General features: G+C 36.2%; 2 protein-coding genes and 1 pseudogene across 3 annotated transcripts; 1 reads left to right on the top strand and 2 right to left on the bottom strand.

The window, feature by feature from the left end:
- Window positions 1-45,681: 45,681 nt before the first annotated feature.
- On the bottom strand, window positions 45,682-133,984 carry LOC149567082 (cysteine--tRNA ligase, chloroplastic/mitochondrial-like). Of its 2 annotated transcripts, XM_089820303.1 has the most exons (10): window positions 133,875-133,984; window positions 133,418-133,794; window positions 96,037-96,100; window positions 64,283-64,444; window positions 47,945-48,118; window positions 47,521-47,802; window positions 47,291-47,416; window positions 46,975-47,178; window positions 46,396-46,497; window positions 45,682-46,303 (listed from the first exon to the last, which is right to left on the bottom strand). In XM_089820303.1, the coding sequence occupies exons 2-10, from the start codon at window positions 133,684-133,686 to the stop codon at window positions 46,070-46,072; spliced, it is 1,617 nt and encodes a 538-aa protein (XP_089676429.1). In that variant the 5' UTR covers window positions 133,687-133,794; window positions 133,875-133,984; the 3' UTR covers window positions 45,682-46,069. The 2 variants fall into 2 exon arrangements, with proteins under 2 accessions (XP_089676429.1, XP_089676428.1); XM_089820302.1 differs by lacking the exon at window positions 133,875-133,984 and having other exon boundaries at window positions 133,418-133,815.
- Window positions 119,984-124,073, top strand: LOC149567083 (uncharacterized). The gene is made up of 2 exons (XM_089820301.1): window positions 119,984-123,032; window positions 123,893-124,073. The coding sequence occupies exon 1, from the start codon at window positions 121,929-121,931 to the stop codon at window positions 122,640-122,642; it is 714 nt and encodes a 237-aa protein (XP_089676427.1). The 5' UTR covers window positions 119,984-121,928; the 3' UTR covers window positions 122,643-123,032; window positions 123,893-124,073.
- Window positions 133,985-142,904: 8,920 nt separating the features above from the next.
- Window positions 142,905-143,494, bottom strand: LOC149567081 (uncharacterized; annotated as a pseudogene).
- Window positions 143,495-144,179: the final 685 nt, after the last annotated feature.

The following is a 144,179-nucleotide window of genomic DNA, read 5'->3' as shown; positions in this document are numbered from 1 at the left end:
TTGCTCAACATATTGAAAGGATAAAAGATGTTGTTAATGCAATAAGAGGAGCTACTGGTAAATAAGATGATGATATTGTACTAAGCAAAGTTTTAAGGACACGGTTGCATGTCTATGCTATTAGATTTTTTGCAATTCAAGAACTAAGATGTATTCTAGGAAATGATCTATCACTTGAAGGTCTGGTAGGTAGGATCACTTTTTTTGAGCTATCTAACTTTGATAATTACAAACCTAAAAAGATTGAATATGTTTTCAAAGCTAAGGTGTCATTGAAGGAGCCTGATGAGAAGAAGAAGAAGAAGAAGAAGGAAAAAAAGAAGTATGTATCTAGTGACAGTGATACAGATGAGGAGGATGTCGAACAACTTGAAGCACTACTGGCAAGAAGATTCCACAAAGGTAAAGGCAAGTTCAAAGGTAAATTACCTATTATTTGTTTCAATTGCAATGAGGTTGGTCATATTGCTACTAAATGTCCAGAAAAGAAGAACTATAGAGGTGGTGAAAAATACAAGAGTAGAAGAGATGAAGACAACGAGGACTACAAAGACAAAGGCAAGAAGTCATGCTACATTACTAAAGAGGAAATAAAGGATGATTTTGATGAACATGATGATGAAGTGGTGTATGTTGCAATAAAGGACGAATCTGATGAAGATGAGGAAACTACACTTATGACTTGTGTGAACAAAAATGATAGATGGATCATTGACAGTGGATGTTCACATCACATGACTAGAGATGAAAGTAAGTTCATTACCCTAAATTGTTATGATGGAAATAGTGTAAGATTTGGTAAAGATGCACCATGTTTGATAAAAAGAAAAGGTTCTATCAAGCACACAGATAATATTTTATGTGACAATATTTATTATGTTGAAGGACTTAACTATAATTTGTTGAGTGTGTCACAACTGAATAATTTGGGATGCAAGGTTGAGTTTGAAAACAAGACTGCTAAGATATATGACACTGATGGGAAACTGATTGGAAAGGGTGATCAAACTAAGAGTAATCTATTCTATCTTGATATAGAGGATGTTACTTGTCTTGTTGTAAAATTTGATGATGTATGGCTGTGGCACAAGAGACTACGTCATGTTAATTTTGATGACTTGGTTAGTATTAGTAACATGAAAAAGGTTAGACATTTTCCTAAGTTGAAGAAGCCTGATAATGTAATATGCAAACAATGTCAATTAAGAAAAATGACAAAGTCAAGTTTTAAGAGTAAAACTTATACCTCTAAAAGAATACTAGAGATTGTTCATATTGACTTATGTGAACCAATTGATGTGCAAAGCTACAAAGGAGATAAGTACATTATGCTACTTGTTGATGGTTATTCTAGAATGATGATAGTTATGTTTCTAAAATAGAAATTTCATGCTTTTCAAATGTTTAAGTGGTACTTAGCAAAAGTTGAGAAGGAAATAGGTAAAAGTCTGAAGTGTTTGAGATTTGATAGAGGAGGAGAATTCACATCAAATAGGGATCAAAAGATAGACATCCACCCCTAGAACCCCTTCACAAAATGGAATTGTTGAAAGAAGGAATAGGTCTATAATGGATTGTGCTAGAGCACTCATGATGGAGAAGAATGTTGTGTATGTTGCTTTGAAATATTGGAGAGAATTTGTAAGTGTAGCTATCTATACCTTGAACTGTGTGCAAATCAAGAAAGGTACTCATTCAACACCTTTTGAATTGTATGGATACTCACCCAATGTGAAATATTTTAAGATATTTGGAAGTAAGTATTACATTATTGAAGATAACATGAATGGTAAACTTGATGCAAAAAGTGAGGAAGGTATATTTTTAGGATATTCCACAAGAAGTAAAGCTTATAAGTGTTTAAATACTAACACTAACAAAGTTGTGGAAAGTGCAAATGTAAATTTTGATGAAAATGCAGAAGTGTATGAGGCTGAAACTATGAAAGAACTAGAAGAATATAAATCATTTGTATACTTTTATGAAGGTATGTCTACTGAATAAAATGTTGCAAATCAAGCTAATAACCAATAGCAAGTAACAGTCACTCCCGAGTCACATCCCATGAATGTCGAGTTGCATTTAGGAACCGAGCTACATACAAATGTTGAGTTAAAGAATGAAGTGGAAGCACACTCTAATTATGATATTAGTGTACATGAAAGAGATGTTAAATTACTTGACGGAGATGCACACAATGATTCAAAAGCTGAAAGATAGAGTGAAGAAACTAGAGTTGAGCCAAGATTGTCAAAATATGTCAAAAGACATCATCTTGCTACTCAAATCATTGGAGATAAAGATGCTAGACCAATGAAAAGAAATAGATTGAGAGATAATACATGTTTTGTGTGCATGAAGGAACCCAAATCAATAAGAGATGCATTAGAAGATGTTGACTTGAGTAAAGCCATGGAAGAAGAGATTGAACAAATAGAGAAGAACAAAACATGGAGTCTAGTTCCTAGACCAGAAGATAAAAATGTGATTGGCACCAAATGGGTGTTCAAAAACAAGTTAGATGAAAATGGTGAAGTCACAAGGAACAAAGCAAGCCTAGTTTGTAAAAGGTATGCACAAGAAGAAGAAATTGACTATGGAGAGACATTTGCCCCTATTGCTAGATTGGAAGGAGTAAGAACACTACTTGCTTATTCTACATACAAAAGTTTCAAAGTTTATCAAATGGATGTTAAATCTGCATTTTTGAATGGAATATTGGAGGAAGAAGTTTACATAGAACAGACAGAAGCTTTTGTTGATGTTAACAATAAGAACATGGTATGTAGACTACACAAGGCTCTATATGGTATGAAACAAGCACCAAGAGCATGGTATGAGAGACTGCATAATTATCTTGTGAAGATTGGATTTGAAAGGACTAATGATAATAGCAATCTATACATGAAGATAGATAATGGAAAAGGTTTTTTTTTTAATCTAAAATATTTTTGATGATATCATATTTGGAGGTCAAGATGCTTTATGTAAGGATTTTCCAAATCAGATGAAGCAAGAATTTGAAATGTCTATGTTTGGAGAAATCAAATTCTTTGGGGGTTTGCAAGTATATCAGATGAAATATAGTATATACATCACTCGGTCAAAGTATGTCAAGGAAATATTAAAAACTTTTGGATTGGAGGATTTTGAACTAGTAAGTACACCAATGGTGACAGGACACAAGTTGTCAAAGAATGATGATTCAGCTGAGGTGAATCAAATATTGTACAGGTCTATGATTGGAAAATTACAATATGTAGTACATAGAAGCCTTGACATTGCATTATTTGTAGGGATACTTACAAGGTTCTCTGCTAATCCCAAGGAAAATCATTTAATGGTTGTAAAGAGAATAATGAGATATCTAAAAGGAACATAAGAGTTTGGTCTATACTACAAGAAAAATGGGAATTTTGAATTAAGAGCCTACACTAACATTGATTGGGCTAGAAACATTGATGACAGAAAGAGCACCAATGGAGAAGCATTTTTCTTAGGCAAGAGGCTGGTTACACGGACTAGAAAGAAACAAAACTAAACTTTACAATCTACTGTTGAAGCTGAATATGTTGTTGTTGTTGTAAATTGTACAAACATTGTATGGATCAAACAACTACTCAAAGGAAAGAAGGATGAGATCACAAAACCAGTGACACTTTATTGTGATAATACAAGTGTTATCAATATATCAAAGAATCCAGTGATGCACACAAAGACTAAGCACATTGCATCAAGTATCATTACTTGAGAGAGTTAGTTCAAGATAAAGAGGTGAAGATGAAATATGTTAACACAAAATAGAAATTTGTTGATATCTTCACAAAAGAATTACCTAAGGATGCTCATGAGCATCTAAGAGGTAAACTAGGGCTGTACCCCTATCAAAGGCTGTCTAAGTAACAAGAGGAGTGTCCTGTATCAAACAAGTTGATGTTCATATGTTACACATTGGTGCAGAGGATCTTACTTTAGGAGCTACCTAAAGTAATCAAAGAGTTGAAACCTTAAATTAGTCACAAGCAAGGTGATAGAAGGAGAAATTGAAGAAACTAAAAATCTTATATCTATATAATAAGATGATAAGTCTTTGGCATTGTTGTCAAAGACGGAGAGATTCACTGATCAAGAGGGGGATATCAAAGCAAGAGATAATTTACTGATCAGAGTGAGGGAGAGATTGTTGATCAAGATTAAGCTAGTATAGAGATAATTGTTGATATTGTTGATTAGCGGAGAACACAAGTATGATGAGAGAGATAGAAAAAAATATATGAGGGAGAAATCCTACTCTGCCTAGTAAGAGGGAGATATCAAAGGGAGTTATAAGAAAGAGTTTTGTAACCTATAAGGAATTATTTTATTTTTGGTATTGTCTTACTGTTTTAACCTAGTCATTTTGGTTGATCAGTTTGGTTTGCAATCAATGCCAAAGAGGGAGATTATTGAGAATAGATTGAAGAAGCTAATCAAAGAGGGAGATTGTAACAAGAGATTATTGAGAACATACAAGTATGACCAATATGCTTCAATCATTATTTTTTCACTAATGTCAAACTTGATTTTTTTGGTAAGACAATTGCTTATAAGATTCAAGTGTTATCACTTATTTGATTGATGAAGATGATTTGATCAAAAGATGTAACAATAGCACCTAGAGAAACGGTTGAGTAATGATTATGTAATGAAGTACAAGAATCAACCAAGATAGTGATGACATGATGTATTGATAATCTACTTAAGGTTAAAAAGGTTGGTTACACTAGGAAATTTTAGAAGAACAAGTTACACAAAGTTTGTCTGCCAAGCTTGACCAAGTGGATAGTAGGTGCTGAGAAAAGTTAGTGCAAGCCAAGAAAAAAATTAGTTGGAGCTGAGTAAAATCTCATTCTAGTTTATGTTGAGCAGAACAGTGGATGTTGAGTAAATTTTAGTTGATGTTGAGCACCAATAAAATTTAGTCTGTGCCAAGTAATTTCACAATGGATGTTGAGCAACACAATGTGTGTCGAGCATCAGAAGTTTGATAATGCTAAGCTATTGTATTATTTGAAAGATCATGAATTCAATGAATCTGAGCCGACAAGTTTTTTCTTAGATTGTGTGATCCAGGTGGAAGATAAGGTTGATGAGATGGTGGCATAGAATTCAAGGTGAACTATTTTTAGGTGAATTCAAAGTGGATTCTAGGAGAAGTTTCTAGAAGAGATATAGAATGTGGGGTAGATACATTGTATCCTACCTAATCCATCTTAACCCTAAATTGGATGATGGAGAATGAGCAAAAAACTATCTTAATTTCCTATTTATAGGAATGGTTGGTCATGAAGCAAGGTTGTCATGTGTGAGAACCTAAGGAAGAGAAGGAGTCAAGGGTTTTGCTTCATCAAGTGACCTAAGAGAAGAGTTTGTAATGGCATGTTAAGCAAGAAAGCTTAAGGATATGAATGCTTGAAGGGTGAACAAGCTATCAGAGCTACAATGAATGAAGGCCAAGCAGAATGGAGGACTAAATAGTGATTTGTAATCTGCAAATGGCGTTGTAAGTTGTATCAGATCAAAGTTTTGTTGTTACTCTCTAATAATTGTATCAATATAGGGTAAATCCTTTGGATTAAGGTTGACCTAACGATCATTTGTAACTCCTTTAATCGGGTGACATTCTAGTGAATGGTCTAAAGTCCTTTAACAAGGCTCACTCCTAACAAGGTGATTGAAATCCTTTAACAATGTGTATTGTAACTTTTAACAGTGTTGGCCTTTCATAGGGCATCACTTTAGAAGAGTGAAAAGAGTAGCATGTTACTGGTGGTTTTTCCCAAATTGAGTTTCCATGTAAATCATTGTGTCAAGTGTGTTGATGAATCTATTATGTTTCATGTTACATTTCTACAAGTTGATTTGAGAGTAACCTACAAGTTTTAAGTGATTGCATAATCTTATGGATGTGTGCATGAGTATAAATGTTTTATGGGTTCACTAAGCTATGAAAAGTTTTATTTATACATCTAGACCTTGGATAACTAATTCACCCCCCTAGTTATTCTAAAGTATTCCAACATATATATATATATATATATATATATATATATATATATATATATATATATATATGATAATTATGTGTGTGTGTGTGTGTGTGTATCTTCAATGGTTTTATGTAATTGAAACTACGACATTAAAAACTAGCAATTGATACTTCTCTCTTGTTTCATGAAGGAACTACCACTTTGTAGAAGGATGATAATGATGAACATATGAATATCATGGCTTCTAATTCTTCCTCTTGTGATTCATTGTATGTTTATTATGAATCTCCTAGTGCAAATATGGATGTGGTCATATAGTAAACCTTCCCTCTATAGTCCTTTTGGATCCTACTCATCATGTTGTTGATTGTGTGGCCCCTATAACAGTGTGTATCATTTTCCTTCATTTATCACAACTCTAATCCAATATTCAATTGATGATGTAAATTTTTTTGATAATTCTACCCCTTGTTTTGTTTGTTTTCAAATACTCCCCCTTGTGTTGAGGATCCTAGTGTCACTGTCACTTGGATACTTGTCCAATGATGATATAAAAATAAATCTTTGGCCTCTCATTTCCCTCATCATGTTGTGATTGACTTATCTACCCACCCTTGAGGTGGACTGCTATCATTTAAATGTTAGTTTTTTTAAATTCTTTACCATCTTAATTTTTAGTGTATTTTTATTCTTTATCATCTTAATTTTCAAAACCTTTATTGTGAGTGTTATATTGATCTATATTTATGTCTTTCAGGTGTGGTTATGTATGGACAACACCCTTGTCTTATTGATTATTTTGATCTGAAATACACACTATGAAATCTCTTATTTTTAATTCTCAAAAATATCCCAAGATGAAATTTATGCATTTTTATCTACATGAGTACCATATTTTCCTACTCCAAGTACAATTGAAGAAAAAATGTAAACAATTACTATGAAATGAGATCGTACCATTCCATAGTATTTAAAATATTCATTTCTATAGAATAATGTATAATATAAGACATGGTATAATGTCCTAATTATATATTTTTTATATAACTTTTTAAGTCACAATTAAAAATTATTAGATTAGTATCTTCCAATAACAAAGTACAAAATAAAAAAGGCTCCATGGTGATTTTTCTTATTACAATTGAACTCCCCAATAGCTTCATCTCCCTTGTGTGTCTTTAGTTCAGAGCTTCAACTAGCTCCAAGGATGGTTGCAACAATGGATGGAGGATCTCAGACATACTCCAAGCTTGATACTCTTCCCAATATGTAGTGTGAGACTTATTCTCTATCTATTATTATTATTAAAATCTCATCTACCTCATGGCCTAGATCAAGATTGTAAGGTGGTCCACTTTTGGCTAGAAACAACCTTTTGGTAATGGTAGGGTTTGTTTTGGGATAGTTTCATATGGGAAACCTTATTACATACATTAGGTTCTAAAAAGCAATGAATGAGGAGCTCCATCACCAAAATTCTCTCTCTATTATTGGTGGATATATTTCTCTCGGATTACCAAAGTTGATCCTTCAAAAAATAAATCTTGACATCTCTCATGTGCCAACACATCATATGTGGTGGTGTGTGGTCAATATGTGATGGAAAGAATTGATTTCTACTAACATTGCAAGTTATTTTTCAAATAAGGTAGTTTTTAGCATTCCCTTCTAGACCTAAACCATTGGCTAATTGGTTCCCTAGAGATTCATTTTCTTTGGTAAGATATATTCACTTGCAAAAATAGTTTTTTAATTGCATTATTTTCTTTTTGTAAAGAGCGAGATTTGGTGCTAAGAAATTTATGGTTTCGAGGGACCTCTCTTGACCAAGTCATAGATGATATCTTTTAATCATCTTATTAATCCACTTACTATTCATCTATTGTAGATTCATCTTCCAAACCTTCCCCTTCACTTTTTGGAGAGCTCACATTTTGCTGATATTGAAAATTTTGTTGATTGTTTCATAAAGGTCAATGAGACTATTACTTCTTTACATATTTATATATTTGCACACATTTTGGTTGTTTTGATATCTCCACACCCCTCCTTGTATATGTGGTTCTCATGATGGGAAACAAGCCATGGACTCAAGTGATGAATTATGAGGCATCTCATTTCAATGGCACAAGTGCTTCTCTATCGGTCTTGATTACTAATTACTCTCTTTAGTAGTGTATAAAGGTTTTCTACTTGATCACACTATAATGAACATCCAATTACCATGGATTTTTTTGCTTCATTCAATGAAGAATCATAGGCCAAAGACAAGAATGAAGCTTTTGTTTCAAATATGGATGAAGTTCCTATCATAGATTTGGGTGATACTTCTTCTACAAATCATACCTCATCGGTCACTATGGATACTACTCATCTAATCTTTCTTGTGGATCCCCTTCTATCCATTTTTCCCATAGTCAAAATGTTGCTCTTGATCTTATCCAATATTTTATTAACAATATACGCCTCTCTCATCACTCTTCCCTTTGTGTTAACTATTTTACAAATAGAGTGTCACAAGATGCTACTCATTGTAGAATCCTAATAATTGCATTGCATGGATGTATGTCAATAGCACAAAAATAAATAACTTATTTGCCACACTTCCTTATCCCCTTTGTATGGCCTATTTGTCTAACCACTCTTGAGGTGAATTGCTATCCTTCATTCTAGCATGTTATTTATATTTTGTAACTACCAACACCATTATTGTTAGTGTGTTATTGATCCATTTTTATGCATTTGGGTGGTGGTTGTGTTAGGTCAACACCCTAATTATGTATTTATTTTCAATCAAAAATAAATTATAAATATAATTTAATAATATTACAATTTATTGTAAAATGAATAAAAAATGATGACTATTAAAACACATAGAGTAATTTATGGAGAAACATTAATTGAACATTTCATTTATTAATTTATTACAGAGATGTTGATGTGTTTAAGTATAAAAATAGCATGACTATAGAAAAGACTTTCCCTTTACATTTAGGACCATGTCGGAAAGCTCAAAAGAAGAAGTTAATAGTATTGATCTTATATTATGTATAAGAACTATGTGCTATTGTACAAATTAAAGAATGCATTACATGAATGGGTGATGATGGAATTATTACTTTGGTATCTTTCATTTTGTGATATTTCTATCATGATTCAACCATTACTTGTTTAGTCAAACTCATTGACCCATGTTTCATAAGTAGTAGTTTACAAGAACTCGTCTCTCATGAAAATAAATGGAACACTTAGCGCTCATTATGTCTAGGTGATTCTCACAAAGATGAAACACTGAGACTTCACCTATTTGATTTAATGAGTGTGATGTGTTTCAATCATTTTTAAAAGATATGATTTATTGTGAATCGCTACTCATGAACCGTGGGTTAGTAAGTTTGACTCAAAGACTACACAATTAAATCCTAGCAGCAATATCACTATTTGACTAGTTTTTTGGTTACTCTTATGCTTATCAATATATTTTTTAATTATTTTTAGAATTAAGTCTCTCTCTCTCTGACACACACACACACACACACACACACACAAACAAACACATGCCCATTTTGATTTTAACCCAAAAAAATATCTCTCTTATAATTATAATTGAATTCCCACCATAATTGGTCCCTAAGACTAAACCTCTTTATTATACTATTATCTTATTTATTTATTTATTTATTTATATATTTCATTTATATAGAATGATTTATTTATTTATACATTTCCTCCAATACCTGATTCAATCTCTTGGTCTAACTGTCAGTCTGAGGATGGTACATTGTATTAAAATTGAGCCTAGTGCCCTATGTTGTTTGTAACTCTCTCCAAAAGGATGATGTGAATTGTGAGTCTCTATCAAGGATGATCTTATGGGAAATTCCATGAAGTCTAACAATATCCCACAAAAACACCTAAGTTATGTCTTATGTTGTGAAAGTAGTATGTATGGGTGAGAAGTGGGAAACCTTGGTCAGTATGTCAACCATCACCAAAATGACATCATGGTGACAAGATGACATGGGAAGACCAATAATAAAATCCATAGAAATAGTATCCCACTTCCACTCTGGAATCTCATGAGACTGAAGAAGCCCATAGAGATGACGGTTCTCTACCTTCACCCTCTGACACTCAAGGCATCTCACAAAAATGCTATCAATCTACACTCTTATGCCTATCCAACGATATAACTACCTCAGATCTGCATGTAGCTTCTTAACATTAGGGTGTGCTACATAAGGTGTTCTATGAGCCTCAAGTACAATGAGCTCATGCAAACCCCCAATGGAAGGTACATAGATATGTCCTCTATGACACAAAAGTCCATCAAACTCAAATGAATACTAGTACTTCCCTTCTAAGGGTCTTTGAGAACACACCAACTAACTAACTTCTACATAAAGCTCATCTTCTAGCTAATGATCTAGGATACTCTCTCTCTCAAATTAGTGCAAGTAGTCATAGATGAAAACTCATGGTGCCTTATACTTAAGGCATCTACAACCACATTCTCCTTTCCCTTGATGTAATGAACATCAAAATCATACTCACAAAGGAACTCCATCCACCTTCTTTGTCTAGCATTAAGGTTTTGCTCTGTAAAAATGTATTGCAAGCTCTGATAGTCAGAATGAAGCTTGAATCTATGACCGAGAAGGAAGTGTCACCATGTCACTAAAGCATAAACAACTGCTATAAGATCTTGTTCATAATTAAGGTAATTGAGTTCATGAGTCTTCAAATTCCTAGATTCATAGGAAATAGGTCATCCATCCTACATAAGGATTGCCCCTATACCATCCAAATGTGCATCTGTGCACACCACAAAATATGTAGAAGGATTAGTGCACTTGTGAGGCTCTCTTGAGCTCTTGGAAGGCTCTCTAACACTTCTCTATCCACTTATACTTCTTCCCCATTATTTGAAGAGATGTGATCGAATGTGCCAATCTAGAGAATCCTACAATAAAGTGTTAGTAATATCCTGCTAGTCACATAAAACTCCTCACCTCAATGACATTGGGGGGTGCTGGCCAATCCATGATGGTCCTAATGTTTGATGGATCTAGTAAGACTCCATCACCTAATATAACATGACCCAAATAATGTATCTAAGGTCTATAGAATGCACACTTTGACAAGTTGCCATACAACTAGTTTTCTCTCAACTTCTGCAACGCCTGTCTCAAGTGCTCCTCATGCTCCTTCTCATCATGAGAATATATCAAAATATCATCCAAGTATACAACTAAAAATTTATCCAAAAAGGTACAAAATACTCCATTCATGAGGCTTGTGAATATAGCTATAGCATTTTTGATGCCAAATGGTACCACAGTGAACTCATAGTGACCATACATCATATAGAATGCAGTATTGTGGATTTCACTATCCACAATCATTAGCTGATGATAACCCAACTTCAAATCTATCTTCAAGAAACTTAGACACCTTGTAACTAATCGAAGAGATCATCAATCCTAGGAAGTGGCTATCTATTCTTCATGGTTACTTTTTTCAATTGTCGATAATGAATGCACAACCTAAGTTATCCATCCTTCTTCTTCACAAAGATCACTAGTACACCCCAAGGTGACACACTAGGTCAAATTTTTCCTTTCTCTAAGAGTTCCTCCAACTGGGTCTTTAGCTCACCAAGCTCATGATTAATCATCCTATATGGTGCTCTCAATACTACCTCAGATCCTGGTACAAGATCTATGTGAAAATTCATTGCTCTAGGTGGAGGAATACCAAGGATCTCTAAAGGAAATACATCTATAAAATCCTATAGAATAGGGAAATCATTGAGGGAATACTCTCCCACTGAATCCTCCTCTCTCTCACTAATGGTGATAGTGAATAATTGACATCCCTTTCGTATGCACTGTCTTAGCTGCATAGTGGAAATCATATGAAGAGATATTTGTCTCTTCATTTTGAAGATCACCCTAGAAATCTCATGCTCATCCACACATTCTATCCTCTTATGTTGATAATCCATCCTAGCATTGTGGGCATAAAATCAATCCATGCCAAGGACAACATCATATGAACCTAGAGGGGTAATGTGTAGATCAAACATCATGGTCATGTGTCCAATCTAAATCTAACAATTTTGTACCATGGAACTAACTGATACCTTGGCTTCTGAGGCTAACGTTACTTCCCAATTGACTTCCTATCTAACTGTCACTAGCTCATAATGCTCCACTATGAATGGAGATATAAAGGATTTAGTAGCTCCAAAATCAAATCAAATAGCAACCATAGTACCTCATATTATACCTATGGCCTGATGCTAAGCCTGACAGTTATCAACCACTGTAAACACTCTATGGGATCTACCCATATCACCAATTATAGGCTTCGAGGTAGCCCCTCTATGACCACCGACTGATTGTCCCTACAGACATTCTCTAGCTAGGTGACCCATGCCACCACAAGTGTAGCATGGTCCTCAAGTATAAACTATACAACTTGTGATCTGGAATGATGTGGACCTTTAGTCCTATTAGATCCACTATAACCACCCCTAGAGGATTGTTTAGTCCTCGTTGGCTATGACTGTGGGGCATATGCCTTCTAATCCTATTTACCTTGTGAGTGTCATTTCTTGGGCTTAGAGCCTTGACACCCATGTAATGGTTTTTTCCTAGATTCCTAATGTGGTTTATGTTGTTGGGACTATTGGCCCTTAGAGGACCCTACTGAGTAGTTATGATTTCCTTTCCAAGGGGGTCTTTGTTGTCCTAACTATCGGGTAGAGTTTTAGTTTTGAGACTAATCATGAGACTCCTATCTACCTTGAGAATCTTTAGCAACTAGTGCTAGCTCAACTAATTGTCTAAAAGTAGTAGGGAATACAAAGCAGACATTACCCTAAATTGAGAAATTAAGGCCCATGATGAAATGGTGGATCCACAGTTTCTTGTCCTTCATGTATTCAACATAAGGAAGGAGTTCAAGAAATTAGATCTCATACTGGGCTACTGTGAGGCCCCTCTACTATAGCAAATAGAACTCCTCTATCTTCTTTTGTTTAAAGTGCTTGGAAAGATACTTCTCTCAAAATCTAGCCAAAAAATGTCTCCCACGTGAGGGTTTCAATCCTCACTCCTCTTATAGATTCTTCATGTTGCCACTAGTTGGAGGCATTCTCCGATAGTAAATGGACTAGTAGTTGTACCTTTAGATTAGTCCCATAAGGACGTAATCTAAAGCACTACTGCAAACTCTATAACCAAGCTTCTATTACTGCCCCGTCTATGAAACCCAAAAAATAATGGTGTTTGGAGTCATATCAACTCACTAATATCATCTCCTACATATTTAGGAGGTCTATAGGGTATGCACTGACTCACCCTCGTGATTGCCTTGTCCCTCAACCTGCCTTAGTGGGGGACTCCTACTCCTCTCTCTATCATGTGCCCTGCCACCTTTGGGTACCTATGCTTCCTCTTTGGGAATGTGTTGCTCAAGTTATGTATGGGTGGTAGCCTCTTTTGAAGTACTCCAATCAGGGTTTGGAGGGCACCCAAAATATCTTGATCAAGTTTTCGTGTTGGTGGTGGTGGTGGAGGTGGTGGTCCATCCCCCTGTTCTTCCCCAACACTTGCAGCTCTATGACCTTTACCTCACCAGGTGTTTCATGTGACGAGAGGAATCCTACACAAAAGTTAAAGTTTAAACAAGTTGAAATGTAATGGGTTTAGGTTCCTAGTGTTGAAACTAACGCTCTAATACCATAATGTCATGCCCAAAATATTGGGGCAAGAACAGAGGAACAATTTTTTTAAAGCTAAAAAACACCATGTTTAACACATACTAAATTGTATATGTTACAAAAAAATTAAAATGAATTGAAGTGAGTTTTGGTTGTAATTCATAATTATGTAGAGTCAAAATCTCAACGCTACTGCATCATGACAAAACCTTAGGTTTTAGTGCTATTGGAACACTTAGTTCGAGTTACACAATTCGATTGAAAAAACTCCAATTGAAGTGTGACATCATAATCAAGAAAACATTAGGGTCTCATTATCCTTGGATTAAAATTGAATTAATATGTTTGACTAATTTCATAAGACACAATAGGTTCGATATGACTCCATAAATTCATTTAATTATGATAGGCATTTCCCTAGGTGAACTAATTTTGCACCTCTTAGGAAGTGATCTGAAATGTTGATACTTAATCTCGTTTAGATTCATATTTTAGTTTAATTATTTATATCTTCATTATTCATTATTAAATTACTTTCGACATTCATTTCATCTTCCTATTTCACTATTGGGTCAACTACCTAAGACCTCTACATTTGCCTTTGATTCCTATGATCTTAACAATTCGAGTTAAGGAAACCATAATAAAACAACATAAAATATTAAACACAATAATATACTAAAATTATTCCCTAATTAACATAATAGACCTTCCTTGATACAAAGTCTTACCTAATATTCTAAAATAAGAAAATAAATCTAACATCTAAAATAATCCTATAAAACTTTATCTTTAATAACCTTTTTAAACTAACTTTATAATTTAATAATTAAATTTAATAATTAAATCCTAACATCACATCCAATCCTAACTTTATTAATAATACCAACCTTACTTAACTATTGATCCATAATAATATCAGTTAACTTAATCCTATTTATCACCTAACCCCTAACACTTAATTACTAACCTTATATAATCCTAAACCATCTCTATCACCTAACTCAAGTGTCCCACTTGCCATCACTTCTCCCAACTCACATTAGTCCTTCCCAAGTGAGTATCACACTACCCTATGCAACTGTCATGCTGCCCAACCTATTAGAATTGGTCTCCCTAAGATGGGTATGCATGGAAAGGGGAGAGCTTAAAAAGTTGGGTTTCAAACTATCATTTAAAACATTTCCACCCCCCCTTACACCCAACTCCAAGTCAACATACCAACCAAAAGGATTTGTATGGGGATTAGTGCACATCTCCCAAGGTAGGGAAGATGGAAGGATTGCGTTGGGATTGGGAGTCAAGTTTGTGACGTCAACACCCTAAACACATGGAAAAGGGAGGAAGTTATGAGTTAAAGTTTTATTGGTGATATTGAGGATAAGGTAAGGGTAGGATAGAAATAGATTTTTCCTTTAATTTTATTTATTTTATAAATCTATATTTATTATTTAAAAAAGGTGTCAAAAATGGTTTTAAGGGGAATCTTTTAGAGAATATTCTATGTTACTAAAAGAGGATTTAAAATCTCCTCATATATTTTCCAAAGAGCATTTGGCCCTCAAATAAATATGATTGCTTGTTTCTTTATTTTCTCTGTCTTTCTAACAAGATATTTCTTTCCTAGGAATTTATTTCTTTAGCTATTTCATTGAGTATATTGCATTAACAATATTGACATAAATTTTATATCCAAATTTGAAGTGGTTTTTAGATGTTCTACATATATAAGGTTAAATTTGTTGATTTAATAAACTTTATACAGGCTCAGGTATTTGGATGCAAGTAAGATGATCGTATCTAGATCGAACCTTGATTTTTTCACAATATTTTTAAGGATGAATTATAGCATCTATCAATTAAATAACTCATTTATCCATATTTTATAATAAGAGCTTTTGAATACAATGAATCAAAAACAAAGATTACCTAGAGAAAGGTAGAGAGTTTCAACTCGATCTTTTTGCAAAGCAATATGATTTGAAGTAAGGTTTGATATGAAATTTAATAACACTTGATCACATAGCTTTCTTATTTCATAAAATAACTACAAAAAAATTTTATCAATATTGAAATAACAACATTTAGACCATCTCTTTCATGATCATTCTTAACATGGAGATACAATACAACATGTGGTATAACAATGTAGAAACCTCCAATAACATGACATAAAGAACACCATGAGTGCTCTAAGAAACTAGGATTGCTCCATCATGAGAACCTATCCAAACAATCTACAAAACACAAAGAACAACCATGGAGAGCTCACCTCCCAACCTAGGCCTTAAGGAGGCCACACCCTAAACTAGGAGAACTAGTAACAGACTGAGTGATATTCAGAAAATAATCAAAATGACACAACTCAACATATAATTTCCATCTAAGGTGTGTACAACATGTTTCATAATGAATCTATGACTAGGCAGAAGGTGGATTTTTCTAGGTAGGATATGCCAATCACAAACACAAATCATATGTCTCTTCCAAGGCTACCAAATCACATAAACTTCCATTTCTTTCTCTCCTTATTTCCCCAAAAAAAATTAGTTTTGTATTGATAAGAAAGGGCCCATAACACCTTACTTTCTCCCTCTTCTCAACATGAGAAGAGACTAGAAACTAACCCAGAGTCTAGATAAAGCCCTTCTCCTGTATATGGCTACTTCTGCCCTATCCGAGGGTGAGTAATATCAAAACTCCCTTCATAGTTTTCCCAATAAAATAAGTAAAAGAAACATGAAAATAAAGCAATAAAATCCACAATAATACTAAAATATGCAAGAATTTAACACATGCAAACAATGAAAAAGAACATAACCATGGCAATGGAGAACCTACCTTCAAAAAGGTTATAACAATGAAATTTGAGATAAGCTAAATCCTCTCCTTCTTACAACTCCAAACTTGACTTCTCTAAATATAGAGAATGGGTGATCAACCTTCAACTCCTCAAAGGGACTCTAAATAGCCTCCAAACTTATCTACCCAAAATAGCAATAATTCCAAACCTTGACTCTAAGCCTCCTATGGTCTTCCCACTTGCCCCTATCATAAAGAAAACCTTTTTGAAGAGTGGAAACTTGGGTAACCTCATGGAGATGATCCATTTTGGTACAAAAGGTAAAATGAGATATTTTAAGGGTCATAAATTTTGCTAGGAAGTTCTAGACGGGTGGAAAAGGTTCCTAACCCATACACATACCACTTGGGTACTTGAATTACATTAAATTTGGCCTCTAGGATCATTTTAGGATCTACAAAAGTGGCTTGAAATATTTGATCTTAAAAAACCCTAAGGATGTAAGCTTTCCACTAAGCCCTAAACTAACATGTTGGCACACTTATGCATATAACAAGTGTCAAGTGACACCATATGATTTACTTTTACATAAAATTTGACATGCCCCAAAATATAGAATGATACACACACATTTAGATTATGATAAAAATTAAACACTTAACAACGAGGTTCAAATCACTTTATTGGATTCAACCTTAGTCTTACAATTTGCACATAGGGTCAATTACCAATTCTCTAATTAATTCCATGGTTAATTATCTTGCACACTCAATTCAAATATTAGTAGTTTGATAACATCACATTCATATATTTATACCAAATTTGCATAATCACATTGATCAAAACATTAACACTTTCATTTAAATAAACTTTCTCATTTTTGCACACATATTTAATCATCACTAATTGTGTAATTAAAGTATTTAACATATTCATAATTCTTGATCATTTATTGAAATACACCATCATAATGCATGCCTACATATTAAACATCAAATAACATGATTAAGAATTTTTAAAGTAAAACATCACAAGACATAAATAATATGGATAATGTCCAGTCCATCAAATAATGTCTCAACGTATTGATTCATAAAGTGTCAAAATATAATGCATCGTATGTGATATGATGGATCACAAAAAGACCTCACGTCCTCCCCCACTAGGCATGAACTTCCTCTTGGAGTTCATAAAAAAGGTATGGGTACTATGATCTCATATGTGTTGCATCCTCCCATGAAGTTGTAACCTCATCATAAAAATTCCACTAGACCCTAACCTGGTCTAGCTCTCAGCCTCGAAGAGCTAGGGTCCATCGAGCAATAATATAGATAGGCTCTAGTGCTAGTTGCTCATTCGACTCCACCTGCAAAGCATCCCAATCTATTATGTGAGGCTCATCATATATATCCTCTAAGTACATAAATATGGAACATATTGTGGATGCATGACAAGCTAGGTTGCAAGGATAGATGGTAGGCAACTAGCCCTATCCCCTCTAAGATCTCAAAAGGTCCAATAAGTTGATGTGCCAACTTAGAGCCCTTTCGAAGTTGAATTGTACTCTTGTGCGATCACACTCTCAAGAAGACTCTATCTCTAACTCTATACTCTCGATCAACCATCTTAGCATCATCATACTTCTACCTATCATGTGCCTCTCTAAGGCATTGTCGAATCAAAGTCACCTACTACTCCATCTCTTTGACTATCTGGGACCAATAGATACTTTATCCTCGATCATGTCCCAACTCAAGGATGTTCTACAAGGTCTTCCATACAAGGCCTGATAAGGTGGCATATCTATAGAAGAATGGTTCACATTTTTATAGGAAAACTTGATAAGATGCAAGTATTCCTCCCATTTCACCTAATGTTCTATCACATACATGCACAATATATCCTCCAATACTTGATTCACTCGGTCTAATTGTCAATCTGAGGATGGTACACTATACTAAAATTAACCCAAGTGCTCAATGTTGCTTGTAACTCTCCCCAAAAGGATGATGTGAATAGTGAGTCTCTATCCAAAGATGATCTTATGGGGAATTCCATGAAGTCTAACAATATCCCACAAGACCACTTGAGCTATCTCTCATGTTGTGAAAGTAGTACGCATGGGTGAGAAGTGGGCAACCTCAGTCAATGTGTCAACCATCACCAAAATTCCATCATGGTAGCAAGACAACATAGGAAGACCAACAATAAAATCCATATAAATAGTATCCCACTTTCACTCTAAAATCTCATGAGATTGAAGAATCCCACAAGGATGATAGTGCTCTACCTTCGCCCTTTAACACTCGAGGCATCTCACAATAATACTAGCAATCCACACTCTCACGTCTAATTAATGATATAACTACCTCAGATATGTACGTAGCTTATTAACACCAGGATGTGTCACATAAGGTGCTCTATGAGCCTTAAGTACAATGAGCTCTTGCAAACCCCCAATGGAAGGTACATAGATACATCCTCTATGATGTAAAATTCCATTGGACTCTAATAAATACTTTGATTACTTCCCTTTTAAGGGTCTCTTAGAATGTGCCAACTGACTAACTTCTACATAAAGCTCATCTTCTAGAAAATGATGCAGCATACACTCTCTCAAATTGGTGCAAGTAATTAAATCTCATGGAACCTTCTACTTAAGGTATCTGCAATCACATTCTCCTTTCCCTTGATGTAATGAACATCAAAATTGTACTCACAAAGGAACTCCATCCACCTTGTTTTCCTAGCATTAAGGTTTGGCTATGTAAAAATGTACTACAAGGTCCGATGGTCAAAATCAAGCTCAAATCTATGACCTAGAAGTAAGTGTCACCACCTCACTAAAGCATGAACTAGTAGTGATGGAATACTCCATTCATGAGGCTCATGAATACAACTAGAGAATTCCTAGGGCCAAATGGTACCATAGTGAACTAGTAGTGACCATACCTCATATAGAATGCAATATTGTAGATATCACTCTCCACAATTCTTAGTTAATGATAACCTAACTTTAGATATATCTTTGAGAATACTCAAGCACCTTATAACTGATTGAAGAGATCATCAGTCTTGGAAAGTGAGAATTGGTTCTTAATGGTTACTTTATTCAACTGTCAATAATCAATGCACAACCTAAGTGGTCCATCATTCTTCTTCACAGAGATCACTGGTGCACCCCAAGGTGAAAAACTAGGATGAATATTCCCTTTCTCCAAGAATTCCTCCAACTAGTTATTTATCTCATCAAGCTCATGAGTAGTCATCCTATATGGTGCTCTCAATATTGGCTCAACTCCATGCACAAGATCTATTTGAAAATTCACTGCTCTTAGTGGAGGCATACCTAGGAGCTCTTAAGGAAATACATTTTCAAACTCCTATAGAATAGGGAAATCATCAAGGGATGACTCTCCCTTTGAATCCTCCTCTCTGTCACTAATGGTGATAGCGAACAAGTGACATCCCTTTCGCATGCATCATCTAATTTGTATAGCAAAAATTATACAAAGAGGTACTTGTCTATTCCCTTTGAAGATCACCCTAGAAATCTCATGCTCATCCACACATTCTACCCTCTTTTTATCAAAAATCCATCTTGGCATTGTGGGAATATAGACAATGCATGCCAAGGACAACATCATATGAACTTAGAGGGGTAATGTGTAGATCAGATATTGTGGTCATGTCTCCAATCTGAATCTAACAATTATGTACTATGGAATTAACTAACACCCTAGCTCCTAATTGTAACTCGACTTCCTAATTGACTTCCTTTCTAACTGTCACTAACCCACAATGTTCCACTATGAATGAAGATATATAGGAATCAATAGCTCTAGAATCAAATAAAATAGCAACCATACTACCGTGTATCATACCTATGGCCTTGATAACCATGGCCTAATTCTTAGCCTGGTAGTTATCAACCACTACAAACAATCTATGAGATCTACCCATATCACCAACTTTAGGCTTTTAAGTAGCCCTCTCTGACCATCGGTTGACTGTCCCTATGGACAATCTCTAGCTAGGTGACCCATGCCACCACAAGTGTAGCATGGTCCCTGCGTATAAACTTGTACACCCTATGATCTAGACTGCTATGGACCTCCATTCCTACTAGATCCACTATAACCACCCCTAGAGGACTGCTAAGTCATCATTGGTTGTGACTGTGGGGTCTATGCCTTCTAATCCTATTTAGGACCTCATAACTACCACTACTTGGGCTTAGAGCCCTAATACCCCTATGATGGTTTCTTCCTAGAGTCCTATTGTGTTTTCTACTGCTAGGACTATTGACTCTTAGAGGACCTTGCTGAGTAGTTATGATTCCCTTTCCAAGGAGGTCTTTGTTGTCTTGACTACGGGGTAGAGTTTCAATTCTGAGACTGAGCCCCTATCTACCCTGAGTATCCTCAATAACTAGTGTTATCTCAACTGCCCATCTGAAAGTAGTAGGGAATGCCAAGCAAATGTTACCTTGAAGTGATAAATTAAGGCCCATGATGAAATAGTGGATTTTTAGTTTCTCATCCTTCATGAATTCAACATAAAAAAGGAGCTAGAGAAATCGACTCTCATACTTGGCTACTGTGAGGCCCCTTTGTTGCAAAGAATAAAACTCCTCTATCTACTTCAATTTAAAGTGCTTGGAGATATACCTCTCTAAGAATCTGGCCAAAAATGTCTCCCATGTGAGGATGTCAATCCTTAGTCCTCCTATAGATTCTTCATGTTGCCACCAATTAGAGGCATTCTCCCATAGAATGCCTCCAACTGGTGGCATTACTCCCACAAGGATGTAATCCAAAGCACCATTGTAGACTCTATAGCAAAGCCTCTGCTATTTCCCTGTATGTGGAACCCAAAAATAATGTTGGTTGGAGTCATATCAACTCCCAAATCTCATTTCCTACATATCTAGAAGGTCTATCAGGTGGTCACTCTAGTTGATGCATTGAATCACCCTCATGATTGCCCTATCCCTCAACCTACCTCGGTGGGGGACTCCTACTCCTCTCTCTATCATCTACCCTACCTCTTCTAGGTACTTGTGCTTTTCCTTTGAGAATTTTTTGCTCAGGTTGTACATTGGTGGTAGCCTCTGTTGAATTACTCCAATCTGAGTTTGGAGAGCATCCAAAATATCATGATTAGTGTTCTATGGTGGTGGTGATGGAGGTGGTGGTTCATCCCCCTATTCTACCCCAACACCTACAGCTCTATGACCTTTGCCTTGTCCAGTGTTTCATCTGACAAGAGGCATCCTACACAAAAGTCAAAGTTTAAATAATCTGAAACATAATGGGTTTAGGTTCCTATTGTTGTCTAGTGTGGAGCCCGATAAGTCCCCAAGTGGGAGATTGTTAGTTTGTGGTGACTGATCAGGGAAGTACTGTACATACTTCATAAATTCCTTGGGGTTTGGGGCATCATCTCAGAAAAAAATTTGGTACTATTCGCCGATTTGCCACTAAAGTTTGGGCTAATATTTGCCAATTGATGGTCGATATGTTGTAACCATAAAGCAAAAAAAAACTTGTATAAAAAGGATCAAGGTTAGGGATTGTTTTATAGCGGTGATGTGAAAATTGGTTCTTTTAGTATTATTGAGTTGTAAGGGATTACGGATTGTAATCAGGTTGTAATCGTTGGATTGTAATAATATCAAACTTGTTGTTTGGTGGACGTAGCCTAGGAATTCAGTGAACTATGTTAAATCTTGGTGTCTTGTGTTCTTTTCTATGTGATCTATTGTTTTTTGATATTGTTTATATTTGCATGTAATTGTTATTTTTGTCTGTGGTTTAATCCTAACAAGTGGTATTAGAGCGAGGTTATTTTTCCAGTTATCCTCTGCAAGAAAGTCTCACAATTGAGTGGGAGTGATGGCAAACGAGGGTAAGCTAAGCGTTGACAGGTTTAATGGGTAGAACCCTCAGTTATGGAAGATGCAAATGGAAGACTATCTTTATTAGAAAGATTTATGGAAATTGCTGGAAGGAAAAACCAAGAATCAAGGATCTATTTCAAATGACGATTGGGATCTTTTGGACAAAAAGGCACTTGGAAGCATTTGATTATGCCTGGCACTATCAGTGGCATTTAATATTACAAATGTGAACACAACAAGAGAGTTGATGCAAATCCTAGCGAAACTGTAATTAAAGCCCTTCACTTCAAACAAGGTATTTCTCATGAAGCATTTATTTAATATAAAAATGGTAGAAGGAGGATCTATTATGGATCTTTTAAATGAGTTTAATACTATTACTAGTCAGATATCTTTTGTGGGTATCAATTTTGATGAAGAAATTAGGGCTCTCTTGATTTTGTGTTCCTTGCCTGAAAGTTGGAATGGCTGAGTAATTATGCTCCTGGATCTAGTACCCTAAAATATGATGATGTGATTGGTATTATCTTGAGTGAGGAAACTCGTAGGAAATCCTCAGGTGGATCTACATCAGGAAGTTCTTTGAATGCTCAAAGTCAAGGTAGATCAACTGAGAGAGGAAGTAATTCTGAAAATCATGTGAAATCAAGAGGAAAGTCAAAGGGGAGGAGATCTCAATCAAGAGGACCGAACAACTATTGGTACTATGGGAAACTAGGGCATAAAAAGAAAGATTGTTTGAATTGAAAGAAAAATGAAGGAGATAAACCAAATGGAGACAAAGAGGCAAATGTGGTAAGTTACAAATCCGAAGAGGATGCTTTGCTTATATTTTTAGAAAGCGTTGATGATTCATGGGTTTTAGATTCTGGTGCTTCATTTCATGCTACACCTCATAGAGGTTATTTCATTAATTATGTCCAAGGGTATTTTGGACTTGTTTATTTTGCGGAAAATGAACCCTGTCAAATTTTTGGAAAGGGAAAAGTTAAGATTAAATTGCAGAATGGGAATCATTAGCTACTACATGAGGTAAGACATGTTCCAAGGCTGAGTAGGAATTTAATTTTGGTAAAGCAACTCAGTGATGAGGGTTGTGTAGTTACTTTTAATGATAAAAATTGAAAGGTTTCAAAAGGTTCCCTTGCAATAGCAAAAGGTGTGAAAGTTGGCACCTTATATCTTTGTACAAGTCATATTGTTCCTTCTACTTGAATTGTTTCAAAAAAAAAATATTGTTCGGGAATAGTTGTTGCAGTTGAGCAGGGAGAACAAATAGCTACTGTAAATTTTGATACAACACTATGGCACAATATACTTGGACACATGAGTGAGAAAGGTATGTAACTACTTCATTCAAAGAAAGTTTTACTAGGTCTAAAATGTGTTAATATGGATTTCTATGAAAGTTGTGTGTATGAAAAATAAAAGAGAGTGAGTTTTGTGAAGACTGGGAAGGAAAACAAAAAGGAGAAATTAGAGCTTGTACATACCGATGTATGGGGACTGGCTCAGGTATCTTCCCTTGGTGGCTCTCCTTATTATGTTACATTTATTAATGATGCAACTAGAAAAGTTTGGATTTATTTCCTTAAACAAAAATTTGATGTATTTCAAACTTTTAAGAAATGGAAATGCTTGGTTGAAAATGAGACTCGTAAGAAATTAAAATGTCTCAAATATGATAATGGTGGTGAGTATTGTAGTCATGAATTTGAAGATTATTGCTCCACTGATGGTATTTGTAGATAGAAAATTGTTCCAAGGATTCCATAGGAAAATGGAGTGGCTAAATGCATGAACAAGACTATAATGGAGCGTACAAGGAGCATGAGGTTGCATGTTGGGTTGGCCTTACACATGTGGGTAGAGGCTGTCAATATTGTTTTATATTTGATTAATAGAGGTCCCTCTACTCCTTTGGGTTGTGGTATTCTAGAGGAAGCATGGACTAGTAAGAAGGTGAGTTATTCTTTTCTCAATACCTTCGCTTGTGAGGCTTTTGCTCATATAGAATCTGAAAATAGAAGCAAGCTAGAAGCTAAGTCAAATAAATGAGTATTTGTTGGATATGGCATTAATGAATTTGGTTATAGGCTTTGGGATTTTGATAATCATAAAATTGTAAGAAGCAGGGATGTCATATTCAATAAGAAAGTGTTGTACAAAGATATCTTGCAGCAACATGAGAAGAAAAAAGATGATTATGTAGTGTTGGATGATACTCCTAAAGTTGATGTTCTAGCAATTCCTCATGATGTGAAACAACCGCAACAACAAATACCACACACATACCAATGAATGTTAGATGGTCAACAAGGAAAATTAGACCTCCAGAAAGATTTTTTCCATCTTTATATTCCATTTTACTAACAGATGTTGATGAACCTGAATGTTATGATGAAGCTATGCAGGTGGATACTAAGATTTAGTGGGAGTCTGCAATGAAAGATGAAATGGACTCTTAGCTGAAGAATAAGACATGGGATTTATGCAAGTTGCCTATAGGTAAAAGAGTTTTAAAGCATAAGTGGGTTTATAGGTTATAAGAAGAGGATGGAGGTAATAAAATATTTAAAGCTAGGTTAGTTGTAAAAGGATTTACACAGAAATAGGGCATTGATTTTGATGAGATATTTTCTCCTGTTGTTAAGATGACTTCTATTCGCACTGTTCTAAGTATTATGGCTACTGAAGATTTGCATTTAGAGAAGCTTGATGTCAAAACAGCCTTTCTTCATGGTGAGTTGGATGAAGATATATATATATATATATATATATATATATATATATATATATATATCTCAGCCATAGGGTTTTGAGGTCAAAGGTAAGGAGAACTTAGTGTGCAGATTGAAAAAAAATTTATATGGCTTGAAGGAAGCACCTCAGCAATGGTATCTAAAATTTGATAGTTTTATGCATGATCATGGATATAGCAGGTGTCATTTAGATCATTGTGCTTATTTTAAGAGGTTGGATGATGATAGCTACATTATTTTATGTTTATATGTTGATGATATGCTTGTAGTTGGGTCTAACATGTATCACATTAAGGGGTTGAAATGCTAGTTAGCACATGCATTTGCTATGAAGGATTTGGGGGCAGCAAAAAAAATCCTTGGAATGAAGATTTCCAAAGATAGGAAGAATAGAAAATTAATGCTATCTCAGGCTGATTATGTTGAGAAGGTGTTACAATGTTTCTTTATGGGGAATGCTAAAGTTGTCAACACACTTTTACCTGGTCATTTGAAGTTGACTAAGGACATGTTACCTAAGACACAAGAAGAGGAGGATAAGATGTCCAAGGTACCCTATGCTTTAGTTATAGGAAGCTTGATGTATGATATGGTATGTACAAGGCCAGATGTTGCACATGTAGTGGGTGTTGTTAGCAGATATATGAGTCATCCAGGAATTGAGCATTGGAATGCAGTAAAATGGATTCTCAGATATTTGAGAGGAACATCCAATAAGTGTTTACACTTTGGGGGCTCTACTACTAATTTACAGGGCTATGTTGACTTAGATTTGGCAGGAGATATTGATACCAGGCAAAGTACTATAGGTTATGTCTTTACTGTTGGTGGAGCAACTGTAAGTTGGATTTCTAGGTTACATAAGGTTAATGCTTTATCCACTACAAAGGCAGAGTATGTTGCTGCTATAGAGGCAGTGAAGGAGATGATATGGCTTTGGTTCTTCTTGGAAAAATCAGGACACACTTAGAGGGATAATTATTTTTTTATAGATAGTCAGAGTGTCATTCATCTTACAAAGAATTCAGCTCTGCATTCAAAGACCAAACACATATAGTTGCGATACCATTTCATTCGGTCAATTTTAGATGATGGATAGTTAAAGTTCGACAAGATACATACAAATGAAAATCCAGTAGATATGTTGACAAAGGTAGTAACAAGGGTGAAGTTGAATTCCTCTTTAGCTTTGGTTGGTCTTCTAGACTAAACAGGAATACAAGAACAACAGAGTCTAGGGGGTTTGATCTAGTGGGAGCCTCATGGTGTAGTGGCATAGCTACAAGATCAGTCTCCAAGTGAGAGATTGTTGTCTAGTGTGGAATCTGATCAGTCTCCAAGTGGGAGATTGTTAGTTTGTGGTCACTGGTCAGGGAAGTATTGTATATTATTCATAAATTCTTTTGGGTTTGGGGCATTGCCCTGAAAAAAATTGGTACTATTTGTTGATTCGCCACTAAATTTTGGGCTAATATTTGCTAATTTATGGCCAATATGTTGTAACCCTAAAGTGGAAAAAATACTTTTATAAAAGGGCTTAGGGTTAGGGGTTGTTTTATAGTAGTGATGTGAAAATTGGTTCTTGCGATGATATTGAGCTATAACGGATTACAAATTGTAATCAAGTTGTAATCACTAGATCATAATAATATCAAACTTGTGGTTTGGTGGACTTAGCCCAGAGATTGGGTGAACCATGTTAAATCTTGGTGTCTTGTGTTCTTTTCTGTGTGATCTATTATTTTTTGATATTGTTTATATTTGCATGTAATTGTTTTTTTTTCATGGTTTAATCCTAACACCTAGTGTTGAAACTTGACGCTTTGATACCAAAATGTCATGCCCAAAATATTGGGGCAAGAACACACAAATAATTTTTTTAAAGTTAAATAACACCATGTTTAACACATAGTAAATTTTAAATATTTTAGAAACTTTAAAAGGAGTTGAAGTGAGTTCTGGTTGTAATTCAATATGATGCAGAGTCAACATCTCAATCCTATTACATAATGACGAAACCTTAGATTTTAGTGCTACCACAACACTTAGTTTGGGTTACACAATTCAGTTAATAAAAATCCAATTGAAGTGTGACATCATAATTGAGAAAGCATTAGGGTCCCATTATTCTTGGATTAAAATTGAATTAATAATTTTTGACTAATTTCATAAGAAACATTAGGTTTGATATGACTCCATAAATTCATTTCGTTATGGCAAGTATTTCCCTAGGTGAACTAATTATGCACCTCTTAGGAAGTGATCAAGAACCTTGATACTTGATCTCTTTTACATTCATATTTTAATTTAACTATTTAAATCATTACTATTCATTATTGAATTACTTTTGACATTCACTTTATCTCTATGACACCTTCCTATTTCACTATCGAAACAACTTCCTAAGACCTCTACATTTGCCTTTGATTCCTATGATCTTAACAATTTGAGTTAAGGAAACCATAATAAAATAACATAATATATTAAACATAACAATATGCTTAAATTATTCCCTAATTAACATAATGGACCTTCCTTGATAAAAAGTATTACACAATAATCTAACATAACAAAATAAATATAACATCTAAAATAATCCTATAAAACTTTATCTTTAATAACTTTTTAAAACTAACTTACTAATTTACTACTAACATTTAATAATTAAATCCTAAACATCACATCCAATCCTAACTTTATTAATACTACTAACCTTACTTAACTACTAATCCATAATAATATTAACTAACTTAATCCTAACTATCACCTAACCCCTAACACTTAATTAATAACCTTATCTAACCCTAAACCATCCATATCACCTAACCCAAGTGGCCCACTTGCCACCACTTCTCCCAACTCACATCAGCATTTCCCAAGTGGGGATCACATTGCCCTATGTAGCTATCATGTTTCCCAACCTGTCAACATCAATCTCCCTTAGATGGGTATGCATGAAAAGGGGAGGGCTTAAAAAGGTACATTTCAAACTATCATTTCAAACATTTCCCCTCTTACACCCAACTCCGAGTCAACATACCAACCCAAAGGATTTGCATGGGGAGTAGTGCACAACCCCCAAGGTAAGGAAGATGGAAGGATTGTATTGGGATTGGGAATCAAGTGGGGTGACATCAACACCCTGAATGCATAGGAAAGGGAGGAAGTTGTGGGTTAAGGTTTTATTGGTGATATTGAGGGTGAGGTAAGGGTAGGATAGAAATAGGTTTTTCCTTTGATTTTACTTATCTTATAAATGTATTTTTTTTTAAGGTGTCAAGAATGGTTTAAAGGGGAATCTTTCAGATAATATTCTTTGTTACTAAAAGAGGATTTAAAATCTCCTCATACATTTTCCAAATAGTATTTGTCTCTTAAATAAATGTGATTGTTTTTTTTTTATTTGCTCCATCTTTTTATCAAGATATTTCTTTCTTAGGACTTTATTTCTTTAGGTATTTCATTGAGTATATTGCATTTACAATATTGACATAAATGTTGTATCCAAGTTTGAAGTGGTTTTTAGATATTCTACATACATTGCAACATAAGGTTAAATTCATTGATTTAATAAACTTTATATGACCTAAGGTATTTGGATGCAAGTAAGATGATCATATCTAGATCGAACCTTAATTTTTTCACAATATTTTTAAGGATGAATATAGCATCTATCAATTAAATAACTCATTTATCCATATTTTATAATAAGAGCTTCTGAATACAATGAATAAAAAATGAAGATTTCATGGAGAAAGTTAGAGAGTTTCAACTTAATCTTTTTGCAAAGAAATATGATTAAAAGTAAGGTTTGATATGAAATTTAATAACACTTGATCACATACTTGCTTATTTCATACAATAAAATAATGTTTGATTTATCAATATTGAAATTACAACATTTAGACCATCTCTTTCATTATCATTCTTAACATGGAGATACAATACAATAGATGGTATAACAATGGAGAAACCTCCTATAACATGACATCAAGAACACAATATGCAAAACACAAAGAACAACCATGGAGAGATCACCTCCCAACTTAGGCCTCAAGGATGCCACACCTCAAGCTAGGAGAATGAGTAACTGACTAGGTGACATTTAGAAAAGAATCACAATGACACAACTCAACATATAATTACCATCCAAGGTATGCACAACAGGTTTCATAATGAGCCTATGACTAGGTAGAAGGTGGATTTTTCTAGTTCGGAGATGTCAATCACGAACACAAATCATATGCCTCTTCCAAGGCTACCAAATCACATAAACTTCCATTTTTTTCTTTCCTTTTTTCCCAAAAAAAATCAGTTTTGTGTTGACAAGCAAGGGCCCATAACACCTTACTTTCTCCATCTTCTCAACATGAGAATAGACTCTACATTGACCATAAGTCCAGTTAAAGCCCTTCTCTCGTACATGGCCACTTCTTCCCTATCCAAGGGTGAGTAATGCCAACACTCCCTCCATAGTTTCCCCAATAAAACAAAGAAAAGAAACATGAAAAGAAAGTAATAAAATCCACAATAATCATCCCTCACATGATACAAATACACACATACTACAATATGAAATAATTTAACACATACAAGGAATGAAAAAGGAATGAAACCATGGCAATGGAGAACCTACCTTCACAAAGGTTATAGCAATGAAATTTGAGATGAGCTAAATCCTCTCCTTCTTACAACTCCAAACTTGACTTCTCTAAATGAAGAGAATAAGTGAACAACCTTCAACTCCTCAAAGGAACTCTAGATAGCCTCCAAACTTATCTACCCAAAATAACACTAACTCTAAGCCTTGATTCTAAGCCTCCTATGGTCTTCGCACTTGCCCCTATCATAAAGACAACCTTTTTTAGGAGTGAAAACTTGGGTAACCTTGTGGAGATAATGGATGTTGCACACATTGCATGATATTTTTATATTTTATTATTTTATTTTATTATGTAATGTTGCACCTAGATGGATGTGCAACATGTAAAGATTCCCATGGGATATACTTTATGAGTTGTATTGTAACATTGTGATAATATTTGATGTAATTATTTAATATTGTAGAAAAGAATTAAATTTCCAACATTAAATGTGGGGTCAATTGGTTAGGTAGCACATGGTTTATGTAATACCACTTGGTGGTTTTATGGGACTTGCTACTATATAAGCAGCCACAAGGGTAGTTGTTGGTAGGAGAAGAAAAAGGAAAATAGGGAAAGAGTCAAGTGGGACAAGGCTTGATAGGTTAGCCAACTGAGAATTTGTGAAGGTTGGAAGCATGGCATGGGATGTGTGGATTCATGCTTTTTCACATGGATTTCTTGGTTGTGGCTATGGCATTGAACACTTTCATGGTTTTATTGCAATGGTATTTTTGGTGAATAATACATGGTGATGGATGCTTTTGGAGGCTAGGTTTTTTTCCCTCAATGAGGGTTTCCTAGGGTATATCTTGTGTCACAATTTTTGTGGGTATGTTGTCTATTCTCTTGCATGTGGATTTCAATTGCATGTTTATTTTAGATCTATTATGGGTTATGTGAAAATAGGTATATTCTTTCTTGCAAGTTTCCTTACACCTATCATAAAGACAAACTTTTTTAGGAGTGAAAACTTGGGTAACCTCATGGAGATGATCCATTTTCTCACAAAATGGAAAATGGGATATTTTAGGGGTCATAAATATTGCTAGGAAGCTCTAGAAGGGTGGAAAAGGTTCCTAACACATACACATGCCACTTGGGCACTTGAATTACATTAAATTTAGCCTCTAGGATCATTTTAGGACCTATATAAGTGGTGTGAAATATATGATCTTCAAAAACCCTAAGGATGTAACCTTTCCACTAAACCCTAATTAAGGGGAACTAATTTAGGTTACTAACTAAATAGTCTTAGATTAACGAGTTACTCTAATAACCCTAAATTGACATGTCAAAATGTGTAGTGCCTCTTGTGTTTGAAGTTTGTACCTTGTTTATTTTGATTCAAGAGATACTTGTACTCATGCTATTATTTCTACATTTGAGATGAGCTAAGGGTCAGCTGTTATAGTTTGATTTTAGTATCATATATGTTATACTACTATGTTATGCAATTGATCATATTTGCATATTGATGCCATTTTCAGATGACAGTATGTTTTATGATTATATATGGTTATCTGGTATTTGGTCATACCTATGATTTGGTTATATGTTGGGTTTAATCCTATGGTTATTTACATCATTCTTGTTTCATTATGCTTTATGAAAACATGAGTGAGGTAAATGGATTATTTTAGTATAATTGAATAAATGGTTAAATTAGGTATTTAATGCATTTATTGCTTCGACTATGTTATTATATGAAATTGCACTTGATCATGTGTTTTAGTGTGCAAGATTTAAATCCCTGGTTTAAGGGTTTTTAGGCTTTATATAATTGATTTTAAATTTCTGACAGCTTTGTCATAGATGAATTCCAATTACTTGGAATAGCTTGTTTTTGTTTGGGTCAATTCAGCGTTTAAGTAGTTGAACTGATTATTTACCTAATCAACTATTCACTCAAAAAGTGAATAAGTATTGAAAGAGAAAATTAATTCCTAACTTCTCACTTTTCAAAATTGTAAATTTGAGAGCTTTTTCCAAAATCCTCTTTTGGAGGATTACGTTTCTATTCATTGTGAGAGCTCTGAGGGTTTGATCTTCATGAGGTTAGTCTCATTGGATCTAGCTCGAGGAGACCTTGCTTTTTTGTGATTTCTGGCAACTTCTGTGAGTTGTTTATTTTATTGTGTTGTTTAGTGTTTCAGCCCATTTTGCTATCAAGTAGGGCTCCCCTGTTTTTGTGCTTTAGCTCTATTTTTTATTTTTTATTTTGGTAGCTATGTGTTAGGAAGCTGAGAACTAGTGTTCCCATTCATTTTTGTTTGCTAGTTCTACCCAATTGGTCAGGTATGAACCTTTTCTCAATTTTCGAGATGAGGGTTTGGGGTTTTGCACCACTATGCTAGTCATTTTTGCATACGATGTTCGAACTTTATTTTTATTGGATTTTCATGGCTCTTTTTCCCTAAGACCAAATAGGTTTTGTTTTCTGAAGTTTTTCAATTTTGGGGTTTTTACCTCGATTTGTGTGTTGCATGGTTTTCTCAAGTTTTCTTCGCATGATGTTCATCATGGACTTGGATCGTCTATAGGATGTCACTCAGACCATTGTTGCATTTTTATTGTTGTATTGGAATGTGTGCCACATCCATCCTCTTGAGTCTATTTGGTTGAGTGTTATTTTTGCATTGTGTTTTCATCCTGTCCTTATGATATGATCTTCATGATGGTGGTGCGTCACATACAAGTACGTGTGCATAGATTTTTCTAGTGACTTACGAGGCCTGATCTCCTGTTCCTATTTTGATAGAGCTATGATCATTTGGGGTTGGGTTGGGAATATGCATGTCTACAGGAACTCATCATTGGATAAGCATGGGTAGGGTAGGGTAGCATATGGAGGGGGCTTCTATCTCACAGCCTGGTGACCATTGCCCAGAGGGTTGTCAGATGAAGTTTTAATCAATTAATAACTAAATAAAATATTGGGTGGTAATAAAACTTAAGATAATAAAATCTTTCAGTACTTGAGCCTTTCATTGGGGAGTTGAGCCACATGATCTGAGCTTGGGCTTTCTGATGCCAAGCGACTCTCCATGATGTTAGCCCCTACATAGTAACCCATTGAGTGTCTGACCATGCTCTATAGTACTTGCATTATCTCATGTTCTCATTTTCAATCATCATTACCGTTTGGCATGTGTGATAGCCATGGGCATTTGTTTTATGGGTATTTGTGGTTGGATCATTATCTCCATCAACATGGCAAGAGTGGACCTATGGGTTCCATGTGGTTGGGGGGGCATAGCTACCTTCACCACTGCTAGGGACCGATGTACAGAGACAGTCTATTGTTCCAGTGCAACCGTTGCTTGATGTTTTCACTTGATACTTCAAGTTTTGGGGTATGCTTCTTGTGATTTATGCTTTCATCAGAATGCTTGGATATCATGTTTAGATGATGTTAGTTTATTTGTCACATTCCCTTATTATGATGTTTAGCATATAATTAGATGATGTTATTTTCTTAGTTGGAGTATCTATTGGTTATTGGTTTAACATGTTAGATTTCATGTTCTTATGATGTTATTATGCTTTAGTAGTGACGTCCTCATAAGACATCTCTGACTATCTAGTTAGCAGTTTGGAATGTTATGTGCGAGGGATGCCTAGGACCTTCAAGGTCTCATGATGTTATTATGGTTGGGAGGAACCACACATAGTTGTATTATTTTCTCATTGTGATATTTCTTTCAGTCCATTTCCTTCACTGCTATGTTTAGATGGTTAGATGCAGTTTTTGTCTTTCAAATATTATGTTCAAGTGTCGATGCCTCAATTGTGGATCTGGTACTCCCTAGTGTGGTTGAACTGTCTTTCCTAGCTTTTTATTCCTTGTTTTCTTGGTTTGTTGTTATGGTTCCTTGTGAGAGAGTGTGGAAGTTTCGTGTGGTTCTTTGCATTTCCTCGCATGGCTTAGTACACTTCCTTGCATGAACCTTAGCACCATTGCAGTGCATTTTGGTTGTTGATCCTAGCATTTCCTCGCATGGATTGGTGTACATTCTTGCATGAAGAGGTACTTCCTCATGCAAGATTGTCAATTGTAATTTCTCCTAGGTGAAAAATAGGGAACATCTCTATTATTTTTTGGAGAATGCAATTTGGAATTTTGAGTACCCTTTAGGAATGCTAGCATTTCCTTCTTTCGACAGATCAAAGATTTTGTGTTCTAATGTCATCTTTTGGTTTTTTTTCTTCAGTTTGGTCATGTCAATTTCGTAGTGGCGTTTGGAAATCCATTAGTGTCTGGGTATTTGGTTAGTCTTCCATTGCGATCTTTGTGATCCTTGTATTTGTATGTCATCTGCTTCCATACTTGTTTTAAAAATAATTATCTTGGCTTATATTTATCCTTGTTCCAAGGATCTCTAGGTGGGGCATTACATATGGTGTCAGAGCCCATGTTGCAACATTGGGATCTTTGTGTTATGCTTCCACTATGGTTTTATTTTTTGTTTGTATGTTATTATCATATGTTTTCTTTTTTTTTAATTCTTTTTCGATTCATGCTTGTGACTCTTATGCTTATGACATATGTTTTTTATCTTAGCTTCTTGCTTCCTTAGTGATGCCTCCTGCACATAGACTTGGTGGTCGGGGTGGTAACTAGTTAAATAATTGTGAAGAACACCAAGACGAGGAACATCGAGTTGGTAGGGATAACAAGATAACAACAATCAAGGTGGCATTGGAGCATTGATGTCGATGCTACAAGAGATTCTAGATCAGTTGGGACCTCGTGCAAAGGAAAACCAAAGCAACAATGGTCGGGAAGAGGAATCTCATCATGGAGATCCCCATCAATCAAAGCATAGAGAGGAGCATGAACATGAATGTTCCCATACACTACCTAGTGGTAGAGGGCACCGATGGAGGGGTCATGGTCAGAATTATAATGATGACTTCAACCAGGTAGAGATGATGCAGGAACCTCAACCGTCCAAACCACCACTGTTTGATGGTCATGGGATAGGGCTCAAGGCTGAGACCTAGTTACTGGATATGGGGAGTTGCTTCTCCTTACTAACTTATAGGAGCAATGTGAAGGCCCATTGTGTAATCACATAGTTGAGAGAACATGGTTCTATTTGGTGGGATATGGAGAGAAAGAAGCTCCATATTGATGTGGCAGATCTTACTTGGGAGATCTTCGAGGAGAGGTTTAGGGAGAAATTCCTTTCTCCACAGTACCATAAGACTCGTATTGATGAGTTTCATGAGCTCAAGAAGGGGAATATGATGGTGGTCTAGTATAAGAAATGTTTTCTTGGGTTGAGGCAGTATTTGAGTTATCATCATGATGAGGCACTCCTCACTGGCATTTTGTAAGGGGTCTCAAAGACTCTATCATTGGAGATGTTTGTGTTCACCAACCGAGGATGCTTGCACTATCTATGGAGAAGGAAAGAATTCTTGAGAGCAATGTAGCTAGAGGGTTTGTGGTATATTAGGTTCTCAAAACAAAAGTGCATAGAATTTAGGGCAAGATGCTCAGTTTACTCAGTCCTCAGGAAAGGGCCAAACCCAATTAACACACTCTCAAGGTGGATATCATCATGGGAATCAACAAAAAAGAGTATTGGTCAAAGGGTGGACAATCTTCAAGTGCCTCAAGGAAGAAAGGGGATGACTAGAGCCATGGACGGGTGGATAGTCTTCAAGTACCTCAAGGAAGAAAGGGGATGACTAGAGCCATGGACAGAAGTCTCAACAGGATCACCTTCCTCAAAACAGTCAGTAGAACTCTAGCAAGGGAAGTGCACCCTATTCTAATACTACTTAGGGTGGTCATGGAAAGGGATCCAACTTTGGCAGAAATTGTTATTCTTATGGCGAGCCCAACCATAAAGCTTTAGGATGTCTTATCAAACCATCTACAGGATCTAGTAGAGGTGCAACTAGATCAGAACCTACTGTGGGAGACATAGGAAGGAGTCATCGAGTCTTTGCAACAGTTGATAACCATCAAGCTAAGCATCAAGATACCATAATCAAGGCTACAGGTATGTTGCATAGTATTTCATCTTCAATTTTGTTCAACTTGGGTGCTTCTGATTCATTTATTCACCATCTCTTATTCAGCGATGAGGGCTAGTGGCAGCACGTCAAGTTGATAGGTGCTAGGTTGAGTTAGCCATGGATTCCAAAGTGGTTGTAGACTCCTTGGTCAGTGGTTGTAGTCTAAATTTAGGTAACTTCACCACCACAGTGGATCTCTGTATCCTACCTCTGGGATCATATGATATTGTTTTGGGCATGGATTGGTTAGCCACCCATCAAGCGAATATAGAGTGTTGTCATAAGTCAGTATAGTGTATTGATGACATAGGTGGGTAGGTGGAATTTTTAGGAGTCTAGAGAGTAGTCCCACTTCATATGATCTTAGCTAATCAGCTGAAGCAAAGTGTGCAGAATGGTTGTCAATTGTTTCTTATTTCTGTCAGTGATCTTGAGGAAGTCGAGGTCAGTGTCATTATTCTTAGGGTTTCCTATTGTTGCTTTCCTCATTTTGTTTAGAGAATTTGTTTATCTTCACATTAGCACTATCAACTCTCTTGTTTGTCCTCAAGTTTAAACATGCATAAGCTTTACTTCTCATTGAGTATCTTATAAATACTCCTTTTCTTGTATTGTCAAATTTTCCACTTCGTTCATCCTTCTCAATGTAACTTACTTCTAAAGATTCTAAAATAGCTAGCATTGGGTGTTTGATCATAATAGATTTCATAGGGTGTCATGTTTACTCCTTTTCTAAATTGTACTTGGTTAATTGTATAGACTATTGTACTAATGGCTTCTCTCTAGAACTTATGTGATACCTTGTTCTGACTTAACAAAGTTCTTGCACATTCAACTATGGATTTGTTTCCCCTTTCTGCAATACCATTATATTGGGTTTTTCTTGGTGTTGTAAGTTGTCTTTTGATTTTGTTTTCCTCAAAATATTGTTTGAACTTATTAGATGTGAATTCACCTCCTCTATCTGACCTAAGACACTTCAAAGTTTTGTGTGTCTCATTCTCCACTCTTGGCTTGTATTTCCTGAACATATCAAATGCTTCTAATTTTGTCTTCAAGAACATAACAGACATCATCCTTGAATAATTATCAACAAATAGTATAAAGTATTTGTCACCATGATATCTTTCAGGACCAATGGGACCAAAAGATCTTTGTGTACTAAATCCAAAATATTTTGGGTTGAATATTCTTTACTCAAAAATATTCATGACCAAGTCATTTTTACAAACTGACACTCCTTACATACAGCACTTTTCGATTTATTCACTATTGGCATTCTTCTGACACTTATTTTTACTCACTTTTTTCTAGATTATCAAATTTATACGACACAATCTCTTATCCCATAACCAACTTTATTATATCTTTGCAATTAGACAATGACCCAATGAGGTGTGCTACTTGAAAATATTGCCTTTTGTCTATTCAATCATAGCAACCAGTTTTCCCTTCTTTCAAGAATTTTACATTTTCCACTACTAAACTCAAATTTTGCACCTTTGTTATTCAATTGAGAAACACTTAAAAGAATATATCATAAACCATCTACCTAATTAAATTCATCACAAATGATATCATCAGTTAGATAGATTGTATCTTTTCCTCTCATAACGTAGGGTGATCTTTTTCCAAACTTTATTGAAACTCTATCCTATGGTTCCATCGTTTCAAATTTATCCTTATCTCCAGTCATGTGGTGTGGGCAACCACTATCAATGATCCAATCATTATTTTTGTCCATGCTTGAGATTAGTGCCTTTTTTCTCTAATAACATCTTTGTTGTTAGGTGAGTCTTCTTTTAAAGGAACAAAAATTATTTCCTTGTCATTGTTATCTCTATCAGTATCATGTTTATTCTCTTCATCCTCAGCTATGTAACATGCCTTCTTGCCTTTTTGTCCAAATTTTTTGACCTTTTTGTATTGGTTTGCCTTTTCTTCATTTTTCTCTTTCCTTGATTTATTGGGACACCTATGTGCAAAATGACTAATTTACCTACAATTCCTACATGCAATAGGGCTCATTAATTTATATATACCTTTTCCATTCAAAAATCTTCTAACAATCAAGGCTTCCAACTCTTCCAGTTCTTTATCTTTGGTTGTCAGTCCTTCATATTCATCATCATAAAAAAATCTTATTCTTTGGTGTTGTCCTTCACTCACTAAAGCTTGAAATGTCACTTCACTAGTCGATTGACTATTGTCATAATTACTTAATTCAAACACTGTTTTCCTATTGATAAGAGAATCAATGGTAATTTGGCTCTTATTGATTGATCTTAGCTCTTGTATAGAAGAAACTCTAATTACATTTATGTTAGGTAAGCTTCTAAATATTTTATTTGCAACTTCACTTTCTTCAATCGTTCCTCCAGATTCTCTGATTGCAGCAATAATTTCCTTGATTCTTGTCTCATGCTGAGTAATGGTCTCATTTTGATGCAACTCATGACATCCAGTTTTCCTTTCAATTCTTCTACTTTTTCTTCTAGAACATGCTCGTCTCCTCCATGTACTTTTAGTAGCTTGTCCAATATCTACTTGGATGTTGGTAGATCCTAAATATCAACATACTCAAAGTTCTTCAAAGCACTGGCCAGTTCTAGCATTATTGTTTTGTGTATTAGTATTGTTTTTGGATGCTTATTGCATTGTGAAGTTATTAGATTTCTATTGGTGGATATTGGAGGCAACCTACTCTGGGACATATCACAAAAGGAGTTTTAAAAGGAGAAAGTAACTATAGTTTCCTCAGAGAAGTAATACCATATTGGATTTGGTTTCTTTCATCAAAGGGTTGAGTGTATGGGTATCTAATTGTGTTCACATTAATGAGCCTTTCAAAATCAATTTTTATACATTGTCTTAGGAGATTATAGTTATGGTTTTTCTATTATAGGGGATCTTCATGGTCCTTGTGGTATGGTAACAAAATTTTATTATAGGACATTTGAATGTTTTGTTTTGTATGTTTGACAATGTTGTTGCAATTTGGACAACTTTGGTATCAATAATTGCATCTTCTGATACATTTATTATTAAGCTAAAATATTTACTTGTTGATGAATTAAGTCTATCATCTTTTTCCTTATTATAAATTCTAACTACTTCCTTAGAAATAGAGATTTTCTCTATAATGACTCCTTTCTCAATGATTTCATTGAAAGTTGTGACATGACTAACCTATAAATGAAAGGTCATTGTGAGATGAGGTCTATAATGAAAATATGAGTAAGTTATTTTTTTGATATAGCACATGGGAATTGATTGACAAGACTTTGTATTCATCGAAGGAAAGAGGTGAATCTCTCACCATTTTGTTCATTGGCATTATAAAGGTCAATCACTAAAATTTAGTGTTCGGTGTTGTAAGAGAAATTGTTTATAATTTTTTCAACTAATTTTAGAAAATAGATAATGGTCCCATGAGATAGGTGCATAAACCAGTTAAAAGTTTGTCTTTAGAAACTTTTTTTTTTTTAAATATCATAAGATGTGTGTCATAGAAAGCCACTTTGTGCCATAAAAACCTTTCATGTGGTTCCATGGATCTCCCTTCCCCTTATATTTCTCTCGTTTTAGAAATTTGAAATTTTGAAAGAATGGAATTGGCATTCTTGATATATCGAAGGAGTGGAAACATGATTGTTTGAATTTGTATATTTTTGTTTTGTTGTTAAGTTCCCAGTTGTCTCCTTAGATGTGTCCTCTTACAAATCTTGGGAAAATGGATTCCAAAGAGTTGGATTCAACGCATGTGGTGATGGTGTTGTTGGTTTTGGTGTGATTGTTGCTAATAGGTTTGGGTTTATATATAATTTTGTTGTTTTGGAGATGGTTGTTGTATAGGTTTATATGTCAAGGCTAGTTATGGAATAAGTGATTGTTGTTGATAGATAGGAGACAGTGTCTATTATTTTTGGATAGGTGATGGTTGATATGTGGGCTAATATATGTATTGGTGTCCAATGGTTGTTTTTATAGTGATAAGTTGTGATCTGATTAGGGGTGGTTGACATGTGCATTATTGTTGTTGTTGGTGGTGGTGGTGGGGATGATGTTTTCAAGAGTAATTGTTATAGTCTAGGTTGAATTTGTTATGATTGATATCAATTGGTTATTGGGGAATAAATTATGATGTTTTGGGGGTTGTATGCATTCTTGTTCTTGATATAAGATTTATTTATAATTAGGTTGACATGTAGGATGTGGAAGATAAAATGTTGTAGGTTGTGATGATGTTAAGATGAAATTGTAGGTCAATGAGTAGATGATGATTAGGGTAAAGAAAAAAATGGCAATGACTGCATTGTTTTTTATTAAGGAAAACAGGATTTGAAAGGGCCCTGAAACCCCATTACATAGTAACAACAAACCAAAGGAGAAACTGGTCACTAACCAAAAAGGTGACCGAGGTGGCTACAAAGATAACTCAGTACAGCTCAGCCACTACACCAAGTTTTGACCGAGCACCTAGAACCCCATGGTTAGAAAAGATTAGCATTAAGTCCCTAACCATGAATCACAGCAACAGACAACAGGCCAAAAAAACCAGGAGAGCCAAAGCGGGGCAATGACTGCATTGTTAGGGGCAACATAGAGGAATGATGTTTTAATTGAAGGAATGTTTTGGCTAGCTAAGATTAGTTAAATCATAAGAGTGGTGTTAAACAATGTATTTATCCTAGGGTAGGTGGAGTCATGGTCCTATTAATAGTATTATACTACACTAGACTAGAAAAAATGGCAATCACCTCTTCTAATAGAAATAGGTGTTAAGAGGATCAATGTTCATTTTTTGAGAATGTCCATATGTAGGTTTTAGAGTGTTAATGTTGCAATAGGTTATTTCATTGTGTAGTTATTAGATTTTGTATTGGTTGATATTGGAGGTAACATGCTTTGGGAAATATCATATGAGTTCTAAAAGGAGAAGGTAACTATACTTTCCTTCTTAATGAGGTTAGTTCTGATTGATCAAAGTTAGGGGAGATTTAATATGGGTGTACATGTGCATACTATAAAGTTTTGCATGTGTGTGTGCGTATGCGTATGTTGCTACAAGTTTTTGGCATTACAAATACACAAAATATGTGTTTTCTATGAGCAAATATGTCTCTATTACAAAGTGAAGGAGTATAAACAAATATATTAAACTCATAAGTGCATAAGCCAATTAAGAGTTTGTCATTATAAACTTTAAAAGAAAAAATATCATGCGCCATAGAAAGCCACTTTGTGCCATAAAATCCTTTCGTGTGGCCACATGGATCTCCCTTCCCCTTATAATTTTCTAGTTTTCAAATTATGAAATTCTAAAGGAGTGGAATTGGCATTCTCAATATGTCAAAGAAGTGGGAACATAACTGTTTGAATTTGGATATGTTTGTTTTGTTGTAAAGTTCTTAGTTGTGTCTCCTTATATGTGTCCTCTTACCAACTTGGGAAAAGGTATTCCAAAGAGTTGGATTTGGCACATGTTGTGGTGGTGTTGTTGGTTGTTGGGTGATTCATGCTAATATGTTTGGGCTTATATACAATTTTGTTGTTTTGGAGGTCATTGTTGTATAGGTTGACATGTCAGGGCTAGTTATGGAATAAGTGATTCTTAATGATAGATAGGAGAGAGTGTATTATTTTTGGATAGGTAGTGGTTGATATGTTGGTTGATATATCTATTGGTGTCCAATAGCTATTTTTTTAGTGATAAGTTGTGGTCTATTTAGGGGTGGTTGATATTTGCATTGTTGTTGTTGTTGTTGTTGTTGGTGGTGGTGGTGGTGGTGGTGGTGGTGACGATGTTTTCAAGGGTGATTGCTATATTTGAGGTTGAATGTGTTGTGATTGATGTTGGTTAGTTATTGGGCAATAAATATTGATGTGTTTGGGGGTTATATACACTCTTGTTCTTGATATAAGATGTTTTGATAATTAGGTTGAGATACAGGTTGTGAAAGAACAAATGTTATATGTTGTTGTGGTGATGTTAAGATGAAACCGTAGCTTAGTGAAGAGATGATGGTTAGGGTAAAATAAAAGGTGGTAATGGTTGCATTATTAGGGGCACCATAGAGAAATGAAGTTTTAGTTTAAGGAATGTTTTGTTTAGCTAAGGCTGGTTAAAACATAATAGTGGTGTTAAACAATGTATTTGTTGTAGGGTGGGTGGAGCTGTGGTCCTATTAATAAGATTATACTAAGTTGGACAAGAAAAAGTGGCAATCACCTCTTCTGACAGAAATAGGTATTTTAAGAGGGTCGATGTTCATTTTTGGAGAATGTTCATATACAAATTTCAAAAGGTTAATATTTTTTATTAAGGAAAACAGGTTTTGACGAGTTCTTGAAACCCTTTACAAATCATGAAATTTTCAATGAAGCCCAAACCAAACAAAACAACAGTCCAAAGATGAAACAAGTCAACAACCAAGACGTTGTGACCAGGGGTGGCCATACGGAAACACATCAGCCACCCACATAAACAAATTTTTAACAAGCACCTGAAACCCCATGGTAAAAAGGAGGATAAGACAATAAGCCCCTTACCGTGTCTGACTACAAAGAACAATAGGCCAAAAGTGCTAGGAGAACCAGAAATGGGACAGCCACAACCTCAAGCTTTCCCTTTTGGTCCTATCTTATGAGATTGTAATGCCATATCAAAAGGAGTGGAGGGCTTGACCTTTTTACCCTTTACTTTGATCCATCCATCCTCCACCAAACCAACAGCCTTCTGCCACGCAAAGTCATCAGCATCACAACTAGCCCCCAAAACCAGGGAGCATACCTCGGCAGAAGAGGGGACAGCAACATCCTGAGACGGGGCAACCACATCTGGAGACAGAGCCCTAGGAGGGGCAATAGTCGCATTGCTAGAGACAAAATCTGAAAGAGGGAGAGCAGAAGAGGTCACCATCGGAGAGGAAGCGGCCATATCATCAAAGACAACGATCGAGTCCGCCACCAAAGTATCCTGAGAAGATCCATCATCCCTAGTAGAGGGGACATTCTGAACCGTGTAGTGCTCATCCGAAACCTCCTTCCACCAAGAAGAAGACTTCTTCGATCTAGATTTTTCAAAGGAGCAAACTGTTGTAAGGTGGTCGGGTCTTGTGGCATTTCCTACTACGGAAGGGGATACCCTCATAATCAAGTAGCTGGATCTAAGACCCAATTGGAGAGTCTAACTTAATCTTTTCAGGGAGTCCCTTGGAGATGTTAATGTTACAATAGGTTGATGTTATTAGATGTTAATCTTTTCAAAAGGTTAATGTTACAATAGGTTATTGCATTGTGTAGTTATTAGATTTGTGTTGGTTGAAATTGGAGGCAACATGCTTTGTGAGATATCATACAAGAAGTTCTAAAATAAGACAACCATAGTTTCCTTCTCAACAAGGTTAGTTTGGATTGATCAAAGTTAGGGGAGAGTCAATATGGGCATATGTGTGCATACTAAAAACTTGTGTGTATGTGTGTGTCAAGGGATGGGGGGGAAGGCGGGCATGAGTGTATTGCTACAAGTTTTTGGCATTAGAAATATACACAATATATGTACGCTATGAGCAGATATGTCTCTATTACATAGTGAAGGACAAATATGTAAAGTATGGGTTAAGTAGGTATAAACAAATGTATTGAACTCAAGGATGGAAGTATATACACAATGTTATATTTATTAACTCTACGGTTTTCTGTAATTAACTATTGAAAATGCATAGACAATGAATATATCAAATGCAAAATCCAATGAGTTATATGTTACAGCTGTACAGATTTCATGTAATCTTAAGACTACATTGAGCCTTCACATTTTTTCCATGCAAAAAGATTAAAAAATAGTTAGTGTTAATCATATTTCCTCAGATCTTGTTTCCTCAAAGTTAGACCTTGGATCAGCTCATCACTGAGTTTTTCCCTTCCATGTCCACCACTTCTACGGGCATGAAACGACTACATGCACCCATCTCTGGAAACACTAGATCAATCAGACCTCGCCTTGGGTCCCTCAGATGGCAACACCCTATTCCCACTGCTACATAGAGACAGCGACAAAGTTGGGCCCTAACCCTTGCTTGTCCTAGGCCTTATCCTTCTATGCGGGATTTATTTATACCCAAAAACGATTGTTGATCCTTCTCTCTTCTTATTGTTTTCCCCTTTTTCTTGTTTTTTCTCTGGACACCTTTTTGGTGTTCCCATTGTGTTATTCTTTTTTGCACTGTTGTATCTTCCAATCCCATGGACCCTAGTTGGTCTCTTGTTGGAGATTAATATCATTATCATATCTTATCTTATCTTGCTGACCCGTATGCAACCATGATGCCCAGTTTGACCCCAAAATACTTCAATACTTCTATTAAAAGTTTATTCTTCAAATCCTTGAAACTTGCGAAACAAGAGAACTCCACACTCCCAGAAAACATAAATATTTGAAAGTTATCTTTCCCATTAGTTTCACCAAGATATAGGCATGCAAATTAATGAACTTTAAAAAGAACAAGATCATATCTTAATTCAATCTAAATCTAAGAACTTTACTACAAACTTCAAAATAAATTATTTAGTTCTAGCTTGTTTGGGATAAAATTGCTAAATCTCTACAACATAAAATTAATAGATGAATGAACCCGACTAGAAATTGGTCATCGGCAATTTTCTATTATGAGAAGAATAATATTGGAATATGTAATTCAATGAATAGATATTTATGTAAATCAAATTTCCATGATATTCAATCCAACTACTAACAAGGTAGAGAATGTAAAAGGGGAAACATAAAGAGACGGCATAATTTAATATTAAATAACCAAATAAGAATAAGCTTCTAAAATGAAATGAGGTAGAGAATGTAGAAGGGTAAACATAAAAGAGACGTCATAATTTATGTTACATAATCAAATAAGAATAAGCTTCTAAAATGAAATGGAGTTGAATTAAATATAGAAGACTGATTTCCAAATAAAGATTCTAAAATGAAATGGAGTTGAAATAAATATAGAAGATTGATTTCCAAATAAAGATTGAAGAGTCGAAAGATAAAGTATTTAGAGTGGATAATTAGTTTGATAAATGAAAAAACTAGAAAATAATTATGTGATATATGTTAATAATTAATGTGATCATTAACATGTGAGATGATCCAATAATTGATAAAAGATAATTTTTTGTTGAATTAATTTATATGGCTACATTTAGTGCCAAGAAATAAATGTTGAAAAATTAATCACATAATTTTAGTTGAATCAATTTAGTTGTCTACATTTAGTGACAGAAAATAAATGAGGAAAATGATTTTGTATACTTGTTGTATCAATCACTCAATACATGAAGATTTTTACAGAAGTAAATACAAATAGTTTAATTTGGCTACTGTAAAGTTGAGCATTGCTTTTTATAGAGGTCATCCATAAAACTGTTTTAGCAACCCAACACGGGAGCATGACACACCATATCAGCCTCATCCTTTATTTCGATGTTGCGGCCTTATACCCAGCAAGACATGATCCCAGATGACCTTGGGTAGACCAAGGGCCCATTGACAATTAAGAGTTTTTGAAATTGTACATATGAAAAGAAAAATTTAAAAACGTGCATTCGGATCGCAAATACATTGTAACGTTTATTAATTGTAATGTTTATTCATGAGATAATATGTGTACCCTTATTGACCCTTTTCAGAGCCTGGTCAAAGATCTAATTTCTCACTTTTCTGTAATCTGGTAGCATTTGCACCTTTTTTCTAAAAATGGAAAATAGTAGAGGGACAAAGTATTTCACCTTTAATGACATATCGATCTATTAGTTTTGAAGAGATAATTTCTGGCAAAACCACAGAGAGTACATTACATTCAAAGACAAAATTCCTCCTAAACCATATGATAATGCATCATATGTTAATTATAGACACCTTGTTTGTGGTGTCTCTGTTTGCAGGAGCCTCCTCGAAAAAAACTTTAAATGGATATGTTAAGGCACAGATATCTGTATTGAAATATCATGTCAATTTGCAAAGCTATAGAGGCTTTTTTCAAAACTGCATGAATACAACTGCTCTTTCGAACCCTCTGCACTAATACAGCTTCTCTTTTGTAAGAAAGTCTGCATCAATTATCTCCATATACTTGACAAATTATTTCAATGTGTTTTCCTTGGATCTATACTAAGTTGTGACATGTTGCTCCTCCTCTTCAAGAGGAATTGCTGGGCGCCAGGTTGTACCACTGGGTCCATCCATGAGGGCAATGCCAATTACAGCTAGTTTTTTCCTAATTTTATCAGACTCTGCATAGTTTTTAGCTGCCCTTGCATCTGACCTTTCTTTAATAACTTGCTCTATTTCATCTTCACTAATGCATGCCCTTTTTAATGCCATTTTCTTCAACTGCTGCAATACCTGGTGTTCAAGCAATTGTAGAAGGTTCAATTATAACTGTGTCACTGTCAACAGATTAACATAAGGAAGCTAATTTTTTTATTTGAACCTACCTCAGAACAATTTGGACACATCAATCCAAGAACACTTAAAATGGCCTTAACTTCCGCTTCCAAGGCTGCCAAAGATTCTATTCTTGATTTCTGTTTGATTCCCTGCACAAAGTATCATGGATGCATTACTGATGGGAAACATGTGCTGAAGTATCATGGATGCACTCCTAAACGGAACATGTGCTGAAAGATTGTCATGACTACACAATCGAAAAAATGGCAAAAACATGCTTGTAAGTTACATCTGCAGGGGTACCAAACAAAGTCTTGGCAAGAATGTCTTTACTCATTTCATATTTTCATGAGGATGATATCAGTGATTATTTATACCTGCAAAATTCAAAAATTGGTGTGCGCGTGCGTGTGTGCGTGTGTGCATGCATGAACATGTGTGCGTGTGTGTGTGTGTGTCCATCATCTGACCATCTCCTAAGAATGAGAAATCATTTGATGCCTTAGAAAAACAAATTTGAGGAGAATGTGTGTGTGTGTGTGTGTGTGTGTGTCTCCATCATCTGACCCTCTCCTAAGAATGAGAAATCATTTAATGCCTTGCAAAAAACAATGAGGAATGTGAACCTGGCGTGTAAACATTAGATCATTCATGATCCTCAATGGTTCAGATAGTGCCGCCAAAGCAATATGAGCATGTAAATCATCGGACATCGAAGATGCAAAAGTAACACGTATTTTGTTGATGCACTCAATAATATTTTTTGGGGCAGGTTGACCTATGTTTTGCCCACCCGATCCAGAAAGACACTCCTCAGAATCTTTCAAAGTCTGCAACCAATTTATGAGCATAATCAGTTAATATATTCGTTAAGGAGAAACCCCCATCTGTCAAATTATTTAGGAAATATAATTAGGGAACAAGTTTCCCCAGTTATCTTACCTGGTAGATATAAAAAATACGGTCTGATGCACTTTCCAGATGAGATTTTGAGTAGTTAACAGGAGATCGGTAATGTGTGCCACTCAAAAACATTCGCAAAGCCAATGGATGATAAGATTCTAGGACCTGGACTCCAAAACTAATGAATAAAAAAGCATACCTCATCTTAAACAATGTAATGACATGTTGCTCAGATATTAAGTGTAAATAGGCCCAAAAATTCTTCTTACCTCACGAATTGTGAAAAAGTTGCCCAAGGATTTTGACATTTTCTCAGCATCAATTGTTACAAAGCCATTATGCATCCAATAACGTACATTGCTCTCTTCACAAGCAGTACAGCTCTGAGCCATCTCATTTTCATGATGGGGAAAAATGAGATCAACCCCACCACCATGAATGTCAAAAGAGTAACCCAAATGTTTGGCACTCATTGCACTGCATTCTATATGCCAACCTGGACGACCCTGACCCCATGGACTCTCCCAGTAAGGTTCACCAGGCTTCACACTCTGAAATCATCAATCAAACCAATACATTAATATTATCTCAGATTCTCAAACATTAATGACATCTATGTTTCTGAAAATCCCCATCCATAAGAAGTCTAAGCAAAAAAATCCTTAATCTATTATCCTCTCAAAATGCACTTACTTTCCATAAAGCAAAGTCAGCGGGATTTCGTTTCCGTGAATCCACTGCAACACGCTCTCCTGCTCGGTTATCATCTAATTTGCGTCCAGACAAACGACCATATTCTGGATATCTGTCCACGGAAAAGTACACATCACCATTCTCCACCACATACGCACAATCATTTGCAAGGATCTGTCATGAGAGGCAAAGAACTCCATCATCTGGATCTGAAGCTCACACTTAACAGAGATTTATCAAATAATTGTCATCATATAAATATAACTCTATTTCTGAATTTCCTAAACATGCTAACTAAAATAGTCAATTATGTCTTGAATAAAATTAACTCCTAAAAGTATCTTGCAATAAAATTATAAATCGTTTATTTAAAGAAAAACATTTTTTGTTTGATATATTTATTGTTTCACATAAAGAACTTCACTACTATTTGTAATATGTATGATATTTGAATCCACGACTCCTGATGCATCACTACACATATTCAAATTCTAGCCCCTCAAAAATTAAATTATAGATTCACAAGCACATCCCCTAGTTTCTGAATCCCAGTAGTAGAACTAGTAGTAGAACTAGTATAGATATCTTAAATGAATCTATCTAAAGAAATACCGAGAGATATCTATTATAAAATAATTAAAATTTAATTTACTACACCCAAGAAAAATTTGTAAATATCTAATTATATTTTAATTTATTAAATTATTTTTAAAAGTATATTCTGTTTATAATAAATATCTAAATTTTGACATGTAGATGGTTGTAAAATTTAACCTGAAAAGAAAAATGTTGACATTAACACACACACAAACACACACCATTCCACTCCACCCTTTCTGCCATTGTAGAATGTCTCTCGGCATTAATAAATGTTTATCAAAATCTGAAATATAGGTTAACCTAAAATAATGAAAATAAATCCAGTTTCAAGCAAAAATAAATTTGACCTCTCAGGGACCAGCTGGGTAAGACGAGATACGAAATAGCCAATGGTATAGCCAGAGGTGATACATATTCTGAGAATCAGCAATCACATAGGAGTTGGTTTCTATCTTTCAGGGTCTCTTCAGAATAGATTGACTATCATGATGGAGCAAATGGTGAAGGTTATTGTCCCCCTCAATGGTAAAGTTCTAAACATGTTGCTAGAGGTCATGATGGCAAATGCTCTAGAGAGGAATTAGCCAATTTTCTGCAGAGGAGCAGCACCTACCATTCCAGGTGAAATTCCAAGGTCTAGATTGTCTAATGGATGAATTCAGAGAACTGAATAATAAATACTGTCAAAAGCCACATCTGGTAATCAAGAGAGAGAGCTGATTTCAAAATGGAAGCTTAGATTCTTAGAATGATAAAATCAAGGTTATGACATGAGAACCAAAGTCCTGTTTTATAAAGGAGTTTTCCAATAAGTACGTCATTTAAAACTGCTCAGCAACCCATGTATTCTAATTATCCCTCTTTGAATACATCTGTGCCTCTGATTATATTCTCACTTGAATCATCCTTCAGAGTTATCAGCAAAACATTGAGTGAAAAATTATTCCCTTATCACTTAGACAAGACCATCTATCACCACCTATGTAAATATCTGCATACTTATTGACTGGAGAAGCCAAAAGCTAATAAAATTATGCTGCAAATTTTGGATTATACATGGAGCAATCTCTAGATGTTATTTGTACCCTATTTTAATTTTAATTGCTATCAGTTCCTTCCGCGTTATTAATATGACCATTTGACGAGTTTTCTGCTCTGCCACTTATAAAATTATTGCCCTCGTCTGACAATGAACAAATCTAGAAATCAAAATCACCCAAAATTGTCAGTCCCTCACAACAAAGGAATACAAGAACAACCATAAATGGTCAAGCTAAGTGACATAATGTATTTGCAGTTCCATTTAAAGGCAGAAGATGTCCTAAACTAAATACATACAGAAATCAAACCCAGAGTCTCTGACAACAGAGAATTTATTTATAATATTATCCTATGAACACATGGATTCCAAAGCAAGCAACTAATTTAATACAAGGAGAATCTCCAGCAAACAGATATCAATTCTGAAATGTTCCTATAAACATTGGAGTAAGCAAACCGGTTGTCCTGTCGTTGCTTTGTGCAATCCCATTATTATTCAGCACCATGTAATCACTCCTAGCTACTATTGTTCTGTAACACGACTTGGATTTTTATCCCCGAACATGTCTAAGTTCACAGCTTAAGGGTTTTGTCCTCACGCAATTTGCAAGTTGCTGTAGTAGTAATCTTCCTTAAGCTGAAGTATAGTTTTGCTTTATAATTTTCAAAAACTAACTTCAGCCATTTGAAAAGCCCAACTTAAGAAATCACTCCATAAAACAGTGGTAACTGGCAATCAATTTCCACAAAGATGGGTAGCTAATCGAACGATTCCCTCTAATTGCAAGTGTAACCTTACTAACACAGACAGGTAGACGACCACTACCCAAACAGCTACCTTATATTATGGAGTAACCCCCATCTGATATAGATGCAGTCCATATTTTAATTGTTGACACAACACTCATTAAGTGTTGTAGGATGAGGGAGGGCATTGAAAATTTGTTTTTATTACAATTGTCTGCCTGCAAGTTATCCAAAGCTGGATGTTAGGAAATCTCTAATCCCTCCCAAGTTACATCCTTGACAAGTAGCTTTTTCAACAAAACAAGTACTCTGAGAATCCAATCTCTCAATTTCTTCTCCTATAAGTCAATAATGGCCTCTGCAACAAAATAAAAGTTTCCCCTTGCTGCCATAGGTGGCAAGCCAACTAATTGTGCAATATCCTAACCAAGTGCCTTTTTGAGACATGATAAATGAAAAGCATTATAAATCAGCAACCAGCTAGCAACTCCAACTCATAAGCCACTTCGCCAACTCTTCTCAAGAGTTTGTATACATAAAAACAGGCTTCTAGCTTCTGATCCCAATTCATTTAATAAAAGTTTTCCAGTAAGGATGCGAAGCATAGAAAGACCATCTCTCCAAGCTAAAAGGGTCTCTTAGATCAGTGCTGATTTACATTAAGCTTCTGTTGATTTTCAGACTGCTCCAAATGAGCTTTGAGTGACCCCAACATGTCTCACTTATGCTCCTTCGAGTCACATGCCATTAATACTCTACTATCAAGGAATACTTCTTCAGTGAAGGTAAGTGTGTATCACATCCTTGGATGGCCATAATCTAAGGCATTCCAATACCATAACACTATTCTCCAAGAAGCTAGCCACATAGTCGCTATTGCTTGCTGATTCATAACACAATTCCTGTAGTTGGCCCACTTAATTTGTTCATCGGTTTTGGGGTTGATGGCTGGTACTATGAGTATGAGTGATCTCAGAATCAATCAACTAGAATAATTACTGCAAAAGGAGTAAGAAACTTAATACCACTTTTACTAACAATAGTCTTCGACAAACTATATAGAATTAGTTGAGCAACTCTATAAAGAACAAGCCAGCTACTTAATTTGGTTTGTATTCAATAGGGGAGGCAAAAAAATTGCAAATTTAACTAGCCAATCTTCTAAACCAAAAATGTAATCCTTACCATTCACCTCAGAGAAGCCTATTAGAATAATATCTCCATAGATATTTTCATATTTTTGTTCAATTGTCAATATTGTAAATCTTGTACATATTAGAATGTTTTTTATTCTTACAATTGTTTGATTATGGAAACATTGTCTCTTTGTAAACTACAAATGAGCATCTTACTCATTCATTAATTCATAAAATATTTTAACAATTACCTATGTATCATGGTATCAGAGCAAGAATACAAAAAACATTTTATTTGAAAATAAATAATGAAATATTTCCTGTTTTCAAAAAAGGATTATTTTTAAAACAAGATAATGGCCGCAGTTTTTTCCTACAACCTACGTAGGGTTTTGGTTTTGGTGTTTATGCCTGCAAATCATGGGTTTTCCAAACACGTATTTTTCTTCCAACCTGTAGCTAGGGCATTTGCATCATTTATTGACACGTCTTTCCTCTGCAAGCTCAAACACGACAAGTTTTTTGCTTGCACAACAAAAAATGACAGATTATTGTCACTTTTTGATTTTATTTGCGTGAGGTTTCTTTTTTGGGTGATCTATGACAGGCGCTCTATCTGGTTTTTTTGTGGCTTCTTGTTCTGTGTGTCACCTGTCTTGTGGTGGCTAGTCTATGTTCACACACAACAGGAGTTCCTTGTTGCAGACGCCTTTTTTTCTCAGGCTTGAACAACCCTTTTTTGGCAACATTCAGCCAATTTTGTGGTCAGTCATCTTGTGTTCATGCCCATTTCAAGCAATGATTGTGATTTTCTGCACTTTCTGTTCATTTTGAACCCTTCGTGGTGCTCCTCGACAGATTTTCTATTGGTAACGACATTTGTTCTGGCTCTCACGACCATTATTATGGTTGTCTCTACCATCTGCTCCCATATTCTACTTTTCCATCAACTAGGGTTTTGACCAAAAAACTTTATTTTTTGGTCCGAATCAAACTTCAATTGCAAATTCCATCAAGGATTTTACCGAAGATTCTTGGAATTTTCTCAAAAAAATGGATCCTCTAACATCCCTGCATTGAGATTTGTGCCCATATTTCTATTGTTCTACCTTGAAATCAATGCATACTTTCTATCTCAGTTTTGTTCAGTGTTTCTTATTCTGCCTCAATATTCCTACTATCATATGGTCAACCACCTTTGACCTCTATTTTTTGTGATGACATCTCTAATGAATATTCTGCTTGAGAGGAGTCCGAAATTCAACGGCATACACCACAATACTTGGAAGTAGCATAAGATGATGATCTTTGGATACAAAATTGTTCAGGAAAAAATTGGGATGTTATGCACATCAAACTTTTAGTCACATCAATGACAACATATTCCTTCTGGCCAAACAGCTGCAGAAATTTGGAAGGTTTGCATGAAACCTTTGATAAGACTCGTGTGTTCTTAAAGAACATGCTCTTCACAACCATGATGGATTCCCAGGTGTCCCTGCAGGATCATCTCAATAAAATCAAGGACATTTGAAATTAGTTGGAAGCAAATGGATGCAAAATGGAATAAGGCACGATCATGATCACCCTGAAAAGTCTATCATCTTCAAATGAGCACTTTGTTGAGTCTCTCAACATTGTTTCAACTGATGTTGACTTGAAATTTTCCAAACAATGCCTTTACAGCCAAATCTCCATCTTCTCAGCAGAAATCCTTTGCTTCGGCATTAGAAGGATCGAAGAAGAAGAAAATTTAATGCAACTATTGCCATAAGTATGGTCACATGAAACTTGAGTGTCATAAACACTTGGCTGCACAGGTCGAGCAAAGTGCTTCACAGCCTAAAGAAAATGCAGCAAAGCATACTGAGCAAAGTGAGTCTTCCTCCACTGCAAACCATGAGGAAAAAACGTATATAGGAGCAGCTATTAAATGGAGAGGAAAAATGCTTATAGCCCATCTTAGAACTGGCTCTCATCAGTTAAGATGTGGAACGGGTAGATGGCGGGTGTCAAAAGAGGAATGGGAAAACAGAACATGCTTATTTTGTGACAAGAAGACTATTGAGTCAGAGCATCATTTTGTCATGGAGTACTTGGCATACAATGACATAAGATCCAAGTATGAAGAGATTTTGGAGAACGCCAGCTTGAACTACTTATTGGAGGAAAAGCAGTTGGGCAAAACTGCAAGCCTGATTATCAAAATCCACCGACTAAGAGACGAGTTAGTCAAGAGGTTACAACTTGCTTAGGTTATTTCCCCCTTTTCTAGGGTTGTGTGCTAGCATTTGGGTCCCAAGGTTGCTTTTGCCTTGCAGACATTATTAAAATCTTTCATTCATTCATTCATTTATGCCTCATTGGCTAAAAGACTAATTAACCATGTGAAATATTCAACCTTGTATATTGATTCAGGTGCCTCCCACCACTGCACTTGTCGCTAGGATTTGTTTGAAAACTTTTAGTCGTTCACAAATTTTGTTATTTTTGGAGGGGCGGTGTACATTGTTCTCGGAATGGGAAATATACTCCAGATTCAGTTTGACAGGAACAAATTGATTTTCCTCAATGTGTATTATGTTTCAGGATTGGAACTCAACTTTCAGTCAGTCAAATTAGATAGTCAGTCAAGTTTAGAGACATGCTCCTCGGCTAGACAAGACCTTCAATTAATCAATGCAGTATCATTGACCGAGAGACTTAATCTACTATTGTTGAGGGTCTTGAGGATCATGGTCTATTCAAACTTATTGACTACGGTAATTCTTAAGAGCTTGCATGACCGCCAAGTGCTCCTATGTTAGTACACTTTGGCATCAGCTGTATGGGCACTTAAATGTGCCCTATCTCTCTCAGCTTGTTCAAGAAGATCTTGTCATTGGACTACCAAAGATCTAGATCCATAACCTTGAAGTTTTCAAAGCATGTCAGGCTGGAAAGCAACACCAAACTTCATTTTCAGATGGTGACTCTTAGAGAGCTTCTAAGGTACTACTACTGCTTCATGCTAATATTTGTGGACCTATGGCTACACATGTTACAGCATTCAAGTATTTCTTACTTTTTGTTGATGATTTTAGCCTTAAAATGTTCGTGTATTTCCTTCATAGAAGATTACAGGTATTTGTTTTGTTTCAAAGGTTCAAAGTATTTGTAGAAAAGTTTGGACAACATATTGTTCCTCTTAAAGTGATCTTGTTGCAAATCCTACTTATTTTGGCACTTCTACTCTTAGGCCTAAATGATTAGCTCAGAAGATTGGCGATCTTCATGATGATGAGCTCATCGAGGGTAGAACTGTTCTAAAGAAGAAAACCTTCTAAATCTGTAAATTCTGCTCTTGTGGCCAACATTCACAGTGTGTATGAGCCTCAAAAATACACAGAGGCAAAAGGGATACCTAAGTGGGAACAAGCAATGACAACTGGGCAATACAGCTTGCTGAAAGATAACACTTGGGTTCTGTCAGATCTTCCTCCAGCAAAGAAACCCATTGTATGCAAATGGGTCTATATGGTGAAATACAAGGCTAATGGTACTTTGGATAGGTACAAGGCTTGTCTTGTTGCCAAAGGCTTCTCTCAACGTGAGGAATTGATTATGAGAGGACCTTTGCTCCAAAAGAAAAGATGGACACCATCAGATTAGTCTTAGCTAAGGCAGCTCAATGTAGTTGGAAGGTCCATCAAATGGACATCACAAGTACCTTCCTGAATGATGAATTACAAGAAGAGGTCTACATGGCGTAGCCTCATTGGCTTCAAGGTTATCGACAAAGAACATAAGGTACTCAAATTGGTGAAAGCACTCTAGCCTAAAACAAGATCCTCGAGCATGGTATATAAACAATGATAAGTACCTCACATATTAGGGTTTCCAAAGGAGTTCTTCTAACTCACATTTGTATGTCAAGACTATCAGCAGTGATATCATCCTTCTAGTTATATATGTTGATGACCAGATAATCACTAACAGTTTGGCATCTTTGATTTCAGGGAATCAAACGGAATTTATGTCAGACTTTTGACATGACCAACCTTGGACTTTTGCACTATTGCTAGGAATTGAGGTTTGGCAGCAATCTCATGGCGTCTTTATCTCTCAATCTAAGTATGCATGGGCTCTGCTACACAAATTGGATATGCAGGACAGCAAACCTGCATCTACACCTATGGAGCTTGGTCTAAAGTTGTTGGCCAAATCTGGTTCTAGAATTAAGAATGAATCCACATTCAGGCAACTAGTGGGCAGTTTAATCTATCTCACCACCACTTGACTTGATCTTAGTTATGCAATGAATTTGATTGGAAGGCTACAAGTAGTTTGGTTGCATCCCACTAAGTGATATAGTAGAGAGAGTGCCAGTAGAGGAGGAAGTTTTACAAGAATTTGAATGGCTCAAGCAAAAGAATCTCAGCATGAAGAATAGAGAGAAGAAGCACCCGAAGGGGAACTAGTGCTGCAAGAGTATGTGAGGAGGCATCACTCATCTGATCATATCATTGAAGACAAGGACTCTAGAGTGATAATCAGGAGGAAGGTGAGAGAGACAACATGTATGCTCTCACGCTTGGAGCCCAAAGATAAAAGGGAAGCTCTGAAAGACAAAGATTGGAGAAAGGCCATGAAGGAGGAAATAGATCAAATGGTAAAGAATGATACATGGACCTTGGTCGCCTGACCAAAAGACAAGAAAGTCATAGGTACAAAATGGATGTTCCAAAACAAGATGAACGAAGATGGAAAGGCAGTTAGAAACAAGGCCAAACTTATCTGCAAAGGTTATGCTCAAGAAGAAGGCATAGACTACAAAGCAACATTTGCACCGGTGCCCAGATTAGGAGTCAAAATTACTCCTAGTGTTTGCAGCCTATATTCCTGAACAGAGTTCTAGAAGAGGAAGTATACATCGAGATGCCCGAGGGGTTTGAGAATGAACAAGGCAAAAACCAAGTATGTAGATTGAGAAAACCCTTGTATGGAATGAAATAGGCACCAAGAGCATGGTATGAGAAACTGCACTCATAATTTATAAAGATTGGGTTCATAAGAACTAGTGACAACTACAATCTATACATGAAGCAAGAAATAGAAATAAGTCTATTGATTGCAGAGATCTTTGTGGATGATATCATCATAGAGGAGATGATAAGCTAAGTGTTGAGTTTGCTAAATCCATGAAGAGAGAATTTGAAATGTCCATGATCAGAGAAATAAAGTTCTTCATCGGACTTCAAATGTTCTATAGCTAAAAGGAGGGATCTTCATTGGGCACACAAAATATGTGAAGGAAATATTGAAGATGTTTGGTATGGAGGAAGCCAAACTGGTAGGCACTCCAATGGTGATCGATTGCAAGCTCTCAAACGGGGATGAAAGCAAATTAGTAGAATAATATATTTGCAGATATCTTTCTATTTTTGTTTAGTGGTCAATATTGTAAATCTTGTACATATTAGAATATTTCTAATTATTACATTTGTTTCATTATGGAAACATCATCTCTTGTAAACTATAAATGAGCGTCTTGTTCATTAATTAATTCGTCCAATATTTTACCAAATACCTATGTAATAAGGCTTGTGATGGAATCCATAAATACACTTTCCCATTTCTAGTTGAAAATGGGCAAAGGTTGTACTAAACCTATAGGAAAAGTATGCTCTACTTCATTCTTTTGACCAGTACACTCTCTAATGTGCCTATTGACATTTTCCTTAACCAAAAGAATCTCACACTTGCCTAAGTCTTGAAACCACAGTGACTCACCATATGTGCCTTAATATGGTATCCATAGTTTCTCTGCTAGACAAATTCAATATGCAGGACTGCAAACCTGCATCTACACCTATGGAGTTTGGTCTAAAATTGTCGGCCAAATCTGGTTCTCCAATTGAGAATGAATCTGCATTCAGGCAACTAGTGGACAGTTTAATCTATCTCACCACCACTAGACCCGATCTTAGTTATGAAAGGAGTTTCATATCCAAGTAAGTTTATTAAGTTCAAGGGGCTCTTTCTATTTTTGTTTAGTGGTCAATATTGTAAATCTTGTACATATCAAAATGGTTCTAATTCTTATGATTGTTTCATATGGAAACGTCATCTCTTGTAAACTACAAATGAGCAGCTTGTCATTTCATAATTCATCCAATATTTTACCAAATACTTGTGTAATAAGGCATGTGATGCAATTCATGGATATACTTTCCCATTTCTAGTTGAAAATGGACAAAGGTTGTACTAAACCTACAGGAAAAGTATGCTCTACTTCATTCTTTTGGCAAGTGGTACACTCTCTATATGCCTATAAACATTTTCCGTAAGGGGCTTCCAAAAGAATCTCTCACACTTGCCTAAGTCTTGGAACCACTGTGACTAGCCATATGTGCCTCAATATGGTATCCATAGTTTTCTCCTTCATCTTGGACTTGAGTAGAAAGAAATTTCATCTCATGGAAGATAAATAGTATTTGCCACTCTATATGTAATAAACACAAAAGCTCTAGGTGATCTAAGCAATTGTATTTTCAATGTGGTAACCTTAGTGTGTCATATTCCACCCTTCCTACTTGGCACCTACATGTAGCAGAATGTTCTTGCACTGAGAAAGGAAATGATTTTCACTAGAAGGTGTGATTGAGGTAATTGAGGGATGTGGGAAAGAATTGCTGTCATGTTTTCCTTCTGGGATATTCCTCATTATTGCCTTAAAACAATATTATTTACTCAAAACTGATAACAGCTTCATCAAAGATTAAGAATTAATGATATATTCAGATCAATAAATCATAGGACAATACCCATTTTACAATTCTCAGAGTCAATCAAATCATGTATCGTTTAGAAATGCTTACAATTCTGCTGAAATAGAGATTTTTGTCCCTAACTCAACAATGAAAATACCAGGATTTTCACCCTTAGCATACAAAAGAGCATAAAAGGATTTTCATCCTTCTAATACTTAGCCCACCCTAGCGGGTTTTCATCCAAACTAAATACAAGCATGAAAGAGTTCTTATCCTTCCAATTCACAAGATACTACCTAGAATTCAAAATCCATAACTTGATTTATTTGCTAGACTATTGCTCATATGATGCTTTAATGGATTATCCATCAACGAATTTCTTCTTTATATTTACTGCTGAATAGACTATTACTTGAAATATAATTCTGACTTGAATTATTGTTGAATGAACTTCTGAGTTGATGTATTGGAACTTTTTATGCTTGAATTGAATTACTAATTCCAAAATGACCTGATTATTGATGATAATTTGATTGTTTATTTGTTTACTTTGTTGATTTCAATTTTATAAATTGATAGATTGCTTGATTTGATTTTTCCTTATTGATAGTAGCTTAATTTAATTTACTTGCAAAGTTACATAATGGCAAATAATGTTGGCTTTTTGTTTTATTGATAAGCGTTCTTGATTTAATTTACTTGCAAAATTACACAATGTTCTATTTCCCATTTATTGATTGAAAGTTTTTTTTCCTTTATTAATTGATCATTTTTTCAATGATTCCATCAATGACTTGATTTACCCTTCATATCCATTTTTTCTTGAAGGAGTCACCACCCTTCACAAGAAATGAGAAACCACCTTTTATTTTATTTTTTGAGAATAATCATCTGTTTCCAAATTAAATTGTTGCTTCCTTCATTGCCAGTTAATGAAGGATTCAATGATGAAAGTCCATGGATCTCATGTTTGAGGGAGACACAACTCTTCATTCGGGACTTTTGACCATAAACTATAATAATTAAATCGCATTTTATTTTATTCTATTTTATTTTATTTTCTAATTTAATATTATCAGATCCTTTTTCAGAAAGGGGACCTTACATTCATTATCAACTAATCTCTTTCCAGTGTTCCAAACTATTCTGAAAAATGATGTTTGGGAAATTGCTCCTCGTCCTAAAGGTAAAACAGTTCTCTTCTAAGTGATCATACAAGATTAAAAATGTTGATGTTAGTGTGGAAAAATTCAAAGCCAGGTTTGTTGCAAGATGTTCCAGCCAAAAGGAAGATATAGATTATGATGAGACTTCCGCTCCTATAGGAAGGTACAGCTCTATCAGCATTATCATTGCAATAGCAGCCACTAAGAGATGGAAGTTGCATCAAGTGGATGTCAAGACAGCCTTCCTTAATGGACTGATTGACGAAGAGGTTTATGTAGAGCAGCCTGATGGATTCATCATTCATGACAGAGAAACTCTTGTATGTAAGCTGACAAAGGCTTTGTATGGCCTTAAACAAGCCCCTCGAGCTTGGTATGATCGCATTGATGGCTATCTCTTGAGTCTGGGTTTTATGAAGAATGAAGCTGATCCAAACATTTATCTCAAAAGGTATTATGATCTTATTCTGATCCTAGTTCTTTATTTTTATGATCTCTTTATTACTGGTGCTGATGAGTTGATTGGCAAATGTAAGAAAGACATGACTTCTGAATTTGAGATGAAAGATCTTGGTTTAATGCATTATTTTCTTGGATTAGAAATCTAGCAAATGTCTTGTACGATCGTACTTAGTCAAGGAAAGTATGTTGTAGACATTCTTAAGAAGTTTGGTATGCTAGATTGTAAACCAAATGTGACCCCTATGGAGGCCAACTTAAAGAAACTTCTGGAAGTTTCCGCTGGTTCAGAATTGATTGAATGCACTCCTTATAGGCAGCTGTTTGGTCCTCTCATGTACCTTGTCAACACTAGACCTGACATATGCTATGTTGTTAACATCTTGAGCCAATTCATGAGTGAGCCAAGGAAATTTCACTTCGTTGCAGCCAAACATATTCTGAGATATGTCAGGGGCACTTTACAGTATGTCTTGAAGTTATCTTGTTCTAGTGATCTTCAACTTCATGGGTTCTCGAATTCTGATTGGGCTTGATGCACAGTGGACAGAAAGAGTACCTCAGGTTTTTGTTTCAGCCTTCGATCTGCTATGAATTCTTGGTGCAGTAGAAAGCGAAAATGTGTTGCACAAAGCACAGCTGAAGCTGAATGTGGCAGTTTGCATAGCTGCTCAAGAGGCTATATGGCTTCAGAAACTCCTTAGTGGACTATTTGGAGTATCTTCTGAATCTACTATATTTTTTTGTGATGATCAAAGTTGCATAAAGATTTCTATAAATACAGTCTTCCATGACAAGTCCAAGCATATAGAAATCAAGTATCATTATTTAAGGGACATGGTACTTTGAAACGCTGTGGAGCTGAAATATATCAGCACTGGTGAACAAACTGCTGATATTCTCACTAAGCTTTTATCAAAGGTGAACTGCTCCAGCTCTACATCTCATCGTGCTTCTAGGCTCTCTTTGTACATGTGTGTCTTGCAATCTACAATACGCAAGACACTTTACAACAAGCTTCTCCACTCTCTTAGAGGTAAGTTTGTTCCTCTTACAAAGTGGATGTAGCACCCAAGCACACAATTAGAGGTAAGTCCATTCCTCTTAACAGAGTGGATGAGGCACCCAAACACATGAGTACCCAAGCACCCAAGCAGTGTGGCAATAAGTGCGGCTACAGCTTGGCAATGCTTGCGTGGCAATGGAGGTGCTTCAGTGCACCAAGTACCCATCCCGGGGACGTCCCTGCACCCGGTTTGGGGGGGTCTGAGGCTAGGTACACGTACCTGTGTTTCACTGTGTTCCATGAGAGCTTGAGTAGTTTGCTCCATGAAGCTTTTCAATTCATTGCTCAATTTTTTGTCCATGGTGTTTTTTAATAAAAGCTGGTTTGTAGGTTCAAGCTTCCTTCTCTCTCTTTCTAAAAGCCCTTTGAGTCCTTTGGTTGGGTTGCAATAACTACTATTCACAAGGTGGTAGGAAAGTTGCTTTGATACCAATTGTAATGTCCCTCATAAGGATTTTTATCAATTTCCCTAATTAGGGTTTCGATGATGTTTAGAAATGTGTATTGCCTAAATTGTATCTTAATATTTAACCTGAAGCCAAGTTAGTATAACAAATATATAAATATGAAATTTAAAAATGCATATAGAGAACTACCATTTCAACTTCAAGATAATCATGGATATCTTCAATTGCTCCACCTAGAACATTCATCAATAGTATAGAGTACTGAGGGAGATCAAGCAAGCCGCATTTAAGCCTATTCAACAAGTTCAAGGATTCGGACATACAACTGTATACTGCCTCTTGCTTAACTCTCAACAGTTCAAGGGTGTGGAAGCACATTTGTCATTTGATCTCCAGCTTAACAATGAGCCCTCCTTGCACATATCGTATCTCCCTTCTACTATGGGTTGACTTGTGGAGTAGAATCCCAAAAGAAATCATTCATCTATATGATAGTATATGCAGATTAAACATATATAATATTAACAGTAATATTATGTCATGTATGATCACAGCAACATTATATATAATTTTAAATTACTGTTATATTCTAAAATATCACCATTAATATTATATGTAATATTAATAGTCATTTTGTATTATACCAACAATTATGAGTGTGGCATTTCCAACCTGTTGGGACGAGTTTTATATCTGGCTCTGTAAATGTGATTCCTTGATCCTTGTTGCTATTTGTATTTACTATTTATTTCTGGGGGCCTCTTATTTGATGATCTCCCTAATAAATTCTCCTTTAATTGATGGTTGTGACTCTTCAATCAATGAAGAGTCGTGTCTTTGCAATAATCATATCTCTTGACTCAATACACTAATGCTTCTAAAGTAAACAATTACTAGTTAGTTGTTTACCAGTGGCAGTGATGTCTCCAATGTGTTGCTGCTTCTGCATGATTTCTTTATGTAAAGTGAGGGGACATGATATTGGGGTAGAGTTTTCATACACTTTCAATTGTAATCATGATTTTAAATTATATTTTTTCAATTTCAATTGCAAAGACTAATTTCTTTATGGACAAAATTAAGTTTTGTTGAGAGACAGCCAATTGACCTCAAAAGGGTGATCCAAAGTATGATTGAATTGCAAATAACGATGTCTTTCTCAACCCTAAGAATTTTGATACGCTAACAGAGGCCAACTTTGGTAGCAATGTTGTTGAACCGATTAAGAGAGGCTCTAACCCAAGAGCTTCATCATCATGACCTGAGACCCTTTAGTGTACCTCTCTGTGTTAGCATGAGTCATTGGCTATGCCTAGTTTTTCAAAAGTTTGTATTTAGTTTATAGGTTAACTTTGTAAAAACTATATTAATTAAAATTTGGAAAATATCAGCATCTAATTATTATTGATGCACCATGATGTATGCATTGTGCAATGTAATGTAACCACAGTATGAACATAAACAATAATATTCCATAATCCACAGTTAATTGGCTAGAGTCTTAATTTTATTTTAGCTCTATATTGTTATGCTATTGAAATGCCTTTAAATTTCATTAACAAGATTTTATCTCTATTTCTACATTTTCTTAAATTTGATTTTCTTCTTTTTGCATTCTATTTCCAAATTTAAATTTAAAAAAATCTTTTACTTTTGGTTTGCCATTTTTTTCTGCAAATGATTATTCTGCTGTCACTTGAACAACTCATCATCCTCCTGCCTTCTTTCTCCTATATAAGGCATCTACATTCTCTCCATCCTTTGCTCATATAGCTTGAATGGTTTCTCCTTCATCTCCTACTTATTACTCCTTGCTTGCATTCATCACCAATGGACATACCATGCACTAACACTAGAGCGGAAATATCCTTCCAACACAACATACAGCGCTATAATATCCTAGGACAGAATTGAACCTTGGTCTCCAACATTAAAATCAAGTGGTCCAACCAACAACAACCCCTTTGACAACTAAGTTAATCCTATAACACCTTTTCAATAAATTTAATGTGAGAAATTATCATACATCATTATACTATTTATGAAATATGTGCATTGGTAAAGTTTTCATATAATACAAATCCCATTACCATAATTTTACATTATCAAATGTATCATTTATCATTGTTTCTTAAAGCACTTTACCAACAGGTATGCGGGATTGGATCCTTGTTAAAATCATTGTAAATAGAAGCAGAAGTGCTGGAGTTACAGATTCTAGAAGTGCTGGAGCTACAGATTCTCAACCTGACTTCTAATACAAGACAATTTCTAGATGGCACAGGTAGCCAGTAACTAGTCCTTCACAGTAAGTATAATACTGATTGGACATGATCTCCTAATCCAAGAAGGGTTAGAGAATGGTTAATCACAGCTGTTTCCCCTAATGACTAAACAGGTACATCAAATGCTTTCCCTTTGTTACATTTAATAATGTATTTCAACCATAAGGAATCCGGCCTGTTACATTTTAGACAAAATATCTTGACTATATGTCCATATGCAAGCATTCAGAAGGTGATACAGAAAATTTTTATAAAGTAGCAAATTGCCTACATCTCTACAGATTGAAAGATATCGGGACATTAATGATCAAACCATATGAGTCCAACAATTTGACTTTAGATGAATTGAAATCAAGACCTTAGTTGAAGCCCTCCATGAATGTAATAAACTAGGGTAAGACATATTTAGTGCGAAAAATCTTGAAGGTCTCTTTGGTCCAAAAAGAATTATGACACCATAGCTTTGTTTAACTTCCATAAATAAATTAATAAGATCGTGGCATTGATTCGGGCCAAATCCTTAGCACATATTTTCCGTCTTCTAAGAATCAACACGATAAATATTTCTCATCAAAATTCTGTTCAACACATATTATCAAGCAGGCATATAGCCAAATAATTAGCATCCTCTGAAATAAAAACATATACAACTGGTAAAAAAAACAGATGCTTCACATACCTTTTGAATCATTTCTATGATCTCACTTATGTGTTCAGTTACCCGAGGTTCTACAGAAGGTGGAAGACAATAAAGCTTCTCCATATCACTACAAAACTCCTTGCAAAATCGGTCGCTTAAGCTTAACGGGTTTTCTCCTGTCTCATTAGCTCTAGCAATTATCTGTGAAGACCAAAGCTCATGATTATTTTTATTACCCTAAATTATTAAAGCTACATGAAATAATCATTCAATATTGAAATACATATAACAGCTTTTAAATCAATATTAGATTAGATGTATTGCAACCAATTTCCCTACTGTTTGGTGCATTTTGTATCTGTAATAATGCCAGTAACCTAGAAGAGACTCTACCCTGCAATAATGTTAGCAAGCTACAAACAGAATCTAACAGAATAAGTTAAACGAAAACTAAGTGAAAAGACTTCAAACTTGATTAAATCTTCAAAAGCAATATCAACCTTACTCCCAGCTCTTCTTATGACATTATCACTCAATTAAAAACGCTGGGTTATTAGACTGCAAAATAATAAATACAACTTGATATACCCCCTACACACACACAAATTTTGGTTGTTCAAAAATCACAGTTGTAGAAGAGGAATGATTCAAGGTAAAAGAAGGCCTGTACTGCACATATAATGCAGATCTGCATAGTATTTTTTACAAAAATGCATCATCTGTTACATATTGGAGCTAAAATAAACATCAATTTAAAATCACAACCTCAAGTGAATTCCCTAAATAGCCACAAAACCCACAAAACCTAACACCAAAGACTATACATCAAGAGGCGCAAGCTCCCAGATTTATGAAAAGCATAAATTTAACTTTCGGAATTAAATCATGTTTGACTTACCTTGAAAGTTTGAATCAATCTCCTTACAAACAAGTATCTTCATTAATCTGAGGTTTCAAAGAAGAGGCAAAACATAAATTGGTAAAAGATCAAATTCCTAGTAAAACAAAACAGGGAACGCCTGCTAAAAGGAGGTCAAGTGAATGATGAAGGCCAAAAAAATCACTTTAGAGAAGAAGTCAAAACATCTACTCAGTAAAAGCTAGTTCAACAAAGGTTGTTCAAACTGCCAACTTGAGGAGCCTTGGACAGGCAGAAATCCAACAGTAACTCACTTAAGAACATCTGAGGTTCACTATCTAAAATCTCATTGCAAATAAACCATGTGGAGAAGTCTGATGAAAAAATTACCAAGTTAATCTTCCTTCTACATGTTAAAACCAGCAAACCTTTTCAATTGCGTACATAGAAGACAAAGAAGCTGCATGTGTGTCCAGAAACATTAGATGTTGATGTCAGCATAGTTTACCTCCTAGAATTTGACATGTCTCCATGCCACTGACATCTTGAAATCTGGGAAATTAACAACATTTATGATTCTGTTTTGATAAAGACATTTTCAGTTTTAAAGTTAGAAAATTAATAAGTCCCATCTCTTATTTTTTAAAAATACAAGTGTGATACAAATGCATGTCTCCTGTACTGGTAAACTGCCGAACTTGCTATAATATTTTTAAAAAGGAAGCTTCACCAGCCAAAATCCGATATTTCAAGCCAAAAATGAGGCTCAAGATTCACTTCGAAATCTGAAAGATAAAGCTTGATTAATGAAGAGTGGAGACTGCAAGAATTTTCAAACTCGTCATAAAATTCCAGGAATGACATAGTTTCTTGCTACTCAGCATGTACAATAAAGATAATATTTTTTACTACTGGAATAGGAAAAGGACGTTTATACAACTCTTCAAGTCTAAGTGAGCTCACCACATAAGGGCCTCAACCCCATACCCAACTGGTCTGAGTTCTGGAGGGACAATGGGAGCAATCTGAGAGCAGATAAAAGAGTGTCCTTGCCACCATGGGTTCCAAGGACACCCAAGCTTTCAAGCGGCAGTAGAAGCAAACTGGGGGTGTCCCTGCCTACTCAAGCTCCCTGTGGATATGCTGCAAGCATATTACCAAAAGGAACCCGGGGCAGCATGGATGCTCCCTATACATTTTTGAGTGCTCTTGTGGGCAGGAAAAAAAATTTAAAAGCCAAAAATAAAGATGAGTTGCATAGACGTGGGCATAGATGCGAATTCAACTATGGTAAATAATACTGATATTACAATTAGAATTTTGCAAGGCCCCTTGGGTATTGATGGATATGATGATTCTATGCAGTCATGTGCCAATAGGAAATTTGATTTTCTCCAAAAAAATGTGCAGATTTTTTTCGTCATAAACACCTTCATTCATAATATTTTGTTCAGGCACTGCTGAGCCCTAAAACTATTAATATGAAATTATATGCAACGTTAATAGAAAATTAATAGAAAATAGAAAATTGTGATGGGGAAAGGTCTGTGGTAAACCCTTACAAAACATACTATAAATACATTTTTCAATATCACCAAAAGTTTCATTTTGACTAGATAAAAATGGAAATGGAGGATGATAGAAGAGTTAGTTATGATAATTCAAGAAAATATTAATCCGGATGGTATTGAAGAATTGCTTGTTTCAATAGAGAAAATTGTCAATGGCATTATAGATTTGGCATCCAAATACAAAGCTTCTGTGGAAACAGAAATGAAACCCCAATTTCACTTCCCCTGAATAATTTTGGAGTCCGTAGAATTGACACTATGAACTCCAAATTTAATATATCAATTATTCTATACAGTAAAAGAAAATATATAATTTTTAAAATTTTATATTTAAAAATATTATTTTGCAGCCAATTCCATTAGTTTTAAGCTTGAAATTTTGATTTATTTAAAATAAAATATTGTAAATAAGTAAAAACTCTTTTAATTTGAACAAAAAAAATTAAAATATCTTCAAATTTCTAAAATAAAAAATAAAAATCATCATTTTTACTAATAAAAAATATAAAATTAGGCAACAGCCTACAACACAACAGTAAGTTGTGAGCCTCTCATCTCGGAGGTCTTGGGTTCGAGTCTACTCCAGCTTAACAATTAATAATAACTAATCTCCACAAATAATAATTGATCTCAGCTTTGGCCTGTTACCCATCAGAAAATAATAATAAAACTACAAAATTTGAAATTAACAATAAATATATAAAAATTATAAATAAAATAGATTTTAAAATAGGGTGAAAAAAATCAGAGATAATTGATCTCAGCTTTAGCCTGTTGCCCATCAAAAAATAATAATAATAATACAAAATTTGAAATTAACAATAAATATATAAAAATTATAAATAAAATAGATTTTTAAATAGGGTGAAAAAAATCAGAGATAGGGATAAGGGCAAAAAGACATGTGTAAAAGGCAACAGCCTACAACACAACGGTAAATTGTGAGCCTCTCATCTTGGAGGTCTTGGGTTTGAGTCTACTTGAGCTTAGCACATAATACAATAAATGTCAACAAATAATAATATTAAATAACGTAGGCTTCAACCCATTACCTATTAAAAAAACATAAGTAAAAGTGGAAAAAAATAGATAAGCAAATAACATCTGACCAATGGCTTTGCATGATCAGGAAAAAACTAAGCGGAGAGGCCAACAATTTTTTGACAGAATTTATTTTTCCACAAGCATAGCTACCACAAATAGCCTATAAGCTAAATGATCTATGTTTAGGGAAGAGTGCAATGTTGTCAATGTGATTTTCTCCCAAAGCTAGAGCTTCTTGTGGCAATTATGGTACGTGATCAAAGGGTCAAATTTATGGTTAGCAATGGCAAGATCTATAGATTCCCATGCATGGTACTCAACCTTACTTGAGATAAAGGAAAGAAAATGTCTCTGAATGCTATCTCGCATGCCCCAACAATGTCAACCTTGCAAACAAGTTTTGAGGCTAGCATTTGCAACAAAGAAGACAATTGTCAAGTTTTTGGTGGATAATGTGTTGAGCAACAACTTCCAAATAGGTTTGAGGATTGGGCACAAGGGTGATCAACCTTTCTCTACATTAACAAGGAAGACAGCAATTGCAAGCATGGTGAGAATGGAGAGCATACTAGGCAATAGGTGGTCGTAAATGAGTCCTTTTTCACTAACCAAGGTCTAATCAATACATTTAGAGGGTGTTAGCCTAGCCTTTTTGAGTTACACCAATGAATTTCAAACACGTTGCACCCTATTTTGGAGGGAAATCTTCAAATTTACCCATGCACAAGGGTTTTCTTGGTGGTCTTTAAAATGGATTCGTGAACATTTGCTTATGCTAACTCTGGCACCCGTCTTTTGACCCAACTTCTGAATCTTTCTTCGATTCTTGTTTTTAAATAATGGCACCTCGTCAAGGAAATTCTTAGGGATTCATTAGGGTTCTCCAAGTTTTCTACATTCCACATATACCTACATATTGATGGAGATTGACATCACCAAGTATCTTCTTGTAGATATCTCCCTCAACATTGCATATGGTTGTTGGAACCAGATTTTAGAAAAAAGAGGTCACTCCCTTTTGACATCATAGATGCTTCAAAACTAGTCATATTGATCCCCATTGTGTCAAGCGAAGAATGATGACCAAACTACTAAGACGAGAGATGTGTCGCCTCATCATTATTCGGTGAAGAGAAGAATCTTACAAAGAATGCAAAAATCCAATGGGGACAGTAATCAAAAGGATCCATGAAGTAAAATATAGGCCGCACAAAATGCTACAATTGAATCTCCTCCTTCGAGAAGAGGTAGCCTCAAGGATGCAAAGGATATGAATGAGCCTCTTGTGGGGTGGGGAAAAATGCCAAATGAAACCAAAGGAAATTCAAAGTGTCGGGGTATCAAAAGAAAATTGGATAGTAGTGCAAAGGAAAAAGAAGAAAAATGAGGTAGTGTTCAACATGCATATTCACTCCCACAACAAGTATGCGCCCAAATACCTTTGTAATTTCTACTCTATATATCATTTAAGGAGTCTCATGTATTGAAAATAAAGGGATTAATGAGGTCTCTCATTTGTGGCCTCACCTAGTGTGGGACCAAGCTAGAAATTACCATCGTTACCAATTAAAATATATACAACACTCTTAAATGTTATTGATTGTTAATATTTAAAACATTAAATTATCCCAAGATTATTTCCCTAGAGCAAAGTTGTTGCATGCCTAGAAGGATCATTTTAGACGAAATCATCATATCCCATGAACTCATTCATTCAATTAAGGAGAAGATGAGGACTATAATCTTAAAGTTGGACATTATGCAATGGATCTTCAATTGTATCTCTACAACATCTTATTCCATCCTAATAAATGGAGCGGCCTGGGCCGCTTGTGCTTACTTTCAAGGAGAAATGGAACTAAGACTAGGAGATCCTTTATCCCTCTTTCTCTTTATCATCTTGGTGGGTGTTTTCAGTAGGAAAATTACAAAATACAACACAAATTGTCACTAGAAGGATTCATTGGATTCAATCCCTTCAGTTTCCACACACAAACTTTTTGCTGAGGATACTAATCTATACGGAGCAACTTCTATTGATAAAGTGAAGGTCATCAAGCACATTTTGAAACTTTATTGTAAAGTCTCGAGTTAGGTGATTAACAAAGAAAAACCAATATCTTTTTCTTCAATATGAGGGAGGCTGCACAAAGGATAACCACATGTATGTCAAGATTCCGAAGTGACAAATTGCCAAAAACTTATTTGGGCATGTCACTATTCAGCACAGCCATCAAAAGAAAACTATGAAAGGATATTTGACAAAAATGCGAGTGGCGATCTGTCAACAAGACGTGGTAGTGGCTTATACTGCCACACTATATCCCCATAATTAAGGTTGTGCTTTCAACCATCCCCATCTACATGCTTTCTACCATGGAAATCACAAGGAAAATGGAAAGTGATATATCCAAAATTTTGAGGACTTTTCTTTGAGAGGGATCTAATGATGAGTTTAAAATCCCTCTTATCAACTGGGATCAAACGAAAAAACCCAAGGTGGGAGAGTATTGGTATTAAAGATATTTTAACACATAATAAAGCTTTAGTGGCCAAAATCATATGGTGCATGTACAAAGAACCAGAGGCCCTATGGACTAGGTTGCTGCAAGGGAAATATCCAGACTCAAATGATCCTTAGCGTATTCTCACCATCGCAAATCTTCTAAACAAATCAGCTATCTAGAGCCATATGATGATGAGTAGACATGTTATAACCAACCATCTCTTGAGGTGTATCAAGGATGATGTATTAACAGATTATTAGCAAGAATCACGGAATGTCCATGACAAGGTGGCACAAGGACTAGAAATGCAAATCATTAAGGATAAATGAGTTCCTTTGTTGGGAAATAGGGTCCAAGACTATCTTGCTTGCTGTGGAGGATAGTGATGGCCCTTGTAGCACTATGTGGGGAGGCCTCTCGAGCCTCGATCAAGGGTCCAGAGACATTTTAATGGCTAAATTGTCCAAGCGGCACATGGTAATTACTAGAGGACAAGATAAAATCATCTAGTTGCTGCTAAAATAGTGATATACTCAACCAAACTAGGCTATGAGACCCTTTAGAGGGATTGGGACAAGTATGACTAGCACATTGGCCTCTACTAGGATCAAAGTATTTTGCCCAAAGGAGGAATCTTTTCCTAGCTAGCAATTCAAAGGAAAATCCTTACTGCCAATAGGCTGATGAAAATATTATGATAATAGATAGTTTCTATTATCTCTATTTAGTATCTAATGGTTATCTATTTGTAATCTACTGTAAATATTAGAATGTTTCTAATATTTAGTTAGCTTGTAGTTAATGATTAGTTCTCTACTAGCTAGAATAGAATGTTGGGGCAACATGGTCAAGCTTATTATATGCAATTCCTACTACCATATTATGGACCTTGTGGAAAGAGAGAAGCAATCACATATTTAGAGATAAGGAAGATAATTTGCTAAATATCAAACTAGAGGTTGCCATTTCAAAATATCTTAACTCATATGTTTGATCAAAAAGAATTTCATTTTCACTTCCTGAAATAATCATATGGTGTGGTCTTCGCAACATCTTATACCCCCAAAGATTGATGCAAGGAAAATGGACAATAGACTCAATTTATGATGGAATCCCCCTTACCCAAGGGCATCTAAAACTAAATTTTGATGGTGCCTCAAGGGGTAATCAAGTCCCTCGGGCATTGGCTTCAAAGTCATAAATCACATGGGAACTATGATTCTTGGGGATTCCACTAAGTTGTTGATTAGCACAAGCAATGACGTTGAGTACGTTGCAATTTTGACCGGACTGAGAAATTGTCAAAAATAGCTTTCAACAATAATACACATGCTTTCAAAAATCAAGTAAAATTTACTCAATTTGGAGCAAGGGAAAAAGCTTAAATTGAACAATTAGGTTCAATTTAACTCCAAAATCATTTTTAAGTATAGTTGAAGGATCCTTTAAAGGTCCTACACATTATCCAACCAATAGGACTAAGCACTAGACATCACATCTACCAAGGTAAAAAAAAAGGGTTAAAAATCAAGGCAATGCCAAGCAATGCAAGCCAAATTGAGGAAACATGAAAAAATTCAAAGCATCCACACAAACAACATTGTCAAAAGAAACATAACATTTACTTGTGAATACCCTAAGCATCTTAGGGAATGCTTAAAATCCAAAATAAACATACTTTAAACAATCAAGTATACATTTGCTCTCCTTACACAATTAACAAACCTACTCACCAATGCTACAAGAATGCAATTTAAGCATTAGTTTTCAGTGTTCACCAACATAGCTAGGCAAAAACATGATACAAAAATTCATTTCATTTTATTTCAAAACATAATCAATGCTTGACATCAAGAGCAAATTGACATGTTCAAGTCATGAGAAGAAGATTTCCAATCGTGCTACAATATAACATTTTAATCGTTGCTCACACATGCATTTCCAACCATGATGTACATTAGAAAAAAGGATTACAAATTCAATCCCACATCTAATGAATACAGTTTTACAATTTCTCAAGAGTGAAGTCTACAACACAACATGATAATCTCATTGGCATCTAGCAATCACCAAGACATGGCACAAATTCAACCACCACCAACAATGTTTGGTCTAACTCCCAAACATGTGGACCCTTAGGGTTTACCCCATCAAACTAAAACAAAATATGAACCAGTGCAAACACACTAATGCCAATCAAACTAGGATATGATAATCAAATATATACACTAGGTTTTCACAACAAAAATCAACACTTAACCACCAATTCAAATACACAATCCAAAGAAGATTCAATGCACAATCCTACATATTGGATTCAAATGAATCGATTCAATCAAGGATTAGTATATAGCCTAGGCATGTGGAATGTTTTAACATTAGTTCAACACTTATTCTCCTCCGTACACCAACACTATATGTTTCATAACAATAAAGTTGAGGAAAGAAAAGAAATTAATCCAAATTCTCACTTCTACTAAACAACCTCTTAATAATTACTAAAATTCTTATTGTACACAAAATGGATCATGGCAAGGAAAAACATATGGTAACATCATCACACCCATAAAAACCCTAAACAATTTTATTTGTCAATCTAAATGCATCACAAACAATATTCCTTGAAATCACAGAAAACAAACAATTCTACATATTGGATTCAAATGATTCAATTCAATCAAGGACAAGTTAATAAAGTCAAACATACTCAATTCTTGCCTCCCAAACTTAGTTTTATTTGTGCCCACACTCTCAATACAAACATCAAGTGCATGAATAGTAGCATAGTTGAATCTACATGTACTAGCCAACAAGATTATGTAATCAAACAAGGGATATATCCATACTGGAATCATATCATATTTATGTCAATTAATATAAGCCATAGTTGTTAGGAGATTGAAGCTAGTGCTGATATATCATTATTTGAAAAAAAAGACGATAAGTACTTAGACACCATATATATAATTATAATTTGCTAAACTCGAAAATTTAACAATGTGAAAGGCAAAATATATGATTGTTGAATTCATAAATAGTGAAATTTTGATAGGCAATTGAGTGCAAACACGGAGAGTCACTAAGTACTCAAAAAAAATCCCCAAATAATTGCACATTTGATTTGCCAAAACTCAATGCTAAGTGTTTGGTGAGCCGCAAAAAAACTTAGCGAGTCCAACAATTTAACTCACCATGTCATCAACACATCAAATATTTCTGGAAAAAAATAGGGGTTAAACACTCCAAATACTATGTTTTTGGATTTATAAGCATTGTTTTTTGCCTTTTTCTTAAATGGTATGTGCCATGAAGGTTTATGTGACTTTGAATAAGCTGCCCCCAGACCCCATAAAAGGTGCTACACCCACTAAACCATTTAATACATTTTTTTTTTAAAATAGCTACATTTTACATAAGATTTATGTTTGTATTTTTCACAACTTCAAAGATTTTTCAAGTTGTCAAGTTTTGCCATTTTGCCAAGTTTTTGCCAAGCATCTTATGAGTCCATGATTTCGTACTATAATCAAGACTAGTGTACTATTCCTGTTTCTTTGTAACACTTAAAGACATAAGCTTTTAAGTTTTAATATAAAAAAATGTAAATGGCAAGCAATAGACAGTTTTTTAGATTTTCCATAAAGATCTTTGTACTTTTTAGAGACTAAATTTTTTAATATTAACTATTTAAATCTTAAATGACAACAAAGCGTTCATGGGAGGCTAGCTTATTCAAAAGAAGATAGAGGCCTGCTCACAAGCTTACAAGAGGCCAAAAAATTATATGTAAGTCATCTGAACACAAGAGGCATATTATAAAAATATAATGTACTGAAATCCTTCCATATTTCTATTGCTTGTTTAGATGTTTTGTATTTTTACTATTTTGCGATGAATTTAAAAGATTTTACTTCTAATTTAAGATTAGGGTTTTCTAGGAAACACTTCTGATGAGTTTTTTGAAACCAAGATGTTCGGGATGCAGTCGGGGCTTTACCCATGACCAGGGGCATCTTTGTAACTGTATTTGATACAATAAACACATCAATGTTTTGGATCATGCTCTGTAAATAATTACCATTATTTGTGGAAAACTAATATTCTTCACAAGAAAAACATCCTAACACTGAAAACATGTCGCAAGGGGTGGGCGCCACATCTCCCTACTACCCTGATATTGACTTGTTAGTCCAATATAATGTCAAATTGGATAAATAGTTTGACAAATTGCTTAAATAGCTGAATCACATAAAGTCATTATAACCACTAATAATGTTGAAACTTGAAACCAATATAATAACTCAATATCAACATATACTTATGAAGATGATGTATCTAAATAGGCTGTAAAGGTTCATACATTAAATAACTACATAATCAGAGTCCAGACAATAGAATCACAAAAACAACATGCTAAAATGCCAAATATAGATAGTCCTTCAAGCACTTATCAACCATGTCTTTAAGCCTGGTCCAGCCTAATTGATACAATATGAGATAAGGCAAGAGTTATCACAGGTAAGCCTTACATTATGCACCACAACATACTGCATAAGAGACTGAAATGTATATGCTCTTTCCAAGATCCTGTTGACCTAGGCTTTGTCAAGAGTATTCAAGTGAGAAATCTTTTTGGTTGGGTGTCACTATGAAGCAGCCATTCACAGCGACTTCATAACCAAGCTTTTGATGCAGCGGTGGAGTTTAGATTCCTGCAATTTTTCCTTCCGAATCAATTTTAAAATACGACACTGCATAATTTCAGGTTGGAGACACAGAAGGAGCTGAAAGCAATAAGCATGGAAAGCAATAAGCATGGAGGGTGAAGACACTACATCTATGTGCACTCCGTGCATGGATGAAATGGTGGTGTCACAACAAGGATAGGTGTTTGGCATGCATTCTATAAATATTTTGACTGGATTGCATGTGTACCATCATTGTGGGTTGCTACAAGTTTAGAGTGATTTCACCCTACTACATTTTTCTGGCTTGTAAATGTGCAGATCTAGACACCAGAGAGAGATGTGCCATGAATGTGCTTTCTTTCTTTGGCAAATACCTGTAGAGGCTGTTTGCTTGGGAGAGTTGGGCAGTGTTCTAAGGTCTAATTGGTTTCTTGTTTGTTAGTTGATTCTGTACCTAAGGTGGGTCTTTGGTTTTTGACAAGGATTTCATATGGCTAGTTCAGTTTCTCTTAAAATCTGGTTTTTGCCTATGGCACTTCTCTTTCTCAACACTTTCATGTGAGTTAGTAGATTATGTTTTCTGCTATCCCTTTGCACTATTATGAGTAAGCTCAACAAGTTCAAGCTATTCCTATAGTCATCTCTTCATATCAAAGATGGGGGACCTTATTAAACCCTGACCATTATATCTGAAGAACTACTATCAAGATGCAATTTAGAAGAAGATCAACGAGCATTGGAAATAATTGAGACTACTATGGAACAGCAAGTGCATCAAACTGCAGAGCTTAATGTAAGATGAATTCTTCACTATCATAATCGAGCTAAGAAACGAAATAGGGATTTGCAAGCACATTAGACCAGTGCACATAAAATTTGAGTTCATGCAGAAGAAACAGAGAATGAAAGCAAACTGCTGATAAGGAGGAGTTAAATTTGAACCAGAAATTATATAATCAGATATGACACAAGTTCATGTTAGCCCCAACTGATATTGTAATAAATGATGAGGAAATTGTTAAGTGATGATGCTGTTAATGTATGTAAAAGAGTCATATCAGATGTTATATTATGATTTATGTCAAAGTCTTAATTGGTCAAACATCAAGCTAACTCAGGAAAGTAACATATCATTTGATTGATGAAGAGGATTTGAAGAAAGTATGATGAAGATAGAGTTGATATGGAAGGTATTCAATGGGTACTTGAATGAGCTGGACAATGATTATGTAATATTGGTTTTGATTGTTTTACAGTCATGTATTGTTGCAATGTATTGAAGAACGCAAGTTATATTATTGAAGACTATATTCACCAAGTGACTACAGTATTGTACGAGCAATTGCAAAGGAAGGAGTGCTGCCCAAGCAAGTCAGTATTAACTGAGTTATATGTTGTCCAATTAAACGTAATGTTTACCGAGCGACGGCCAAATGAAGAAGTTTGATAGATTGGAATCTAAGGCTGACTTTTGATGGAAATTTAGAAATTTTAAAGGTCTATTGCACGAGTCAAAGTTTGTTGCAAGATCAACGATGGAGAAAAATCAAGAAGGATTTGACGAAGGAAATTGAAGAAGGATAAGGATTGACACAAAGTTCTATGAAAATTATATTTTCTATGTGTCTAAATTCATTGTATGAAGGAACTCAGTTATAAACCTAAGATTGACGATTCTGATCAAGCGGATAAAGATGGAAGGATTTAGAAGCATTGAGAAATCTATTTAAGGAGAAGAAAATGACAGTTTACCCTCCTGGTTCGTTGAGTTGGTTCAAAGTTAATGCTAGAGTAAAAAACTGATTGAAAGTTGCTATGGAATGCAAAGTTGTTGAAGAAGAAAAGAGCCAAGTGAGTCGAGCAGAGCAGAGAGAAGAGAAGTGAAAGGAGTTTGTGGAAATCAGAATCAGCCGAGTGAGTAAAACACAGGGAAAGTGCAAGAAGTGAGATCTGATCAACCAAAGGTAGTTGCTATTCTTACAGATCACTATATACTGTTATTGTTTAACCATCGTAGCTGAAAATCTCAGAAGTACCAAGTGGACCTAACAAGTCTGTGAAATCCAATATGGTAACATCGATTGGCGGTGTTTGTAAGTCCTTTAAATCAAGCCACTCTTTTTGGTCCTAGACAGGGAGTGATAAGGTCTAGTTGATCTTTGGTAAAATCCTCTAACAAGGTCACTTTAACAAAGTGTATGTAACCTTTAACAAGGTAGTCTCCTAACAGAAATCACTTCAGGAGAGTGAAATTTTTGGGTTGTCGATCCCAGGTGGTTTTTCCCTTAGCAGGGTTTCCACGTTAAATATCGGTGTCAAAATTGTGTGAATGTTAGTTTGTTGTAAGTTGATTTACATGTTTTTATAGTTTCTGCAACTCGGTAATAACTAAATTATCGCTAGGTAATTACTGGAAATTTACTAACAATCGGTAATGCAAGGAACAGTTTGATAACTGTTTGGAAAGATGTTGATGTATGGGTTAAGTTTTATGTTGGATATATCTGCCAAGTGATTGGATGTATTAAAGTTGTTGTCGTTGATGTTTATGTTGCTTTGATGGTGATGAAATGTTTGAAGGGACTGTGAGATAAATGGACATAATTGATTCACCCCACCCAACAGTTAACAGTTCAATGCAATGCAATGAAAAGAAAACGATGCAATTATCCTGGGAAACAACCCAGTTCACCAAAAAATACTTCCTTTATTATGATTTCAAATCCAGTACAAAATCTCTACCTCTCAGCTGAACAGATATAACATAATCAACAAGGTATCATTTGAAGTAGTTCACGATGCACAGAATTCCAGTTACAGATTTTTCTCAAATTCACATAAACTTTTGTTTATTAAAAAAACTGTGCTAGAAGCATTGCATACAATACACACATGACATCAATCCCCAATACTTCAGAAATATTGAGTATACTCATGTAAACGTAAAACTCCCAAAATGACATTTTTCTGCAAAAGAAGTTTTTCACAATGGAAAAACTAATATCTTTGATCATAAAGAGCACCAACCAGAAATAAAAGACATGAAGAATTCATAAATAACAGACGTATCAAGAAGGCCAGTCTAAACAATGGCAAAAGGTTCCAATGAAGAGTTCCCAGCAACAATGCATCACACGCACAATGCCAGCAAAGAATTAAGACAGTGACTTGGCAACACAATGCTACCAAGGAATTAAAGCAGCCACTTGTAAAATGACCGGTCAGCATTAATAATAAGCACAACCTTTGAGCAGAAGACATACGAATGCAGAAGCACAAAAAGCGCCAACAAGTGTCAAGGTAAGAATGATTAGACAAGACCATACGATGACAAGAACATTCTTGAACAAAGAAGTTGCTGGGCTTGCACAAATAAATAATAGTCCAACTTTGAATAGCTAAACCAGAAACACTGAATCATCATAGATCTGCAACTCTATAGCAGCTGAAGAGCAATGGAAACTAAACACAAATTTCTGGAAAGGCACAAGCACAACCAAAATCTAAGAGTCATCACAAGTAAATCGATCTCTATAGCAGCTATCAAAATCAACACTCCCTCTTCGCAAGAGAGAGATTGTCAAAGAACTTTTTCATGGCAAGTGCACATAACTGCAACCAGAAATAGTGTTAACAAGATCTTATCTCACATTTTCTCAAATATAACATTGTTATTGTTATCTCCAAAATCTGCACCCTGAAATTTGCTTTAAGTCCTAAAACTTGCAGCGATTTTGGAGAAACATGGGGTCAGCCAGAAGTTGTGGGTAACTTATAACTTGGTTGAACCTCCGGATCCTAGGCCGGTTCCTGTATAATATATCTTATACCTTACTTATACAAATGGAAATGTGAAAAAACTTTCAGATGGAAAAGGGTAAAAAGATGACCTAAAACACGGAAAACTTAAAGAAGTAAGGTGATACACCAAAATTGATAACACAGATTACTGCTATACTTGAGACACAATGAAAGATTTGACAAGACATTCACAAGAAACCTTATTTGAAAATCTGCTAATTCACATCAATAATTTAAGAGAAGGTCTATGAACTTGAAAATATACGAAAGGAATTTGATCACAATCGAATACATCAATAATTTAAACACAACTCAAAACCTATGAACAGCTATTTATAAAGAAGGTACTAGATAAGACATCATTCAGAAAGGCCTATAATTAAAACACAATTTGAATAACATCAATCACCTTAACGCACACAACTAAATCTGTCAACTCCAAAACTGGTTCCAATGAAAACTCTATTTTCATCAAAGGTCCTCAAAACAGTACATCTGCATCATGGATCAGAATCATAAAAAATTACACTTAAGGATCAAATCACATAAGCGTCCTTCCTCAAAATCTGACCCCTTCCTCAAAAATAAGAGGAGTATATATAAACAATACAACTGCCTCAAAGCAGAAAAGTTGGGTCGAAATAATGAGTTAACTCATTATGAAAAACCACTAAAACTCCAAAATCATGCTCAAAAATACCCCAAACTAAGGTTCCATTATCCATGCATGAGAAAAGTCTAAAAAAGACCCTCAAACTGCCATAAATCACTCCATAATGCACTCTAAACTCCTCAGTCTGAACTGGGCCTCTAAAAATATCAACTGAGACTGCCCCTTAACTCAAAAGTCTCCCTCTTATTTTATTATTTATTGCGTTTTAATAATTATTATCTTCTACTAGTTGATTTATAAATTATCAACTAAAGAAAAATAATATTATTTACAAATTTAAAAGAATCCAATGAATAATAATAAGTTTTATTGTTAAAAAATAATAATATAGATAGATAAGAGATCTAATCTATATTATTATTTTTTAACTTACATATTTAAAAGATTCCTTATGCATGGACTCGAAAACTTGCTAAAATGTGATTAAGGAATTTTAAAAGGAGTTGAGAGTTTATTTGTTATTTGGTGTTTTGAGAGCATGCGCAAACAAAACACAATAGGGTTATTGTTAACCCTAGCCGCCATGGAGTCCAACCTCTGTGTTTTTCTTTGTTGTTGAACGCCATTTCGCTGTGTATTGCCCTTTCTAGAAGACGCTAGGTGCACTCTCGACTGTTGGCATGAGATATACATGGTCTTTTAAAGTGAGTTGGATGGTGTTTGTTGTTGCTTGGACGCCAAAACGTGGGTTATTTTATAAGTTCTTTTACTCTACTCAAGACGTTACTTTTTTTGTGTCTCTGCTGTTTGGACGTCATGAAATATTTCTGAGATTCGGATTTGAACAAATAGAGGGTTTTTATGGGCTTTCAACTGGTGTTTGAAGCTGTATCCGGCCGAATTTTCTCTTTTCCTGTGGGTTTCTCTTGTAGCTGGGCTTTACCTGGACGCTGCTAAACTCATTTCATGTGTTTGAAAACAAGAAAAACGTGGCCGTCTGTAAGTAATCTTTTCCCCTTAATTTCTTTGTGAACTTTCTTTATCATAGGTATGAAAAGGTAACATGCTGATTGGTTATTTCTTTTTTGTTCTTTGAAGAACACATTTGCCATTTTGTTCTTTCTATGATATCTTTGAGCCGGCTGTGGTAATTTTTCTTCATACGGGTTTCTCTGCAGTTTGTAATATCCATGAATTTTCCCCTTGGCTCCTTTAGCTGCATATGAAATTTCATTAAGCTGCTTGCAAAAAATAACTCTCATAAATAGATGATCCTTTGCTGAAATTGGACATAAACTGATCCTTGCTACTGGTTCTTTGCTTCTGAGATTTGGACACCATCTATTGTTGTATTTGCAAAGGATTCATGATATATGAGGCTCTATGCTATCTGTATTCGTTTGAACTCCAAGAAACTGTGATTTCTTTACTGAAGGCAATCATTCATACCATATATGATTTTCGTTTTGTCTCTTTGCTGTATACTTGATGTTTGCCAAAATCCTCCTATAACTAGTATTACTGATTTGTATTCATATTCATTATTGTAGCTGATGGAAATGAAACAAAAGGTTTCATGCAATGAAATACATGTCCCTTTAATGTTTTGTTATCTTCTCGCTGTAATGAAATAGTAGTACTATTCTTTTACATCTCTTTTCCTGTTGGAATGTAGCTGTACTTTATCCATGCTGGATTCTGCCTGTTCTTTGTATGCGTCCCTTTTTTTTTTTTTTGTTTTTTGTTCAATTCATTGTTGAGTTCACATGCCTTACTACTTGCTCAAAGTAAAAGGTTTCAAAAACTAAAAATAGTTTGTCCCTTTATACTTTCATTTTTTCGCTATTGATCTGCATATCAATTTCTATTTATGAATCTGTTCTGTTTTCAGCAACTCTTAAAGTAAAAGGTTTCAAAACAAAGATGAATTGTCCCTTTAATATTTCATTTTTCTGTTATTGATCTCTCTGTCACTGATATATGCCTGTATCTTACTGAGATGAATAGCATGTAGGATGGTAAACGCAAGATTGAGTGAGTCATCAGCATTGCTTAGATCCATTGGATCTAACCCATTCTCTTCTTTGTGAATACAGGGATTGGAAGCACGGAAGGGGCGATGTTTGGAGCAGCGAGAGGATGGACGCAGTTGGATGCCATATCACCAGTCATTACAGGCAATGACTGGTGCCCATGAACCTTTCTCCTTTTATTCTTCTATTCAGTTATTGATTTCAGTAGGGTATAGATGTATGTCAGCATGTAGAGACTACTCTCACAGTCAGATGTGTGAGAGAATTTTACTTTCAGCATTTAATTTCTATTATGGTTTGCTTCATTATGCAAATACTGAACATTATTTCAAAATGAATAGAATACTTCTCTTTGATGTATTTTCTGAAAATTACTTCAAAAGTAATAAGCATGTATTTTACTTCATTGGAACATGTGTGAAAAATGAACAACAGTTATATCGGTATAACAATATTCACCATAGCTACTCCAAGAGGGTGAGTCAAAAATAAATAAAACTAGTATAGATATCTTAAATAAATCTGTCTAAAGAAATGCCGATAGATATCTACTATAAAAATGATTAAAATTTAATTTACTACACCAAAAACTATTTATATTTCCTTTATCAATATTTTTTTTTTCCACTAACTTAATCTTTTTATTTTAATTTCTAAAAAATATTGATGATATTTTCAAAGATTTTAATTTTAACAAATATTTTATGCGGTGTTTATTAAATTATTTTTAAATGAATATTCTATTTATAATAAAAATTAAAATTTTGACGTGTAGATGGTTGTCAAATTTAACCTAGAAAGATAAAAATTAACATTAACACACACCATCCCACTCCACCCTTTCTACCATTGTAGAATGCCTATCAGCATTAATTAGTCAATATAGCTACTCCTAGAGGGTGAATCATAAAAGCATAATAATAAAGTTGTGAAGTCACACTCATGACTTTCACCATGTCTTCTTGTAGAGGGTGGATCCACCATGCCTACTCGCAGAAGGTGGAATGAAGGCTTTCACCTTAAGCTTCTCCCAGAGCATAATGCATTTCCACCTTGCCTACTCGGAGAGGGTGGATCCACCATACCTACTCGCAAAGGGTGGAACAAGAGATCTCACCTTGAACTTCTCTCGTAGAGAACTCATTAACAATAAATGAAGCATTGGAGCTTAAAAACTCTCTTAGCAAGAGCATAATTCTCCACAATACCGAGCTTATCCTGGAAGTAAAAAAAACTTCACTTTCGGAAGTGGCTTGGTGAGAATGTTTGCAAGTTGTTCTTCTTTCAAAATGTAATAATGGCATTTAATTTCCACATATTTTGTCATGTCATGAAAAATTGGATTAATAGAAAGTTTCGCATAACATTGATTATCACACATAATCATAGTAGTATCGAGATGTCCAAATAAACCAGCAACTAATTTTCGAAGCCACACAACTTCTTTTGCAACCACACAAGTTACAACATATTCTAATTCAGCAATACTTTGAGCAACATAAGATTGTTTCCTACTACACCATTATATCATCGTTGAACCCAAGTTACAAATCTGACCTTATATTTCTCTATACTATCATCAGCAGCATGTTTAATCTTAAATAACCATTTAGAAGAAACCACAGATTTACCTTTTGGTCTTGGAATAATATCCCATACATCATTTTTAAGGATAGACTGAGACTCCATCATTGCATCATTTCATACTTGTTAATTTGAAGCTTCTTCAACACTAGAAGGTTCAAATGCAATTATGTGACTCATTAATGCAACATAACTAGCAAACTTTAAGGCCTTTTACTTTCTTTGAAAGTGTCACAGGGGGCTGCATAATTTTCAGCTTCTTCCATAATGTTTCTAGCCCACAAAGGTCTTTTCTTATTGGTTGTAGTAACACTGGGACATACTAAATTTTCTATAGAAACAATTGGATTTATTGAATCACCAATACCATTTGAAACTGCATTCTACCTCTAGATCTCTAAAGGTGGATCTAGATCAGCCATGACTAAATCTTGAGGATGCTCAAAATTTCCTTCGTCATTTCCAATGTTAGACTCTTTGGATAACTTGCAAGCTACATTTTCATCAAATGTAACATCCTTGCTGATTTCAATTTGTTTTTTTCCTGGAATATATATCCTAAATCCTTTTGAAGAATCTCTACCACCAACAATAGTTCTTTCCTCTTTTAAAATGTGAATATAAAATGAGCATCCAAAAGTTTTGAAGTAACTAATGTCTGGTTTTATACCTAAAAAATGCTTTTTCTGGTGTCAGGTTATCAAGACTCTAATGAGGACTACGATTCTAAATGTGAATGTTGTCTTGCAAGCTTCATCCCATAGAAATGTTTGAAGGCTTTGATCATGAATCATTGTCTTTGTTGTCTCAACATTTGTCTTGTTCTTCCTTTCAGTCACACTGTTTTGTTAAGGATTGTAGGGAACACATAACTATTACGATAATAGATAGTTTATATCATCTTTGTTTAGCATCTAATGGTTATCTATTGTAATCTTTTGTAATTATTAGAATGTTTCTAATATTTAGTTTTCTATTTCTAGAATAGAATGTTTTTGTTCTGTACGATTGTTTAGATAGGGCAACTAAGTGCTTCCAACATTTAACCTTCATGTGCCCAAACTTGTGGCAATAGTTGCATTGGATGTTTTTCTTACGGGAGCCTTCTGAATCTGGAGCAGAGGATGTCTGTTGAGAAGACTGTTGATGGCAGTACTTTGGATAATGCTCCACAACTTTGCAGATGAACAATAAATCAAATCCCAACATGATTTAAGAGGTGAAAAAACAATCAGAACCCAACATTACAAAGCTTCATTTTTTAATAGGAAAAACGGCAATGTTACCCGTGCGCGGGGGTGCGGCAGTGCCGGGGGACGTCAGGACGAGTTTCGGGTGCAGGAAAAAAATAGCCTCAATTTGGGGACACCGAGGGGACGTCGGGGGAGCGGGGGGGGGGGGGATTGCATAGTACATATATAATATTATTAATATATATGATTGAAAATGTTGATTATGAAATGATACTTCAATATATTATATAACAATGTAACATTAACATACCAAATATAGTTGACTACAATGAATAGAGAAAATTAAAATGTGATTCACAAACCATAAGTTCAAACTTGAAACTTAAAATTTCATAACCATTATTATTACTAATGACCATTTGACAAATTAACTTAGTTCAAGATGCAAGATTCAAAATTCATTGTTCAAATATGATTTTATGAATATCATATATCATAAAGATGCTCATGATGACAATGAGCCGAATAGCATGAAACAGTGAAATAATAATAATGTATCATAGCCATATCAAAGTGAATATAATCAATAAAATGACAAAATGCCAATAATGAGAATGGATAATTCTCAAGTGCTCTCTAATCATCCCCTATGCCGAAGTCCTCATCACTGGAACTACTAGACTCCTCCTGGGTAAGATCCTGATCCTCTAAAGGAACACCAATTAGCCCTACATTGGCTTCTGAATCGGCATCCTCATCAATCTGAGCTAGATCTTCTGGCTCCACATCCCATCGTGCTGCAGGGCTCTCCTTGTACTCGCGTGTCTAGCGATCTTTGAGCCGCAAGTGACCATGTACAGCAACCAGCATCTCCGCTCTCTTAGAGGTAAGTTTGTTCCTCTTAACAGAGTGAATGAGGCTATAGGTGGACCAATTCCTCTCTGCAGCTGAGGAGCTAGACACCTGAGATAACAAAGTTGAAAGTTACAACTTACAACTTACAAACAAATGTTCATACAATTTGTAACAAATGATAAATGGTAAATCAATGATTAATAATTATTAAATCAATGAATCATAAATTACAATCAGCAAGGTAAAACTTTTCAAGTTAAGATTGTAAAGGGCTGGAATTAGTTGTTAGTATTACAAACCTGAGAAAGCAGTGGAATGGCTAGTGAGGTGATCTTTAACTTTTGTGACCCATGACATTTCCACCACAAAATGGGATTCTTTTGTGTCATGGTTTTGAGATCCACCTTTGCAATATCCGAGTATCCTACAAGTTACAAGTTTTAAAGTTTACAACATAATATTAAAATTATAAATAACTTAAATAAAGTTCTAACTTATAAGTAAAGTAACAATTAATTATTAAAAGAACTTATAATTATAAAGAGTTTAGAGCACTGAATCAAGATTTACGGATTACCTGAAAGACTAGCAAATTCGGACCACTCGGTGCGAATCTCACTAGCAGTCTCAGTATCATACATTTTGGCAATGCATCGAAAGAACCCATTCTTCACCTCATCATCCCGAAGTGGTGTGACTCTACCAGGCCTAGGTATGTACCACTTTGGGTTCAATGCATAGGCAGCCATGTGCAAAGGAGTGTTCAACTTCTCCCACCCGCAGTAAATGATAGGCTCAATGTGCTCTGTATAGAATGCTAGAGTGGGATCTCTCTCACGCGTAGCAACCCTCATCTGCCCAAGCATGGAATCAATGCACTCATAAACCTCTCCAAGGCTAGGTGAATCTGCATCTCCATATATGATCACCTGAAATACTGGAGTAATGATGGAGACTATGTATTTTGCATCACTACAAAACTGATCACTCTTCACTATCTCCTTTACCCTCTTCCCCTGCTCTGTTCTGGACTCAGGCCATCAATTCCATTCTTGTGTCATAACCATGAGTTGCAATGGCTCTTGCAACTCAATCATTCTCTCCAAGAGAATATAATATGATGCATACCTGGTCTCAACTGGTTTCAGGAATTCCTTCTTTGCGAAGCTCCTGAAAAGTGCATGTGATGTATGGTGATTGCCGATAAACATTTGCACCTCTCTCCCATCATTAACCACCTTTCTAATCCACTCTATTTTCCCCATGTCTTTGAGTGCATTGTTCATGGCATGCACACAACATGGAGTCCACCAAATATGCCTATAAGCTGCCTCAACAAGCCTCCCTGCAGCTTTGCACACATGTGTTGCATCTGTCACAACTTGGACCACATTTTGTGGTCCAACCTCCTCAATGGCTTCCCTAAGCACATGAAACTGAAAATCAGCATCTTTACGATGCCCTGAACAATCAACTACCTTCAAAAAATATGGGCCCTCCATGCATGTAACCATAATGTTGATGAGTGGACGATGACTAATGTTCGTCCACCCATCCATGATAATGTTGCAACCTGACTCCATCCAACATGATTTCATTTGCTCCATCAAGATCCCAACCTTGTCATAGGCTCTATCCAACACTGTAGTCCTCAGCTTGTGGTCACCTGGTGGCACATATGATGGCTCTCCCTCATTCACTGCCATGGTCATCATCCTCACAAAATAGGGAGATCGAGCCACATGTGTAGAGATGCCATTGGCAAAGAAGAAATCACCAACAAAATCATCTAACCGGTCCCTTGCATGTGTGTTAAATAAATGAGCAATGGAGTTACTATCAGTACGACTTGTAGTTGCTTTCTATTTCCCCCTACTGCTGTCCCCTGCTGAACTGTGTGTAGGTAAGGAGAATGATGGTGTAGGTGACATAGTCCCTGCTCTCTTATGCAAGATACGAGTAAATGTATCTCGTTGCCCCTGTAACTACTGTATATGATGTACATGTTGCCTAGCAGACAAAGATCTACACACTGGAACAACACTATCATTAGGAATGCCCCGTAGTTTATTCATTTCAATTCTGTATTTGACATTCTCAGGATTTGACAAGAACATGCATGGGTTCACACCATAGCCACTCCAAAAAAGGTGTGAATTAACTCTTGTAATGCTACCAAATCATTCTGCTCCACATATATTGCACTTCCATTTGTGTGTGCCACCCCCTGAAGGTGTAGGGCGTGTAATTTTGTAGCAAACTGTTTAAGAGGGGACCTTGGGTCATAAGGACCCCTAGCATACTTCCTCAAAATCTCTAAAGGGCAATCAGTAGAAGGCACACCTCGTGCAACATAAGGAGGCTCTTCCTCAGGCTCAGATTGACCACCTACATCAGCCCCATGATCACTTCCTTCAAGCTCAGGTTCAGGCTCATAATCAGATGCACTTGGCTCATTAATTTCCATGTCTTCTGCACTTTGGCTGGATCTAGAAGCCATTTATAAAACTGCATTTCACAAAATGAAAATAAAATTATAAAAATGATCATGATACATTTCAGCCCAAGTAAAAATAATTTAAAACTTAAAACTTTACTATTTAAATTTAGCATTTACCTAGGTTGCATGGGTATGTGGGTGCGGGTACGGGAATGGGTACGGGAACGGATACGAGTACGCATATTTTTCAAAATAGGGGACAGGGGTACTATTAAGATAATATCTTATACTTTCTATAATAGTCAACTACTTGTCTGTAGTCCGTCTTTCAGTCTAGATAGGAATGTTTCCTATCCCGTCTCTTTTTTCTTCAATCCAGATAAGAATGTTTCCTATCCTGTCTCTAGTTTTGTTTCTAATTCCGTCTTCAGTCTACGTTGTTTCTTTTAGAAACAACGTCCTTGTAATTCTTTATAAGGAACACATTTGTTCCTCTGTTAATTAATGAATCATCCGGAAATCCGTTAATCTACCAACTCTTCTTGAATCTTGTAACATGGTATTAGAGCCAATTTTCGAAAATATTTTGTGATCCTTGCTTTCTAAAAACCCTGAGATTTCAACTAGGGTTTTTGTCTGAGGTTTTTGTGTCTGAGATTTCGACCAGTCTGCCCTAAAAATCGTGACTTCCAAACACGTTTTTTCTACAACTCCCGTCATCTGCAAAACGCGTGGAAATCGTGGACGATTATCTACAACTCACGGTTTTTCTTTTTTACTCCCATGTTCTGAAACTCATATTTGTGGCTAAGGAACTCGCGTTTTTTTGCTACTCCCATGATTATGAACTAGCATGTGTTTTTAGAACAAAACGTGCAAAGATGCAAACCGAAGCTGCATTTTTTCTGCTGGAATTTATTTTCGAAATATTTTGCTCACGCCTGCGTCTAGGGGTTTGATCAGGATCGCGCCCGCGCCTGGTCTTCATTCCGCCCGCGTATTCAACTACTGGCGTTCTTGATTCTTGGACGTGAGTTCTTTCAAATCTGGAGGTCGTTTTTCTCGAGTCTTCAAAAATGCACAGTTTTGGAGGCCAAACTCTGCAAATCACGGCTTAATCTTGGTCGGCCTATGTTGGAACTCAGAAGTCGTCATTAAATCTTGCAAATCCGACTGCAAATGCTGCATTTTTTTCACCAAATCCGCCTTTTTTTTTTGCAAATCTGACCTTCAAAGCCGCCGACTAGGGTTTTGCCCGAAACCCTAGTTTTTGACCTCTGAATTTATTCTTGTTTGCAAATTCTTGGTGGGTTTTTCGAGATCTTATCTGGGTCTTCGTCAGAATTTTTTGGGTACCTCATTTTTTGTGCCTCGATTTTCGAGCCAGCAGATCCAAAAAACAATAGCAAATTCCTTCTGCGTTTTTCGAGCTCTCTTCTGGGTCATTCTCTGATTCTTCTGGGTCTTTCATATTTTTGCTTCGAAGAACGTGCCTTCACAAATTTTCACAGTTTTTCATTGAAAAACATGCCATGGCATCTCTGACAAATATTTTGCTCGAACATAATTCCAAATTCGATGGTCGCAATTATGGAACTTGGAAGCAACGCATCATCGCAATCTTCGAATATCGAAACACCGATCAACTTGTTCTGGGTGTTATACAGCGTCCAACTTCTCCAAGTCCTGATCAAGATACATGGGATCTGAACAATCGAGAGGCAGTAATGCTTTTCAAACTATCCGTAGCTGATGACCAGCTTTCTCAGATTCCATCCAACAAGATAGCTGCCGAAATCTGGACACATCTAAAAGGTCTTCATGAGACTTCCGACAAGAGCAGAGCCTTCTGAATTTGTTTCTGTTTTTATGGGTTTGTTGATTTTCTCCTCAAAAATCATTTCAAGTTGTCTGTAATATGCAACGTTGTGTGAGATTCTGGGTTTTACCATTTTTTCCACAAAAACGAAGTTTTGTAAATGCAACTTATTTTGAGTCATAGCACTCTTCTGGCAAAGCTTCTTGGTTTCAACATTCTGTAGATCCAGGGAGGGTCTCAATTATCACAGAATGTTCTGACATCCGTACGTTGACCATTAAGGGAGGGTATTAAGATAATATCTTATACTTTCTATAATAGTCAACTACTTGTCTGTAGTCCGTCTTTCAGTCTAGATAGGAATGTTTCCTATCCCGTCTCTTTTTTTTTCAGTCCAGATAGGAATGTTTCCTATCCTGTCTCTAGTTTTGTTTCTAATTCCGTCTTCAGTCTACGTTGTTTCTCTTAGAAACAACGTCCTTGTAATTCTTTATAAAGAACACATTTGTTCCTCTGTTAATTAATGAATCATCCGGAAATTCGTTAATCTGCCAACTCTTCTTGAATCTTGTAACAGGTACGTGTGTATGCCTAATTTTTTCTATATAATTAATATTTTATAGAAAATCAAAATATCTGTCATGAGTCATGACATTGAGCATTCAAAACAAGAAATTTGAAAATATGAGCCATAAGTCAGATTATTATATATATAATATATATATATATATATATATATATATAATAATCTGACTTATGTTGAATGTTTAAAGTATTTTTCATAATAGGGGACGGAGGTACTTGGGTATGTCAAACTTATTTAAAAATTTTACTTTTATATTTATAAAAAATCTGAAATTATGAGTCATGACAATGGTTTTTCAAAACAAGAACAATGATAAAGTTTGCAAATGTAATGTATTGTTTTCAGTTTCAGATTTGCTATGAAATAATAATACATGATAAATGCTTAGATGCATAACAAAGAAGGCAGACTTTAAACATGAACAAGAAGATCCTAAATCATATGACAATGACATATTGCAAATGATAAACTTATGACTTGAACAGTGATAAAGTTTATTGTTAATGAGTATCAAAGTTTCAAACTGATTTGGTATTGAATAAAGTTTGATAAACAACAAGCTAATACAAAAACAAAAAACCAAAAAAAAAAAATCAGAATCTTAATCAAGGTCCTTAGCTATGATGCTCTCCACCGAGTACCCAGTACGTGGGATACGTGTACCCGGTACTTGGGTACGTGGGTACGAGTACCAGAGGTGTGGGTACGAGTACCCATGCAACCTTGGCATTTACTATTTAAAAATTTAAAGTATTAAAAAATGAAGCTAAATACTATAAGTAAATACTAAATAAAAATATAGCAATATGGCATATGCTGAAACGTTTTACTAAGTTACTTTCAAGTTTCAAGTTTCATTCTTGAATCTTGTTGATAGTTGAATCTTCTTAGTTTTACGATTTTTTATTTTATTATCTATATTAATTTTTAGTTTTTTTCATTGTTCTTAAAATAAAAATATGGCAATATGGCATATACTAAATACGTTTCAGCATATGCCATATTGCCATATTTTTATTTTAAGAACAATGAAAAAACTAAAAATTAATATAGATAATAAAATAAAAAATCGTAGAACTAAGAAGATTCAACTATCAACAAGATTCAAGAATGAAACTTGAAACTTGAAAGTAACTTAGTAAAACTAAATACTAAATACTAAATACTAAATTTAAAAATTATAAATTGATTTTTAAAACCAAAAAAACTAAGTAAAATAAAAAAAACCCTACCTTGAAGGCTTGAACTTGAGGAGACACTTGCCAAATCAAACTTTCTTGCTCCTCTTGCTCCTCTCGATCTTACAATCCCTTGCAAAACCAACCACTAATCTCTCACAAGCTCCTCCAAACACTCTTTCTCACTTAGCTCCTTGCTGCTCCAAAATGGTGAAATGAAAATGAGATCTATTGGTCTTATTAAGCCTTCAAATAGACCACATGGGACACACACCCAATTAGGGTTAGCATACTTAAAAAACAAAAACAAAAAAAAATGCAAAAAGTATTTTTTTTTTAACTTTTTTGGGCCTCTTCTCAGCGCACCCCGCGAGCACCCAGGAAGCACCCCGCGAGCACCCGAGGCACACCCGCGCACCTGGGAAGCACCCGAGCACCACGTCCCACTCGGGGGCTCAACCGGTGCGGTGCGGCGGCGAAAAAGCGGCTAGCAGGGGTGCTTGGGTGCATGACGCACCCACACCAAGTGCGCCGGGGTTTTGACCCGAGTGCACATTGAAAAACAGTGAAACCCAACAAATAATTTTTAAAGAAAGAATTACAAACCCACAAAGGAATCCCACACAACTTTGCGAATTATAGAATCAAAAAAATTTAAGGGAAAATTTACAGAAACCCATAAGAAATCTTGTTTTGAGGAAAAAAATTATGAAAACCCACCAGAATTTTCAAGGGAGGCAAAACATGAGACTTTGCATGGTAAAGCAGCACATGCAAACAACATGCAAGTACATGCAACCCTCAAAACGTAGAGACCCAAAAAATTTGAAGGGTGACCTAGAAGAGAGCTCGATAAACCTAGAATGAATATGTTGTCAGTTTTTGGATTGGCTGGCTCGAAAACTAAGGCACAAAAATCAAGGCGCCCAGAAAAATATGACAACTCAACTAAGCTCTTGAAAAACCCACCTAGAATTTGGAATCAGAAAAATTTTCCGAACCCAAAAATTAGGGTTTACAACAAAAACGGCCCTGCTGCAAAAAAAACCACAAAAAGTGGTAGAAATGTGCAAAAAAAATAGATGCATCTGGACAGAAATGGGTTAAAGAAACCGAACCAAAAGTCGGCAGATTTAAATCTCTCAGAACGGAAACCCTAGTCGAATTATAGAAAGAGTTGGAAGCAACTATGCATGTAAATAATTTCGAAAATAAAAGGCAAATAATTAAAACCAAGAAATTATAATTATTTTCGAAAAAATTTGGAGTGTTGGCTCTGATACCATATTACGAATTAATTGGTAAATATTTGCTTGTTATTAACAATGATCAAGAGATCAATTTATACAAGAGATTTAACGATGTTTCCTTAAGAAACAATTCTAAAGAATAGAAGCATTCTATTCTAGAAACAGAAAACTAAATATTTAGAACATTCTAATATTTACAAAAGATTACAATAAATAACCATTAGATGCTATAACAGAGATAATAGAAGTTCTATCTATTATCATAATAATAACTCCCACTTAATCCAAGCTTCAACACAATAATTATGAAAGATGTCAAAAACATATTCTCTGCCATTATCAAATCTTAAGATCTTAATTCTTTTGTTAGACAAATTTTTAACCAACACTTGAAATTCTTTAAAACGGGACATCACATCATCAAATTCCTTAGACTTGAGAAAATGGATCCAACATTTATACGGGAAACATCCATGAACATAATATAATACCAAAAACCACTAAGAGATGCAATAGACATGGGACCACAAATCGAAATGTATTTATTCTAGAATATCTTTAGCTCTAGATTCACTACTATGAAAAGTGCTCTTAATATTCTTACCTAGAGTGCATCTCTTGCAAACTCCTTCATAATTCTGACTCAGCTTTGGAAGACCAATTACAGCCTTCTCCATCGTGGCTAAAGTTCTAAAATTTTAAATGCCCAAATCTCGTGTGCCATAGTTTATTAGAATCTAAAGTCTAGGAGAAAGTGGATGGATAGGACGAGTTGAAAGCCGGTAGAGGCTATCATGACAAACTCTAATTTCACGAGCTGGTTGAAAATCAGAATTCTTTTTCCATGTCAGGATTTTACCATCAGCAAAGGCAATATGATAGCCTTTGTCTTCCAGGGTTGATATAGAAATCACATTTTTTTATGCCTGGTAAAAATATTACATTGCTTGGGTGTGGAGATATACCAGGATCCAATTTGAAAGATATAGAACCAGCACCTTTCACTGAGTAATACGCATCATTACCAATAATAACTTATAAATATGAATCAGTTTCTTTTAGATTAAACAGATTTTTTTTTAATCCAGTAATGTGGCAAGATGCACCACTGTCATTCAGCCAAGTATCACTATTTATGGGAATGTTGGTGGAAAGTGCAAAGATAAATAAGAAGCCTTGAGAATTATTGCTAGACTCTCTTTGAGAAGAAGAATTATCAACCTTCAAGCAGCAGCAGCAGCATGAGGCATTGGTCTTGTGGTGTAATCTCTTACAAAATGACCAAATTTATCACACCTGAAACATTGAACTCAAGAGGGATAACTTTTTTTTTCTTGAAGTCAGGACCTGACTCAAAGCTCTTGTCTCTGAACCTCTTAAATTTCCCTTTTTCTCTTATTCTTTGCAAGTATGAGCTGCAAGAACGTGATCATCTTCACGATGATTTCTTTGACCATTTCCTGTTGCTTTTAATCAGCACTCTTCTTGAATACAATTTGCCCTTGGTTTGTCAAATTTTGGAAGCTCATCTCTTCCACTAACACCCTAAATGGAGGATTCCTAAGAATGGGGAAGTCCATTCATGGCAAGCATAACAAGATCATTATTTGAAAAAGTTTCAACAATTGCACTACGTTGGTTCTTCAGTTCTGTAATTTCATAAAGTATGAAACTACAGATTCACCTCTTGCCATCTTTACATGCAACAATTGATGCCTCTATGCAAGTATTCTACTGGTATTGTTAAACTCATACAAATCCTAGAGACTTGAACATCTCCTTGGGTATTTCCAATTTTGAGATGACAGGAATCAAATGATCTTTAATTAAATTAATCATAATCTTTTTAGCCAAAATCTTGTTCTTCTTCCACTAAATTTTCTCAGTATCATCAGATGGCGGTGCAACATCAGGAGTTTACATAATTCAAAAGATCATTCTCTTCAAGAGCAACCAAAACCATAGGCTTCCATGAAGCAAAATTTGAAGAGCCATCTAATCTATCTTCAACCTTCAGACCATTCACCATTTTCACACTGAAAATAACAAACTGAATGAGAATCAAATAACACAAATACAGAATACTTCTGGTTTTGGATCAGAATTGTTCAGACCAGCTCTAATGCCATGTTAAATTTGAACCAGAAATTATATAATCGGATATGACGCAAGTTCAATGCAATGCAGTCAAAAGAAAACAATACAATAAAATCGGAAAGACCCTCCTCATTGAGGGAAACAACCCAACCCATCAAAATATGCTTCCTTTATTATGATTTCAAATCCAGTACAAAATCTCTGCCTCTCAAATGAACAGATATAACATAATCATAGTTCACAATACACAGATTTCCAGTTACAGATTTTTCTCAGGCACACATAAATTTATGCTTGGTAAAGGAAACTATGGCAGAAGCATTACATACGATATGCATATGACATCAATTACCAATAATGCAGAAATACTGAGCATACTCATATAAACATAAAACTCCCAAAAAGGCATTTTTTCTGCAGAAGCTTTTCGCAATGGAAAAACTTATATCTTTGATCATAAAAAGCACCGATCAGAAATAAGACACAGAAAAATCATAAATAACTGATGTATCAAGAAGGCCAGTCTAAACAAGAGCAAAAGGTTCCAATTTAGAGTTCCCGGCAGTGACGCATCACATGCACGATGCCAGCAATGAAATAAGACAGAGACTTGGCAACACGATGACAACAAGGAATTAAGGCAATAGCTGGGCAAATGACCGGTTGGCAATAATAATAAGCACAACCTCTGAGTGGAAGATATACAAATAAAGAAGCACAGATGGCACCAACAAGCGTCAAGCTAAGAATGACTAGACACGACCACATGATGACAAGAACAATATGTTGCACGATAGTATGAGGCAAGAACATGTTTGAACGAAGAAGCTGCTGTGCTTGCACATATAAATAGTACTCCAACTTTGAATAGCTGAACCAGAAATAAAGATTAATAACAGAATCATCAGTCTGCAACTCCACAGCAGCTGAAGAACAATGGAAACTAAACACAGATCTCTGAAAAAGCATGAGCACAACCACAAACTAAGAATCATCACAAGTAGATTGATCTCTATCGCAGCAACTAAAATCAACAGAAGCCACTAGTTTCAATCAACTGGAAGCATAACAGGTGACATGCTCGAAGTGCCTAGCGCATAATTAAGACGTAAAAGATATTTAATGTGTCTAGAGGGGGAAGTATAAAGGATACTTTCCCTTAGTAATTTATGTCCATCTGTTGTGTGCGGTAGATACTCTTTTTTTAAATAACATACTTCTGTGTAGAATGTTTGAATCCAAATTGGCTTTACTATCTCTTTAGACTTCGTCCATTCATTCACAATGGTGTTTCTATATATTTTATCTACGAACAGTCCTCAAATTCATCCACAAATTTAAATATAAACCCTAACAACTGACAATTAATTATATTATGGTTTTGATTCTTTATTTGCTTCTAATTTCGCCTTTTGGTCCCAATGAGGATAAATGTCATCCACTCAAGAGCCTACTTCACAGACTTAAGACATGTCTTCATTTGGAACGTAATTGTCACAGCCACTACCAAAGCAAAGAAAACAACTGCCTTATGAAGCTATAAAACAATGAACTTGATCACTCGATCTAAATTTAAACCACATAGAAAATGTATAAATTATATTCATTTAAGACAACTAAATAAATGACTCACATTTTTAATAAAACCTGTTTGATAACCATTAGAGAGACTCACCTTGTCATCAATATCTGTAAAATTCCGTACATACTTCACCTCGTATCCCAAATGCCTAAGATATCTGCCAGATGTTTAAAACCATGTCAGAACATACTTTGCAGATGTGAAACAAAATTTCAAGGTTACTTCCCACAAGCCATTTAGTTAAAGGAGTCAAATTGACTGCATTCAAGCTTTCTTCTGTCAACAATTGGTTATAACTTGTCTCCAGTACTTGTAATCCTATTTAAGAAAATGTTTGTTTCTTCTTTTATTAATGTATATTGCAGTTATCTTTATGTGCAAGTCTGTAATAACGGAGCCCAGGCTATTGAAATTAGCATTACGTATAATATCAACATATGGTTTGGAATATATTGTGCCATAAAAATTGCTATCATCAACAAGTGCTTACATCAGCAAGGTTAGTAATAAGTATTTATTAATACTCACAACAGTCAATACAGTTTGATATAGAAAGTTTAGAAGGGATTAGTTTTGAACATAGCATCAAGGATTAACTAGGTTCAGTTTAACAAAAAATTACGAAAAAGCAAATCTCTAAAAGAGATTAGTTTTCAGCTTTGCATCAAGAATCATATAATTCATTGGTCAAGGTTTGCTATCTACCAATATGGTAATTTGTTTTTTCCCAGTTTCATCACAGAAAGGCCTGTCCATGTAATATATATAAAATATTAAAAACACATAAAAATACCCTCTTTTTTGTAAGTACAGAATTTAAAGAAGAGCTGATAGAGATCGGAGGGCTGATGTAGATTACCTTTTGAGTTTCACAAGCCCATAATTACTATTACCAATATGTATTAGCAAGGCATATGGTAGCATTGTCTCCATGACCAAAAAAATTAGGGGCACAATAGCAACTAAAGAAAACAACCCCTTAGATACATTTTCCAAATAAGATCAAAAAAGCCATAGTAAATGGCAGAACAAGATTGTTAGAGAAAAAGGTTAATTTTATTTCATTTATTAAATTACCTTTTCTCCCTTCTTAAAATTTCACTTTATGCACCTTGCATTTTCATTTAATAATTAATTAGTAATTATTAAATGTCATTTACCTCTTAGGGTTTCCTTTTTAGCGTTTTGATCTCCTTCATAAGGATTGATCGGTTGTAATTTCATTCATTCTATTTTTGCACAAGCAAATACAATTTTCTTGTTTGTTGAGAAAACTCTTCTCTCTCTCTGCTTTTCTTTCTTCCTTGTAATAGGTTATTTGCATGCAAGATACCCAAGGTCGGTGGATTTGTTCATCATCAAATCTTACATGGTATCAAAGCCTTGCCTGCAGCTACTTGTTCTTGTTTGAAGAAAAAGAAGAATGAGGGTTTGATAGAAGAAATCTGGGATTTTTCAATTTTTTGTGTGAACATAAGAGGATCTCTGATTTTTGGATCACTTTGAGCAAAAACGGACCTCACCATTGTGCTCAGAACGTCCAAAAACCCTAAATCCATATAAGGCACTTCGATTTTAAAGGCAACGAAATTTTTGGCCCTCGTTTTTGGCATACCAAACCGTAGGGCCTTTGGCACGCACTACGAGGCGGAAAAAATTTTAAAATCCCAAAAATAAAAAATAAAAAGTTTTTAAAGCGAGCTTTTTTAAAAAAAACAAATATCTTAAATTTTCAAACTTTATAAAAACCTTTTTTTTTTTTAAAGTTTGTTTTAATGGGAAAAGAACGATGCACATGCCGATGTCATCATGTCAACAAAGTACTAACATTGCTGACAACAAGTACTGACGCAAGCTTGCAAAGCGCAATGCCGATATCATCTTTTTACAAGCTAAAATTTGACAGCCATTTAACTGTCAAACATTTCGTTTTCTTTGTCTTCTGGAGACCTTGTTGGCTTTTTGGTGATATCTTGAGCATACAGAGGTGTTTTTTGAATCCGAAAGAAGCATCAAAAAACTAGTTCAGAGACAGAGACGATGGAGCACGTGTTTTTGGATTTTTTTCCATTTTTGCACCTATTTTTTGTGCTTGAAGTCCGTTGATGACTTTTATCTTCCGGGGGGGCATAACTTCTTCATTATAGGTCTGTTTTTTAATACAAAAAAAGCGCCAAAAAGCTCTTCTCAAGCCCTTTTCAAATTCTCTGCTATTTTTCATCAGTATTCTTCAAAGGTACATGTGATTCTAAACTGAAGCTTTCTTGCTCTTCTCTCATTTACACATTCCTACTAATAGCTGGGGTTTGATTTTTTGGTGGTGTTTTGTCATATTGTTTATGTTATTTACTTATATAAACCAAAACTTCATCCAAAAATAATTCAACACCTAAAACAATGGTCGAGACCTCTTCTTCTCTAGAACTTCTGAACCCTCATAACTATCACACATGGAAGACCTTGATGACACGACTTCTCCAGTCAAAAGGGATATAAACCAGAACTTCATTCAAAAATAATTCAACACTTAAAACAATGGTTGAGACCTCTTCTTGTCTAGAACTTCTGACCCGTCATAACTATCACACACGGAAGACCTTGATGACACGACTTCTTCGGTCAAAAGGGTTGTGGTCTTGTTTAGATGCAATGCAGCTAGTTTTAGAGAGGCCAAGATGGATGAGGCAGTAGGATTGGTTGCAAGTATCCGACAATCTACAATTTCATCTTGATGGGTGCAATACCTCTCTAGCTATGTGGACCAAGCTTAAAGGCTTGTTTGGTACAGTGAATGAGTTTAGGGCACTTCATATTGAAGCAGAGCTTACCTCTCTTATACCAGATTCTTTTCCTTCCATTGAGGACTTCTTGATGAAGTTCAAACAACAGAGATCTTTATTGCAGGGTTGTGGTAAAACCAAGACTGACACTGAGTGCATCTATTTGATTCTTTCTAAACTTCGTGGAAACTTTCAGATTTTTGCTTCTAACTTCTATTCCACCAAAGATGCTTTGGGTAATAGATTTACCATGCCATCCTTTGAGGTTTTTTGGGTTCGTTTGACTCGAGAGCAAGCTAAGCTCTCTCAGTTGGATTCTCTCACAAGCTCACAAACTTATGCATTGGTAGCTCGGCCATCTTCAGGGACGAAGGAGAAGACACAAAAATCTCATTCTACAGAGTCTCAAAATGATTATAGCACTGACAGTTCATCAAGGCCACCTCCTCCTAAGGGGGGTAAACCAAAGCCAAAAAGACCGAAGTGTGCTTATTGTAATAAGCCTAATCATGATGAGTCACATTGCTATGAGAAGAAGTTAGACGGCTATGCCAAACAAGTTTCACATTTGATAGCTCTCCTTCAAAAGAGCAACATTGATATTCCTTCCACTTCTCCCAGATCTTCTTCATCATCATCATTTCAGTCAGATGGTAAAGATATAGGAAAGGGTCATGCGCTACATGCAACTACCACTCCACCCTCTTCTAGATAGTTATTGGATTCAGATGCTTCACACCATATGGCATCTTCTCAAGATTTGTTCTCTTCTTATGAGGTTTCTCCTACTCCACACATTTTGATGGGGAACAACACTATTATGACTGTATGTGGGAAAGATTCTATTGACATTGATGATGGTACATTTCATGATGTACTTTGTGTTCCATCTTTGTCCTCTAACCTTCTCTCTATTTATTAGATTACACATAGTGGGGCAAGGAAGATAGTTGAGTTTGCACAAGATTCAGTGCACATTAGAGATAGTGAAATAGGCAATATTATTGCTACAGGGACTGTTGATCATGGTTCCCGCCTATATTCCTTCTCACATTTTGGTCCATCATCTCCACTATCATAGACTCACTCCCCTTTTTCATGCAAGATGCTCCTGGGGACAAGGATATATCTGATACCCCTTGATGTAGATACGCTCTGATACCACTTGATAGAGGACGATTCTAATACCACTGATGAAGGGCCACACCACCCTTACCAACTCACACCCAAGAATGCAACAATATAAAGACCAAGAAAATAAAATGCTTCCCAAAGAACTCTTTTATTATACTTGAAAATCCAATATCAATTACAATAACATTTTTGCAAGATCTCTCAAGATCCAATCCAAACCCAAGCTAGTCCAGATCCACACTCTGGTAGAAATCTCTGAGATCTCAACTTGTGCTCGCAAGCCACCAAACAACCTCCTCGTTTCTAAACTGCAGCCACTAGCTCTTCTCCAACCTTATGCAAGATCCAAGTGTAAACTGCCTCACATTCGGCGCTCTGTCTACACACTCACAAGTCTATCACAATCCTGCTGTAAACTGCCTCACATTCGGCGCTCTGTCTACAGTCTCAGGAAAACTCACTCTTCACTTCCTCCTTCTCTTTCACACCTTGAAGCCTTCCAAGCTTCCCAAGCTTCACCTTCCACAACTTTCACCTTTCCAAGCTTTTCCTTCCTAAGCTTCCACTTCTCGAGCTTCCACTTCTCAAGCTACTCCTTGAGCTTCTACTCCTCGAGCTTCTCCTTGAGCTTCCACTTGAGCTTCTACTCCTCAAGCTTCCCCTTGAGCTTGATTTAGAAATGCTCATATGCCTTGCTTAAATAGGCACTTCTAACCCAAGACATTACAAACACAACCAATGTGGGATACAACTATCTTTAAATAAATATTAAATTCCCACCCAAATACAACTAAGCACCCAACAAATATTAAATACATGATTTATCCAAAACCTTCTAGAATTTCCACCTACACACCTCGATTAATGGAATGACAACTATTTTTCTTATTTTTCTATTTTATGCCACCTATGCACCTCGAAAATAGAAATTCCTCTTTTTTTTCTTTTTCTCCTTTTTATTTTTTTATTATTTCTCCTCTAATTTTCGTCACTTTCTCTCTCCTCCAATTTTTCTTTTTTTTTTTTTTTCCAATAATTTTCCAATGCAAGATGCTCCTGCATCAGACTCCTCCGGTAGATAGAAAAGTGTGTCCCACACTTGGACGCCAAAAAGAAAATCTACAACCATCTTCATCTTCACCAAAGGTTTCCACCTCAATAGGGACAACAAAACCACCATGCAAATCTTCCACACCAACATCTCAACCATCCAATCAACAAGCTCATGCACAAGAACAAACTGAACATAATGCTTCATTAGCAAACTCCCATTCACATCAACAACTAGTGAATCCACACCAGCAGCAACAAACCCCGCATCAGCAACAACAAACTTCATATCAACACCAACATGTAGATCTCCATCAATACATGCCAAACTCTCAACACCAACAACCTCATTGCTCACAACAAGATGCTCTGCAATACATAACTCACCCCCAACAACTGGATCATCCACCTCCAAGTGCTCCATAATCTCCATGTTAGATTCAACCAATTGATCATGAAAACCAACCTCCATCCCAACATTAGCAAGGTTAGGAATATCCTCAGCAACAACCTCTATTTGCTCTACAGGTTCTGCATCAGGCTCCACAAACTGATCAGCAAAACCATCCTCTTCCACCTTGACCTTCTTAGCTTTAGCATCCAACCGAGCAAACATCTTAGAAAAATTCCTCTCCACTATATCATGGATTTTCGCAATCATCTTAGGGTCCAATCCTCTTGGAGCCATCTTCCAAGATCTTCGTAAACCCTCTGCAACAAATCCTTCCCACGCTCCTTGTGACAACCAAATTGTTTGCAAGTCAGCTCGCAACCTGCCACCTCGCACGAACAATCAGGAACCACATCACAAGTCTAGGACAACGGATTTGCAATCCACAAGCTTTGATAAACTTTGCCCAACCAAGGTCCTGGTACAAACTGCCTCACTCCTCGGCGATCTGCTTGTACACTCAAGATCTCCTGCTCTGATACCACTAATGTAAAATATCAGTGGTATCAGAGCGGGAGATCTTGAGTGTACAAGCAGATCGCCGAAGTGTGAGGCAGTTTGTACCAGGACCTTGGTTGGGCAAAGTTTATCAGAGCTGGTGGACTGCAAATTTGTTGTCCTAGACTTGTGATGTGGTTCCTGATTGTTCGTGCGAGGTGGCAGGTTGCAATCTGACTTGCAAACAATTTGGTTGTCACAAGAAGCGTGGGAAGGATTTGTTGCAGAGGGTTTATGAAGATCTTGGAAGATGGCTCCAAGAGGATTGGACCCTAAGATGATTGCCAAAATCCATGATATAGTGGAGAGGAATTTTTCTAAGATGATTTCTCGGTTGGATGATAGATTGGCAGATCAAGTTAAGGAGGTTCGTGAGAGAAGATGGCATCACAAGGTTGAGGTGGAAGAGGTTGGTTTTGCTGATCAGTCTGTGGAGTCTGATGCAGAACCTGTAGAGCAAATAGAGGTTGTTGCTGAGGATATTCCTAACCTTGCTAATGTTGGGATGGAGGTTGGTTTTCATGATCAATTGGTTGAATCTAACATGGAGATTATGGAGCACTTGGAGGTGGATGATCCAGTTGTTGGGGGTGAGTTATGTATTGCAGAGCATCTTGTTGTGAGCAATGAGGTTGTTGGTTTTGAGAGTTTGGCATGTATTGATGGAGATCTACATGTTGGTGCTGATATGAAGTTTTCAAAAAAAAATACTTCTAAACAAGATGCTGGTAAGGTGCTCTTTCCAAACAAAGAAACTTTTAAAACTATATTAAATGGTGGTGTGGCCCTTATTTTAATAGAAGTATACTTTTTTGAATTTAATATTTGTTATGAATTAGAAAATCAAGCTCAAGTGAAAGCTCAAGGAGAAGCTCAAGGAGTAGCTTGAGAAGTGGAAGCTTGGATAGGTGAAAGCTTTGGAAGGAAAGCTTGGAAGGTGTGAAAGACAAGGAGGAAGTGAAGAGTGAGTTTTCCTGAGTCTATGAACAAAGCGCCGAATGTGAGGCAGTTTACAGCAGGATTGTGATGGACTTGTGAGTGTGTAGACAGAGCGCCGAATGTGAAGCAATTTACGCTTGGATCTTGGATTAAGTTTGTGAGAAGAGCTAGTGATTGCAGTTTAGAAACAAGGAGGTTGCTTGGTGGCTTGCGAGCACAAGTTGAGATCTCAGAAGTTTCTACCAGAGTGTGGATCTGGACTAGCTTGGGTTTGGATTGGATCTTGAGAGATCTTGTTGCATTCTTTGTTGTGAGTTGTTAGAGTGGTGTGGCCCTCTATCAAGTGGTATCAGAGCGGACCTACATCAGTGGTATCAGAGCGTACCTACATTAGTGGTATCAGAGCAGGAGTTCCTGAGTGTACAAGCAGATCGCCAAAGTGTGAGGCAGTTTGTACCAGGACCTTGGTTGGGCAAAGTTTATCAGAGCTTGTGGATTGCAAATCCGTTGTCCTAGACTTGTGATGTGGTTCCTGATTGTTCGTGCAAGGTGGCAGGTTGCGATTTGACTTGCAAACAATTCAAGGTTGTCACAAGGAGCGTAGGAAGGATTTGTTGCAGAGGGTTTACGAAGATCTTGGGAGATGGCTCCAAGAGGATTGGACCCTAAGATGATTGCAAAAATCCATGATATAGTGGAGAGGAATTTTTCTAAGATGTTTGCTCGGTTGGATGCTAAAGCTAAGAAGGTCAAAGTGAAAGAGGATGGTTTTGCTGATCAGTTTGTGGAGCCTGATACAGAACCTGTAGAGCAACTAGAGGTTGTTGCTAAAGATATTCCTAATGTTGTTGGGACAGATGTTGGTTTCCATGATCACTTGGTTGAGTCTGACATGGAGATTGTGGAACACTTGGTCGTGGATGATCCGATTTTTGGAGGGTTTGTTGCTATGGGTGTGAATTCACTAGTTGCTGATGTGAATGAGGGTTTGTTGATGAAGAATTATGTTCAGTTTGTTTCTGGGAGTGAGCACGCTGATTGGATGGTTGAGATTCTGGTGTTTGATAGAGTGATGCAGATGTGGAAGATTTGTATGGTGGTTTTCTTGTCTCTGTTGAGGTGGAAACCTTTGGTGAAGATGAAGATGGTGGTAGATATTTCTTTTGGCATCAAAGTGTGGGACACACTTTTCTATTTACCGGAGAAGTCTGATGCAGGAGCATCTTGCATGGAAAAAAAAAATTGAAAAAAAAAAAATTGAAAAAAAAAAATTGGAAAAAAAAAAAAAAAAAAAAAATTTGTGGAGGAGAGAGGAAGTGACGAAAATTAGAGGAGAAATAATAAAAAAATAAAAAAAGGAGAAAAAGGAGAAAAGAAAGAAAAAGAGGATTTCTATTTTCGAGGTGCATAGGTGGCATAATAGGAAAAAATAAATAAATAAATAGTTGTCATTCCATTTATCGAGGTGTGTGGGAAGAATTCTAGAAAGTTATGAATATTGTAGAAAGTTTTGGAAGTTGTAGAAGGTTGTGGAAGTTGTAGAAGGTTGTGGAGGAACTCTAGAAGGTTGTGGATAAGTCATGCATGGGGTGGTAAGTGTCTATTTAAGCAAGGCATATGAGCATTTCTAAATCAAGCTCAAGGAGAAGCTTGAAGAGTAGAAGCTCGAGAAGAAGGTGAAAGCTCAAGGAGAAGCTCAAGGAGTATCAGAATCCATCCAATCACAAAAGTCATCTTCTTCTTTCTCTTCTCCATAATCAAGTCTTCAGAAGACAAATCTCGTCCAAAACAAGAACCTCGTGCAAACTGTCTCACAGTCGGTGCTCTGTCTACACAATCAAGAACTTCTTCACAAACTTCACCCAACTCAAGGTCCTGGTGCAAACTGCCTCACGTTCGGCGATCTGTCCGCACACTCAGGAACTCCCGCTCTGATACCACTGACGAAGGTACGCTCTGATACCACTGATGAAGGGCCAAACCACCCGTACCAACTCACAACCGAAAATGCAACAATATGGAGATAGAGAGATGTCAAAATTGCTTCATAAAGCATCCATTAATACTTGAAATTCATTTGAAGAGATTACATTTGAAGAGCTTACAATTCCAGAACTTCTATTTCTCCAACTTCCATTAGAAGAGCTTCCATTTCTCGAACTTGATTACAAATGATAATAGGCCTTTCTTAAATAGGCACTTATCACCCAAGGCATGATTTATCCACAACATTCTAGAATCTCCACAACTTTCTACAATATCTACAACTTTCTAGAATTTCCACCTAAATACAACTAAGCACCACTATGTGGCCCAATTAGAAAATTACATTTCTTTTGTGGATCACAACAAATATTAAATGCATGATGCCACCTACACACCTCAATTAATGGAATAACAACTATTTTTATTATTTTTCTATGCATGATGCCACCTACACACCTCAATTAATGGAATAACAACTATTTTTATTATTTTTCTATGCATGATGCCACCTACACACCTCAATTAATGGAATAACAACTATTTTTATTATTTTTCTATTTACGCCACCTATGCATCTTGAAAATAGAAATTCCTCTTTTCTCCTTTTTCTCTTATTTTATTTTTAAATTATTTTTCCTTCTATTTTCGTCACTTTCTCTCTCCTCCACAATTTTTTTTTTTTTTTTTTTTTCTTTTTTTTCTAATAATTTAATTTTCCCATGCAAGATGCTCCTGCATCAGACTCCCTTGGTAGATAGAAAAGTGTGTCCCACACTTTGATGTCAAAAGAAAGATATAGAACCATTTTTATCTTCACCACAAGCTTCCACCTCAATAGGGACAAGAAAACCAACATGCAAATCTTCCACATTTTTTTTTTTTTGTTGATGCATGATGCTCCTGCATCCGACTCCCATGGTAGGAAAAATTTTGTGAATATGGATTCACAAAATGAAGTAGCCACTGTTGACATTTTTTTTCCTCTTCCTCCAACACATGGCTGGAACAAGCATCCGGTGCCGATATATTTCCTTCTTTCTTCTTTTCCAACACCTGGCTGGAACAAGTGTTTGCTGAAATTTTTCCTTTGCAATGAACTCTATCCAAGTATAAATTTCATCCTCATTCAATCTTGTTGAATTAATCACACTTGTAATAAACCCAGCAACACCATACCAATCTTCCTTTGCATACCACACCCGACTAACAAGATCCTCATGCAAACCATCATCAATATCTTTCAACCTCATCTGAAATTCAGCATCATATAATTCATAGAAATTTACCTCTTTGACATCTTTATCTTTGCTTGCCTCTTTCGTGTCATCAACAATACATGTAACTACTCCACTTGCTTGATCTTCAACGAAGGCACTATACTTCTCCTCCACTGTTGCAATCTTCGAATCATCTTGATCTATTTCAGGTTTGTAAATCTTGTCATCTTCATGCTCTTCCTCTTCTCTTTCATCTTCTTTAGGTGTGAAAATAATTTCCTCTTCATCCGCTTGCTCTTCCATTGGATCATCTTTCTTTTCCACATCCAAGGAATTATCAACATCTCTTTTCTGGTGACATGCTCTTTGTTTCCGCAACTCAGCTTCTAATTCATTCACTTGCTTCTGCAAATCAACTAGCAATGATTGTTGATTTCTTGCTCTAAATTTCTCAAGTCGAGGAATCCTCAGAATCCATCCAATCACAAAAGTCATCTTCTTCTTTCTCTTCTCCATAATCAAGTCTTCAGAAGACAGATCTCATGCAACACAAGAACCTTGTGCAAACTGCCTCACAGTCGGCAATCTATCTACACAATCAAGAACTTCTTGACAAACTTCAACCAACTCAAGGTCCTGGTGCAAACTGCCTCACGTTCGGCGATCTGTCCGCACTCTCAGGAACTCCTGCTCTGATACCACTGATGAAGATACACACTAATACCACTGACGAAGGTACGCTTTGATACCACTGACAAAGGGCCACACCACCCTTACTAACTCATGACAAAGAATGCAACAAGATCTCTCAAGATCCAATCCAAGCCTAAACTAGTCCAGATCCACACTCTGGTAGAAAACTCTGAGATCTCAACTTGTGCTCGCAAGCCACTAAGCAATCTCCTCGTTTCTAAACCGCAGTCACTAGTTCTTCTCCAACTTATCCAAGCTTCATTCCATTAATGGTCAAGAGAGATGACAAAATACTTCATAAAACTTTCATTAATACTTGAAATTCATTAGAATATTCTCCAAATGGAAAAACTCCAAATTCTTACAATATAAGAGAGATTGCTCGCTACGAGCTTCTACAAGAAATTACATCCGAAGAGCTTCTACTTGAAGAGCTTATCTTGAAGAGCTTCTATTTCTCCAACTTCCATTAGAAGAGCTTCCATTTTTTGAACTTGATTACAAACGATTATAAGTCTTGCTTAAATAGGCACTTCTAACCCAAGACATTACAAACACAAGCAATGTGGGATAAAGGTAAATACAACTACCTTTAAATAAATATTAAATTCCCACCCAAATACAACTAAGCACCCAACAAATATTAAATGCATGATTTAAGGAACTTGCCACCTACACACCTCGATTAATGGAATGACAACTATTTTTATTATTTTCTATTTATGCCACCCATGCACCTTGAAAATAGAGATTCCTCTTTTCCCCACTTTTCCTATTTTCTATTTTTAATTATTTTCCTTCCATATTCGTCACTTTCTCTCTCCTCCACAATTTTTTTTTTTTTTTTTTTTTTTTTTTTTTTACATTAATACTATATCAGAGCGTACCTTCATCAGTGGTATCAGAGCAGGAGATCCTGAGTGTACAAACAGATCGCCAAAGTGTGAGGCAGTTTGTACCAGGACCTTGGTTGGGCAAAGTTTATCAGAGCTGGTGGATTGCAAATCTGTTGTCCTATACTTGTGATGTGGTTCCTGATTGTTCGTGCGAGGTGGCAGGTTGCGATCTGACTTGCAAACAATTTGGTTATCACAAGGACCGTGGGAAGGATTTGTTGCAGAGGGTTTACGAAGATCTTGGGAGATGGCTCCAAGAGGATTGGACCCTAAGATGATTGCGAAAATCCATGATATAGTGGAGAGGAATTTTTCTAAGATGTTTGCTCGGTTGGATGCTAAAGCTAAGAAGGTCAAGGTGTAAGAGGATGGTTTTGCTGATCAATTTGTGGAGCTTGATACAGAACCTGTAGAGCCACTAGAGGTTGTTGCTAAAGATATTCCTAATGTTGTTGATGTTGGGACAGATGTTGGTTTTCATAATCAATTGGTTGAGGAGATTGTTGAGCACTCGGTTGTGGATGATCTAGTTGATGTTGGTGGTGACTTGTATGTTGCAGAGCACTTGGTCGTGGATGATCCAGTTGTTGTTGGAGGTAAGTTATGTATTGCAGAGCATCTTATTGTGAACAATGAGGTTGCTGGTGTTGAGAGTTTGGAATGTGTTGATGGAGATCTACATGATGATGCTAATGCAGAGCTTGTTATTGCTGGTATGGATTCACTAGTTGTTGATGTGAATGGGAGTTTGGTAATGAAGCATTATGTTCAGTTTGTTTTTGAGGGTGAGCATGCTGATTGGATGGTTGAGATTCGGGCGTTTGATAGAGTGATGCAGATGTGGAAGATTTGTATGGTGGTTTTCTTGTCTCTGTTGAGGTGGAAACCTTTGGTGAAGATGAAGATGGTGGTAGATATTTCTTTTGGCATCAAAGTGTGGGACACACTTTTTTATTTACCGGGGGAGTCTGATGCAGGAGCATCTTGCATGAAAAAAAAAATTGAAAAAAAAAAAAAAAAATTGTGGAGGAGAGAGAAAGTGACGAAAATTAGAGGAGAAATAATAAAAAATAAAAAGGAGAAAAGAAAGGAAAAGAGAATTTTTATTTTCGAGGTGCATAGGTGGCATAAATAGAAAAAAAAAAAAAAATAGTTGTCATTACATTAATCGAGGTGTGTAGGTGGCATCTTAGAAGCTTGTGGAAAATTTCTTAAATCTTGCATTTAATATTTGTTGTGATCCATAAAGGAAATGTAATTTTCTAATTGGGCCACATGGTGGTGCTTAGTTGTAATTCTAGAAGGTTATGGAAGTTGTAGAAGGTTGTGGAAGAATTCTAGAAGGTTGTGGATAAGTCATGCATGGGGTGGTAAGTGCCTATTTAAGCAAGGCATATGAGCATTTCTAAATCAAGCTCAAGGAGTAGCTTGAGGAGTGGAAGCTCGAGGAGTAGAAACTTGAGAAGCAGAAGTTGTGGAAGGAGAAGCTCAAGGAGAAGCTTGATATCATCTTGTGGGTGTTGTAAGGATCTTCAAGTATAATAAAATTTCTTGTGAAGCATTTTTTTGGTCTCCATATTGTTGCTTTCTTGATTGTGAGTAAGGGTGGTGTGGCCCTCTATCAAGTGGTATCAGAGTGTACCTTCATCAGATACGCTCAAGGAGCATCTTATACCACTAATGACGGTATGGTACCTTCATCAGATACACTCAAGGATGCATATCACTGATTCATATTTTTTTTTTTTTAATCTTGATAGAGGTCCGCTCTGATACCACTGATGAAGGTATGCTCTGATACAAATGATAGATTTTCACCATTTAAGAAATATCTACCACCATCTTCATCTTCACCAAAGGCTTCCACCTCAATAGGGACAACAAAACCACCATGCGAATCTTCCACATCTGCATTACTCTATCAAACACTCGAATCTCAACCATCCAATCAGCATGCTCACCCTCAGAAACAAACTAAACATAATGCTTCATTACCAAACTTCCATTCACATCAACAACTAGTGAATCCATACCAACAATAACAAGCTCTACATCAGCATCAACATGTAGATCTCCATCAACACATTCCACACTCACAACATCAGCAACCTCATTGCTCACAACAAGATGCTCTGCAACATACAAGTCACCACCAACAACAACTGGTTCATCCACAACCGAGTGCTCCACAATCTCCATGTCAGACTCAACCAACTGATCATGAATACATGAAAGAATCAAGAGCACCTTACCAGCATCTTTTTGAAAACTTATAATATATCTTGGTTGTCAGTGGTATCAGGAGCATCTTGCATGGGAAAAAAAAAAAAAAAAAAAATCAGAAGCATAGGTTGTATCAGAGCATTTAATATATTATAAAATTATTTTTTTATATGAAGTTTTGAAAATGATGAAGAATCAGGATTAATGTTGCATGATCAGTATATGATGAATCTCCATGTCAGACTCAACCAACTGATCATGAATACTTCTATTTTTCGGACCTGGGGAGTCTGATGCAGGAGCATCTTGCATCCAAACTAAAGGGGAGACATGTTGAATTTTTATAATTTAAAAAAAAAAAAAAAAAAAAAAAAAGTCTGGAGGAGAGAGAAAGTGACGAAAATTAGAGGAGAAATAATAAAAAAATAAAAAGGAGAAAAGAAAGGAAAAGAGGATTTTTATTTTCGAGGTGCATAAGTGGCATAAATAGAAAAATAAGAAAAATAGTTGTCATTACATTAATCGAGGTGTGTAGGTGGCATCTTAGAAGCTTGTGGAAAGTTTCTTAAATCTTGCATTTAATATTTGTTGTGATCCATAAAGGAAATGTAATTTTTTAATTGGGCCACATGGTGGTGTTTAGTTGTAATTCTAGAAGGTTATGAAAGTTTTAGAAGATTGTGGATATTGTGTAGAAGGTTGTGGATAAGTCATGCATTGGGTGGTAAGTGCCTATTTAAGCAAGGCATATAAGCATTTCTAATCAAGTTTGAGAAGTAGAAGCTAGAAGGCGTGAAGACTTCAAGGTGTGAAAACTCTAAAGGTGTAGCTCTTCAAGTAGAAGTTATTGGTGAAGCTCTTGGTGTGAAGACTCTTATTTAGGATTTCTCTTATGTTGAAGAACTCATATCATCTTGTGGGTGTTGTAAGGATTTTTCAAGTATAATAAAATTATTTGTGAAGCATTTTTTTTCTCTTGGTCTCCATATTGTTGCACTCTTGATTGCGAGTGGGTAAGGGTGGTGTGGCCTTCTATCAAGTGGTATCAGAGCAGGAGTTCCTGAGTGTGTGGACAGATCGCCGAACGTGAGGCAGTTTACACCAGGATTTGCAAAGAAAGTTGATCTTGTGGCTGATTGATCTTTTAGATTGGTGGATCTTTTTTGCTTAGGGTTTGCTAAATTTTTGGAAGATACCTCCAAGAAGATTGGACTCCAAGGAAAATGATGACCTTAGTGAAGCTATGGAAGAAAGAATCTTAGAGAAGATAAGAGCAGAGGTCAAATCAGAGATTGCATTGATGAAGAGTGACATGATTGCTGAAATTGTGAGTGCTTTGGGTGGTGTACCTAGGCATGTGGGTACTGAAGACAGATATGATGAAGTTGCCGAAGACTTTGAAGCTGCTAGTGAGGATAGAAGTGATCATGAGGAGAGACCTATTGGAATTAGGGCTAGCTAGTTTGCTCGACCTGGATCTCAGTTGAAGTTGAAGCATAAGATGGAGGTTTCTAATTTTTTAGGTACTTTGAATCCTAAAGACCTGATTGATTGGATTGGTGAATTAGAGGACTACTTTGAGCTTGAGGGTATTGAAGATCCATTGAGAGTAAGGTTGGCACAAACTAAGTTGAAGGGACATGCTGCTCTTTGGTGGAAGGAACTGCAAAGAGATAGAGAAGAGGAAGGTGAAATGAAGATCACTAGATGGAAATTGATGGTGACTAAGTTAAAGGCAAAGTTCATTCCTGCTGATTATGAACTTGAATTGTTTAAGAGGTTGCAAAATCTAAAACAGAAGGATATGACTGTGAAGGATTACACTGAGGAGTTCTATAAGTTGACTATTCGGTCTGGGCATAGAGAATTGTCAAAGGAGAAGGTAGCACGGTACATTAATGGTTTGAGATTCAATATTCAGGATGAGGTTGGTATGCTGAATATTTCCACAGTTGAGAATGCTTATCAGTATGCTTTGAGAGCAGAGGAGAAGCTAAAGAGGAAGAATCAAGGTAGTTCCCGAGGGAAGGAGAAGCAGAATAGTTCGGTACAAGCTAAACCAAAAGTAGAAGGCGAACCAAAACCTATGGAACAAAGAAGAAGGACAGGTGGAGGTGTATTCAGAGGTAATTGTTTCAAGTGTGGTCAAGAAGGGCATAGATCTTTTGAATGTTCTATTGGTAGGACAGCTACTATTGTGAATGAGGTTGAAGTCCAGGAAAATCAGCCTGAGGAAGGAGAAAGTTTGTTGGCTCGACGAGTACTAATGGGTAAGAAGACATTGGATTCTTGTCAGAGGACTAGTTTGTTCAAAACTTGTTGTAAGTCTGGTAGGAAAGTTTGCAAGGTGATTATAGATAGTGGTAGTACTGATAACCTTGTTGCTGAGGAAATGGTTCACAAACTTGGTTTGAAGAGATTGAGACATCCTTGTCCTTATAGGATTGGCTGGTTGCAAGGTGAGCATGCTTTGGAAGTGAGAGAGCAATGTCTTGCTGATTTTCAGATTGGGCAGTATAAGGATCAAGTATTGTGTGATATTGTGGATATGAACAGTTGTCATGTGTTACTTGGTAGACCTTGGCAGTATGATTGCAGGGCTATGCATGATTGTGTTAGGAATGTGTTTACTATTGAGAAAGGTGGTAGGAAGTTTTCCTTGATTCCTTTGCAGAATGAAGCGCTCGGTAGGAGAAACCTGAGTGTTGGCAGTTGAGTTGAGTTGGCAGATTTTGAGAAGATTGAAAATCAGCATGGGAAGCAGACCTATAGAACACCTGTGGTGGATGTAAATGAGAAGAAGAAAAACAAGGGAAAGAGTGTGCAAGTTGAAGATTTGGAGGACATATATGTGAAGAACCAGTTTGGGATTTATGTGTTGAATCCCGAAAGATGTTCTTCCAGCTATTAGAACATCTTTTCGGACCTGGGGAGTCTGATGCAGGAGCATCTTGCATCCAAACTAAAGGGGAGACATGTTGAATTTTTATAATTTTAAAAAAAAAAAAAAAAATCTGGAGGAGAGAGAAAGTGACGAAAATTAGAGGAGAAATAATAAAAAAATAAAAAGGAGAAAAGAAAGGAAAAGAGGATTTTTATTTTCGAGGTGCATAAGTGGCATAAATAGAAGTATAGTCTAATTTTTATTTACAGTTTAATGAGGATCTTATTTTATTTACGATTTTCTTAAATGGTGGTGATCTTTTTGATGAAGGTATAGTCTTCATCAGATACTGATCATGCAACATTAATCCTGCTGTAAACTGACTCACATTCAGCGCTCTGTTCACAGACTCAGGAAAACTCACTCTTCACTTCCTCCTTCTCTTTCACACCTTCCAAGCTTTCCAAGCTTCACCTTCCACAACTTTCACCTTTCCAAGCTTTCTTTCCAAAGCTTCTACTTCCCAAGCTACTCCTTCTTAAGCTTCTCCTTGAGCTTCTACTCCTCGAGCTTCTACTCCTCGAGCTTGATTAGAAATGCTCATATGCCTTGCTTAAATAGGCACTTACCACCCCATGAATGACTTATCCACAAGCTTCTAGAATTCCTCCACAACCTTCTACAACTTCCACAACCTTCTACAATATCCACAACTTTCTACAATATTCATAACTTTCTAGAATTCTACTCGCACACCTCGATAAATGGAATGACAACCATTTATTTTTTTATTTTTTTCTATTATGCCACCTATGCACCTCGAAAATAGAAATCTTCTTTTCCTTTCTTTTCTCTTTTTTTCCCCTTATTATTATTATTTTTTTATTTCTCCTCTAATTTTTGTCACTTTCTCTCTCCTCCAGATTTTTTTTTTTTTTTTTTCAATAATTTTTTCATGCAAGATGCTCCTACATCAGACTCCCCCAGTAGATAGAAAAGTGTGTCCCACACTTTGATGCCAAAAGAAAGATCTACCACCATCTTCATCTTTACCAAAGGTTTCCACCTCAACAGGGACAACAAAACCACCATACAAATCTTCCACATCTGCATCACTCTATCAAACACCAAAATCTCAACCATCCAATCAGCGTGCTCACTCCCAGAAACAAACTGAACATAATTCTTTATCAATAAACCCTTATTCATATCAACAACTAGTGAATTCACACCCATAGCAACAAACCCCGCATCAACAGCAACAAACTCCATATCAGCACCAACATGTAGATCACCATCAATACATGCCAAACTCTCAACACCAGCAACCTCATTGCTCACAACAAGATGCTCTGCAATACATAACTCACCTCCAACAACAACCGGATCATCCACGACCGAATGCTCCACAATCTCCATGTTAGACTCAACCAATTGATCATGAAAACCAACATCTGTCCCAACATCAACAACATTAGAAATATCTTCAGCAACAACCTCTAGTTGCTCTGCAGGTTCTGCATCAGACTCCACAAACTGATCAACAAAACCAACCTCTTCCACCTCAACCTTGCGATGCCATCTTCTCTCACAAACCTCCTTAACTTGATCAGCCAATCTATCATCCAACCGAGAAATCATCTTAGAAAAATTCCTCTCCACTATATCATGGATTTTCGCAATCATCTTAGGGTCCAATCCTCTTGGAGCCATCTTCCAAGATCTTCGTAAACCCTCTGCAACAAATCCTTCCCACGCTCCTTGTGACAACCTCGAATTGTTTGCAAGTCAGATCGCAACCTGCCACCTCGCACAAACAATCAGGAACCACATCACAAGTCTAGGACAACGGATTTGCAATCCACCAGCTCTAATAAACTTTGCCCAACCAAGGTCCTGGTACAAACTGCCTCACTCCTCGGCGATCTGCTTGTACACTCAAGAACTCTTGCTCTGATAAACTTTACCCAACCAAGGTCCTGGTCACCAAGTTGGTTCAACCTGCCAGCGTCCCACAGGGTGGGTGGATCATGGAACTAGGGTGTGGAACTCAAGTAGGTTGTGCAATGCAAAGGGATCTGTGGATTGAGCATGAGACGGCGTGGATGCATGAGGAGGTTGGTTTGAGTGCACCGGGTGTACGAGGACATGATGTTCACCAACGAGGGCATGTAGACATAGACTGGGGTGTCGAAGCAGTTGGGGCTCATGGTGGGGATCCAGAGTTGGCTAAGGTTGACGGTCGTTCCATGGGGAGCAATGGTTGGGCTTTCGTGGCTCTATGGGGAGCTAGGGAGACTAACAAGTGATGGAGTGTCGTGGAGGCATGTTCATGTTGAGGATTGGACTGGAGGACTCTATGAAGTTCAGAGAGGTGCCATAAGGATGCCGAGTATACCATGGAGGTGTGCGTATGAGCCAGGAAGTTCAGAGAGGTACCGTGGAGGTGTCGAGTATGCACAGGGCGTATGCATATTGAGCTATAAGGTTCAGGGAGATGTCAAGATGGTGTTGAGTATGCTTTGGAAGCATATGCATGAGCTAGGGAGTACTCTTGGGGGTCCAAGTCAGCCAGTGTGGATGCAGTGTTCAGCAAGAGAGTCTAGGTGGTTCTCGATGCAAGGTTGCAGTAGTGCAGCGTTGGGCTCGGGGAGTCAGGTGAGTTGAACATGAGGAGCTCTAGGAGCTCGGTGCATTCCCAAGAGTGGCAAGATGATCATAGAGGATCATGATGCGGTCAAGAGACTCGTAGGAGTTGAGATCACCTATGTGGCCGATGTCGAAGTAAGGTGGGCTTATGGGAGTCGCCGAGGCGAAGATATCAAAAGGGCTAAGTAGGGGTTCAGCGCTGAGGTTGAACAGGGGTAGAGCCAAAGGCTCGAGGATGCGTGCGTGGAGCACCGAAGGAAGAGAACCAAGAGTAAGATGGTTCGGCATGCGCTTCTATTCCGCGGGAGTGTATGTTTAGGTAGTCAGATGCGTGGGCATTTGATGAAGACAGGGAGGCGTAGTCTGGGTGAACGAAAATGGTCGCATCTTATGGTGGATCAGAAGTAGGGATCGCCAGTGCCGTGCGTGGTTTGGAGATTCTCAAAGAGAAGGCTTAACCTGGGCATAAGCATAAAATCCAGCCCCATGACAGTTGGTATCAGAGCTGATCGCTCTAAGCATGGTTAGAGTCTGTGCGTGAATCTTGGAGTGATATTGCTTTTGTTACCCCAATTCTTGGTGAGGAGATGATATTGTGCGTGATCTGGTCGGAGTGTTGCTTCAGTTTGTTATTGCTCATGTGGGAGTAGGCAGTGGAGTGTTGATCTTTGGCAGATTGGCTTGGGTTTTCATCGACTCTTGGAGTTGGCATCAAGTTATAGAGATGGTCAAACTGATATGCAGCTTGTGGAGAGTTGATATCGACATTGTTGGAACTGGGTTCAGCAGTGGAACTTGGCGTGGGTCAAGATGTGGCCAGGGGTCACAAGGCCATAATGCAGGAAGATGGACGTAGTGCAACATGGTGTTGTGAGTTCATTGGAGTGCAACTTATGTGAAGATGGCAGTGTCAGGGACATTTTAAGACTAGCTTAACAACGGTTTGGGCTGCAAAGGCGCAGTGGGGTGTAGGAGTTGGCAAGGCAATTCCGAGGAGTATGAAAATTGGGCTGTAGGGTGGCTTGTTTGGTCAGTCTCAGTGTGGTGTAGGATGGTGTGCGGACATTATCCGAGGTGAAATCGAGCTGCTACATGGTGTAGATCAATGTGGGCTGCAAGGAAGTAGTGCGGTGTAGGGTCTCTTTATTGTAGATCCGAGGTGAAGTGTGGACTTGCACAAGGTAAGTTCGTTGGTGTTAACCATTTGGGGCCCTACATATCAGCTTTCATATATTCTTTTATAGTCTAAATCCTCTTTTCCTTTCTTTTCTCCTTTTTATTTTTTTATTATTTCTCCTCTAGTTTTCGTCACTTTTCTCTCTCCTCCAAATTTTTTTTTTATTTTTTTTTTTTTCCAATTTTTTTTTTTCAATTTTTTTTTTTTATTTTTTTATTTTTTCCATGCAAGATGCTCATGCATCAGACTCCCCCAGTAAATAGAAAAGTGTGTCCCACACTTTGATGCCGAAAAGAAAGATCTACCACCATCTTCATTTTCACCAAAGGTTTCCACCTCAATAGGGACAACAAAACCACCATGCAAATCTTCCACATCTGCATCACTCTATCAAACACCAGAATCTCAACCATCAAATCAGCATGCTCACTCCCAGAAACAAACTGAACATAATTCTTCATCAACAAACCCTCATTCACATCAGTAACTAGTGAATTCACACCCATAGCAACAAACCCCACATCAACAACAACAAACTCCATATCAGCACCATCATGATCACCATCAATACATGCCAAACTCTCAACACCAGAAACCTCATTGCTCACAACAAGATGCTCTGCAACATACAAGTCACCACCAACAACAACTGGTTCATCCACAACCGAGTGCTCCACAATCTCCATGTCAAACTCAACCAACTGATCATGAAAACCAACCTCTGTCCCAACATCAACAACATTAGGAATATCTTCAGCAACAACCTCTAGTTGCTCTGCAGGTTCTGCATCAGACTCCACAAACTGATTAGCAAAACCATCCTCTTCCACCTTGACCTTCTTAGCTTTAGCATCCAACCGAGCAAACATCTTAGAAAAATTCCTCTCCACTATATCATGGATTTTCGCAATCATCTTAAGGTCCAATCCTCTTGGAGCCATCTCCCAAGATCTTCGTAAACCCTCTGCAACAAATCCTTCCTATGCTCCTTGTGACAACCTTGAATTGTTTGCAAGTAAGATCGCAACCTGCCACCTCGCACGAACAATCAGGAACCACATCACAAGTCTAGGACAACGGATTTGCAATCCACAAGCTTTGATAAACTTTGCCCAACCAAGGTCCTGGTACAAACTGCCTCACACTTCGGCGATCTGCTTGTACACTCAGGAACTCCTGCTCTGATACTAAGCTGATACCAATTGATGAAGGTATGCTCTGATACCACTGACAAAGGGCCACACCACCCTTACCAACTCACAACCAATAGCAATTACAATAACAGTTCTACAAGATCTCTCAAGATCCAATCCAAACCCAAGCTAGCCCAGATCCACACTCTGGTAGAAACCTTTGAGATCTCAACTTGTGCTCGCAAGCCACCAAGCAACCTCCTTGTTTCTAAACCGCAGTCACTAGCTTTTCTCCAACCCTAATTCAAGATCCAAGTGTAAACTGCTTCACATTCAGCACTCTATCTACACACTCACAAGTCTATCACAATCCTGTTGTAAACTGCCTCACATTCGGCGCTCTGTTCACAGACTCAGGAACACTCACTCTTCACTTCCTCCTTCTCTTTCACACCTTGAAACTTTTCAAGCTTTCCAAGCTTCCACTTCTCGAGCTTCTCCTTCTCAAGCTTCCACTTCTCAAGCTACTCCTTGAGCTTCCACCTCTCAAGCTTCTCCTTGAGCTTCCACTCTTCAAGCTTCTCTTTGAGCTTCTCCTTCCACAACTTCTACTTCTCAAGTTTCTACTCCTCGAGGAACTCCTGCTCTGATGCAGGAGCATCTTGCATTGGAAAATTATTGGAAAAAAAATTTTAAAAATAAATAAAAATAAAAAAAATAAAATTTGTGGAGGAGAGAGAAAGTGACGAAAATTAGAGGAGAAATAATAAAAAAATTAAAAAAGGGAAAAAGGAGAAAAGAAAGGAAAAGAGGATTTCTATTTTCGAGGTGCATAGGTGGCATAATAGAAATTTATTTTTTTTAAAATAGTTGTTATTCCATTAATCGAAGTGTGTAGGTGGAAATTCTAGAAGGTTTTGGATAAATCATGTATTTAATATTTGTTGGGTGCTTAGTTGTATTTGGGTGGGAATTTAATATTTATTTAAAGATAGTTGTATTTACCTTTTATCCCACATTGGTTGTGTTTGTAATGTCTTGGGTTAGAAGTGCTTATTTAAGCAAGGCTTATTATCATTTGTAATCAAGCTTGAGAAGGAAAGCTCGAGGAGTAGAAGCTCGAGGAATAGAAGCTCAAGGAGGAGAAGCTCAAGAAGGAGCTTGAGTAGTGGAAGCTTGGAAAGCTTGGAAAGTTTCAAGGTGTGAAAGAGAAGGAGAAAGTGAAGAGTGAGTTTTCCTGAGTCTGTGGACAGAGCACCGAATGTGAGGCAGTTTACAGCAGGATTGTGATAGACTTGTGAGTGTGTAGACAGAGCGCCGAATGTGAGGCAGTTTACACTTGGATCTTGGATTAGGTTTGTGAGAAGAGCTAGTGACTGCGGTTTAGAAACAAGGAGGTTGCTTGGTGGCTTGCGAGCACAAGTTGAGATCTCAGAGGTTTCTACCAGAGTGTGGATCTGGACTAGCTTGGGTTTGGATTGGATCTTGAGAGATCTTGTTGCATTCTTTGTCATGAGTTGGTAAGGGTGGTGTGGCCCTCTATCAGTGGTATCAGAGCGGGAGATCCTGAGTGTACAAGCAGATCGCCGAAGTGTGAGGCAGTTTGTACCAGGACCTTGGTTGGGCAAAGTTTATCAGAGCTTGTGGATTGCAAATCCGTTGTCCTAGACTTGTGATGTGGTTCTTGATTGTTCGTGCGAGGTGGCAAGTTGCGATCTGACTTGCAAACAATTTGGTTGTCACAAAGAGCGTGGAAAGGATTTGTTGCAGAGGGTTTATGAAGATCTTGGGAGATGGCTCCAAGAGGATTGGACCCTAAGATGATTGCGAAAATCCATGATATAGTGGAGAGGAATTTTTCTAAGATGATTTCTCGGTTGGATGCTAGATTGGCTAATCAAGCTAAGAAGGTCAAGGTGGAAGAGGTTGGTTTTGTTGATCAAATTATGGAGTCTGATACAGAACCTACAGAGCAACTAGAGGTTGTTGCTGAAGATATTCTTAATGTTGTTGATATTGGAATAGAGGTTGGTTTTCATGATCAGTTGGTTGAGTCTGACATGGAGACTGTAGAACATTTGGTCATGGATGATCTAGTTGATGTTGGTGGTGACTTGAATGTTGCAGAACACTTGGTCGTGGATGATCTAGTTGTTGGAGGTGAGTTATGTATTGCAGAGCATCTTTTTTTGAGCAATGAGGTTGCTGGTGTTGAGAGTTTGGCATGTGTTGATGGAGATCTACATGTGGCTGTTGATGTGGGGTTTGTTGCTACGGGTTTGGATTCACTAGTTGCTGATGTGGATGAGAGTTTTCTCTTGAAGCATTATGTTCAGTTTGTTCCTGGGAATGAGCATTGGATGGTTGAGATGTTAGTGTGGAGGATTTGCATGGTGGTTTTGTTGTCCCTGTTGAGGTGGAAGCCTTTGGTGAAGATGAAGATGGTTGTAGATTTTTTTTTTGGCGTCCAAGTGTGGGACACACTTTTCTATCCACCGGGGGAGTCTGATGCAAGAGCATCTTGCATTGGAAAATTATTGGAAAAAAAATTTTTAAAAAAAATAAAATTTTTGGAGGAGAGAGAAAGTGACGAAAATTAGAGGAGAAATAATAATAAAATTTAAAAAGGGAAAAAGGAGAAAAGAAAGGAAAAGAGGATTTTTATTTTCGAGGTGCATAGGTGGCATAATAGAAATTTTTTTTTAAAAAAAATTGTTGTTATTCCATTAATCAAGGTGTGTAGGTGGAAATTCTAGAAGGTTTTGGATAAATCATGTATTTAATATTTGTTGGGTGCTTAGTTGTATTTGGGTGGGAATTTAATATTTATTTAAAGATAGTTGTATTTACCTTTTATCCCACATTGGTTGTGTTTGTAATGTCTTGGGTTAGAAGTGCCTATTTAAGCAAGGCTTATTATCATTTGTAATCAAGCTCAAGGGGGAAGCTCGAGGAGTGGAAGCTCAAGGAGAAGCTTGATATCATTTTGTGGGTGTTGTAAGGATCTTCAAGTATAATAAAATTTCTTGTGAAGCATTTTTTTTATTGGTCTCCATATTGTTGCTTTCTTGATTGTGAGTGGGTAAGGGTGGTATGGCCCTCTATCAGAACTAAAAAATGACAAAGCTCAGTCTATATCTAAAAAGTTGTATCTACATCATATTTTTTTATTTAATGATTTTTTTTTTTTTTTTTTTTGTTTATTTTCTAATTTTCTGATGCAGGAGCATCTTGCATGGGAAAATTATTGGAAAAAAAAAAAAAATTGGAGGAGAGAGAAAGTGACAAAAATTAGAGGAGAAATAATAAAAAAATAAAAAGGAGAAAAGAAAGGAAAAGAGGCTTTTTATTTTCGAGGTGCATAGGTGGCATAAATAGAAAAAAAAAAAAAAAAAAAAATAGTTGTCATTACATTAATCGAGGTGTGTAGGTGGCATCTTAGAAGCTTGTGGAAAGTTTCTTAAATCTTGCATTTAATATTTGTTGTGATCCATAAAGGAAATGTAATTTTCTAATTGGGCCACATGGTGGTGCTTAGTTGTAATTCTAGAAGGTTATGGAAGTTTTAGAAGGTTGTGGATATTGTGTAGGAGGAATTCTAGAAGGTTGTGGATAAGTCATGCATAGGGTGGTAAGTGCCTATTTAAGCAAGACATATGAGCATTTCTAATCAAGCTCAAGAAGGAGCTCAAGAAATAGAAGCTCAAGGAGTAGCTTGCGAAGTGGAAGCTTGGAGAAGCTCAAGGAGTAGAAGCTCAAGGAGAAGCTCGAGGAGTAGAAACTTGAGAAGTAGAAGTTGTGGAAGGAGAAGCTCAAGGAGAAGCTTGATATCATCTTGTGGGTGTTGTAAGGATCTTCAAGTATAATAAAATTTCTTGTGAAGCATTTTTTTGGTCTCCATATTGTTGCTTTCTTGATTGTGAGTGAGTAAGGGTGGTGTGCCCCTCGTCAGTGGTATCAGAGTTGTACCTCTATCAGTGGTATCAGAGCGTACTTCATCAGTGGTATCAGAGCGGCCCTCTATCAAGTAGTATCAGCGCAGGAGTTCCTGAGTGTACAAGCAGATCGCCGAAGAGTGAGGCAGTTTGTACCAGGACCTTGGTTGGGTAAAGTTTATCAGAGCTTATGGATTGCAGATCCGTTGTCCTAGACTTGTGATGTGGTTCCTGATTGTTCGTGCGAGGTGGCAGGTTGCAATCTGACTTGCAAACAATTTGGTTGTCACAAGGAGCATAGGAAGGATTTGTTGCAGAGGGTTTATAAAGATCTTGGGAGATGGCTCCAAGAGGATTGGACCCTAAGATGATTGCGAAAATCCATGATATAGTGGAGAGGAATTTTTCTAAGATGATTTCTCGGTTGGATGATAGATTGGCTGATCAAGTTAAGGAGGTTCATGAGAGAAGATGGCATCACAAGGTTGAGGTGGAAGAGGTTGGTTTTGCTGATCAGTCTGTGGAGTCTGATGCAGAACCTGTAGAGCAAATAGAAGTTGTTGCTGAGGATATTCCTAACCTTGCTAATGTTGGGATGGAGGTTGGTTTTCATGATCAATTGGTTGAATCTGACATGGAGATTATGGAGCACTTGGAGGTGGATGATCCAGTTGTTGGAGGTGAGTTATGTATTGCAGAGCATCTTGTTGTGAGCAATGAGGTTGTTGGTGTTGAGAGTTTGGCATGTATTGATGGAGATCTACATGTTGGTGCTGGTATGAAGTTTGTTGTTGCTGATGCGGGGTTTGTTGCTGCTGGTGTGGATTCACTAGTTATTGATGTGAATGGGAGTTTGCTAATGAAGCATTATGTTCAGTTTGTTCTTGTGCATGAGCTTGTTGATTGGATGGTTGAGATGTTGGTGTGGAAGATTTGCATGGTGGTTTTGTTGTCCCTATTGAGGTGGAAGCCTTTGGTGAAGATGGAGATGGTGGTAGATCTTTCTTTTGGCATCAAAGTGTGGAACACTTTTCTATCTACCGGGGGAGTTTGATGCAGGAGCATCTTGCATGGGAAAATTATTGGAAAAAAAAAAAAAAAAAAATTGGAAGAGAGAGAAAGTGACGAAAATTAGAGGAGAAATAATAAAAAAATAAAAAGAAGAAAAGAAAGGAAAAGAGGATTTTTATTTTCGAGGTGCATAGGTGGCATAAATTATTAAAAAAAAAAAAAAAAAATAGTTGTCATTACATTAATCGAGGTGTGTAGGTGGCATCTTAGAAGCTTGTGGAAAGTTTCTTAAATCTTGCATTTAATATTTGTTGTGATCCATAAAAGAAATGTAATTTTCTAATTGGGCCACATGGTGGTGCTTAGTTGTAATTCTAGAAGGTTATGGAAGTTTTAGAAGGTTGTGGATATTGTGTAGGAGGAATTCTAGAAGGTTGTGGATAAGTCATGCATAGGGTGGTAAGTGCCTATTTAAGCAAGGCATATGAGCATTTCTAATCAAGCTCAAGAAGGAGCTCAAGAAATAGAAGCTCAAGGAGTAGCTTGAGAAGTGGAAGCTTGGAGAAGCTCAAGGAGTAGAAGCTCAAGGAGAAGCTCGAGGAGTAGAAACTTGAGAAGTAGAAGTTGTGGAAGGAGAAGCTTGATATCATCTTGTGGGTGTTGTAAGAATCTTCAAGTATAATAAAATTTCTTGTGAAGCATTTTTTTGGTCTCCATATTGTTGCTTTCTTGATTGTGAGTGAGTAATGGTGGTGTGGCCCTCGTCAGTGGTATCAGAGTTGTACCTCTATCAGTGGTATCAGAGCGTACTTCATCAGTGGTATCAGAGCGGACCTCTATCAAGATAAAAAAATATATATATATGAATCAGTGATATGCATCCTTGAGCGTATCTGATGAAGGTACCATACCGTCATTAGTGGAATAAGATGCTCCTTGAGCGTATCTTCATCAAGTGGTGCTCTTTCCGAAAAATAGAAGTATTCATGATCAGTTGGTTGAGTCTGACATGGAGATTCATCATATACTGATCATGCAACATTAATCCTGATTCTTCATCATTTTCAAAACTTCATATCATTATGATGCTGATTCTTCATCATTAATTTTTTCTCAGTGATAAAAAAAAATATATATATATATGCATCAGAAAATTAGAGGAGAAATAATTAAAAATAGAAAATAGGAAAAAAGGGAAAAGAGGAATTTCTATTTTCGAGGTGCATGGGTGGCATAAATAGGAAAATAGTTGTCATACCATTAATCGAGGTGTGTAGGTGGAAATCCTAGAAGGTTTTGGATAAATCATGTATTTAGTATTTGTTGGGTGCTTAGTTGTATTTGGGTGGGAATTTAATATTGATTTAAAGATAGTTGTATTTACCTTTTATCCCACATTGGTTGTGTTTGTAATGTCTTGGGGTAGAAGTGCCTATTTAAGCAAGGCTTATTATCATTTGTAATCAAGCTCAAGGAGAAGCTCGAGGAGTAGAAGCTTGAGAAGGAGAAGCTCGAGGAGTAGAAGCTTGAGAAGTAGAAGTTGTGGAAGGAGAAACTCAAGGAGAAGCTTGATATCATCTTGTGGGTGTTGTAAGGATCTTCAAGTATAATAAAATTTCTTGTGAAGCATTTTTGTCATCTCTATCTTCATATTGTTGCTTTCTTGATTGTGAGTGAGTAAGGGTGGTGTGGCCCTCTATCAGTGGTATCAGAGCAGGAGTTCCTGAGTGTACAAGCAGATCGGCGAAGTGTGAGGCAGTTTGTACTAGGACCTTGGTTGGGTGAAGTTTATCAGAGCTGGTGGATTGCAAATTTGTTGTCCTAGACTTGTGATGTGGTTCCTGATTGTTCGTGTGAGGTGGCAGGTTGCGATCTGACTTGCAAACAATTTAGTTGTCACAAGGAGTGTGGGAAGGATTTGTTGCAGAGGGTTTACGAAGATCTTGGGAGATGGCTCCAAGAGGATTGGACCCTAAGATGATTGCGAAAATCCATGATATAGTGGAGAGGAATTTTTCTAAGATGTTTGCTCGGTTGGATGCTAAGAAGGTCAAGGTGGAAGAGGATGGTTTTGCTGATCAATTTGTGGAGCTTGATGCAGAACCTGTAGAGCAACTAGAGGTTGTTGCTAAAGATATTCCTAATGTTGTTGATGTTGGGACAGATGTTGGTTTTCATGATCAATTGGTTGAGGAGATTGTTGAGCACTCGGTTGTGGATGATCTAGTTGATGTTGGTGGTGACTTGTATGTTGCAGAGCACTTGGTCGTGGATGATCCAGTTGTTGTTGGAGGTAAGTTATGTATTGCAGAGCATCTTGTTGTGAGCAATGAGGTTGCTAGTTTTGAGAGTTTGGCATGTGTTGATGGAAATGTACATGTGGATGCTGATGTGGAGTTTGTTATTGCTGGTGTGGATTCACTAGTTGTTGATGTGAATGGGAGTTTGCTAATGAAGCATTATGTTCAGTTTGTTCCTCGGAATGAGCATGTTGATTGGATGGTTGAGATTCTAGTGTTTGATAGAGTGATGCATATGTGGAGGATTTGCATGGTGGTTTTCTTGTCCCCGTTGAGGTGGAAGCCTTTGGTAAAGATGAAGATGGTGGTAGATCTTTCTTTTGGCGTCAAAGTGTGGGACACACTTTTCTATCTACCGGGGGAGTCTGATGCAGGAGCATCTTGCATGAAAAAATTATTGGGGAAAAAAAAAAAAATTGAAAAAAAAAAAATTCTGGAGGAGAGAGAAAGTGACGAAAATTAGAGGAGAAATAATTTAAAATAGAAAATAGGAAAAAAGGGAAAAGAGGAATTTCTATTTTCGAGGTGCATGGGTGGCATAAATAGGAAAATAGTTGTCATACCATTAATCGAGGTGTGTAGGTGGAAATTCTAGAAGGTTTTGGATAAATCATGTATTTAGTATTTGTTGGGTGCTTAGATGTATTTGGGTGGGAATTTAATATTGATTTAAAGATAGTTGTATTTACCTTTTATCCCACATTGGTTGTGTTTGTAATGTCTTGGGGTAGAAGTGCCTATTTAAGCAAGGCTTATTATCATTTGTAATCAAGCTCAAGGAGAAGCTCGAGGAGTAGAAGCTTGAGAAGGAGAAGCTCGAGGAGTAGAAGCTTGAGAAGTAGAAGTTGTGGAAGGAGAAACTCAAGGAGAAGCTTGATATCATCTTGTGGGTGTTGTAAGGATCTTCAAGTATAATAAAATTTCTTGTGAAGCATTTTTGTCATCTCTATCTTCATATTGTTGCTTTCTTGATTGTGAGTGAGTAAGGGTGGTGTGGCCCTCTATCACTTTTTCACGAGAGTCTACTGAGGTGAAGTCAAGTCACTTGAACTTGTGTGTTGTTCCTGAGACCAATGTTGTGACTTCACCTCCACCTATTTAGATTCCATCTCTTCCACAGGATTACTCTTCAACATTGCCTACTATTGCAGCTCTAGTCATTGAGCCACCTATTGCAGTTGCTGAGGATATATCAGAGGACACACATCTCCTCTTAGATCACAGATTCAGCACACCTATTATCCCACCTCCATTGGAGATTCCATTTCAGGATTCTCATGCTTTCTCCTTTGAGCATCAGCTAGGACTTCTAGCTGCACCTTACATACATGGGTTTTATCATCCTTGTCCACTGTCTTTATTTCCTTCCGACTGGATCCACATTGGTATGTTCATCGACACAGGAGTTCTACCATTCTAGGGGTGCTATGTTGTCACAAGCTTCTATCATGGAGGCTTTCATTGTACTTATGGTCTTGAGAGATTCTCTTGAGATGTTTTGTTTGTGCATCCTCTTTTATCTCTTTTGGAGTAGAGATTTTCCCATTGGGTTTTCTCTATTTCTTTGTTTCATAAAGATTTGATTGTGATTGGGTACCTCATCAGGGCTTGCTGCTGGGACCCAAGTTTTCTTTCAGCATTGTAGTTTCTTGCATTGTTTGTAGCTGCATTGTTGCTCATCTTAAGGGAGGGTGTTAAAGAAAAAGGTTAATTTCATTTCATTTATTAAATTACCTTTTCTCCCTTCTTAAGATTTCTCTTTATGCACCTTGCATTTTCATTTAATAATTAATTGACAATTATTAAATGTCATTTACCTCTTAGGGTTTCCTTTTTAGGGTTTTGATCTCCTTCATAAGGATTGATCGGTTGTAATTTCATTCATTCTATTTTTGCACAAGCAAATACAATTTTCTTGTTTGTTGAGAAAACCCTTCTCTCTCTGATTTTCTTTCTTTCTTGTATCAAGTTATTTGCATGCAGAATATCCAAGGTCGGTGGATTTGTTCATCATCAAATCTTACAATGACTATGCCCTTGATCTCCTACCATTTGTTTTGACCCCAACTATTACATCACAGAAATAGTTTCCTTGTCAACAAGAACTCTACTGTATAGAAACAGTGAAGGCAATGATGGATACAGGGCAGCATTCACAAGACTCTGGCTAGATGTAGATATATAGGATGCAATCAAGGGTGAATTCGGTAATTTAACAGCTTCACCAAATTACAGCTGTAGTACTCTTTAAGATAAGTAAAAGGAGGACAATCATACATAATTGAAAATCTGAATATATCTATCACTAGTTTAATAATAGCTCCAAGGTGACATTATAAGAAATTTAAATGCTCAAAACCTTTGGCAAGCTGATGCTACAAATTATTAAAGGTATTTCCAGAGTTTAAAGTCTGATTGCATTCAGTGCAAGTCTGACAATGCCTCCAAGGTAAAAAAAGTAAGAAATTTGAATTATAAAATAAGCATGAAGAAGCATTTCAAATGGTAGAAAAAATGATAAAATGTTAACAATAGCAATTTCACAAGTTCTGGTTCTACAACCAGATATAGTGATACGAGCTGAGATCATTTAACTACTTAAAAGTTTAGAAACTTGAAGGATTGCAAGTGTATTATCTCTGACTAGTGATATGATGTCCCTTTCTGAAATGAAATTTAAAAATAAACAACAATAATTTTATTTTTTTTAAATTAATTAACTTTAATGAATGATCAAAAGGTATGAAATGAGAAGATGTGCCCCCTCAAACATGAGATACAAAAGGGGGAAGAGAATTTCATTTGGAAAGGGAAAAGATGAAAGAAGCATGTGAACTAAGGAAGGAGTAATGGAAGAAGATTAAACAGGAAGAGTTGATGAAGGGTTGTGACTCTTTCAAAAGGTGGTAGATGAAAGGTTGCGACTCTTTCGAAGGACATAATGGATGAAGGGTTGTGACTCTCTGAAAAGGTTGTAAGAATTTAAGATTGTAACTCTCCCATCATGGTTGTAAAAATTTAAGATTGTAACTCTCCCATCATGGAGATAAGAATAAGAGGGAAAATTCATTTGTCCTGAGCATGTAAGAAGGGATCATCATAAGGCAATCATAGTAAGGTTTGTCATGAGATATAAGACAGTTCTGATCTGCATAAAGGGAGAATAGGAATTAAAGACAGATTAATGGAAGAAGAAGACGAAAATAACTTCAAAAGGGGCAGCAACGATGGAGGGTTGTAACCCTTTCAAAGGGTGGTAATTGTAAAATGATGTGACCATTGAAAAAAGCAGACATGGTGAGAAGGTGTGACCCTTCCTCACAAAAGATTGAAAAGGGGGAGGAAAGAAGAAGAGAATATAAAGTATAATGAGTAAAGATCAGAAGGAAAAAAATCAGAAAGGAATGATAACTTATATTTTTTCTTCTTCAAAGCAGATGGATTGTTATATATGTGTGTGTGTGTGTGTAAATATGTATATGTATATCAATGAATATAAATATATATACATAGATGTGTATATGTGTATGTGTGAGTGTATATGTATAATGCATATATACATATCTGGTATACACATATGTTGTATATATATGTATGATGTATACATAGAGACATACATACATACATACACACAAACATACATACATAAATACATACATACTCATAAACTCATCTATTAATAAGAGTTTGTTAAGAACTTCTAAATGGAAGGTCTTTAATTAGATAAGAACTATGCCAGTTAAGTAAGGTAGATGTAATTTAAATTTGCATTAATTATTTTAATTACTTTCTTTAAGTAATATAAAATTGCTATTTAAGTATGAAGTTTTACTAGTTTATTTGGTATTGTTAATTATTAGTTAGAGTTATTTTGTTTAAAACAAGGTTAGGAATATTAATTAAAATATATCATATTATACTGATTAGATTTATTCATAAAGCATCAAATTCAACTATGATTAGATAAAATTGATAGTGTGTGTATGGTAGTTATTTAAGTGTTGGAAAATTTTCTTCAAGGATAGATAACAATCAACTAAGTTACTTAGCAATTGAATTTAAATGCAAGTTATAAGGAATGAGATAGAACTGTTTTAGTTATGCTTTACTTTCGGATAGTTTAATTATACTTATCAGCATATTGTTGTTAGTTATAAATATTTCATCTATGGAAGAAATTACTTATTAGAGAATTGATTTCATTTCTAGAAAAAATTAATTTGCTAGCATTAAAATTATTGCAACAAAATGAACGCAATGTGGCTATTGGTTCATTTTCATGATAAGATAGGTATAACAAGTAGATGCATTGCCTCTAAGATTAATGTTGATCATGGGATTATAAAGCATGCTTATGTGTGTGTCTCTACTTTCTTTAATGTTAGTATTTTAAGATTATTCGCTTTAGTAGTTTTACAATTTTGGCGGATGCTAGAGGCTTGCATAAGGGAGATTGGATCCAATGTTTGTCTTACTTTTGGTTGCAAATTGAACCTTCTTATTCTTAAGTTGGGCTTGTAATAAGAAATTTTAGTATGTATGACTCTCTTTATGATGTCATGGATTGGTCCCTGGGAATAATTGTGCAACCTCCATACATTTGGTATAAACCATGTCAAAGAGAGGATTCTTGTTTTATTAGCTTCTTTGTTCAAATTATTGTGACAATACAACCTTTGTGGATAAAAGTTTTGAAACTATGGAGCTCACCCTAATCTGTTTTCTTTTGACTTCCTTAGGAGGGTTTGTTAGGCATGTGGACAAAGGAGTGGCCCACAACGGGGGTCAAGGCCCAAAGTGGCAACCAACGTAACCCATTGTGGGTAGATATTTTAGTGGCAACATATCCACCATTGCTTTAAGTGCTTGTACAAACTAAGGATGGGATCAAGAAGGCTAGCTGCCTATAGAGCATAAGCCTAGCAAATCAACTCCTTGTCCTCACAAAAGGTTGACGGTTCCACACGAGTCCTCAACTTGGGGGCCGAGGTCTAGTGAGAGACTGCCAAGGTAACCCAAGATAGTGGGGGCCTATGTGATGAAACTCTCCTACATGTCCCAGGATCCTCTCTAATTAGCCTTATGTTTGTCTCTAGTATCCCATGAGTAACCCATGAGCTTGTCATATTTCTCGGATGTCTCTTAACATCACCCTTGGATTTTGATGTGAATGTTTGTGTCCTTTTGTATTCCTACTTTTGTGAAAATTGCATATTATGGTCTTAGATCCAAGAACAAAACGATGAAGACTTTGTGTGCGACGTAGGCAAGGCCATCCAAGATGGGCTCCCAAGTCTTTCGGTCTAGCCCTAAAGATTGTTTCTATCATTATTTGTAAATCATTTGGATTAATTTAACAGGAAAGACTACAATATGATCACATGTTTTGTTAGTAACTATGATGATGTTGTTGATTAGTGTAGTTTCTTATGTACTTAAGAATTGATGTAATGTGGTAATAATTGTACTCACAAGTATTTAGTATTCTGAACTTATGATAGTCACTTAGACTATATTAAGAAACATTCATATATTTTAGCAATCTCCTATGGCTTATTAGATTTAACGGAAAGCCCCAAGGGCCTCCACGGCAAATCTCTCCTCCTACCATCGAAAAGCAAGGGCCCAATGGGTACTCAACCTATGTGTGTCGAGGTTGCACTCATTATTAAAAAGTTGTGATCTCTCCTCCTGCCATAGAATAGGAGGGGGGCCAATGGGTACTCAACCTCTACAAAGGTTGCACTCATCATTAAAAAGTTGCGGTCATCGGGATGAATGGTTTAAAAGGGAAAGGATGAATGGTTTGTGGTGATGTAGCCTACACTTACCTACCCAACTTATTCTCTACCTACCGTACCCAACCTAAACGTTCCCTTCCCAAAGTTCAATTATCAAGCTAGCAGTAAACCCATTGTGGGTAGATATTTCTGTGGCGACATATCTCCCATGGCTTTAAGTGTTTGTACAGACTAAGGATGGGATGGAGAAGGTTGGCTGCCTGTAGAGCGTAAGACTAGAAAATCAACTCCTTGTCCTCACAAAAGGTTTTTGGTTCTCCACAAGTCCTCGCATGAGGGTCAAGGTTTAGTGAGAGACTGCCAAGGTAATCAAGGATAGTGGGGGCCTATGTGATGAAACTCTCCTACATATGTCCTAGGATCCTCTCTAGTCAGCCTTATGTTTGTCTCTAGTATTCCATGAGTAACCCGTGAGCTTGTCAGATTTCTTAGATGTCTCTTGACATCACCCTTGGATTTTGGTGTGAATGTTTGTATCCTTTTGTATTCCTACTTTTGTGAAAATTGCATATTATGGTCTAAGATCAAAGAACCAAACTATGAAGAATTTGTGCCTGACGTTGGCAAGACCATCCAAGATGGGCTCCCAAGTCTTTAGGTCTAGCCCTTAAGGTTCTTTCTATAATTATTTGTAAATTATTTGGATTAAATTAACAAAAAGGACTACCTTATGATCACATATTTTGTTAGTAACTATGATGGCGTTGTTGATTAGTGCAATTTCTTATGTACTTATGAATTGATGTATTGTGGTTATCATTTTTCTCTCACAAGAACTTAGCATTCTGAACTTATGATTGTCACTTAGAATGTATCAAGAAAACATTCATATATTTCTCCAATGTTATATATTTTGGTAGTTGTTGAATTCCCTCCAAAAAAAGCTCACTTCAATGTTGAGCATTTGGCCTTAAGCATATATATACACACACAATCATAATACGTGAGATATGAATATATATGTATAGACCATTCCTTGATCACTCGCTAATACCATTAAGCAGATAGGCTGATTATCTTAGGGCCCGTTTGGTGAGCGGAATAGGAATACGTATTTCGGAATACGTATTCTAGAATACGTATTTCGGAATACGTATTTCGGAATACGTATTCTGGAATACGTATTTCGGAATAGAACGTATTCCTGTTCTCCGTTTGGTTCAGCGAATATTTGATGGGAATTCGCGGACCCGAAAATTTATGTTTTCTAAAATAAATAAAAATGGAATAGGAATACGTATTCCAATAACACCTATTTGGATGGAATTGCAAAACCCCATTTTTGGGCCAAAATTGGAATACGTATTCCTATTTTACCTCGTATTCCAATCCCGTTTTGGTGCATCCAAACAAGGAATTCAAAATTTTTGGAATATGTATTCCTATTCCGCTCACCAAACGGGCCCTTAGGGAGAGGCAATTTAAAACCTCACAAGGTAGGGGAATTTTCAAGATGGGTTGGAGACATGTATCACAAAAACCTTAAGGGAGAAGTCCCAAGATGGGTATAAAATAGGTGTTATGGAAACCTTGAGGGATCTTGATTGTAGATTGGTGTCCAAGTGCCTAAAGGACAAGTAAATCCAATCCTTCTTAAGGTTGATGGTTAAGTGAGAAGTAGAAAATTTGGGGTTTGAGTATGATTACTATTAAATATATTATGGATTCTTAATTGTTTCTCAGTTTAACCTGTTTAAGTGGCATAGTGATCTATGTTAATCATTGGGAATTGGCAGCCTCTTAGTAGAAAAAATACAAATTGCCATTTCCAAGAACAATCCAAACCCTGGTTGGGAATTTTAAGGTAAATCAAGTAAAGCCCCGGTGGGGAACATTACACATGATTCCAAACTAGCATAAATCATACATGTGATATGAGTGTAGTGCCAATATCAACTTGTCTAACAGGTTAAATTTGTGGGCTGGATACAACTTTGTCAATAAGTTTTAGGTTTGCAATGTAAAAGGTTGATTGGCAATGTCTACATCTTCGAATCATCTTAAAACAACCTTCTTAAGATACTATTGCCAGCGGTTAAGTTCTATTGCCAACACTGCTTCTTTGTCTCCTTCAGCCAGTTGTTTCCCAAAATCATTAGTCTTCCATATAATCATCCTAGACCTAAGATGACCTTAAATGACACTTATCACTGCAAATACATCAGCTGTTTACTATTTCGAGAATTAATTTGATGAAGAAAGACTAAAACATTTAATTTTCTGGCCATTTTTTAAAACTCATTTTGCTGCAAGATTTGTTTAAAGAAGATAAAGTTGTGAAAAGAGGAGGTCTAAACATTCAACTTCTTAGTAGTCACTCAGCAAATCTGACAGATATCCCATAAACTATCTTTGACCAAATGAACAGAGCAATTATATTCTACTCCATTCGTTTAATAGGTGACCTCTCAAAAACATTGAATCTCAAGACGCCCAAATTACCCCAAAAAAATGTTTTTCTGTCAGTTTCTCGGGGCCGCTCGGTTCAATTAGAAGTCATTTCCGAGAAATGGCATTTATTTGGAGCCTGTAGCTATTTTTCAAGATATATACTGGTAACTTGACATGCATGAGCAAATTTAAATTTGTGTGGCAAGGGATGCTGCTAGAGATCAAGAAAGAAACTGAAAAACTTTAAATGAATCCAACAACCAGTGAGAAGCGCCCCTTATAGATGTCGACATTATTGTAAGAAAGTAAGCCAAAAACATAGTTACCGGTAGAGAATGTCGAATGTGACATAAACGCGAGCGTGGCCGATATGACTGAAATCGTACGCAGTGACTCCACAAACGTACATGCCAACTTTCCCAGGCTCCCTGGGCTTAAATAACTCCTTTTGCCTGCTCGCTGTGTTGAATAAGTATAACTCTGTCTCTTTATTCTTCTTGCCCTCTTCAAAACCCTCATTTTTCCCTTTCTTCGCGCAGAACGCTCTGATCTTCGAACTTGAAGTGCTGGGTTTCTGCGAGGGAGACGTCTCCATTCTTAGCTTTGAACACGGCTGGAAAGCCGGATGAATCGAAAATGAATGAGAATAGGATTTGAAGAATTTGATGAGTGGCGCTGCTTTGGCCCTTAGCCCTGGCCTTGCCTGCAATGCACTCAAATTCATTAGCGGATACGCAAAATCGCAACTGATTTTATAAAAAATGTCTCCATGTTTTTACTTACTTGGCCTCTTCTTCCTTCTTATCGAGACTCGGCGTGTTTTTATCCAGCGTAAAATGCACGAAGGAAGAAAGGCTTAGCGGAGTCTATGCGATCGAAGTACGCTCTCAGATCAAGACTCGAATATTGAAATACTTTTAAATACTTAATTTATTCTTTTTAGTTTCTCTCATAAAATTTTAGCCAAGTAGGTAATAGTGGTTGAAGTTAATTTTGTGCATTTAATTGAAATATCAAATGGTGGAAAAAAAAATTCAATTGTTTTCTCTCCTTAAAGTTAAGATTTTGGCTTCATTATATTTCACATGAAAACCTTATATGTATATAGGTCAAAAAGGGGCCTAAAGAATGTTGACTACTAGAGACGCTAATAACTCTAGTAGTGATCAATTTCATATGCAATAAAAATTCTTAAAAAATCAATTTTAGAATTATAAAGATTTTAATTGCAAGTGTTGTGATGTATGGGTGCATTCACATGTTCATGTTTGTATTAGAGAAAGGGGACACTAAATCCCCCATGGCCCCTTATCAAGAGATTGTCACCCAGTACGTGTCATTTTTTTTATGCATGTTGGAACATTATGTAACCTTAAAAATTAATTTTTTACATGTTTGGTTATTTTGCATTGTGATTTTGACTCTCTTTTCATTTCACTTCAGGTCCACTTCACCACCTCTTCGAGTCAGCTTAGCAATCATTTGGGCTCCACTTTGCAACCTCTAGGTAACATTGTGCTCATCAAGCTTGACTCATTTCTTGTATGTACAAAATTGGAAAAAAAAAATACAATTATCTCAATGTCTTGCATTTCCTATAAATGTTGAATATTTTGCAAATGTCAATGAGGGTTTCGGTTTATTGTGAAATGATTATTCAATATGCATAAAGGGTTATAGTAGAATGATGAGTTTTGCTTCTATGTAGAAGCATTTTGTACCTTTCTCATCATTTATTCAAATGTCTTCCAATTCTGCTAGGATATTTATTCAGCAAATGTCATTGAGGGTTTCATTTTGTTATTAAATATTTATCCATATGCATAAAAGGGTTACAAAAAATGATGATTTTTGCTTCCGCATTCATGCATTTTTGTATCTTTCTCATCATTTATTCAAATATATTCCACTTGCTTCAAATATTGTTTTATTTTGAAAATGTCATTGAGGATTTCGATTTATTGTTAGATGATAACCCGTATGCATAAAGGGTTAGAATAAAATGATGAATGGAGCTTCCCCGTTGAAGCATTTTGGTATTTTTGGCATCATTTGCTCTAATGTCTTCCATTTTTGTTAAAATACTTATTATTTAGCAAATGTCATTGAGGGTTTTGGCATATTGTTAAATGATTATTCATATCCATTAAGGGTTACAAAAAAATGACGAATTTTGCTTCCACATTCATGCATTTTGGTATCTTTCTCATATTTTATCCAAATGTCTTCCTTTTCCTTCAAATGTTTATTATTCTACATCAATAAAAAAAAATTATTGTATTACAATTACCTCCTCTATCACCTATTTTTGTTGTCTCATGCGTTTCGCTTTCTTTTGTCATTGTTCTTTCAAATGCTTTATATTTCACTATAAGTTTACTATTTGGTATATGTCCATAATGGTTTCATTTTGTTGCTAAATGATTATCCATATGCATAATGTATAACTCAATAGTATAACTATATAAGAACTCAACCCATCTCATGTTGAAAATAGATTGATACAAGTATGAAAATGTGTTTCAATCATTGGTTTGTCATTGATGTCAAACCTACTACTTGATGGTAAGACAATTGCTTAGATGATTTGAGTAATATCATTTGTTTGATTGATGAGGATTTGATCAAATGAGGTAACAATGGTACCTCGAGGAAAGGTTGAGTTATTATATGGAAAAGGAGTACAAGGATTAGTTAAGGCAGTGATATTATAATGCATTGATTATCTACTTAAGGTTGCAAAGGATGGATACACTAATTAAGTTCAGAAGAACAAGTAAAAAAAAATGTGTTTGTCAAGCTTAACAATCTGCACAGTAGATGCCAAGCAAAGTTAGTGTAAGTCGAACAAAAAATTAGTTAGAGCTAAGCAAAGTCAAATTTCAATGTGTGTTGAGTAATACAGTGTAAGCCAAGTAAAGCTTAGTTGATGCCAAGTACCAGTAAACTTTAGTTCATGCTAAGTGTTTTGTTAGTGGATGTCGAGCAATACAATATGTGCCAAGCATCATAAGTAAGTTAATGCCAAGTGTCAACATTATGAGAAAGATTGTGAATTTGATTGATCTGAGTTGACAAGTTTCATTTCTTGGATTGTGTGAACCATGTGGAAGATAAGCTTGATGAGCTAGTGGCATAGAATTCAAGATGACCCATTTTGAGGTGAATTAAAAGAGGATTGAAGGAGAAGTTTCTAGAAAGGAATAAAATGAAAAGATGGGTAGATTCATTGAATCCTACCTAATCCAACCTAACCCTAAAATGGGCGATGGAGGATGAACGACAAAATATCTTAATTTTCTATTTACAGAGATGGTTGGTCAGAAGCAAAGGTTATCAAGTGCAAGGAACTAAGGAAGACAAGGAGTCTAGGGTATTACTTCATTCAATGACCTAAGAGAAGAGACTACTATTGGCAAGTAAAGCAAGAAGGCTCAAGGGTATGGATGCTTGAAGGGTTAACAAGCTATCAAAGCTTAAGTGTGTGAAAGCCAAGTAGAATGGAGGACTAAAAACAAAGATCTATAATCTGCAAATTGAGTTTTAAGTTGTTATCACATCAAGCCTTACTGTTACTTTCTAATCATTGTACCATTCTGGGGTAAATCCTTTGGATTAAGGTTAACCTAACAGTCATTTGTAAATCCTTTAATTGGGTGACATTCAAAGTGAATGATCTAAAGTCCTCTAACAAGGCTCACTCCTAACAAGGTGATTGAAATCCTCTAACCAGGTCACATTTAACAGTGTGCATTGTAACCTTTAACAAGGTTGACCTTTCACAGGGCATCACTTCAAAAGACTAAGAATTAGTAGCACGTTACTGGTGGTTTTTCCCAAATTGGTTTTCCACATCAAATCATCGTGTCAAATGTGTTATTGAATCTATTATGTTTCATGCTTACATTTTTTGCAAAGTTGATTGGACAATAACCTACAAGTTTAAGTGATTGTCTGATCTAATGGATGCATGTATGATGAATATGTTTTATGGATATGGGTTCACTAAGTCGTGAAAAGTTTTATTTATACATCTAGACCTTGGATAGCTAATTCAGCCCCACCCCCTCTCAGTTATTCTAAAGAATTCCAACATCTCGTAAGTCTATGATGCAACTTCCTTTGATACTTGGATATTGCAATGCTTTATGATCATCATACAACATAGATTCCTTTAGAAACAAGTAATGTCTATGCTTCTTCAAATCTTGAATTGTAGCATAGAACACTTTGTTGTAAACTTCCTCTTGGCATCATTCAAATTTTCACTGTAAAAAGTAATAGAAATACCTTCTTGACTTAACAAAACTCCAATTGTATTCCCACATGCATCACAATCCACTTGAAACACTTTATAGACATCCGGGAAGGCAAAAACTAATTGTTGAGAAACTTTTTTTCCTTCAATAACTCAAAACTTTGATCAGCTCCGTGTATGCATCTGAAATTCTTTTGATCACCTCTCATATAGTCTTTGTCATGGGGTTATAAATAGAACTAAAATTCCTCGTAAACTTCTGATAAAAACTAGCCAACCCATAAAATGATCTAACTTCTCCAACATTCTCCTATGAAGGTCATTCCAAAATTACCTTAACCTTTTGGATTTAGCTTCAAACTTTCAACTGGAATCACAAATCCCTAATACAATATCTATTCCTTTAAGTGAGACATTTTATGTCACGGAATCCATCAAAAAGCTCTGGAGGTATGTGTTGTGTGCTATCATTGAATATATAACTCTGGACCCTAGGTTTGATCGAGTAAGAACCCATCATTTTGTTCTTCTTAATCATTTATGCCATGATAATAAAAGTTATTTCCCTTTCTACTTACTTAATTCCATGACTAAGGCTATCACTAGCTTTAAGAAGAAACCCATTTTCAACCCTGCTCTGCATGAGGGATTGTTGTTGATAATCCATGAGTACTTCAAAGCTCAAACAATTAGCAACAATCCTTCACTGGATGTGGATGAGGACAATGGTAGCTTCAACTATTCTTCTGACTTTGATGAAATTTAGAGCATAAGCTCGAAGGAGGGGAATGTTTCTTCTGGAAAGAAAATTAAAGGTCATGTTAAGAAGAAGTCCTCTAATTTAACCCTTAGGAGAAAGAGCCCTAAGGATCACGGCCAAACCTCTAGCAAAGAGGACATGGATTAGAATGAGGATGAAGAGGACATGGATTCTAAGGATGAAGACAAGGAGATGGAAGAGGAGATTAAAGAGGAAAGAGGGTTTCGAATCAGGAACTAGATGTTGCAATTCTCCCCCTTTCCCCTGTTCATCCCACCCTCAATCTCACTCCGAGGAGAACGAAAAGGATAATGTTGGTGCTAAAGAGGGGGAAGTACTTGTCAAAAATAGGAGAAAAGCTTGGAGGAATTTATAGAGAAGTTATGAATCCTCAGATTCTGGTGGAGAATCAGGAAGAGCCTCGACTTGAAGAGCTCATTGATCTAGCTATTGTGGCCATCTTTGATAATGCAAGGGAGACAAGAATGAACCTTTTGAACAACACTTGTAACAGCATGATTGATAATTTTAGATCAATCAAGTGGCTATACCATGAACTGGAAGAGGTCAGAGAGAAGGTGTGTCAGTTGGAGGGCAACAACAGGAAGACTGAAAATGAGAACCAGGAGGATCAGAGCGATAGAGCCAGTCTAGTTGAGAGGAGAATTAAGAATCTTGAAAACTACGATCACAATTTGGCTAGTTAGATGATCTCTCTCCTCAATTTGATCAATGACAATATGCTCTCTTTAACCAGTGTGATCAAAGATAGAGGCCTACTAGTAGGTGAGGATGGAAAGGACAGAGAAAGAGCCAAGTCTGATGATGATATGGCTAATGACATCACCTTTACCAGCTTGGACAAGGAAATGGAGAAAGTCCAAGAGCAGAAGGCCGAGGAGCACTAGAAGATTTATGAGGTTGCCTAAACCATGCAGGATTTTGAGAAGAAGAATGAAGAGTAGTCATCTAGTTTTTGTCTTTTGTGTTTTTGTTGTTTCATATTGGCTTTTCATTTTGGCTTTTGCTTAGTTTCGTTAAAGACAATTTGTTCTGGCCTTTTTGTTGGCCTTTGTTGTTGGTTGGGCCTCGTGCTTATTATCAGCCTTTAGACTCATTTTTTCTGGCTGGCCTTTTTGGCTTATTATCAGCCTTGGTTTGTAGCTACTTTTGGGTTTCAGGGTCCCTTTAAAACCTATTTATCTTATCAAAAACATTTCTTGATATTGATCAACAACTTTTTTTCTTCAATCTCTAAAATACTTGTATAGGATGCATCAAATGTTCCTCTTTTCTCATATTGAAAATTTAAAAATATCATCTAGATATACAACCACATATCTACCCAATAATTTCTTCAGTACCTTATTCTTCAACCTCATGAAAGTACTAGGGGCATTAGTTATTTACCAAAAGGCATAGCCAACCACACATGCAAACCTTCATTAGTCTTAAGTACAATCTTCCATTTGTTTCCCCATCTAATTTTGATCTGATGATAATCACTCTTCAAATCAATCTTTATAAAATACTTTTCTCCACTCAAACAATCCATTATGTAATCCATTCTAGTCAAAGGAAATCTATAACTTAATATGATTTTGGTGATAGCTCTAGATTAAATATACATTTTTTATTCTTCATTCTTCTTAGATGCAAATATTATAGGCACTAAATAAGGACTCAAACTCTCTCTAATCATACATTTCCTCAATAATTCTTACACTTTTCAATCCTCATTCTTTATTAGTGTCATATGGTGTGGTGCTTTGTTTCTTAATCGATTCCCAAAACTAGGTCCATACAATGATTGATACTTCTAACATAAGGTTATCTATCCAATACATTATTTAAGATGATGTCTCCAAATTTTGTCAATAACTTTTTTTATATCCTTGGGATGTCCCTTTATTACACACAAATTAGATTTCTTTGAAATCAATGCATAACATATACTTTCCTTCTTTATGTCATCTAAGAATTTTCTACCTTCAACCAAACAAATCTTTACAATGGTGCAATTTTCATTCCTAGGATCTCCAATCAAAGGTAATAATACTTTCTTCATCTCATTTGCTAGTATAGTGTATCTATTCAATTTTCCATCATGTAGAACATGTTTATCATACTTTCAAGGTCTAGCCAACAAGATGTGATAATAATTCATTCACATGATATCACACAAAAAATTCCTCATGGTAAGATCTAATTTTAAATTTAGTAACATATTGTTCACTTGCTAGTGCCTTATGATCATCTATTATCCATATAATTTGATATGGCTTTAGATGTTTCTATTGAATTTGATGAAAGATCAACCCCATAGCTCCCAAGAATCACCTACATGCAAACACCTGTCACAAAAAGAGTAAAGAAAAAGCTATGGGCCATGAAATGGCCAGATCCATAGATGAGACATTCTTGATGAGCAAAAAAAAAGGATTGTTATTATCAACGATGAACGAATCTCAATGAATGTTTACAATGAGAGATTGTCCTTATAAAGTAGATTGAAACCCTAAAAAGGTCTAACCTAGGCTGCATCATAATAATTAATAAAAGAATTAATTATTAGATGCCTGATGTTTAGCTTAAGAAAACTAGAGTTAATTAGAAAATATCTAATTACTCTAACACCTTTCTTAAGATAAACTTAGGGAGTAGCTAAAAACCTAGAAACTACTACTGAAAGTAGATTTGGGTCCCGACAACAAGCCCGATGAAGTACCCAAGCACAACCAAATCTCTGAAAAGAGGAGAAATAGATAAAATCACATGGGGAAAACCCTACTCCAACATGAGATGGAAATAATGCTAAAAAAAACTAGTGAAGGATTGAAGAAGCCTCCAAACTAGGGAATGTTCCAAAAGATAGGAACAAAAGATGATAACGAAGAACACCACTGAAGCATGTAGAAGTTGCAAAGCTCTATCAAAAGTATATGTTGATCTAAAGAACCTCACTAAAATAGAACCTGGCTGAGTAAAATGTGCATTGAATCAAGAGGCACATAAAGGCAAACAGCTGAACTCAAAGATACATATGGCATGAAACACCAGAGCCTAAAAAGTTGATCAATTGAACCAAGGAATCATGAGAAACAATAGAAGAACTCACCTTAATGTACACAAGGGTGAGGTGACAGGCAATTGGTAAAGTGGGCCAAAAGAATTGCATGACAAGGAACCACGATCAACATGCACAAAAGATTACATATGTGTATACCGAGGTGATCAATCTCAAACACGTCATGAGGCTAATGTCACGAAAGGGACACTCACTAGACAAAGGAAGATGGAAAACAAAGGCAAAACATCAACCCCCTCATGGCACCTTAATCAGATTAGTGCATGTATAATAAGGCACAAGATATGGTGAATTCCAAGAATACAATAATCTGCATGAGTGTCCTCAGATGACACTGCTCAAATCAAAAGGCAATACACGGTAAAACAACTAAAATGAAAAAATACAAATGTAATATGGCACTTCATCTTAGTGCATTTGCAAGAATGCATACAAATAATGTCTAAATAGACTAGAAGAGGCATAGGACTAATACAATAGATAGTACAAGTCATGATGAATAATCTGAAGTAATGAAAATGATCCTCAGACCTTAAACAACCAAGATATCTACTAGAATTCAAAAATGCAAAAGATTGAATAAAATGTGCCTAGAGTAGAATCTAGAAAAACAATCAGCATCACTAGAAAGAGCTCAAAAAGGGCTTTCCATCAATATAAAGAATTTCCAAATCAGAGATCGGATGCTCAAGATATGTCTCCCTGAGTACAAAATTACATACCTAACTTTGATAGCTTAAAACATCATCAAAAAAAAGTATCAAAACTAAAAACTAATTATACCACTATGATGGGCTCAGAACCATCTTTCCAGCGATATCTCATTTTCAAAAAACAAAGTTTGTATGCCTAAGATATGAGCAAAAATGCAAAGGTAGGTCCAAACAAAGCCTAAAGAGGTGACAGGAACGTTGATGCAATGTTGACATAGTGCTAACATCAACAAGTGATGAGCCCAAATTTGACAAGAAAATGACCATTGAGGCAAAAAATGCCATAAAAATGACCCCTATTGAAAAAAAGATCTAGTTGTCGGAAATAAGATAGAGATGAAAAAACTATTATCGGTAAAAGAGCTAGTGCTAGAGAAATGAATTCGTTGGCCAAAGAAGATAGCATAAGCCAAAAAAGTTTAGATATTTTTGTTTACATAAAATGCATGCATTTTACATTAAAAAATCCCAAAGTGTTGGCAAAAAATAATGCAAATATCAAAACCATAAGAGGTACTCAAACTGCCTTGAACAAGCATGAAATTCTCCAAAACTTATGCACAATGTCAACAAATGAAGAATCTTTGTGCATGACGTCAAATTCAAGCTAAACAAGCAAGTGAAGAGCATAAAGCCTCTCATTCAAGTGGTTGTGTTGTCTTCTCTTCGAGATCTAAGTCCTACACTTGGAAGAAGGGGCAGACTGACTTGATTTAATGAATCATTTGTCTTCCTCATTCAAATGCCTTGAATCCTCCAAAGAATATCAAGATTTGACCATATGTCCACTACTTTTGCCTACCTGGAGACTTGAATCAAAGCCATGGTAGGCATGTTGCCACTAAGAAAGCCTAGAGGGACTATTAATGGTGGAGTCCTTAAGATTTGGCTTCATAAGAAAGTCGTGGAAAGTTCACAAGTTGTCAGTGGGAAAGTAGGTCCAACTGTCGAGATGAGATACTGGGTGACCAACACAGAGGTTGAAAAAGCATGGCTAAGGAAAAAATTCAACACTTTTTACATGATCATCACAAAAGAAAATCTTGCAACGTAAGCATGTATATATATCGCAAGTTGGTTGCAACACAAACAGTGAAAAGTCTCACTCTCAAGTTGTTGGCATGATACTTGATGCTCAAACCAATCATCCTCACATAACCAGTAATCACATGAAAAACATTGGAACATTCTTCCACCGTGCTACCAAATAGTTCTCTCACATTCAATGCATGTTGCGTCAGTTAGTGGGCATGTACAACAATGAGTTGTGAGGCAATGTTTTTAATGACACAAGAATGCTTTGCAAAAATCATATATATAACCCACCATGTTCATTCTAGAAATTTTTTGAGTGGGGTGGAGGAGGAGGTAGTCAAAGGAAGAGGCCATGCATTTTGTCTTCATGCAGTGAGTGCAAGAGGGGGTTTTGGTGACAGGGGCGCAGAATTAGTAGAAGGCCCTATTTTTCTACATGCGTGAGCACACATCGTAGGTGTAAAGGGAATTGTAGGGATGCTTCCCCAACTCTATGTGAAATTGTTGTAAGCTTATGCCCTTTTGCCTTGCATAAAGATGCATTGACATGGCACAGAGGAGCTAGTTTGGACATGTCATTCAACCTCCAAAAGATCTACAACCAAACAAATTTGAATCATGCTTACCAGTGAGGGCCAGAGGGACTTGGACAACCTGATCACCTTCATACACTGCCCAAACTACAAAAATACTACCAATTTCCCAAGAAACATGCCAATCATGCATTTGGGAGAAGTGTCAAAGAGAGGAGGGTGTTGGAGTCAAGATTCTCACCAAACAATCTCGAGCATTCCCGTCCAAAAATTCACAAGGACCACCAATAACAAGCACCAAGCTTGCATGCACAAGCCACCTAAAATCATGTTCCAAAAAAAGTCATTGGAAACCTTTTAAAAGTCAAATTAGAGGGTTGATAGCAAGCTGTGGGAGAAGATAGAGCCACAGAGCTAATAAGACGCCCTTTCACATGTGATTTCCAAAAAAACCATGGACCACACGGGTTAAGCCAAGGGAAAAGTCCATGCTAAGTATGAGCAAGGCTCATAAGCTCTTGCCTCATTTTGCATGCCCAAGTCAAAACAACGTGGGTGCAAAAAAAAAAATTGCCTTAGATTTCAATGACATCCAAACTGGATGTATTTTATATGGAAACGAGGGTTTTCAAGTGCTCTGAGCTCAACGGTGATGTTTTTTTTTTGCTCAAAGTTTCTCGAAAATTAGTGACCCCTAGATC

This window comes from Cupressus sempervirens, chromosome 3, assembly GCF_028749045.1.
Source record: "Cupressus sempervirens isolate cs-2001-9-10 chromosome 3, ASM2874904v1, whole genome shotgun sequence".
In the NCBI taxonomy this organism is placed as follows: domain Eukaryota; kingdom Viridiplantae; phylum Streptophyta; class Pinopsida; order Cupressales; family Cupressaceae; genus Cupressus; species Cupressus sempervirens.
This window is presented reverse-complemented; position numbering and strand designations above follow the sequence as displayed.

Bases quoted from the DNA above. Each gene is read 5' to 3' on its own strand.
- LOC149567083 (XM_089820301.1), top strand. From the start codon at position 121,929: ATGGCTCCAAGAGGATTGGACCCTAAGATGATTGCGAAAATCCATGAT.
- LOC149567082 (XM_089820302.1), bottom strand. From the start codon at position 133,815: ATGAATTTGAGTGCATTGCAGGCAAGGCCAGGGCTAAGGGCCAAAGCA. The intron at 47,417-47,520 runs GTAAGAAGAATT...TTTGGAGTCCAG, and splicing joins ACTTTTTCACAATTCGTGAG to GTCCTAGAATCTTATCATCC. The intron at 46,304-46,395 runs GTAGGTTCAAAT...CTTGAACACCAG, and splicing joins TGTGTCCAAATTGTTCTGAG to GTATTGCAGCAGTTGAAGAA.